The 144179-nt window shown below is 39.3% G+C and overlaps 2 protein-coding genes across 3 annotated transcripts; one reads left to right on the forward strand and one right to left on the reverse strand.

The window, feature by feature from the left end:
- Positions 1–452: 452 nt before the first annotated feature.
- Positions 453–10551, reverse strand: TMEM130 (transmembrane protein 130). Its single transcript, XM_058849516.1, has 8 exons — positions 10351–10551; positions 7581–7871; positions 6043–6211; positions 5466–5635; positions 4713–4797; positions 2855–3057; positions 1769–1881; positions 453–1023 (listed from the first exon to the last, which is right to left on the reverse strand). The coding sequence occupies exons 1-8, from the start codon at positions 10424–10426 to the stop codon at positions 847–849; spliced, it is 1284 nt and encodes a 427-aa protein (XP_058705499.1). The 5' UTR covers positions 10427–10551; the 3' UTR covers positions 453–846.
- An 820-nt stretch (positions 10552–11371) lies between these two features.
- Positions 11372–85663, forward strand: TRRAP (transformation/transcription domain associated protein). Of its 2 annotated transcripts, none has more exons than XM_058849514.1 (72): positions 11372–11503; positions 11699–11773; positions 12334–12484; positions 12855–12904; positions 13863–13973; positions 14525–14629; positions 15229–15312; positions 16063–16119; positions 16707–16832; positions 17165–17242; positions 17467–17555; positions 18399–18495; positions 18859–18997; positions 19495–19573; positions 20567–20801; positions 21543–21870; positions 21985–22082; positions 22737–22931; positions 23461–23652; positions 25071–25236; positions 26466–26722; positions 27321–27521; positions 29292–29470; positions 30484–30683; positions 31435–31652; positions 31773–31970; positions 32401–32661; positions 33590–33751; positions 34059–34155; positions 34605–34726; positions 36179–36349; positions 37047–37115; positions 40759–40878; positions 41200–41319; positions 41674–41838; positions 42238–42419; positions 42691–42889; positions 43302–43430; positions 44041–44307; positions 44853–45059; positions 45937–46095; positions 46182–46316; positions 46490–46600; positions 47444–47590; positions 47946–48159; positions 48846–48971; positions 50598–50744; positions 51938–52140; positions 52823–52944; positions 53804–54017; positions 54772–54951; positions 55282–55428; positions 56082–56201; positions 56540–56827; positions 57377–57514; positions 57913–58025; positions 58548–58683; positions 61016–61207; positions 62980–63175; positions 63381–63646; positions 64455–64555; positions 66715–66916; positions 68019–68183; positions 70006–70096; positions 71595–71794; positions 72536–72797; positions 79319–79544; positions 79877–80094; positions 80782–80966; positions 82189–82392; positions 83317–83511; positions 84367–85663. In XM_058849514.1, the coding sequence occupies exons 3-72, from the start codon at positions 12385–12387 to the stop codon at positions 84649–84651; spliced, it is 11541 nt and encodes a 3846-aa protein (XP_058705497.1). In that variant the 5' UTR covers positions 11372–11503; positions 11699–11773; positions 12334–12384; the 3' UTR covers positions 84652–85663. The 2 variants fall into 2 exon arrangements, with proteins under 2 accessions (XP_058705497.1, XP_058705498.1); XM_058849515.1 differs by having other exon boundaries at positions 29292–29443.
- The last annotated feature ends 58516 nt before the right edge of the window (positions 85664–144179 follow it).

Raw genomic sequence — 144179 nt, forward strand, 5'->3', positions numbered from 1 at the left:
GTGATAGTCTGCAACAGGCATGGAGTTTATACAACCTTGAACACTGACTAGGAATTTCAATTAAATATGTATTGCTGAACAGCTTTGAGCTACTGGTTGTTGTATTTCTTGGAAGAGGACCTTTGATGGCTAACTGGGGAGTAATATGAGATAAAAAAGAAGCATAAATAGCCTAAAAAAAAAAAAAAAAAGGCTACTTTTACAGATTAGAGTGATGTTCTATTTTAGAAAGTGGTGGACATGTGGAGGTTTCTGCAGGACCAAAATACTGCTAACAGGTGAGTATGTCACCACCACTGCAGTCTGACAGAAGTCCATTAGCTTAAAAAGGGGTCTTTTAAGACAGGAAAAAAGACAACATAATTAGGTAGTCTGGTTCATTGGAAACACCTCCTCTGTTTTCAACCTGGACACGTCAGGTCCTTGATAGAAGAAATACACATTCAACAGTATTTTGGGTGACTTCAATTTCCAGTAATATTGTTGTACATAGGAAAGGAGGTATGTTTGTCTTAGGCAATTTTGTCTTTAAAACAGACATCAGAAGAAACAGAAATTACAAGAGGTAGTGAATATAGCAAACCTGCACATAAAACAATCATAAGAATAAAATGCTGCATTTACAGCTGTAAATGTACACACCTGTATAAGTTAAAAATATAAAGCTACTTTTACTGTGTTTCTTGTTCTTTTTAAGTTCAGAGGATGAAGTATTCAAGTGCTGGACTTAAAGTGGTGAACCTCATTGCATTGGCAAAACCAAACCATTCATGCAGCACCAGGATTTTGACTTAACCTAAGTGAGAAAGTTAGACAGTTAGTGCAACCAAAGTGCAATTGTGTTCTTCACAGTGTGTACATTTTGACTGGCTTGTAAAGTGGATGTAGAAGTTCATGGCTCTCCCAGGCAGCTTCTTTTGATGGTTGAAGTAAACATGATCTGCAACATACTGGGCCACAGCCTGACTTGGAATGATTAGACCGGTGTTCATCAGATAATGGAGAAAAGTCGAAGTCAGCTACCTGGCAAAGGAACATCACAAAGGTAAGTTTTAGTTCAGTTCCCACTGGCTCAAGTCCAACAAGAGCACATTGGGTTGCAAATGGCACTTGGTCCTCAACCATTTTCACTCAGTCACTAACTTCAAATAGACTTCTGATTTATACCTGCTGTGCACATGGCTTATAGGCAGTGTCTCCAGAGATATATAACTTATATTGTGGCACAGTGTAAAGGGTATTAGGTACTTTCCAAAGTACCATGAAAGCTATTTTTGATTTAAGAACTCATACTTATTGCAAACACTTTTTATAGCAAGTGAAAATATATTAGAGATGGAAGGGAGCTGGAGAGATGAAGGCCACATACAAGGGGTAGGTAACAATTTAGGACTGCTTTAGGTAACATACCCCTCCTTTTTATTATCCTGTAACCTCTTGCACTGTCTCCTTTCTTTCATGTAACTACTCTGAGGTATATCCTCTGGAATGGATATTTCAATGCAAGCATCTGTTTGGGAATATTAACAAGCTCCCCATTATTATTCTGGTAATTTAGAGTTCTCTGCAACAAGCCAGAAGCATGGCTGTTTCTTCTATTTGCCTACATTGCTTGGATGTTTTCATGGAACAGATCACACATACCAGGGAAATTCTCTCTCCTGCTCTGTTTTTCTGGGGATTAAAGAACCCATTTCATATTGGATACCTTTCATGGCTGAAAGCTAGTTAATTACTATCCCAGCTCAAAGTAAGAGTAACTGAATACCTCCACAAGATCTTTTTGTTGTGTGTTACTTCGAAAAGTTGTGTACAGCACCAGGACCAGCATCACTGAAACCAGAGCAGTGCAGAGCAGGACAAAGAAAGCTGGGTGGATTTCTAGGAAAAAGCACAAGGACACATTCCTGGAATGACACAATACTCCAGAAAGAGGCAACAATGAGAAGGAAACAACGAAGAAATTTTAGGAGTAGTTTTAGAAAAAAGAAGGAATGTGCATAAGAAAGAATAAACTTTTCAGCCCTGATCACTCTAGGTTTTTCTGGAATCTCAGGAGTGGGAGAGGGGCTTGTAAGGGTCTTTCCCTTTATGCCCTTTTTTCTCTTGAAGAGCCTAAAAACCTCCACCTAGTTATGTATGTTAGTATCTCTGTGGTACCTCATGAGGATGGGAAGCACTCTCACCTCCACAGCAGCCCAGAGTCTCCAGCACAGAGGATTCAGCCCTGAATGCACACCAGTGCCTTCTGGAGTGAACTGTCCTGTCTGTACACAGCTGGCTCACAGTGACATGGTGTAACCAGTCAGTGTCACAGCCTGGCTGTCCCCTGTCCTCTTCACTTGGCCACCTAACCACTCTCCCAGATGGTTTAGGGACCCAGGAGGGGCACTGACCATGCATGGGGGAGCCAGCTGGGGTCACCAACAGGGGAGACAGAGACTTGTAATTAAATGGAGGCCTAGAAAAATCTACCCTCAAAATCCATAACTAAACTAAGCAAAAAGAATTGAGACTGCTTAATTAAGGTGGTGTAACACATATGTTTTCCTAGTTATCCTCTCTAACTACAAAAGCTGGACTATTTAAAATGAAAAATACTTCATTTAAGTAATACAGCCTTCCCAGTGTACTTAGTGTCTTCAAGACACTCTTGGGACTAAGAGTTCAGCAGAACACAAGAAGCTCAGAGCAATTATAGCAGGCACATTATAAATTCTCATTCCCCTTTTTATTCCTCTCCTTTTAGTGATCTACACCACATTCCTGAAACCTCATCTGCAGGCTGGATAGTCCCCGTTCGCCCCTAACCTGTTTGGGACTCTCCGTGCTGCTCAGACTCCCTGGCTCTCACCTGCCGGCCGCACTCGGATCCCGTGGTACGTCTGCAGCGCTGTCACGCCGTTCTCCACCCTGACACTGAGGCAATACTGTCCCGCGTCCCTGAAGGTGTGGCTGAGGTTGTAGCAGGAGCCACTGATCTCCACCAGATGGCATTTGTCACCTTCAAGTGGAATGCACTCGGATTTTATAAGCCAGCATAATGCCAGTGGTGGGCTGAAACGACAAGAGCAAAAAGGTAAAATAAAAAAATACGCGAAAACTTTATAAAAGTTTCAGCAAAGAGCTTGGTTACAATAGCAGAATAATTTTGAAATGAATGAAGTTAATTTAAATATAAATAAAGAAATAAGCAACTACACTGTTTGGTTTATAGCATATACCAAATAAAAAAGTTCTTTGTGATGCTTCTATAAAGGCAGGTCTTTCAGCTGAGAACTGAATACCTGCAAGGGTCATCAGGCCACTGTGTGTAGAAAATTCCTTAGTCCTTCTTCAATAAAGATTAAAGGAATATTTTTTCCTCCACTTCCAAGGAAAGGTAGTTTTTTCTTTGTCCTCACACAGAAATCACTGTCTGTACCACTGAAGCACACCCAAGACTGTTCTAATTAAAAACCCCTGAAAATGAAACTGGAAAGAATATAAGATGAGCTCTGCACAAAGGACTAATAACTGGAAAATGTAAGTAAATTTCAAGTATTACAGCATTCCCTTACATTAACAAAAGGGGTTTTATTTGTTAGCAAGCAATTTAGTGCAATCCACTTCATTGCCATGTGGCTTCTCACCACATCTAATTGAAAGCTTTTATTTACCTTTCCAGACCCCTGCTTCAACTGATTCTTCTTGAACTCACCTTATGCACTATGGACTTTGATTCTGACAACAGACAGAGCTTTTCTTTACCCTATTTTATCCGTATTTTGTTTCTTATCTCTTTACAACATTCTTTGCTAAAGAAAACGTCTTGTTTATGTGTTTAGCTCATTTTCTAGCTTTGTTTTTGATAATCCATCTCTTTGTCACAGCATCTTTATCTTAAACTCCTCTTGCATTAGCCCCTTGCATTAGTCCTGTGACTAGGAGGTCACCATGCCTGCTCTTAGTGATCTCAGGTTTGCCCGTCATAGTTTTTGGCTGTTCACATTTACTGGGATGCCATCTTCAGTTCCCATTCCTGCCAATGTGCCTTTCACTTTCTGAATGCAAACGGTGCTGCTTTGTATGTTGGGACTGTTTATGCCTTTGGTAAATATTTGGGTGCTGCTCCCTCCAAAACTCCAATGTGTTCCAATATTGTGACTTGAGAGAGCTTGTGCTAGGATTGAGGTGCTCACAATTCTCCTATTTTTCATTGATACTTGCTGCATGAGGCTTCTATGTCACATTCATCTTGTGCAATCTGAACTTTGCCAGAATTGCTCCCCAAACCTATTAATCCCCTATGCCAGTCAAGCTTTGCTGCTGCGCAACAAGGTTTGGAATATATTTCAATGTAATAGCAGGGAAACTGGTGAAGGAGAAAAGTTCAGAAAGAAGATTTCATATGTATTTCTCCCCACTGTTTCTCTGTCTACTTGTCTTTTAACATTTCCTTTACAAAGACTGAAAAAAATATAACATTTGATTTACATAGGAGGATTCTACTTTTCTGTAAAGATGCAGGGTCTTTCAGTCTCTTAGAGTTCATTGCCTTTCAAGTCAGGAAAATGCAATGTTCAACAGTAGTTTTTGGGAGGAAGGAGGTGGGTTTTGTTTTTTAAAATAGTTGTTCTGTAGGGTTCAACAGCCTATTTTTAGGAAACACTGGGGAAAAACACTTAAAGAGACAATTTTGGGGGGAGAAAGAAGTTGTGTTTGCTACTCACGTGCCATTGATATGAAGGGATAAATTCAAGTTTTCCATTACATGAGTCTCTCTGGAGCCCACTATGTGAATACTTTTAACAGCATCTGAGGAGAAAGGAAAAACCAGCACGTCACACTCCACATGTAAACTTGAGTCTCAGTGGTTTCCCAGTGAAGGTTTGTTTCCACAGACTTGCAGATTTGAGCTTTGTCAATCACACAAATAATATTGTTTGTCTGACACCCCAAAAGGAAACCTATCACTAGAGACGTAGTAAGTTTTCTGATTTTTTTGTCTGATTGCTTTTTAGTATGTATAATCAGCTTTATTAATTCTTTAAATTTTTAATTCTTCAGGAGTTTATTTACTCCTGAAGCTGATCAAATCAATGAGACTTTCCTAATGCTTTAACTACTTTAACTAATGATTTAACTAATTTATTGTTTAGGGATAGCTGGTGTAAATTGAACAAACAAATCCACCATAAGTTACCATAAATACTTTATTATTTGAATTGAATGTGAGGCTTTTACAAAAGACAGTAAAATTGTCTGTAGATTAAAAAGAAACTGGAGATTTTATCTGCTTCCACCCATTTTTCTGCCCTAGAGGAGCACGAGTCAATTCTGCAAGGGAAACACTTCACTGAATGATGTTGTCTAGTCATTGCATGTGAAACAATGTTGAAGTTGTGTTACCATGTCAAAGCTAGATTGTATCAGTACATTCGGGGCTAGTTCTGCATCGAAAGTGGAAAATGTTTCATGATTACCCGAGAGCTCCAGAGCTGTGGTAAAATCACCAATTTTCTGCATAATTTTTCTTTCGTGTAGGATGCTTCCAATTTGCTCCCATTCAGCCACGACCTTCAGATGCACTGTGCGATTCCCCAGGGAGGAGCAGTTGCAGTAGACAAAGGGTTCCTTGGTAATCTGGTAAACTCTGTGTGCAACAGGAAAAGATTTAGAATCAAAAATGCCTTTTACTGAGTGCTTGCATACTTCTGGTTTAAAAAGGGACAAGCTCTAATATATTTTCTTTACAGACAATGCTCCAGTGACTGTGATTCTAATTCTACTTTATGTCCATATAAATGAGGATTTATGTCAGTGGTATTACTTATAGAACTACAATTAGTACAAGATTCAGAGTAAATCTCTCCATTTTTAATTAAAGAAACTAAAGTTAATGCTAAAAGAATTCACAAAATTGAATAGGAATAGTCAGTAAATTATGAAAACAACTTTTATAGCAGGCAGACTAATTTAATTGGGATTTTTCTCTAGATGAACATCTAAATCAGAGCCATCTTGAATACTCATTAAAGCAAACAAAGTAAGCACACCTACCCATCTCCAAAATCCCAGTTGTAGACGAATGATGCTGACTTGAAGTAATGACTTGGGTCATGAAGAGAGAAAGAAATCCGGGTCACTGTGTCCATGGAAGAACTAGGACCATGTGTGGTAACTCTGCTGTCTTCTATCTGGGCAATGGTGAGGTTCCCTGTGATAAATTCTGAAGAATAAAAAGGGGGAAGAATGACAACATATGTGACAGAAGAATGACAGCATGTATGACAGCATATATGACAGAGGAGTGATAGCATGCTTCCACAGCATGCTCTGTGTGTGTATGAAAGCATTCTTTCAGATGTATTCTGACAGTCTTTCTGTGTCCTAGTCCAAGTGGTTTAGTGTATTTTATATTTACTACTCAGTGTTGTTATGTGTGTGAATGAGGCAGTGAAATTAAAATATTTATTTAGGGTTATACAATGGGTCATGATAAAATATCCAGTAGAAGTAAGAGTAATAATCCTGGACTGATTGAGCTCAATATAAACTTTTACTATTGATTTAAAAATAACCAGTATGAATACCAAGCATCTAGATTCAGAATCAGGTCAGTACACATACTCATCATGTTTGGGATAGTGGTTTTAATTTGTTTTGTGGGGTTTTTTAACCCCTTAGTTTTAGCTGTTTCTACAGAAATTAAGATTTGACTACTGTGAGTTACAGATGAGCTGTATATTGTGAATACAGAAAGGGGGGAATGTTTTTGTCTATGAGAGGTTCTATGTTGGGCAATGACTGGCAAGGACTGATCTAAAAAAATCTTCTCTAACCTACAAATAAAGAGGTACTATGGTGAGACACTTATCAGCTCATTATAAAATTAATGGGCTATTGATTGCCTGTAACAGACTCTTATCCTGTTAACAATTCATTAAATCTGGCTAACAGTTTTCTTGGTGATGCACAAATAATAATTGCAATTACTGTTGGAATGGGGCTGTCAATCCCTGTATCAGAGATTAGGTTAACCATACCGGTATTCCCAGAAAACTGAAATTGCAGTTAGCAACATTTAGAAACGCAGCCAAGACTTCACATCCAATTTCAGTACACTCAGACAGAGCTTTAGAAGAAAATGTAACCCTCTGTTGTGCTGATGGCCTAAGATTTGCTGTGTCATGCAACAGGGAAAAGCAGCAGATTGTCACTGCTGATGGTCATCCCGCTTTAGATCTAGAAATGCTGGGAGGCAGTAGAAGAACCATAGTTTTTGGAGTCTGGGCATCACTGGCCCATGCTGATGTGTCAACTGCAGCTGCTGAAACATCTGGTTTCTAGTTCAGTGTCTCTAAGTGACAGAAGCAGGAAAACACAGACAGCATCACACTTTCTTCCTGGATGTAGAGAGACTAGAGTGTGGCTGTAATGGTACTAATTGCACCATGCAACCCAAACCCACCTTCAGCCACAGGGCTAATCAAATTCTGTTGCCAGAAACCGTATTTACACTGTCTTTTTCCCTGATGCTAGCAAGGGCATATATATACTGAGTTCCTGGAGAGGTACAGGTTGTAAAGACATTTTACCTGTAATCTGAAGCACAGTGTTGTTTCTTGCAACCGGCTGACACGACCAGCAGTTTTTGTGAGTCACCCAGACAGACACAGGGAAAGTGCCAGGAAATTCACCAGTCACATTAATTACAGAATTAAACTGCTGCTCAGATTTCTCTATCAGAATCAGAGGAGCATAAATCCAGTTAAAGTGATACAAGTTTGATGTGGCATTTTCGTTCTTCATTCTTAGGCTGGCCTGAACAGTAGCTTGAGCTCCTGTTGTGATGGGACCATTGTTGGTTATTTCCAGACTATACAACTCTGTGGAAATCAGAAGAAAATGAATAAACCAAACCTTGTTGTATAGAATTTTAAATTTCATTTATTTATTTATACATTTTAACTAGTCAGCTCTAGTTATGTGACTCACAGTGAAACTCATCCCAGCAAAGACTTTACCACTGTAATTTTTTACCATTTAAATATCTGGAACAGAAACTGTTGTATGTGTATATGAGTTCAAATAAATAGCAGTAAGCAACATGTCAGACAGGGTCCTAGAAATGTTCATAGTGTAAAACAGCTTCAGTCCAGAACATCACAAAAGCTTTGATGAGGTTTTACACCCAGAGCTGGATGCTGGCTAGAGGTTTATTGTCACTAATGATCTAACATGATCACTAGACTTCCAGCTACAGGAAGATGCTCAGCTCTAATCTCTGTCTTAAAAAATGTAAACTTTCAAACTCAGGTGAAATTTCATTCACCAGACTCCTTTACCAGCTCTGTTGAAAAGTTTCTCTAACTTTCCGCATAAGTAAACACAAAAAAACTCAGTAAAAGCATTTTCTGTGCTATGGCCCACCTTAAATTTCCTTTTCCAGGAAAGGACCAAAAATCCCAAGGCAAATTAAAGTTGTACTGTGCTCTAGTGGATGATCAGTTGCAGTCCAGAGAGGTCTGGAGAAGTTCAAAAAGTGGGCCCATGGTAACCTCATGGGGTTGAACAAGCTTGAGTGCAAGGTGCTGCATCTGGATTGGGGCAACCCCTGCTATTCAGTACAGGCTGGGGGATGAAGGGATAGAGAAGGACTTGGGGGTACTGAGGATGAAAATCTGAACTTGAGCCAACAATGTGCACCCAAGAAAGATATGAGTCTTCACAAAAATCAGTCAGCAGGTTGAGGGAGGTGATGTTTCACAATGAGGGTGGTGAAACACTGGTTTACACCGGTTGCCCAGTATAAACATTCAAGATCAGGTTGGATTGGGCTCTGAGCTGCCTGATCTAGTTGAAGATGTCTCTGCTCATAGCTGGGGATTGAACTAGGTGACCTTTAAAGGTCCCTTCCAACCCAAACCGTGCTATGATTCTTCAAGACATCAAGACATGAGAGGTGCAGGACCTGTGATACTGAACCAGCTCTGCTGCTCTGGATAACTCACCATAATCTTCTCTGCCATGTTTACTCAAATTACTGATTTCAGATCTTGAAACTACTGAAATAGACAGTGTTGAGTTTTGTGGAAAAGATGCATTAATTTTTTTTTTAAAATAGTAGTGCAGCAGCATTAAAAGATGTGTATGTGTTAAACAACAAAATCAACCCCCAAGCCCCAAAACAAATGGAAATGCAAAACAGCTATGAATTTGGACAGAGCTGGGAACAGGATCTGGTTGCTTGCCTCCAACATGGAGCATGTTCCCTGTATCAGAGCTCTGCCTGCTCTCCTCTCATCAGCAGTGCTGGGCAGAGCAGCAGAACTGTGGGATTCTAATGCAGGTGCCTTTCCTTCTCCTTCCTTTCAGCAGCCACAAGACTGCTACCAGGGACTTGAATCTTTGACCTTTAGAAACTGCATTTCTCACTCATCCGTGACCTCTAATGTGAAGGGAGCACTGGGGCCAGCTAACTCCTGTCATGGCTTTTCTGCACCCCTCAGCTTGGGGTGGGATGAAAGAGATGGCATTTGTGCCTGCATTTTATTTTACAGATCACAGGTGCTGAACAATTCTAGAGGCAAAAGAACAGTGAGAAATGAACTGTAACACTACTAGCTGAGAAAGAACTCCACTGTTCCCATTTCACAGCACAACAAATGGTCCTGAGTTCAGTTTTTGAGTTAAAAGAGAAATGCTTGTGATTTGATGAAATCTGGCAGGGGGAGGTTTCATGTCTCTAGAAGATTCAGGCTATGCTCCACTCGGAATTCGGGCAAAAAATAGCTGACTACCTCATGCTTATCTAGCACTTCTCCTTGGAGGATATCACAGTGCTTTACAAATCAGGGCCATACCGGCCCGACAGCTGCAGCAGCTGGAGGCTCAGTGGCTAACCCAAGGTCATCCCAGGGACTGACCGGCACAAGAAGACACTTCATCCAGGGATGAATCCCGAATCCAATTCAGGGATTTCTCCTGCCTTTACGATCCCTCTCTGCAGAATGGAGCTCTGTGAGTCCCACAGCGAGGGACAGCAGCTGCCCAAGTACCTCGTGACCCGCGGTGCGGGGTCAGAGGAAGCAGAAGTGCAGCTTTTGGATTGGAAGTGCAAAGCAGAGCCCCCGCTGCCCGGGATACCCCACCTTCACTGCAGGCACCAGGATCGCAGCGCCTGAGAATAAAGTCTGGGGTGGTGGGAGGGTGCTTCCATCCCTTGTCACATCTATCAGGCTCGGGCAGGGAGCCACCCCCACTCGTGATGCAGCTCACTGCTGAGGTCTGAGCCCTCGCCCCCGCACCTTGCGCCCCTCGCCCGCTCCCCGGCGGCGATGCCGGCGCAGACCGGCGGCCCCTTACCTGCGGCTGGGGAGCGACCGTGGCCGAGCTGCATCAGCAGCAGCAGCAGGAGCAGCGCGCAGAACAGCCACCGCATGCTGTTCTCGGTGCCGCCGGGGCCGGGACTGGAAGCGGGGCCGGGTCTGGCCGCACCGGGGCCGCGCTGCCCCCGCGGCACTGCGGCTCCTGCGCCGCGCCCCCGGGACGCTCCCCCGCGGCAGCGCCCAGCCCGCCTCTCCCGGGGGCAGTTCCTGCGGGACCGCGCTGCCAGCGCCGCCGGGCTGCAAAGCCGCCGCCGGTGTAAACAAATAGTCAATGAAAACCACAAATGCCTCGCATCTGCCGAGGGAGTGAGGACACCCCGGAGCGTTCGGGAAGGGGCTTGTGCTGCTCTTTGGTTGCGGCAAGCACATATAAAGTATTTCTGCGGTGGTGCTGGGATGCCTCTGCCGGGGGCAGTTCGGCTGCTGTTACCGGTTCCGAAGCGCTCGGAACGGCCTGTAACGGGTGCGCTGCTGGAGAGAAGCGAGAGCAAAACCGCCGGAATGTGGTTTTCTGGTGTTCTTTTTTTGTCGTTTTATTTTGTTTTTTCCTGTTTTGTTTTGTATATTTTGGTTTTAATTCGTTTACTTTTATTTTTTTAATTTTCTTAAACTCGGCATTCGAAGCTCTTTCTCACTCCCGGTCGCCCTTCTGTTTCTTGTGGCGGATCGGTGTCGCTGCGCGCTTCGCTTCCGGTGCTGCCGCCGCTCGCCCGGGGCACCGGCGGGGCGGGGTGGGCCCTGCGCCGGCCGGAGGCACCGGCCGCGGCCGCCTCTGCCCCGGTAACTCCTCGCTCGCTGTTACCGGCGGCCGCGAAGCCTCCGGGGACGCTGGGACGGGCGGGGCTCACCTCAGGCAGCGGCCGCTGGCAGCGCCGGGGAGAGGCGGCCCTGGCGGGGCGGGCCCGGGCGGGGCCGTGCGGGGGTCGCGGGGCCGGCGAAGGGAGCGGGCGGTGCCGCGGAGCTGCGCGCCCGCCTCCGCTCGGGGAGAGGCGCGGGAGGCGGCACCGGGAGGAGGCGGCCGGAACTGAGCTCGGGCGCTTCCGTCGCGCCCATGCGCTGCCGGCGGCCTCCGGGAGCAACAAAGGAGGGAGCCGGGGGGCCGCGGCCGGGCGGTCCCGGGGAGCCTCGGGGTGAGGAGCGCGGCCGCAGCGCCCCGGTGGGGCCCGGGCCTGGGCGCGGCGAAGCGGGGCGGGGGGAGGCGGGACCGGCGCGCCGCCGGCAGGAGGGAGCGGCCGGAGCCCCGCCGGAGGCCTGGGGCCGAGCACGACGCCGGGAGGGCTGAGGGACGCGGGGGAAGCGGCCGCTGACGGTGCCCGTGTTCGCAGGGCGGAGATGGGCTCGGCGTGACGGCGCCCTGGCAGCGGGGAGCGACCCGGGCGAGCAGCGCTGCGGCGGGGAAGGTGAGGGGCGCGGGGTCCCGGGCTGGCTCGGCCGGACCTGGCCAGGAGCAAAACTAACGAGAAACCCCCAGGGGAGGAGGGAGGTCTCCGGTCTCTCAAGCCAGATGTGGCTTTAGGCTTCTTTACGAGCGAGACGAGCAGCTTGTGGCGGCAGGACAACTGCGGGCGCCCCTGGGAGTGAGTCCCGCAGGGATGTGCCCCAGGGTAGCTGCAAGTTTGGGGTCTGGCTGCGGCGGAAGGCAGAATGACAGGTGTGCGGTGTCGGGAGCATCCCTGAGCCTGGAGCCTGCTGCTTGCTGGGAGACAGGAAACCGGGAAAAACACGTGAATGCTTGTGCTGTGAAGAGCTCACTAACTCCTTTTATCTATTAGTGCAGTCCTGTCACAGTGAGTGCTGTACATGCTTGGTGTTGTATTTGTAAACCTAATTCAATGTTAGAGTTGTGGTTTTTGGGAAAGGTGGTCCTCTTCAATATGTCAGAAGAATGGATGTAGGCGATGTGGATAGCTGCTGTTAACAAGCCATGCAAACTAACAAATACTTCTGTATTCCTTTGTAGGTGTATTGATCTTGATTTTATGTACTGAAAACTGATCCTTCCTGCTCCAAGATGGCATTTGTTTCAGCACAAGGACCTACGGTGGTGGACCAAACCACTTTGATGAAAAAATACCTTCAGTTTGTGGCTGCTCTGACAGATGTCAATACACGTAAGAAACTTTCTTCTTATTGAAAATTGCAGCTCTTCAGTAATTTGTTTCACAAGTGTTGCAGACTTGTTCAGGCAGTTGATAAATGAGACAGTGAAATCTGTCAAATTCATTTGGAAATTTGTTTGAGTTTTGATTTTTGAAGAAGCAAGATGATGAGAAATACTTCCTTGAGCCTAAGTGAGTGAGCTGTGTGTGTGTGTGTGTGCGTAGTTGTGTGGTGGTTGTTTGAGAGACCTGTGTGTCTTATAATTGGGCAGTGATAGCTAAACTGATAAGATCTGATTGCTTCTTTGATCAATGGGCCTGATGTTTTCCTTCATGATCTAGTTTTACACTCACATTTTTTTTCTTGAATTTCCATTTTCAGCTGATGAAACCAAACTGAAAATGATGCAAGAAGTCAGTGAGAATTTTGAGGTAAATAAAAAGATAACAACCCCAAGCAACAAAAACCCAGCAAAAACCCACTAATATTCTGAAGTGGCAGCCTTTTTTGCTTAATGTGTATTAATTGAATTTCTGATGTTATGCAGTTAAAATATTAATAGTAGTATGCTGTGACATAAGATTTATATGGTTACGAGTCATTGATTTTTGGTTGGTATTTAGGAATTAGCCAGGTTGTTGAAGAATTACATTTGGACTTAGCTTTTCATTGACAAATCTTTATTCATTAAGCATTTAAATAAAAGTGAAGTAAGATATTTTCTTCTATTATTTGAATGCTATGAAATGTCTGCATTTAAAGCTTTCTTTTATTTAGATCAAATGTGTATTGTGCCATTGTGAAACAGAGGCCCTTCTGATTCCTCTGAGTATCCCATGGTGTGGAAGTGAGAGAGTTGTCAGATGCAGAATCTGACATCAGGAGTGGAGATGTCTCCAGTGACATCTTTTGCATGGTGATGGACCATCATTTTAGATGAGCAGCAGAGAAAATGTGAAACACAAGTTAACCCAGCCTTGTGTTAGCAGAAATTATACTTTAGTTGAATACTTAGTTTTTATGTGCCTGTTCTGAAGCTATAGAAACCTAAAAATCATTATTGTGGATTTTTTTATCTGCTTAATCTATTTCTGAAACAATTTATCTGACTAAAAGAATAGTTTTAGCTGCTTAGTCTGGTGATCTATTTAGAATTGGAAGACTTAGTTGATTCTCTTTGCTCTCCACTTCAGTAAGGGAGAACTTGTTCAGTATTTGTTTTGCTAATGTTCTCTTGGAACTCACTTGGTTCTGTAGTGTGTCAGCAGATACTTAGTCACTGAATCTATTCAAAATTCATTGAAAATGTTTAATAGTGGCTTTGAATGTAACTGAGTATAATCTGTGTGATGTCTATTTTATAACTCCCCATATTTTGTTCTTAATTAGAATGTCACATCATCCCCTCAATATTCTACATTCCTGGAACACATCATCCCTCGGTTTCTCACCTTTCTACAGGATGGGGAAGTTCAGTTTCTGCAGGAAAAGCCAGCCCAGGTAAACTGTGTGGCACATCTCCTGTCTTTTTGCTATGAAGTCCTTGATTAACCTAATGAACTGATTTAAGACTTGTTAAAAATAGGTCTGTCATTTGGAGTGGAACTGAAATAGTCCTGTTTCTAAATAAGTTACTTATAAACTATGGTAGTCTGGGCTTCTGTGAAAAAGGAGTAAAAGTAGGTGTAACAGAATTGGCTTTCTTACTGAAGTACTACACATTGTTACAAATTACTGACTTTACTGAAGGTTAGGAATGAAAGGCAAAAGTTCAGTCTTTGTCATTAAATACTTAAAATTGCATTCCTTAAAATAAGTCTGATTTTTCAGACAAATTTATTGAATTTGCCTCATTCACATAGGTGGGTAGTAGGAAGGGCTATGTCTTTGTGTATGAGCCTATGTCTACATAAAATAAAATGGCTTTTTTTCTATTTCAACATGCAGAATTATTAAGCTGAAAAAGATGCTGCAGCCAATTGTTGGGTTTTGTAGGCCTTTCAAAAAGTTCTGTTGTATCATTATTTTTTCCTTTTTTTTTTTTTTTATAGCAACTCCGGAAGCTTGTGCTTGAAATAATTCACAGAATACCAACAAATGAACATCTTCGTCTTCATACCAAAAATATCCTGTCTGTGATGTTCAGATTTCTAGAGGTATCTTTTAATTCCTCTTAAAACCGTTTGAAATTTTCAGAAATGTTTTCATCTGCTTTCTTCATCTCCAAAATTTGCTGGGGGTGGGATTTTCAGTGGCTGTGCTGCTGGAGGAGGAATGGAAGGACATTGTATTGGCTTCACCCATGCCCTCTCTTAGCACTTACAGGTTTTCTGCATGTTCTCTCCTGCCCTTTAGAAACTTGGATTGTACAAATGCGGGGAACTGTTCTCACGCTGGGCAAGATTTTCTCACAGATAGATATTCTTGGGAGTTTGTTTTGTGTCTTGGAATTCACAACACCATCATTTGAAGGGGTCTCACATGGGGGGTCTCTGAGGGGCAATGGGAACAGGTCTGATGGTAGAGAGTGGTTGAGATGTCTGGGTTTTATTCCTCCAGGGTGGATTTGATTTCAGCCATACCTTAGGACTGCAGGGTATCCAAGGAAAGGTGTCTTGCTCACACAAATCCATATGAATGGAGCACTTTAGATTGTTGAGAAGAGTATAATTTTACAGGGTTTTGAAGTACCCACTGAGTAGTTGAGGAATTCAGCAGTGGGCTCACTAAAAAGTTTTTCTTTTTTCTTTTCCAGACGGAGAATGAAGAAAATGTACTGATTTGTCTAAGAATAATTATTGAATTGCACAAACAGTTTCGACCAGCAATCACTCAAGAAGTAAGTCATAATTCTTCTTACATGGTATGAAACTTGCTGCCATGCTCTTCAGAATTGCTATTTTGTTCAACTGGATTGGTTGATTTGTTTTGCTGTTGTCCTTTTATGCTGCCTGACCTGTTGTAGTAACCATATGATTAATCTCTTTTTCCTTTTTTTAATCTTAAAGTAATTTTCAAAAGAGGATTGCATAATGCTAGCACTCCTGGGGGAAAAAACCAAACTGTTAAAGCTCAGTTGTACTTGGTTTAAATGTTTATGGATAGTATGATCAGTCTAAGGAATAAAATTCCCATGCAAAGGAAGAGAATTAATTCCCTTTTAGTTAGTAAAGGAAAATCCTGAAAAAGGAATTTACTCTGATTGACTTCCTCCTGCCTCCCCTCTTCTCTTCTGTGACTCATCAAGGGAAATTTGGAAGTTAGCATTGTGATTCTCTTGCTTTTTGCCTTGATTTTCTTTTGGGAAGACTTAGTTGTCTCATAGTAATTATACCTTACAATACTGCATTGGAACTATGTAGAGATGATAGGTAGATCAGATTCTTTCCAAGTGAAATTTGAATTAATACTGACAGAGCAGAAGGAGGTAGGAGAACACTTTCAGATTATTTTCATTATCACAAAAAATATACTGTACTGGTGAGTAGAGATTTAATGTATTTGTATTGTTAATACAAAGATTCTAAAATTGTGTTTTTTAATAATTTTTTAAAAAAATATTTATGGTAACTGACTTCTTCCTTCCTAGATTCATCATTTTTTGGACTTTGTGAAACAGATTTACAAGGAGCTTCCAAAAGTAGTGGTAAGCTTCTTATTTCTTAAATTGCCCTTGCTATAGTCAGAAAACTAGTTTTTGTTTCTTAATTTTAACTCTAAAGGATACTGACGTAATTGTTTTGCATCTAGTGATGGAAAGTAAATATAGTTTTAGTGAATCAGTTTATCAAAACTATGTCTAGAAATGGAGACATTTAGATTTTGATTTGGAAAACCTTCTGTTTCTGGCACATTGTTACTGGTAGGAGAAAATCAAAGTGAGCTGAAGTTCTGGAGCAGGGTGAGGTTGGCTGCAGGTGTCTCCATATAACCAAAAGTGTTTTTGAGGGAAGGGTGGGGTCTGATCCTCCTTGCCTGATACAGAGTAACTCTTGGGATGTTTTCCTTTAGCTGGAGAACCGCCTTGGCTGGGGGAGCTCTCCTGCTTCTCCATCCAGTGGGAAGGGTAGCAGGGTGTCTGTCTGGCCCAGGCAGATGCTGCAGTGCAAACATCACGTGCAGAGAGGAGAAAACAGCTCCAGGGGAAAATTATCTGGAGGAGATCTGAGGAGATGGATGGCCTTTCGACTATTATTGGCATTATGATATTTTTCTTCTGCTCTTTGCTTGTAGAATCGGTATTTTGAGAACCCTCAGGTGATTCCAGAGAACACTGTTCCCACTCCTGAAATGGTTGGCATGATTACAACCATTGTGGTGAAAGTGAATCCTGAGCGAGAGGACAGTGAAACGAGGACAGTGAGTGTTCTGACTGCTCTTAACTGGGGGGGCTGTCTGTAGCACAGGACCACAGATCATTAGGCCAGGCAAAAATAAAAGACTTGCTTTTTGCTTGTTTTTCTTATCAAAACTTTTCTGTAGAAGCTGATTGAAACTTTCCAGATATTTTCTATGCAGCTGTAATTACAGGATTTTTATTTAATGTAATACCCAATGCTTTTGTGTTTTTTAAATGTTATTATTATTAAATATAGTGCTACTAAAATGAGCAGTTTCTGTAAAACTGTGTTTTACATACTCTTTTGAATTAATAATTTTACTGTTTATAAAGCATGTATTCTTTCTTTCAGCATTCAATAATTCCCAGAGGATCTTTATCACTAAAGGTCTTGGCTGAGCTACCTATTATTGTTGTTCTCATGTATCAGGTTAGTACACTTCAGTATTTTGCATGTAAATACTTCATTACTGAATGGCTTGTGTAACTTTTGTTGGCTAACATACTAGTAAAAATGAATGTTATATACTTTTGAAATTAAAATATCGTCTAAAAATAAGCTGGTGAGATGTCTTATTTTTTTTTAATAGCTCTCCAGTAATTTAACTGCAAGTGTGACTTGCAAATTTCTCTAATAATACTTTTTTTTTTAAGCTCTACAAACTGAACATTCATAATGTAGTAGCTGAATTTGTGCCCTTGATTATGAACACTATTATAATACAAGTTTCTGCTCAAGCAAGGTAAGAGCATTTAACAGTATTTTGATGATATTTGAGATAAACTACTTAAACCTGTCATTCAGTATTGCTCAAAATATTTTTTCTTTCTATCTTGTGATTTTTGATTCTAATCTTACTGCTTTTAATCTCAAAATTAGCAATGATTATTTGACTGAAAATTACCAAGGTTCTGTAGGTGAAGTTACTGGCATCATATGTCATTGGTAAAGTCCATAGCTGTGCAGTAGGTCCCAGTTTATTATTTGATAATGAGTTTTTTTAAAAACAGAGTTTCTGACAAATATCCACATCATCACAGACAGCGATGAAGACCCTGGGATTGTGGACACTTGTGGTTGTTTAATCTTTGCCATGCCATCTGTGATAGATTTGTGCTCTTCCTAGATGTAGCCTCCATGAAGCCTTGTGATGTTGCAGGGGTAGGCACTGCTTCTCCTGCCTCAGAGATGCTGAGGAGCAGCAAGTGACTCTAGTCAGGGCAGTGGGAGCAAGGTCTCTGCTTTTCCCTGTCTGCCTGGATGACCTGATTAAGTGGTTGAAGCTTGAGAGAGATAGACAAGTCTTTGGGAGGGAATATTGCTTGGAGAAAAATTTGCCCCAGTTAGGGGAACTGAGCCAAATGTGTGCTGCCTTGTATTGGTTTAACTTTCTGTAGAAAGGTGCTGCTGGGAATTTGAATGGCAGAGGGCTTGTTGAAGATGGGGTCTTCTAGAGAGATTGTGTTCTTTTAAGAAGCAAGAACTTCTCTACAAGATGATGTAATTTGAAACTTCACTGAATTTTCTGAGTGAAGGTACTAAAGGGGAGGAACAAAATTGTAATCATTGTTTGATTTAATTTCAGACAACATAAACTTTATAACAAGGAGTTGTATGCTGATTTTATTGCTGCTCAGATTAAAACTTTGTCTTTCTTGGCTTACATCATCAGAATTTACCAGGTAGGATGAATTTTTATTACTTTGGTCTTTATTGCATCAGGTTTCTAGTTGCTTTATGTCAGGCAAGTGACCTACATGACTGCAGTGCATCGGGGGTAGGGACGGGAGCATTTGTGTAGAATATCTGAAGGTGGAGCTGTACTTGGTTATCCTTTCAAAAGTATCCTCATGTGAATACAATGTAAAAATATACCATTCCCCCCTCCCTGGGCATTTATGAAATGGCTGTTGTAATTTAGTTTTAGGATAAGGTTTTGGAAGAGAAACTAGTGAACTTTAATGGAGTGCTATCTCGCAAATGTAACACAAACCTTAAAATTAGAATGTTGTAGTTGTACTCATGTTACTCTTTTTCTGTTGCAGGAATTAGTGGCTAAATATTCTCAGCAAATGGTAAAAGGAATGTTGCAGCTGCTCTCCAATTGTCCAGCTGAAACAGCACACCTCAGGAAAGAACTCCTGATTGCTGCTAAGCACATCCTGACAACAGACCTGAGGAGCCGTATGTAGCACTTCCTTAAAGTGTACCTGTAAACTGGAAAGATTTCTTCTATTTCTGTCAGTTTAAGAGGCATATTACTTATTTTTATTGGACTATCACAAAATGCCAGGCCAAATAGAATTGTTGTGTGCAAGGTTGCCCAACTTGACATTTCCAGTAACTCATTAGTTATATGCAAAAAGATTTTCAAAGTTATAAATAAGCCGAGCATTTCTTTGTCTTTGCAAATATAATTGGCTTTGACTGGGTACTGCAGTGTTACTCAAAGGGCAAGTGTCAGTGGAGCAGACAATCACAAGAGATTGCTTGAAAATTTCCTTGTAAATGGCACTGTCCTTTATAAGCTTCAGGAATTAATTTTAGGATAAAATCCCTTTCTAACTTTAGGTTTAAATACCTAAGTTAAGTGTTTTAATGCTTAACTATCTTATTTTGATTATTTCCTTTGCTGATTGTTGTGTATGGCTTATTAATTTTTTCTGGTTTTTAAATTGTAGAATTTATCCCATGCATGGACAAGCTGTTTGATGAATCTATACTGATTGGCTCCGGATACACTGCTCGGGAGACGCTGAGGTATGAGAAAGTTTAGAGTAATGATCTGAGTGCCTGCCAGGGCTGCTTACTTTGAAAGTTATTAATATTTACTGCAGCCTCTGTATAGGGTCCTAAATCTTTGCTTCAGATAACTAATTTTATTAGATTGTTTTATTGGCAGAGCTTCTGCTGCTGTAACGGTGGCTTTTGCTTAACACTTTGATGGCACAGCATAGTAATGTGTGTGTAGGACAAAATAAGAGAAAATAGGTGAATGAAGATGATTTTGGTTTTTTGAATTGTGGAGGACAACCAAAACAGAGCAACCAATTCAGTATCTGCCCAATATTTCATGAAACACCCTAAATCTTATGTCTGGTGTAAAATCTGAGTGAAATTTAAACTGTTCTGTCAATGAATACTTTAAAACTTACTTGTTTGCAATTGAAAAAGTAAATGGAGAGAATACCTAACTTTCTGTGTCTTCAGTAATCTGAATTTTACATGAGCTTGCTGTCCAAGTTAGTATATGAACTAGGAGAATTACTTCATTTTGTTTAAGTACCAACATGACAACATGTGTTAGATTTAGAAGTATTTGATCTGCTAGATTCTTTACCTGTCATTTGAAATGAAATAGTTTTAAAATGTATCAGTTTTCATAACTGCATTTGAAATCATGAATCATTTATGATTGTGTGATATTACAGATTACCAGCACTGCTCAAGATGTGGGTAGCATGCATGTTGATGAAAATACATGGTGGGGTGTTCTGCTGTGAAGGAAGAAAGATGAGAAAGGCAATACCAGAGTTATGGGACTGATTGATCCATTATTGGTTAGATTGCACAGGTTAAAATTCCCTTGTGCAACCAGGAAGTCCTTATGAGCTCTGGGTTTGCATATGAAAACAGAAAGCTTACATTGAGAAATTTGGAGGCATCTCTAGGCAGTAATTATTTGCTTAGTCAAATTAAAAACATTTGTAATTGTGCTCAATGTGTTTTCCTCATTCCTTGTTTTGGCTGTAGACCCCTTGCATACAGCACCCTGGCAGACCTGGTACATCATGTCCGGCAGCACTTGCCTCTCAATGACCTCTCCCTGGCTGTCCAGCTGTTTGCCAAGAACATTGATGATGAATCCTTGCCAAGCAGTATCCAGACCATGTCTTGCAAACTTCTGCTAAATTTGGTAGACTGTATCCGCTCTAAAAGTGAACAGGAAAATGGAAATGGTAGAGACATCCTTATGAGAATGCTGGAGGTATTGATTCGTTTAAAGCATTTGATAATTGCTTGGATATCCTGTCAATCACATTTTACTTTCTCCTTTCTTCAGAAATGAGAATATGTAGGAACAGCCTGTGTACTGTATTTCACTTCAATGCTTCAGAGAAGGGCTCTTTAAAATGCTCTGCAAGTGTAGTAGAGATGCTTTGTCAACTCAGCTTCATTCAGTTGCTAGTTTCAAAGCAGGAAATTGAATGTCTGTTTTGAGTAGCTTGGTTTCTTTTAAATAATTTTATTCTAAATTTTAGTTACAATCTTTTTTTCCTTGCATAAGAGTATGCAAGAATTGTATTTTTTAATACCTTCTGGTTATAGGTATGCTTTTTGGTGTGGGGTTTTTTTTTAAGCCTTGAAAGAAGATCTTTGCACAAGTCCTTGGCATGGCACTATACAATCTGTACAATTAGAAATAGCTGCTCTTTGAAGACCTACTGATCCTTTTCAAAGATCTTTATATGGAATTTTTTTTTGTATTTTTGAAAATCAAGGATGCAGTAGTTGTTTGAAGAAGGCAAACTAGTTTATTGATACACTTGAAAACATTTTCTGTCATTTGAATGACTTAAAAATAGCTGTAAGTTTTATTGGTCTAGGTATGCTGATTTGAAATATTAGTTCTATTAAATTTAGGATGATTTTTGAAGAAGAAACTTATTTTATTTTTCTTTCCCCCCACCTCCCTGTTCTTTGATCTGCCTCTCCTCCTTTGCCTTAGGTGTTTGTTCTGAAATTCCACACCATAGCACGCTACCAGCTGTCTGTCATTTTTAAGAAGTGCAAGCCCCAGTCCGAGCTCGGGGCAGCTGAAGCCGCGTTACCTGGAGTGCCCACAGCAGCAAATGCAGCCCCTGTTCCTGTCCCATCTCCTGCCCCAGCCACTCCCGTGGCCCCTGCACCAGTACCTGTGTTTGAAAAACAGGGGGAGAAAGAAAAGGAAGATAAGCAGACATTTCAGGTCACAGATTGCCGGAGCTTAGTGAAAACTTTGGTCTGTGGGGTCAAGACGATCACGTGGGGCATCACCTCATGCAAAGCTCCTGGTGGTAAAACTGCATATTTAATTGTATTTATCTCTCGTAATTCTAGAGAAAAAAAAGCCTCTCCAGAATGAAAACAGATAGTATTTTTAATGCTGAACTATCTTATTCTTCTTTCAGAAGCACAGTTCATTCCTAATAAGCAGTTGCAACCCAAGGAAACTCAAATCTATATAAAACTGGTAAAATATGCAATGCAAGCATTAGATATTTATCAGGTATGTAACCTCCCCACATAGCATTTCTATTTATACTGTCACTGTATGTTAGATCTTTTATTAAGGATTTATTTGTCAGCTAAAACACAGATTATGCATATAGTAGATTTTCACTAAATCTTTACTTGGGACCACAACTATTGCAAAATGCTCAACATAAAGAATTCATTTCAAAAGTGTATTTCAACATACTATTTGCAAGCATCAGGTTATTTTCTCAACAGCTGTTTTTGTCTGTTCATGCAGGCAGGTCAGACTGGAAATAATTGTCTTTCATGTAGTGAATTAAATCTTTCCTTGAAAGAGATAGTTTAGCTAACAGTTGGAGCATTCACATGTCTGTGTTTATCTTCTGTAGTTACAGAAAGTAATAATGAAATGTAACTGTGTTTGGGTATCAACTAATTTACAAATACACTGATAACTCCTACTGCTGTCTTTCTCCATTTCTAACTTCCTGGTTTTAAAATTTGTTCTGGAAACACAAAATTTTAGTATTTTTGTCATGGTTGGCTCTTGTGCCCAACTTCAGGTTGTGTGGGGCTTGCATGTAAAACCCATAAAATCTCAGTTACCTTCAAAAACTATTTTAAAAGTAATGGGGAATAAGCTACTCAAATTCTGTAACCAGTGTATGTGTCTCAATTGCTGTAGGTACAAATAGCAGGAAATGGACAGACATATGTTCGAGTAGCAAACTGTCAGACAGTCAGGATGAAAGAGGAAAAGGAAGTTCTGGAGCATTTTGCTGGTGTGTTCACAATGATGAACCCTTTAACTTTTAAAGAAATCTTTCAAACTACTGTTCCTTATATGGTGGAGAGGATCTCTAAAAACTATGCTCTTCAGGTATGTTGTTTGCTTTTTGAATTGATAATGAACAGCATGTAGGAAAGAGCTTATGCCTTGAGGTACATATGGCTGACACAGAATTATAAATAGGAATATTGAAATTAGCATGTGAGATTTGAAGCAGTCTGTATAAAGAGTAGTCTATGAAAATAATTTAAAGATGGATTTTCAAAAAAACATTACCTAAGTGATGCAATACAAACATGAACACTTCAGTTTAGAAGATATGAATGAACTTAATTTTTGAAAAGTACTGAACATTATGGACTTGTTTTGTTCAGGTTTTTGTGCTAATATTCTACTGTTTTACAGAATGCAAATCCTATAATATCCATTTAAAATTTAACCTAAGACTCCAACATTAAGCTACATACGTGATTGTTTTCCACTGAGGACAAACATAATCTCTTGGGTAGCAGTGGAGATGGGGAAAGAAATTTAGATTTTTTTTTTAATGGATAGTACATTTATCCTTTTGTTCTTTTTATTACAGTAGTAATAAGTTCTCTGTGGTTTCCTATTGTAGATTGTTGCCAATTCTTTCTTGGCAAACCCTACTACCTCTGCTCTCTTTGCAACCATATTGGTGGAGTATCTTCTGGATCGTCTGCCAGAAATGGGCTCTAATGTGGAACTCTCCAATCTGTATCTCAAGCTGTTCAAGTTAGTCTTTGGCTCAGTTTCACTATTTGCAGCTGAAAATGAACAAATGCTGAAGGTAAAGGTCATTTGTGTTAAAAATAAGGGTGCTTTAAAAACAGCACTCTTAAGAGTTTTGCACAGTCCTAACATTTGAGAGTCATTTAATGTTTGAAGCACTTTTTGTGACACATCTCCATTTTTTCCCAAATTCCAAGTACGTGGTCTTGTTTATAAGAGATGGTTTCTGTGAATATTTTCTTCATATTTGAAACTATGAAGTGATGTTCTCATTCTGAATATAAATGGCTGATACACGACTGTGGTTGCCATAAGCCCATGTAACTTCATGATCAAGACAAGCATAAATTCTTGCATGTTTTCTCCCTTTATTTCTTTATTAACTTAAGAGTTTTGCTTGGATTGAAATCACTTTTTTTTTGTGTTGGTGAATCTTGTTCCCTTGTGTCATATTCAGAGACATGTACCTCTTGAGTTAGATTTTTCTATGCTCTTGGAAAGTCTGGGCTTATGTAATGCTATTTTTTCTACTGACAGCATATTGTGTATTCCAAGGATCTATTTATGTTGATGAGATCATCTCATTATTCAGTGAATTTAGAAATGCTGAGCTTGTAGCAAGAGTGCACTTTCCTCATAAAAGCAGCAGCTGCCTGTATCTAGAAAAGACATTAAGAATTTAATGGAACACTAATTGTTCTTTCATAGTTTTTCTTTGTTTTTCTTCCTTGTACTTTGCACCGAACAAAATTTCTGATACAGGTAACTTTGTAGAGCAGAAGGGGGATTACCAATTTCTCAGAATCTTTGAAAACTAACAGTAATATGAAGCAATATTCATATAATCTTTCTTTCATTCTTGCAGTTTGTCATCGGAATTAAGGTCACTTGGATTTTATAAGATGGAGATGGAGTTTAAAGAGTGTAATTTACTACCTTCACAGTTTCACGCTTCTGTTACTTTTTTTTGTTTCTGTAGGATGGATGATAGGGGCCTTGGGCAGACAATTTAATTGAATGATGAAGGCTGTTTGCAGCGTTTGCATAGCAATGTAGAAAGCTTTTTAGATGTTAATAATAGCCAGACCCGTTCCTGTTTGTCTCTGGTCCTTGAGAATACTGGTATTTATCAACTATTTTTGATGAATCTTGCAAGGTGCTCATGTCCTCTGCTCTAGAAAGGCCACCAGTTCCATAGCCTTTTTCACCTGAGAGAGTTTGCTTTCAAAATGTAATTTTAGCATTGACAAAAATTAGGAACTAGTGATGAAATTAGAGCGGGGTAAATTATTATTGTTAAATGTCCTCTCTTGCCATTCTGACACCTCTGATTTCTGCTCCACATTCCCAGGTACTTGAGAGGAAATATTTTTTCGTTGTCAGATTTGCAGAATCTCATGCTAAACTCTTGTACAGTACAATGATGATGATAAAATTTGATACTTTATTAATCTTCAAGCTTTATTTTCTTTATAGCCACATTTGCACAAGATTGTGAACAGCTCTATGGAACTTGCACAGACTGCCAAAGAGCCCTATAACTATTTCCTGCTGCTCAGAGCACTGTTCAGATCTATTGGAGGAGGCAGTCATGATCTGTTATACCAAGAATTCTTGCCGCTGTTACCAAACTTACTGCAAGGTAGAACAATACCTTCTTTCCCTGCCCCAGCTTCTGATTTTTTTTATGTGAATAGTAGTATTAAAGTTATGTTATGTAGTTAAAAACCCCTCAAAACTAAAGCCCTACCCCTGCTAAGTAGCTTTGGATTTTGATTTTAGCAATTGATTTAAATACCTTGAATGTGCTTATTTTCATTTACTATCAGCTGCTTCAGGCTCCATAGTTTTGGCTGCTTCACAATTTCTGCTGCTTCTTCTTCTTTTCATTGTGGGGCTGTTGGAGTTTTCTTGTTTCTTTTACTGGTTTGGGTTTTTTTTTTTTGTAATGCATAACTTTGTTGGCATAAAGCATTTGGGGGATGAGTGAGTAGGTGAAGGAACATTGCCAGGCCATCACTGGTTTTGTGGGGAGAACACGGCAGTGAAGCTCTGGCTGTTCTGCAGTTGAGGGCCTGTGTGCCCCTGCAAGGGCATGATAAATAGAAATCAAGTAGTGCCAGACTGCACAAAGAAATGGAAATAACAATCAGTTTGATTAATTGAGCATTTATGTTTGCAAGAACTGTGTTCCAAAAATACTGAGGGTGAGCAAGGAAATGTGGAGAGCTACTTAAACCTAAGGACAAGCTAATTAGAATTATTCCAGGACTGTAGACTGCTTCAGATCTACAGCTGTAGGGACAGTTTTTATTGTAGTTAGCAAATATATATGTTATCAATAAATCGTTATGTAAAAGTCATGTCAGTAGATTCATGGAGTATGTGAAATCTTTATGGGGAGAAAAATGACTTGGGGAATGTGCTTAGTCTGTATGGGACAATTAATGTACTTGAACTCAATGAATGTTTCTTTTCAGGATTCAAAATATCTTAAAAAACAGTTGTTCTGTCTGGATTTATTTTTTATTGTTACAAGGCTGAGGTTTGAGTCAAATTATCTTTTTCTCTTTTTTATCTGGTGTATTCAAATGCTGCCTTACTGAACCCAATATTAAACTTTAAAATATACATAGATGCTTTTTCTTCTATATGTGTGTATATAAAGAAGCATTCACTGCATGACATCCTTAGATGTAAGTTAGAATAATGAATGGTATTAATATTTTGTTAATCCTTTATTTGCAGAGCTGTAAGCTCTACAGTGTTCAAAAACATCAGGTTCTTCTGAAATTAGGAAATAGCAATTTTTAGCAGTAAACTGTGGACTGTCTTTTTCCTGTGGGTGTATAACTTATCCATAATTTTCAGGACTTAATATGTTACAAAGTGGCCTTCACAAACAGCACATGAAAGACTTGTTTGTAGAGCTCTGCCTCACTGTGCCCGTTCGTCTGAGCTCGCTGCTGCCTTACCTGCCAATGCTGATGGACCCCTTGGTGTCAGCTCTCAATGGATCCCAGACCCTCGTTAGCCAGGGCTTAAGGACTCTGGAATTGTGTGTGGATAACCTGCAGCCAGACTTTCTGTATGACCACATTCAGCCAGTTCGAGCTGAGCTCATGCAGGTAAAAGTGTTGTTTCCTGTTAGACCACAAGAGGTCATTGATTTGCTGAATATTATTAGAAATTTGTGTGAAGCTTTGGTTACAAAAACTTGAAAAATCTGTCATGAAACCCACACCAGTCTGATATGAGTGAAGAAGGACAGTTGATGTTGTGCTGTTAAGCTGAAAACTCTGAAAATTTAGAAGTGATTTGTTTCTCCTATATACTTCGTTAAATGGTTACATTCTATTTATTTTATTTGCTTTTATATTTCAAAACTAGCTCTGAGCTTAATTCAGTCCAGACTTAACTGGCCTGCTTTTTCAGTTAACAGTTTTGTTTAATATTCATCATAAACATGGAACTGCCTTCCAGGATAGCAAAGATTTTGTAGCTGATGACAGTAGTCTAATCTAAAACTGCTTTTAGGGCAGCCTTGTTACAAAGCACTTGGGCTGTTGTGGACTTACACTGCTTATATTCAACCTTGATTAGAGACTTATGCAGGGTCAGTTACCCAAATACAATAATAAAGTGTTTTCCTTGACTTTTTTTTAAATTACAACTCAAACAATGTTAAGGTAAGCCTGGTCTGCCTGTGTGCCTTTCAACCCCCAGGCTTTGTGGCGAACCCTGCGCAATCCTGCTGACAGCATCTCCCACGTGGCTTACCGTGTGCTTGGGAAATTTGGTGGAAGTAACAGGAAGATGTTGAAGGAATCACAGAAACTACAATATGTGGTCACAGAAATCCAAGGACCCAGTATTACAATTGAATTTTCAGACTGTAAAGCATCCATTCAGCTCCCAATGGAAAAGGTAAGGGCTTAAGTTACTTTAAATGCTGAGAAACATAAAATATCTGTCTGGATGTTCTTTCTTGATTTCTTCTATAAACTGTGTGAGATTTTACCTCCAAAATAATAGATTGAGGCATGCTGTACTCCTCTTAGGAAGTAATAGGATACGGAGCTAAACTGGTCCAACTAAATGTTTTCACAGAATGGGTAAGGTGGGAACTTCTGGTATATTGCTTAGGTTAGGAGCAGGAATGTCATCTAAAAGTCCCTATTTGCTTTTTGAAATGTACCAAAAATTTACAGTAGAAATTCTTCAGTGGTGATTATTCTCATGACTCCAGTGATTTGGTTTTGTTTGCTGTCTCTAGAAGCACTTTGAACTGTACCAGCTTTCATCTGGCAGTCACGGTGTATCACAAGTGCTTAGTTCTCACTAATTACAGCAATCTAATCTCTGAGAGTGAAACTGGATTCTGAGATAATTTGGTCTGTAGAGTTTTAATACTTACCTTTTCAATTAGACTTTCATAAGTAGATATGATCTAAATGTAGTAAGCAATTTTCTTCACAGGCAGCTGGCTCTCTGGCTCCATCCAGCCATCAGGCTTAAAAATAGCTTGGAAAAGTGATTCTTAAAATGCAGATTTACTGATTTCTCCGCTGTACTGAAGCTGATGAATTGAATACTTATAAATACTGTAGCTGCTGACATTTACCTCTTCTGCTAAGTTTAATTCAAACTAAGTTTTCCAAAGGATTTTAACATCTAACGTTGATATAGAGCAATCATCAGCTGCTTGGTGTTGAACAAGAAAGTGTTATCTGCTGAACACTGTGTATCTGAAAAGGAAATGTCAAAATACAAAGGAAAAAAAAAAGTGGAATAAATTGAAAACAAGAAATCCTGGTTTTCGTTCAGTGCCCTGGTAGACTTTTGTGGTCTGTCCAAAACTATTTTTTCTTTTCATTGAGATGCTGTGATAAAAACTTGGGGTGACAATTAGTTAAGTAAATGGAAATACCAAGGAAGGAAAATGCCCACTTTGTAGCAGGGGCTTTTTGTGCATAAACTTATTAAGCATGGATGGTTAGATTTTACTTGCAACTGATAATTCCTTTTTTCATGCATTCCAGAACAATTTTTAATGCCCATCTCATTTATAGTCCTTTCTTTTGTGGGAGAAGGATATATATATATATATATACACTCACATACAAAATAGAAATTTTTCAAAGAGACTCCTCTTTTCAATTATCTTCATATCTTAAAAGATTGATTCGAATTATTCTCAAATGTATTAAATTTTATTGTGAAGGAAGAGTACTATTTCCATTAAATTACTGGTGTTTAGAAGTTGCTTTCAGGGACATTTCATCATGCATGGAAAGGTACCATTTATAGATGAGTATAAATGCATTGTATACATACGGTATAAAGGGATTAGACACAGCAATTATTGCTGAAGGGAAGGCAAGGAAAATTTCTTTTTGGGGAAGGAGAGAGACAGAGTGAAGGTTTACCTCACTCATATCATGAAATGCTTTCTGACCATGGAGGTAGATGTATCTGCCATGAAACTCAGCACAGAAGCACTCAGTACAAAAGCACAGAAAGTACCATGGCATTTTCAGCCACGCTCTCAGGCCCTCTGCATTTCTTAAATTGGGCACTCCAAACTGTACATACTTTAAAAAGTTACTTTTGATGTATATTAATGACCATTCCCTTGATTAATGACCTTATGGTAAATGCCAAAAGCAAGAATTGTTTCTAATTGTTCCATCCTAGGCAATTGAGACAGCCCTGGACTGTCTGAAGAGCGCCAACACGGAGCCCTATTACCGCAGGCAGGCGTGGGAGGTCATCAAGTGCTTCCTGGTGGCCATGATGAGCCTGGATGATAACAAACATGCATTATACCAGCTTCTTGCACATCCCAAGTATGACAGTTCTTTAAACGTAAATGTGTATGTAAAATTTATGGTGTCTTTGGAGCAACCTAGTTTAGAGACAGTGATTAGTCTGTGCAATTCATGGGTTTTTTTTGCCTGCTGGTGAAAAGGAATTTTGTTAGCATGTTTTTTAATGCCAATGGCATATTAATGTTTCATAGTTTAATTTTCTTGCTCTAATTACAGTCCAGTGTATAATCTATTACATATGATGAATATGATTAATTTTAATTTCATTTATTTAAATAATTGGAATATTCTGCTGCTTAATTGTATTTTAAAGATTAACTTAGATTATGACATTCTGTATGTACATCTAAGCTTTTACTAAAGTGAAAGAAAATTTAGTTTCATTTAGTGACTAAGCTATAGCATAGTCACACACAACCTCTGTTTGTCTTCATGTGGGAGCCTTTTATTGAAGCTTTTCTTACATGTTTTGCAATTTTAGTCATTGATATTTCACGAGTTCATTGCTTTTGGACAACTTTAACATCTTTGCCCAAAAAGTGTGGGCTGACTTTGACTCTTACTATGTATTAAGTGTAGCTAAAGAGTATAGTAGCTTTCACAGTTTGGGCTTGTTAGACTTGACATAAATATAGCTTTGCAATGAATAAGTTTTGTTGGGCAGTGATTTGATAAATAATGTTTCAGTCGTTCAAGATTAAAATCAAATGTCATTTTAAAAAAGGAAAAAATGTCAAAATATTGAAAATGACATTCTGTAATTGAGTTGCAGTGTGATGCCTGTATACCTATTATTGCATATACGTGAATATTCTGAGCCACTGGCTTTAAATATTCCTGATGAAATTGAGCTATCCATCATGCTGGAGACCAGTAGCTGACAAAATTAATATGGGCTGAGTGAACTGGTCTAGCTCTATCAAAACGAGGGGAAAACAGGAGGTGGAGAAGGAGTTAGACATGGAGAGGAAACTCTCAGTGAAGCACCTGGCAGTGGCTGTGATGGAGCTGGGGGTGCTGCACTTGGCAGTTCTGCTGAGCACAGCGTTGTGTTCCAGCTTCACAGAGAAGTCCATCCCCAGCGTGATCATCTCTCACCGCTACAAGGCCCAGGACACCCCGGCTCGGAAGACGTTTGAGCAGGCCCTGACCGGGGCCTTCATGTCGGCCGTCATCAAGGACCTGCGGCCCAGCGCCCTGCCCTTCGTGGCCAGCCTGATCCGCCACTACACCATGGTGGCCGTGGCTCAGCAGTGTGGTGAGTGCAGGGACACAGCTCCTGGGGCCTCCAGCAGAGCTGTGGAGAGCTCTGTGCTTCTACCCATAGCAGTTTGTTCTGAAAAGTCACAATATTGCAGTTGCTTCTGGGTAACTATGCTGGATTTTTGTTTGCCAGGTGAATTATGCTTTAATTCTTTAGGGCAGTAGAAATTATTAAGCAGATTTTAAAAAACACAATCAGTCATCTAATAATGCTCTGTAAATGCTACAGCCAATGAAATAACTGCAGCATGGAACAGCTTATATAGTTCCAGAGCATTTGTGTAACCTAATACCCACAGCACTATTTGCAGATGGTCTTTAATTGGGTTGTTTCCAGTTGTGGTTTTGAAGGACCTTTAGAGGAACTAAGTAAATGTTGGAGCACTGCAGTGTCTTATATCCATGAAGAAAACTTTTAGTTTGGGCTGTATGACAAGTAATTTGGTAAAAGGCATACTAGAAGCATATCAGTCTTCACTGTCACATTAATGTAACTGGGATTTTTATGACTCTTCATTTTAATTAAATCTTCTTGCATTGCATAGCCTAGTGCATAGAAGAAAATATTCAAGTAGATATAATCTTTTTTTCTTCTAGGAGTCCATTTATATGCAAATAGGCACAGGGCTTACTGGTTTTGCCATCAGCTAGTCCAAGGAGTAGTAAAATCTAATTAAAAGACTATTCATATTGCAATATCCATTGTTTTATCTTTATTTCCCCTCCCCCCCTGTTACAAATTCCAGGTCCTTTCTTGCTGCAGTGCTATCAGGTTGGGAGTCAGCCTAGCACAGCCATGTTTCACAGTGAAGAAAATGGGTCAAAAGGCATGGACCCTTTGGTGCTTATTGATGCCATAGCAATCTGCATGGCATATGAGGAGAAAGAGCTCTGCAAAATAGGAGAGGTGGCCCTAGCAGTGATATTTGATGTTGCGAGCATCATCTTGGGTTCAAAGGAAAGGGTAAGATTTTTTAAAAAGTATTAAAATTATTGAGTTTCAGCCAATGCAGTTTTGCTTCTAAAATTTTGGAGGCTACCAGTAAGCTGAGAAAAGGAAACTGATCCATTTCTTTGTTTCCAGGCTTGTCAGCTTCCCTTGTTTTCATACATTGTGGAACGTTTATGTGCTTGCTGTTATGAGCAAGCTTGGTATGCTAAACTAGGAGGTGTTGTGTCCATTAAATTTCTTATGGAACGGCTGCCACTGATTTGGGTCCTCCAGAACCAGCAGACTTTCCTGAAGGCACTTCTCTTTGTTATGATGGACCTAACTGGAGAGGTATGGAATGAATGAATTTTATCAAATAGTGTGGGGAAAATTTCTGGTCTTAAATTCACACAGATTGAACTCTTAGTAATCTTGATTTTGCTGGACTTCAGAATGCATTTTACCTGCAAGAGCTAGTAGTGAATTCTAGTAATTTTAACTCAAATCAAGATCTGAATTTAGGAATGAGATCATATTTTTCCACATAACTTTGCTGAAGTTTTTGAGATTACACTTGCTGCTTTCAGAGTAGAAATGTACAGACCACATGTAGATCACAAAAGAACACAGATTCACTATCACTTACCACAGAATTACTAAGCTTAGCTGGAAATCAAAATCACAGGATTCATCAAAATCAAATTCTAAATTGATGAGTAATGTGTAGATTTGTGATCTTTGTTCTGTAATTAGCTGATAAGAATGATCTCTGATGCCTCAGGTTTCCAATGGAGCAGTTGCTATGGCAAAGACCACATTAGAACAGCTCTTGATTAGATGTGCAACTCCTTTAAAAGATGAAGAAAAAACAGAAGAAATCCTTGCAGCACAGGAAAAGTCTTTCCATCATGTCACACATGACCTTGTTCGAGAAGTGACCTCTCCAAACTCCACTGTGAGAAAACAAGCCATGCATTCCTTGCAAGTGCTTGCACAGGTCACTGGCAAGAGTGTCACAGTCATCATGGAGCCACATAAAGAGGTAAGCAGAAATATTTACTGAACTGGAGCTTGAAGTTGTTTTCCAGTTTGGATTTGCAGAAATGCTTTTCTTAGTATGTTTTTCCACACTGATGAATTAAGTTTGTAGCACTTTGATAGCATATGTCAATTACTAAGTTTTGTTGTTCAAACATACACAATGGCTGGAGATATTCATACAGTCTCTGCCTGACTCTTAGCCAGTATTATTATGCCCCAAATCATGGGCTGCTTATCCTGCCACCTATCAGATATGGACTAGGTCGTACAGACACTACACTTTGACACTCAGATGTGTTATTCTCTAAATACATGTCATTATTGCTATGCCTTTCCCTATCCAGAAAGAGACTATAAAGTTCAAAGCTGGTTGAAATAACTTTTGGCTAGATACTCCTTAAAGCTGATATTGTTTAGTCTTTTGGAAGATAATTGAATGCACACAAGTCTTAAGGGCCTTGACAACATTCCAAATTATACTGAGATGCTTCCTAATTGATATCTTACTTTGCAAAAGTTGTTTAATGAGGAAAGTCAGAAGTTGGTGTAATGGAAAAAAGTTACACAAACTTTTTTGGTTTTCTGATGTTTTAGGAACTTAAAATATTCTTGTTTCTTGACTCTTTGAAATGCTTCAGTCTATGAATTTCTTTGTTCATGATGTGTGAAGTTACTAAATATCATAGATCTGTTCACAGAGAATATGTATTAATTACATATTGAAACACTGTTTTGCAAACTGACTGTGAATCAAAGTAATTCAGAGAATTACTTTTTCTCTTGCTTACTTATTTCTCAAGACCCATTTGGAGGCACAATAGAAAATGGATACAAACCCACACCTATGACTAATGGTGTCTTCTCAGTGGCTGGATCTGTGGGGTCATTTCAGTAGCTACTAATTCAGTAATCTGAATTACATCATGTAGGTTCTCCAGGACATGGTTCCTCCTAAAAAACATTTGCTTCGGCACCAACCTGCAAATGCCCAGATTGGCCTGATGGAGGGAAATACATTTTGCACAACCTTGCAGCCCCGATTGTTTACAATGGATCTGAATGTTGTGGAACACAAGGTTTTCTACACAGAGGTACTTTCTTTTTATGTTCTCATCTTTGAATGTAGATAATTCTGTATGATGGTGTTAGTACTTTCATTGTTAAGAATACATATTTTTCTTTGGCATTTTAAACTTTTACTGAAACGTAAGAATTTCCCTTTTGAAGCATCAAGTGAAATCTGCTTTGCCAGCAGCAGTTGATGCAGAAGATCCTCTGGTTTTGAGTTAAGACAAAACCAAGGTGCTGTGTATAAAAAGCTGTTTGTAAAGGTGGGATGAAATAATGCTGTTTCAAATGTGAGTAGCAATATTAAAATTATTGTTGATTTTTTTCCAGTTACTGAATTTGTGTGAGGCTGAAGATGCTGCCCTAATGAAACTACCTTGCTATAAAAGTCTTCCATCACTTGTACCTCTTCGAATTGCAGCCTTAAGTAAGTAAAACCTCCTAAACAAGACTTGATGCAGTTAAGTGCCCTTGTGAGCAATGGGCAGTCTGCTTCCTGAGATCAGCAGAAAACCTGAGCACTGGAAGACTGATGACTGCTCTCCTGAGGTTACAGTCTAATGGAGAGAATAATGGGAAAGTATCGCTTCCTTCTTAATGACTAGAATTCAGTTTTCTGAAAGGAACCCAAAATATTTTAAGATTAATTATGTTACAAAGCATTAGGAAAACTATAGAATGTTAACAGAATTATCATTCTTTTACTATTTTATGATGCCTGTTGATTTTGGCAATGCATACAGTGCTTTAGCTGTCTGCAATTTGAGATGACATAAAAAGGAACTATAAGAGAAGCGGTGTAAAATTAGGGTTTATTTTCTCCTCTCCTTTGAAATTGAGTTAACAAAGAGAACAAATTTACTTTGATATTTGCAGATGCTCTAGCTGCCTGCAATTACTTGCCTCAGTCAAGAGAGAAAATCATTGCTGCACTTTTCAAGGCACTGAATTCAACAAATAACGAGCTGCAGGAGGCAGGAGAAGCATGCATGAGAAAGGTGACTGTATTAGAACAACATTCCTTTTGAGGCCATTGTTCTGTCTGCTTTACTTCCTTGGTATAAGAGTTCTTGGGATTTCTCTGTAGGAAATAGTATTGCTCTGTTCAGTTTTTGTTAGTGATGCTGATAAAAGTTTGTGTCAGGTGTCTTTGTTTGGGATTTGAACTTGGCCATAAGGAATTATCCAGGTTGTAATTAAGAATTATAAGCTCTTGGATAAGGACCATGATAAATCTTTCAGTCTTTCCTTCTTTCTGTTGGTCTGGTCTTTGTAAATGAGTCTTCTTTTCTAAATAGCATCAATCCTTCTCTGTTTTGCAAATGTGCAGGCTTGGCTTTATTGTAAAAGCTCTTTCCATGCTTTGTCCATGTTCCTAAAAGAAGTGGTGGAGATCCCATAGTAGGTTTTGGAAAAATAAAGCAGGACAGTAGTGTTAGACTCTCCATCACGGTGGTTACCTTAAGGAGCGGGACCCTGGCTGTCCTGTTGGAGGTCAGAATTGGTGTCCTTGCCTGACACACTGGCCTGTCTGTCCTGTGGATGCTACATTATCATGTATAGAGGCTGGAAGGACAAGGAAAGGATATTCTTTCATCATGATTTGTTGTTCAATAACTATGCCTAATTCTGATTCAGCAAGATTTTAATTCCATTCTTCTAAATGAAAAAAAACCCAAAAAAACGAAAAACAAAAACAACAAAAAAACCCCATACCAAAACGAATGCAATTACTTACAGCCTTGTTGTAATGTTGTGTAGATGGGCTGACATGGAACAGAGAATATAACACCAGTAATGCTGTGGTTTGCATTTGTTTGTGCCACTGACTGGTCAGCAGTTGTGTGTCTTTTCATGTCACTGTGGTCATGAGAAGGAATGTGCTTATTATTTATGGCTTGTTAACAACACAGTTGGGTTGAGAGGTAGCAAATAAGGGGTGTTCTGACCTATACCTCAGATTTGTCTGATTGTTTTTTTCCTGTGATAGGCTCATGCCTGCAGGATATTTGGTTATGATAGGAAATATTCTCTGTGGCTGCTTGCAGCCAGGCTCTTTTGACCTTTTCTGTTTCTCAGGATGCATGCAGATTGCAACACAGAAATTTGCTCTGTTGCCTTCAGCCAGATTCACAGGCAGTTCTTAATAAATGGTCTAAGCAGTTTGTTCATAGCTGTGCATTTAATTTATGGCTGTAGCAGTTCTTTCAGTCTGTAATTATGATCTCCTACTTGATTATTTTACGGAATGTCCTATGGTGTGTCAGAAATACCTCAGAGCTTCCCAAATCCATCTTGTCACTGTGTATATTTCCAGCACTAGATGTTGTTTGAATTGTTGCATTCTGAAGGAACAAAATAAAAGAAATCAAGTCAGCTTAGTCTATTTTGTGCTTGCACAAAAGTCACATCCCTCTCCACCTGTATCTTAATTGTGCATTTTCTTGCAGTTCTTGGAAGGAGCTACCATAGAAGTTGATCAAATTCATACCCACATGAGACCATTGCTGATGATGCTGGGAGACTATCGGAGTCTGACCCTCAATGTTGTGAATCGTCTGACATCAGTCACTAGACTTTTCCCAAACTCTTTCAATGATAAATTCTGTGATCAGATGATGGTAAGCCCATCCAAGTTTTTATTTTAGCCCTTCCAGAAGAAATTTTCTTTTAGCTACTATTTTTGTTGGTGAAAAATCAAAGAAGTTCAGTGCTGACTCAATGTATATGCTGGAAGTAAAAGATTTTTGTTTAACAATTAGTGAAAAAACCCAATTTCTTTACATTTTGAGTAAATTTCTAAAGGGCTTCTAAACCAAAAAGTTAAGAGATTTTTTTGCTTGGACAAATTTATCTTTAAGCAAGTTGCCATCAGCACCTTCAACAATTTTACTTCCCAATGCACTAAATCTGTTTTGGTGCTTTCTTGGTTTATAAAATTTTGGGAGGTATTACTCTGTTTATTTGCAGTGTTTAAACTGAATATGTGAATTCCTTATCCCCTGGCATGAATATTTAAATATTTAAGTACATACACATCAAGCAAGTCATCAAAGAAACGTAAGACTCTCAGACTTAAGTTTTTTGTGTGTATATGTATATATATATATATATGTACTTGTAATCCCTGCTTTATTGAATATGGAGAGGACTTCTAGCAACAGTAAACTTTTCAACCTGAGGGAATGAAAATAACTGATAATTCTTCCCTTTGTTTCCTTCAAAGAATTATTTCTGCCTCTACATTGTCTCTTGTAGCATATGCTAAAATGGAACTGTCTAATTAGAAGAATAATACTAATTATCCTTCCTTTATAGCAACACCTGCGCAAATGGATGGAAGTTGTAGTTATTACACACAAAGGTGGACAACGAAGTGATGGAAATGTAAGTTAATGAATGCTTTTATGTGAGAAGAGAAGGAATAAGTAGTATTAATGTTTTGGAATTAAAGAATTTATTCAGTTGTAAATGCTGCCATAACTGATTACACACTGGTTCTTTGTTACAAGCTAACAGACTTGTTGAATTGAATATAGAATATTGAATATCTGTTGGAAGTCTCAGTAAGAAGAGCTTCTTATCTCCTGGCAATGGTTACTTTAAAGACTGTTCTAGGTTAGTGTGGGAACAGCTCAAGCATTTCTTTTCCCCCCTAGGATTTTCTGCTTAGAAATCTGTTTTTCACTGGAATGGCTGATGAGAGCAGCAGCATAATCCCCCTTTTTTCATTAATATGTTTGATATTCATACCATAGCCTTTAGAAAATTATACATAATGATAACATAATCCCTGTTAATTTAAAATTAAATTTATTAAAACCAAGTTCAATATTTACTTTGCGGGATCACATTAAAATCACTCTCCCAGTGAAACTAATGGCCTCAGTGTTGAAGCAGGGGAAGCTGATCAGTTCTCTTATAAATGGAAAACTTGTGCAGTGTGATGTCAATACTTTGTGCTCTTAGCAATACTGATGGGAATTCCTGCTTTGGTGCAGTTTCCTGTTCATTACCAGAAATCCCATAATTCTATTAAAGTTTTAATAAATGCTTTTATTAAGTGTTGAGATTTATGATTGCACCTAAGAAAAAATGGGGGGAATTCTATTAATATCTTTGTTTTTCAAATTAGAATGAAAATATGTTGGCTTTCTATTTCCCTTAAAACACGGAAATGGCTTAATGGCTTTTTATTTCTCTTTCCTGTCATTACGAAGAAAGCTTTTAATCTGAATTCGGCCATTTTTTTTATATTAGATCTAGATGATCTCTAAAGAAAGAGAATTAGATTGGTTTCTTATGTTTTAACTAAAACACTATGCATTCTTCAGTTAACCTTATTTTATTCATGTCAGAGTAGTTCTAAGGCTTTCATATACTTTTGGGATTCACTTTTTCTCGAATATCATGATTACAGATATCTTGCAGTTCTTTTTATAGCAAATGTCTTTTAAACCACAATATGGTACCTCCAGAACAGTTTTTATTTGTCACTCCCCTGCTTTTAATGTCTTTTGTTGATGTTTTCTGTGTAATTATGTGTTTAGGGGGATATGTGATATTGAGTGGGGGTACACACCAGACACTTGAGAAGGAATCTAGTGTCGCATCTTGAGGGAGAAGTCTGAAAATGTTTCAAGTGGAATTGTGTCAATGCAAAGCTGATTGAATATTACAATTGCTTTGGCAGGCTGTGTTCATGTGTCTGGATGTACATTGTGCTGTTGAAAAACTGTCTTCTAAATGTAGAAAAACAGGCATGATGAAACTGGTGGTCAGTTATTGTAGCTGGCATTTCACTTTCTCTCCTTTCTTCACGAGCCTAGTGAGATTCCACCATCTGAGACACTCATTAAAAGCAGTGTTGGGGGAAGTGGGTTGGATCATTCAGACTGTGTGGTTAAGCAGAGGAGGTGGTGAGCACTCAGTGGAGAGCTGAACTGAACAGGAAAGCCCAATGTTCCCTACCTGTACTCGAGCTGTTCCAAACCTTTCATCCTTTCCAGCAGCATGGGATGAAGGTGACATTTGTTGATGGTGTCAGACAGTTCTCAGCATAGTGTAGATAGTGCTGGTCAGCAAGGCCTGTTAAGGAATAGTTCAAAGGTCTGTGGAGTGAGTTTTCATATGTAAATGGTAACTAGAGACAGACTAAAAACTTAGTTAGAAATGCTGCATAATGATGGCTATTGTAACGATCCACACTGATGCCAGAATAACTAAGCCTTGTTCACCTAAATAATTTATGACAGGCCTGCTGTGATCCTGAGCTCTGATCTGGCTGTTTGGAGAAATGAACAAATTAAAACATAATACGTTAAGTAGTGATTAAAATCTAATTTGTTGGTCCAGGGAATAAAATATATGATTTAAATCTTTCTTCCTCTCTTCCCTGCCTCTCTAAGGCATGGGATTTCGGGTCATGTCTGGTAATTGAAAGAATAAGTTTTGAGTAAATGGTTGCCTCCAGCTGTTCCTCTTGTGAGAGGGTGGAAATTTCCATGGTGGAAATTCTGCATTACAACCTAGGAGGACTTTATAGCTCTAGAGGACTTCATAGCTTGGTAGTTCAAGTACTGAAAGTGGTTTTGTAATAGATGCTGGCCAAATTTGTCTTCAAAGATGCTAAAACATTGTTTCTCCTGACTTAATAATCTCTATTATCTTTTTAGTCAGTATAAATATTTGAGAAGCTATGTCTGATTAATGTAAAAGTAGAAAAAAGGATGCTTTTCATCCTAGTTCTTTGGAGGACAATTTGGAGCATGTGAGACACTCATTGTCTCCATTCCTTCCGTTTGAGATGAGGAAGTTACTGAGCTGAAGTTAGACTGCAGCCTGAAGAATAGCATGTGCTGATTTGTACATTTATTTGATATTTTTGTGAGCTTTTTCCTTTCATGCTGTGACTTCTGTTTTGGTTCAGCCCTCTACGGAAGGGGTAGAGGTGAGAAACTCAGTGGAGGCACCAGGAACTTTTTTTGTTGTCATGGTTTCTTTTGTTGTTGTTTTGTTTGGTTTTATTTTTTCTTTTAACTTGTGGTTTGTTAGTTTTATTGTTGTGTTTTGGGCACAGTGCATTGTGCCTTTGAGTGCAGTGCTGTGAATTGTCTTCTGTTTGTCTGTGGCAGAGCTGTTTTGATCACATTGCTGTTAAGGATGTTGAGCATGTTTGTACCAGGAAGAGCAAGATTTTTAGTTTCTGTGAAGGCTTAAGTGGTTTCAAAAGGTTTTTATGTATTTTCAGCCCTACACTTCAGTCCATGAGAGGAGTCTTGTAGGGTCTGTCTGGGCAGATCAGGTTAAAGGAGTGGAGCCTAATACTTCGTGTTTAAATTCAGTTGAGAAAATGGATACTGCACACTGGAACTTGGTTTTAGAGAGATGTGAGGGTGGATTTGTTGTTTTTTTCCTTTCCTTTTCCTTACTGAAGGAAATCTGCACTCTAGCTAACTGAAATACGGTCTGTATTTAAATGACACAATGAAAAAAAGAGTGAAATTATTTTTGACTCCTGGAGAATTTAATAATATCTAGTGAGAGAACAGAGCTGACTTTATAGTAACCAGCTGTTTGTGAGACTGGCTGAACAGTGCTGGGAGAAAGCTGAATCTCTCTTTCTCCATGCGTAATCTGGGGGTGTGGGAGAAGTGGTTTAGGGAAAGTGGAAGGTTTATGGAAGGTCTGGCTGTTTGATGCATGACCCACTTGGTGTAGAGCAGTGAGCACTCTGTAACTCCTCCATCAGCAGTATCATTCCAGTGTTTAGCTCTTGCCTGTAAAACACCACTCTACTGGCAAGGAAAATAAAATTTAAACCATGATATTACCAGAGGGGGAAGGGCAGACTTCCACAAATGCAATTTTTTCATGCATTTTATGGTAAGTGGATGCTGTGTGTATGTTAACCCTTTGTATCTGGCTGCTGGCTATGCTAATACAGAAGGAAAAAAAGAAGTAAAATGTGTGATACTGTTTTTATACATTCTAGCCAGTAATATTTAACTATGTTTCTTTTTACCTGTAGGAAATGAAGATTTGTTCAGCAATTATAAATTTATTCCATCTGATCCCAGCTGCCCCACAGACTCTGGTTAAACCTCTCCTGGAAGTTGTTATGAAAACAGAACGAGCAATGTTAATCGAGGTAAAAGTGGAAGTTAACATGGCCAAAATTTTTGCTTTATAGTCTTAAACATTAGTATTTTATAATTATAATATTTTAAATATGGTGTGAGAACATTTGATATAATAAATATGCTCTTCAAACCTTTAGGAGGTATTAACATTTGTCTTGAAACCTTTAGAAGTGAAGTTTTGAAAGTGTCAATAAATTCTCATCGTTCAAGTTGTGAACATTTTATATCTGCATAAATGCCAAGTCAAATGTATTTTATTGAGTGGTAGGAAATCAGTGGTAAATACTCTATACTCTGCATTTTTAATTTAAGTTTTATGAATTTTTCAGGCTGGCAGTCCATTCAGGGAACCACTGATAAAGTTTTTGACGCGTCATCCCTCCCAGACTGTGGAGCTGTTCATGATGGAAGCCACTTTAAATGATCCACAGTGGAGCAGAATGTTTATGGTAAGCTGTGTGGGGAGAGGAGCAGAAAAAACCCCTCAACTTGACAAATCTGATGAACAAAAAGGTTTCATCTTTTGCATTTTTTTTCCCTGTATGACCTTGTAGTCCTTAATCATGGTCTTACTCTTGACTTCAGGATTCCTGTTCCTGGTTTTGTATTTGTTTGTCCTGAGGTGTTGATTTTATACCTTTCCAGATCATGTAAGGCTCTTACTGAAGTGTAGATGTTATTTTTATATACGTGAAATATAACCTCTGCAACTTTAGTGTGGAATATAAAAGCTACAGGATGATATAGTTGCCTGGTATTTTGGCTTTTAAAGGTTATTAAAATTATTTCTTCCCCTTTTGCAGAGTTTCTTGAAACATAAAGATGCCAAACCTCTGCGGGATGTACTGGCAGCTAATCCCAACCGATTTATCACCCTGCTGCTGCCTGTGGGTGCCCAGGCAGCCGTGAGGCCCGGCTCCCCCAGCACCACCACAATGCGCCTCGACCTGCAGTTCCAGGCTATCAAGGTATTCATTCATCCGTGTTTGTCTCTGCACTGGACAGTTGCAACCACTTGAGCTACATGCCTTTTATTTCCAGGCTTTGTGTGTGTGTGTGTATTACAGCTCATAGAAAACCACTTGTGAAAATGTGGAGTGTTTGTAGTCAGAGCTGCTCTGAGAAGGGAAAAGAGACTTAAATTAACTATGCTTTTTTTGTCAAGGAGGATACAAGAGGAAGGCATGACAACAGAAACAGAAATTTACTTTTCTTAATCTAAACTATTTTGTGTTTCATTCTTTTGTTTTGCTGTTGAATATTTTAGAGACCTTAATTGACTTTAAGCAAGTGCTTGTATATCATTATTTCTCCTGACAGATCTCTTGTGTGTTGACTGTGCATTTGTCTTGTTTTGCTTTGGACAGATCATAAGTATTATTGTTAAGAATGATGAATGTTGGTTAGCAAATCAACACTCCTTGGTGAATCAACTGAAACGTGTTTGGGTGAGTGAAGCTTTTCAGGAGAGACATAGGAAGGAGAACATGGCTGCAACGAACTGGAAAGAGCCCAAGCTGCTGGCCTATTGCTTACTGAATTATTGCAAGTATGTAAAAATCTTTTTTTCCTAGACCCTGCATGTATTTATTAAATTTTAATTTTGAAAATACTGTAAGGATATATAAGGCTACTAAAAATGGTTTGCAGTTATTGAAGAGAAAGTGTAATATATTTCATAATACTGCCATTAGCTCTAAAACCATGCCTGTGGTACTGGCTGCTCTTATTTCTCTGCTCCTTTAAAACCAAGATTAGTTTCATCAGCATAGTTTGTGTATTTTTTTCACAGAAGCTTTGTCCTTTATGTGTTTTCACAGAAGGAATTATGGTGATATAGAGTTACTCTTCCAGTTGCTCCGAGCTTTTACGGGTCGATTTCTCTGCAATATGACTTTCTTAAAGGAATATATGGAAGAAGAGATCCCTAAAAACTACAGTATTCCCCAAAAACGGGCTTTGTTCTTCCGCTTTGTAGACTTGAATGACCCAAACTTTGGAGATGAGCTCAAAGCCAAGGTAACTAAAGCAATTAAATCAAAGAAGCCTGGTATTTAGGTTTAATTTTCTTCTTGGGAACTAGGGCAACAAAACTCTCTTACTTAAATGTCAATGAGTTTGGTAATTGGCAGAGTCATTTAGGTGAAAATATCATACCTGAGGAAGAGCGATAATAAACAGAGGCAGCAATTCATCTTGTGTTCAATGCTGACTGCTTCAGTTTACACTTTCCAAGAATCTATGTCCTTGGAAGAGAGAAGGAGGGGAAAAAGTCAGGGTGTGTCTTTTTCTTGGGGTTTTATTTATAGTTTCCTTTTGTAAGTCAGTGAGTGTGTCCAAAGGCAGGTTTGCATGTGGGAGTATTTGAATGTTGGCTGCTGTTAGAAGAATGTAATAGTACAGTAAAAGTTGCTTTGTTTATATTCTGTAGGTGCTGCAACATATCCTGAATCCTGCTTTCTTGTACAGTTTTGAAAAAGGAGAAGGTGAACAGCTGTTAGGCCCCCCAAACCCAGAAGGAGATAATCCAGAAAGCATCACTAGTGTTTTTATAACAAAGGTAACAATTTTTGTTTACACTGAAGTATTTGAAAATTAAAACAAAAATTTGTCCTTCTCATTTGACTTTTCATTCTGATTTGAATTAGTTGTTTTGTTCTGAATATTATGGTCTGTTATGTCAAATTGCTTCATAATGTTGAATGTGAGATCCATCAGTCATCAGTAGAATGGGACTACAATTTTCAGTTTATGCTGTTTTCAGAATGTGTCTTTAGAAATGGGCCTTGCTTGGCTGTAATCCCAGTCTTTTTTATAAGGAAAGCTTTTCATGACCCAACATCAGTGTCTTTCTAATTCACTGCTATTTCATGGAACCAGTCAGCAGTTATAAAATAAATGTTGTTGAAGATGAGGGTTTTTTATTTCTTTCTTTTCATACGTTAGCAGTTTGGGAGTTCCCAGATGTGCTCATTATTTAAAGGTTCACACTTCAGAAGGTTGTTTTGTGTGTACTAAACTGAGTCAAGAAAGTAATTACAGGTTTTTAGTCTTCTTAAAAATCACTCAGAAACCAAAATTTTGGGACTTTGCCTTTATAATAATAGAAGTTGTTTTTCTTTTGCTTTTGTCAACTTCATTCTCTCGTCTTTGATCATGCCTTGAACCAGGTACTTGATCCAGAAAAACAGGCTGATATGCTGGATTCTCTGAGGATCTATCTGCTGCAGTTTGCCACGCTGCTGGTGGAGCATGCCCCCCATCACATCCATGACAACAACAAGAACAGGAACAGCAAACTGCGGCGCCTGATGACCTTTGCCTGGCCTTGCCTCCTGTCCAAGGCCTGCGTGGACCCAGCCTGCAAGTACAGTGGCCACTTGCTCTTGGCACACATCATTGCCAAATTTGCCATTCACAAGAAGATTGTTCTGCAGGTATTGACCATGGGCTTGTGTTAGGTTCCATAGAGTGCTTTCTTTCATTTTAAGATTCAGAGTAGAAGTCGCATGGTGGTTTTGAATGCTGAGTATAATTCAAACACCACCAACAATTGCAGAAGCAGCAGGCCAAATGTTTAATACAGATTTACCTGGGGATAGGAGAGTATAGAAAGAAGTTTGAAGACAAATGAAAGTGGGAAGGGTGTAAGTAAGACAAGTAGACCTTTTGGTCGAATTACCAAAATTGAGAATGTTTATTCATTCAAGAGACAGATCTTCAGTTGAGACACGATGTAGGGACTAAGGGAAAACTTCAAACGGGAAGTGGAGAGAGAGGAAGAAAAGGGAATGTAAAAGAAACAGAAGTATATGCTCTATGCTTCTGCTGCTGATGTATTATGATATTTTTAACAAATCATGGGCCTTAAGAGAAAAATTGTGTTTTTTAGAAAATGTGTTGTAGTTTCCCTTTCTTTAGAAATGCTTTGTTTTTGTAAATGCATACCATATTAATGTTGATGAGAAATTCTGCTGTTCAGGTTTTCCACAGCCTTCTCAAAGCTCATGCAATGGAGGCCCGAGCTATTGTCAGGCAGGCCATGGCTATCCTCACTCCAGCTGTGCCTGCTCGAATGGAGGATGGACACCAGATGCTCACTCACTGGACACGAAAAATCATTGTAGAAGAGGGCCATACAGTGCCCCAACTAGTACATATTTTGCATTTGATAGTACAGCATTTCAAGGTACTTGTACTGTTACTCTGGTACTCAGTGTATCTCCTGTATCAAGGATGCAAACAGTTTGATTAGAAAAGCAGCATAATCTGATTTATATGGTTTAACTTCAAAATGCATAATTTGTCTGTAAAGATACATATCTATAACTGACTACAGCTGTTTAATAGCAAGTAATTTATTAAGCTGTATCATGATTGAAGTTAGAACTCCAAATGTCAGGTTAGGGTCTGCAAGATGAATTCATTGCACGTGCATTAGCAGTGTTCTTTAAAAGGTCTGTGAAGATTCTGTAGGAGCTCTTTAAAAAGAGTGTAGAACCATATTCTTTGCCATCCTCCAGTAATCCTTGTTTGTTTGACTTTATATATTCTGTGGGATTAACTAGATCCCTTTTATCTCCAGCCAATGTATGTTGGGAAACATTAAACAAATGGGGGAATGGTGCAGAATGTCAACATAGGAACATTTTAAAAAACACGTATTAAAATGCAATCCAAAGGGACAGCTAATACACATTTTTCAGGAACTGATGCCTCAACAATTTTTGAAAGAATATTTGAGTGTGTTCAAATTGAGTGAGTTGAAGCTCTTTAAAAGGCTTGGAAAAAAATTGGTATGATTGGTTCTTGAGAAAAACCATGAATCTTAAAAAGAACATGTTCATTTGAGTGCATGAAATCAGTAGTCACTACTGAAAGTTGTAGCCAAAACACTGTTTTCAATGCACCAGTTACTTTTCTGTATTGCAAAGTCTGAAGTGGTACAGGTTTAGCAAACTCTGGGATTGGTGACTGTTTTACAATTTTGTTTTATTTCGACTTGAAGGTTTTGTGTAGAATGTTATTGGTTAATGACTAACATTTCCATGAAACCATTTTTTCAGGTTTATTATCCTGTGAGACATCACTTAGTTCAGCATATGGTTAGTGCCATGCAGAGACTGGGCTTCACTCCCAGTGTTACAATAGAGCAAAGAAAATTAGCAGTGGATCTTGCTGAAGTTGTTATTAAATGGGAATTGCAAAGAATCAAAGACCAGCAGGTAGGAAATCAAAATAAATGGGTAAAGATTGAAATGTTCCACAGTTTAATGTACTTTTTTAAATGTGCACATTGCTGATATTTCAGCCAGATTCAGATATGGACTCAAGTGCAAGTGGAGAAGGAGCAAGTTCTGCCTCATCTGCTGTTAAAAGAGGATTGTCTGTGGATTCTGGCCAAGAAGTAAAACGATTCAGAACAGCTACAGGAGCAATAAGTGCTGTAAGAAAAAAATCAGGATTTGTTCAGAGACTCCTAGTAGTGAAATTGTTTTTTCCACATGACTTAAAACTCCCTAAATTGAAGGTTTTAGCTTTAGCAAGTATTTTAAACCTGTTCTTGTTGTTTTCCTCCTTCAGTCTTGCTGATGGCTTTTGTGTTTTGTGTGCACGCAGGTGTTCGGACGGAGCCAGTCCTTGCCAGGAGCTGATGCCCTCCTTGCCAAGCCCATCGACAAGCAGCACACAGACACCGTTGTGAATTTCCTGATTAGAATCGCTTGCCAGGTACTGTGGTTATTCTGATATGCAAATACCAGTGTGGAGTAGCAGCCACACCCATAAACCCTGCTTTTCACACAGGTTTTTTTAAGGCTTGGAGTATTCTAATGTTTCTATACTTTGTTTTCATGATTAATTTACATATTAGGTTGACGCTGCAATGTATGCTTGTTCTATTGTCTAGGTTAAATGACAAGAATACTTTATCCCAAAATATTTAGACAGTTTTATAGGGAATGACTGTATCTAGGGTAATGATTGTAGTTTTATTTTCAAAATCCTATTCATGGAATTACTTTCCTGCAGCATGTAGAACTAAAGTTTTTCACCAAATTTGGAGGGAGTTACCTTTTCTAGAATGGGGAAAATTATCTGGGTGTACCTCCAGGCTGACAAATTTTATGGCTTCTGCTCCTGCAGCAGACTCAGTTGGTAAGTAGCATGGGATTTTATATCCCACAGTCCATTGCACAAAGTAGATGGGCTCTTAAGAATAAAGATGAATTGAGCAAAGAGCTGCACATGTTTATGGATACCTTGCAAACAGTAAAGATTAACCATCTTGAGTATGTTCAAAGTTGTAGTAATAAAGGATGGAATGAAACTTTTCTTTTTAAGTACACCTTTGATGGGTGATTTGGGTTAATTAGCAAGCAATTTAGACACCAGTTCTGGTGTTTACTATTAGTTGTCAGCTTTTTATGCATTAAATGCTGTGTAACTGTACTGATAAAACTACTTAAACTCATCCATTTCAGAAATAAGAAATTATATGCTTGCATGGAATGTATAATAAATTAATGATGGTTCCAAAAGGGTGTCATTTTGCAAACTCTGATTAATTGCTAGGTAAATGACAACTCCAACACTGCTGGATCCCCTGGGGAGTTGCTGTCTCGCCGCTGTGTCAACCTTCTGAAAACAGCTTTGAGGCCAGACATGTGGCCCAAATCAGAACTGAAGTTGCAGTGGTTTGATAAGCTGCTCATGACTGTGGTAGGTAACATTCTAGTCCTGTAGGTCTTTAGGTTTCCCTGGCATGTGAGATGATTGAATACTAATCATACCTGGATATAGATGTTTACGGTACTAATCTTTTCTTTGTAAGAAAAGATTGTTCTTTGTAAGAAAAGAAAATGTTCTTATTTCTTTGTGAAGTAAGTAAGTTGTTAGGTGTGTGAATTGCATCAGTGGTTGTAATTTGTGGAGCTGCAGTACTTAATGGTTGGTGTGGTTTTTTTATTTTTGGGAATTTTTTTCCTTAGGTTTTAACAAATTTGATCTGAGTTTAGTAATCTGTGTAATTCTTGTTTACTCCTACTCACTGCCTTTTTGTGTGCTTGCTCTTTAGGAGCAGCCTAATCAGGCCAACTTTGCCAACATTTGCACTGGCTTAGAGGTCTTAAGTTTCCTGTTGACTGTGCTGCAGCCCCCTGCTATCCTGAGCAGCTTCAAGCCCCTGCAGCGAGGGGTAGCAGCCTGTATGACGTGTGGGAACACCAAGGTTTTGAGAGCTGTCCACAGCTTGCTGTCTCGCTTGATGGGAATTTTCCCCACAGAACCAAGTGAGTGGTGTTTTCTTCCTCCTTTTATCCTGTGTTGATGCATAATTTAAGTTATTGAGGGTGGGGTGAAGGGACTCTTTGGAACGTGTTAAATATTCTGTTCTATGATTCCTGCATTTAATGGTCCATTTTAGCTTGCACTTTCAACCTCTGATTAAGAAAGGAAAAGCTGAAATAATTAATCATGTGGAATACATCATTATCCATTGACATAAAAACTTAATAACCTGGGGCTGTCATAACTTTAGTTCAAGAAATGCATGCTATAAATTTAATGTATTTTTGCAATTAGAATTTTTGAGTTTCAGAAGTGCAATTTTTTAGTTATTAAGCTTTTCTGTTTTGCTGAAACAAGGAAGATAAAGTGTAAAAAGAAAAGCAATATGTAATATGTTGTGTCTTAATAGAAACTAATTTAGATAATCTTTTCTTGGAAAAAAGAAAATCAGTAATGTAAGACTGCTCATCAAGTTGAGTTACTCAGAGGAAGTGGTACACTATTATAAAGGACATACTGGTATAATAAAGAGGTTTATATAAATGAGGGATCTGCCTGTGTCACCTTAGATTGTTGACAGTAAAAGACTCCAGTGATGTTTTAGTGCCTGTACATTCCCAGTGTTACTGTTCTTTGCCTGTTCTGTAGGTAATGTTACCAAAACTAATCACACCTCTAAACTCTGCAGGTACCTCAAGTGTAGCTTCCAAGTACGAAGAGCTGGAATGCCTTTATGCTGCAGTTGGGAAGGTTATTTATGAAGGACTGACTAATTATGAAAAAGCCACCAATGCCAACCCTTCCCAGCTCTTTGGTAGGTGTCCCACATCCCTGGCAGCTCTGTGGCAATGCCCTGAATGAGCAATGCCTTTGTCATGAGTTTGCTTTTCCATGAGGAAATTGCAAGCTGATCTGGTGCAGAGGAAGCTGTGGCAAGCATTTCAAGCTGACCTGAGGGATGAGCTTGGGATGTCATATCTGCGAAGAAAGGAAATGGAGGGGGGCTCATTGTGTTTTCTCTTCTCCCTGAGGTGACTTGAGAGCAATTTTTGGAGGTGGGAAGCTGTAGATCTGCTAGGTAGAAGCCTTTTGTATTCAAAGTAGGAAAAAGTTGCAGTATTGATATTAGCCAAAAAATAAAGTAAAAGTTCCTGGCAGCTTCTTACATGGAAAAAAACCAAATCCTGCAGGTGCTCTGAGATACAACAGAGTAGTTCAAGGAATCTGTGTGGACTCTTGCATGTTCCTGTCTTTCATTTTAATTTTTTTAAGCCTCATTTATTAGCTGATTTAGACAGTGTATTAAAATTTATGTATTTATAGATCTTAAACTCTCAGTAATCAAGAAATTACAAAAATACTATTTTTTCTTAAGTGACAAAATCGGAATTTCTAGCACAGACCATTCTGAAGAGCTGAAATGTTTTTCTATTCTTGTTTTTTGTACTTACTGAACTGCTAGACAACTTAGCTACATAATAGAATGACAATGATATATTGGAATAATAGAGTTTTGCCCAGAACTGGTTGTGTTGGAATACAGACCAGAAATTGTACAATGTTGGAAAACCTGCTGATTTAAATGGCAAATGTCCTTCACTGTTCTATTCTGTGAGCTGTGTACGTGGTTGTAATTTTGCCTTGGGAATTGCCTATTTGTCAGATGTCAGGATGTGCTTTACATCAAACTAACCATGAAAGATGTTTCTTACATTTGGTCCAGAGCTCCCTTAAAAGCAGCACCACAATCAAGCTGTCAGGAGGTGCATTTTATAGTAATTCTGGGGCTCAGAGTCTGAGCTTTGTGGGCCAAGTTTTGTGCCCATCTGATCAGAAAAAGAAATCAAAACTTGGGCAGGAGCCATTCAATGCCCAGAACTTGTTTCTGTAGATATTTTGTGTAGATAAGTTGAATTAGAAAGTTGCAGTAGGTTTTGTTTTAGTAGGTGTAATTGCACAGTGTTTTTTTTTTTTTTAAAGAGTGAAGTAGTCAACTTGAGTGAACTTCTTCAATATAAAGTTTCTAGATTAGAAAACCAAATTTACGATTCCTTAATTACTAAATCTGGGCCTGCTAATTTAAAAGGTTTTCTACTTCTTGGTACTAAAATAAATGTGCAACATCAAGAGTAGTTACATTTTTTTAAGGTCTTGGAGGGGAGTATTTATTTTCAATCCCTTTCTTCCTGTCCTCACTTTTCCCCCTTGCTATTCATCATACACTTATATACAAAACTTCAAAATATTTTGATTAGTGCAAAAGTAACCTTTTAGACTTTGTCTGTGGACTAAAGCTGAGACTGAAATTTTTCTCCAAATCTCTCCAGATTTCTAATGTTGGTAACCTGGGTAGTCCCATCCTTCTTTCATGGCATCTCTACCTTACTCAGGTCATGCCCAAGAGAAGTTTTAATTCCTGAAGCCTTGTTTTTATCTTCAGGGACTCTGATGATTCTGAAATCTGCATGCAGCAACAACCCCAGCTACATTGACAGGCTGATCTCAGTTTTCATGAGATCCCTGCAGAAGATGGTGAGGGAACACCTGAACCCACAGGCGGCAGCAGGAACAGCAGAAGCAAATACAGGTATTCCTTATACAGTCTGTTAATGATTAGAAGTGTTATAAATTATTAAAATACCTTCATCCCAAAGGGACTCAAATGACTTTGCAGGGTTTGTGTGCATTATTACTTGTTGAAAACCACTTCAGCCTTTGTGAGTAGTATTACTGAAGTATTGAGAGCTAAAAAGGCACTTAGGAGTTCCAGTTACCTGCTTCATATATGAATTTCAGTATTAGCCCAACCTTTTCAGTGAAGGATTAGTGAAACATCTGTTGAGCTGCAACATAAATAGAAGTATTGAAATTCTTCAAGGCTTTAGAGTGTTGAGGGGAGAGCGGCTGAGTTTTTTTGATTGCTCTATGCTTTCACTTTTTTTTACTCCTTCCTATTTTATAATATTGGAACAACTGTGTTTGACTTGTTGGAGTTGATGCTTTAGCTTTTAATCTTAAAATAGCATCTTTTTCAGTCAATATAATTCTGTCTGTTGTCAAATGAATTAGGTCATGAGTCATTGAAACAATCAGATGTTCTTGTAGAAGAAAATCCAGTGCTGGTAAAGGCCCCTGTAATTTACTAATGAATAAATTACTGAAGTAAACACTTTGAAAGAATTGCTGCTGTTAATTTCCAGCCCATACTTTAATTAGGTAAATGAGAACCTTGTAAATTTTATTAACACTGAGAAACAATTGGAAAATTATTAAACTTCATAGATAAGCAAGTCAGGAAATTAGCTGAACAGAATTAGAGAATTAGCTGCATCACAGACAGTTTCTTTCACAAAGTTAATTGTAGTGTTTCAGTGTTAGGGGTCTGAAATACCTTTTACTAAAGATTTGCAGAAAGGAAAAAACAAGCTTGCCTTTAGGATTTTGAATGGATTTGGTTTTGAAAGGAGTCACAGAATCATAGAATGGTTTGGGTTAGAAGGAACCTTAAAGATCATCTGATTCCAGCCCCTTGCCATGGGCAGCTTGGACACCTTCCATTAGAGAGTTGCTAAAGCCCCATCCAACCTGGCCTTGGGTTCTGCCTTGGTTGTGTAGGAATGTGAAGTAGTAATTCTGAACACATTATTTTTGGGGATGTATTTCCAGGCAATGGATGGTGTTGCTGATATTTTTAAAATCACAGCATCTTATCTGGAAATTTTTTTCCCGTGGTGTTTCATAGGTGTATACACAACTCCAATCCTTTTTTTGCATCCATAGCAGGTACAAGTGAACTGGTAATGCTGAGTCTGGATCTCGTGAAAACTCGCCTGGCTGTGATGAGCATGGAAATGAGGAAAAATTTTATACAAGCTATTCTAACGTCTCTCATTGAAAAATCCACTGATGCCAAAATTCTTCGTGCAGTGGTTAAAATAGTGGAGGAGTGGGTGAAAAACAATTCCCCGATGGCAGCTAATCAGGTAGATTGAGTAGATGATGTCATTGCTCTCAAATACTAAATAACTGTGATTAGCCACTATAATTCATCAGTTTTGACAATGAGGTTTGTAATGATCTGTTACATATGTTTAGATGCCCTTGATGATGTTTAGACTATTTTCATTCCCTGTGAAAATAGCTGCAGCTATAGATACTTGGCATTTTATAGGCTTATGTTTGGCATTTGATCTCAAATGCTGTTTTGTGGAGAACATCCTTTAAAGTAAAAGTTTTAAAATATACTTCACATTAACCTGGATAGAAAGGCTCTGCAGGAGGAAGATGACTAACACTGGTATAAATTGCGTTACTCTGTAACTTTTTGTGGCCTCCTCAATCTGCCATATTTTTAAGAGTTGAGCTCTTTACAGTCTAGTGCTGTACAAAAGGACCTACACTTTTATAATAGACATCAGAATTTTTTAATCCCTGAACAACTTAAACTTATTTTTAGTCACAATTTTAAAATTCTCCAGCATATGTTAGGAGGATAAATGCTTGAGTTATTTTTCTTTTTAAGAACTATGACCTACCAAGCTCTTTTTCAGTACTTTAGAAGTGAAAGAGTCATGTAAAGAATGGCTGAGTTGTAGTTTGAATGTGCTGGCTCTCTGCATGTTTTAAGACGAATTGACAAAATTAATCATGTCTTCCCTTACACAGACACCTACTCTCCGGGAGAAGTCCATTTTACTGGTGAAAATGATGACTTACATTGAAAAGCGTTTTCCAGAAGACCTTGAATTAAATGCTCAGTTCTTAGACCTTGTTAACTATGTCTATAGGTAATTATAGCAATTAATCATTTATTGCAGCTTATTGATTCATAATTTGTACCATATATGAACTTTATAACATGTCATTAATCTTTTTAGGTCTGAATTACAATGTATTTTTATTTATTTTTTTTCTTAAGTGCAAAATCAAATCACTTTACTGAGACCACAGTGCATATTTATGGAGGGCAATTTGAAAACAGAAGTTCCTTAGTGAGAATTTATACTTTTGGCCCTGATAGAATACCTCCACTCCAAATTCTTTCTCGAGATACCAAGGCATCCTTGTAACTGACTGTATTCTCAATACTGTGGTTACAGCTGAGATCTGTCTTTTCACATTCATAAGATATAGAAATTCTTTTTCCTTAAAACTTTATTATAAATTAGACTTTCAGGAGTGTTACTTTGCTAGGCAGGCTTGCAGATTTTGAATCACAGTGAAATAATTAAGATAGTCACCTTATCAACAAATGCCAGGAATTTAATGGTGTGCTACTGCTTCACATAATTTTGCAGTCACTTTGCTTCTGAACTCTGCTGGTTCACTGTGAAAACTTCTGTGTGCCCATGGTGCTCAGAAAGTTTTGTCAATCAATTCCATTTGTCATTTCAAACACTGTACAGATGTGGCTCAGTGTTTCACAATTATAAGAGTCTATCCTGAAGAGTACTTCTGATAGTTCTGGGGTGGTTTTACAACAAGCAGCAATATTTTGTTTGCTGTTTCTCTCAAAAACTGCACCTGGATATTCTCCACATGTGGGCTTTTACAGAATGTCACCTCTTTGTGTTTTTAGTGTGTTATACAAAACCTAAGAGTCTTCTCTTTCTAATGGCTCTGTTATTTCATCTTTATTTATTTAAGGGATGAGAATCTTTCTGGGAGTGAACTTACAGCTAAACTGGAGCCAGCATTTCTCTCTGGTTTGCGCTGTGCCCAGCCACTCATCCGAGCCAAATTCTTCGAGGTCTTTGACAATTCCATGAAACGTCGCGTTTATGAGCGCTTGCTTTATGTGACCTGTTCCCAAAACTGGGAAGCAATGGGAAATCACTTCTGGATAAAGCAGTGCATTGAGGTAGGGAAACTCCCTGTATCAGAAATGCAATTAGAAATATGTTTTATTCCTTATTTTTCCTCACTGGGTGTAAAAGCATTATGTGGTGTGTGTTTTGTGATGTGTATTGTCTGTATCAAAGCTGAAAATACCGAGTCTGCTGCCTCAGCTCCTGTGGTGCATAAAAATATACAATAGCTAAACAGTGAAATGCTGATGCTTGAGAAGTGGCTTTAATATAAATGTTTAAAATCTATTTTCTCTGCCAAAAGCTTAATGACCAGGTTAATACTTAAGGAAAACAGTCTCTTATAATTGATAATGACTATGAAAAAAACCCAAGAATTGTTATAGGTGAAGATTTCAAGATAACTGTTATAGCTGGAATGTCTCCTCTAACAGTATGACAGCTGTTAGGTGGGATTGTATTGAAATGAAATTGCATCTTTGCTTGGTTTATTTAAAATAAAATGGGACAAACCCTTTTATTTTAACAATTTGCATCTTAGAGCATGAATTTGACTGTGAACATTCGTTCTAGGGTAACAGAGTCTGTATTTATTAGCAAATTGAGGGCACTTAATACATGTATTAAAAAGTATAAAGTACAGCCTTTAAGCCTCGGATATTCTATTAATAAATGTGATAAATATCCCTTAAAATTACTATTGCAGCTTTAATCTTGTTTTTAAATATTAAGCCACAGTGATGTTTTCTTTGAAGTACTGCAGTAAAATGTATGTTCTAAAACTCTCGTTACTTTTCCATGCGGTAGCTGCTGTTGGCAGTGTGTGAGAGGAACACCACGATTGGCACAAGCTGCCAGGGGGCCATGCTGCCCTCCATCACCAATGTCATCAACCTCGCTGACAGCCACGACAGGGCAGCCTTTGCCATGGTCACACATGTCAAGCAGGAGCCTCGGGAGAGGGAGAACAGCGAATCCAAAGAGGAGGTAAGTGACTTGTGGAAAATGCAAGCTCCTTGATTCAGCTCTTCCTAGTTTCTCACCAGATAACTTTGGAGAATGCGTGATGAAGATGATGTGTGCAGATTGTTTGTGTGTCTTGTGGTTTAAGCCTGTGTGGGTCTCTCAGAACTCCCATTCATTCATTTAGCCTCTACTTGAGCACCCTGGGCAATTACAGGCCTGAACCTGAAGAAGCAGCAGAAACAGGGAGGCCTGAAATAAATTGATCGGGAGGGTGTTTTCTATTGCGGCAAATAAGCAAAAGTACATAGAAGGTGCCTATTTTTCCTTACTGAGTTGTTTACTTCTGTGTAGGATGTTGAAATAGACATTGAATTGGCTCCAGGAGATCAGACCAGCACTCCCAAAACGAAGGAACTTTCGGAGAAGGACATTGGCAACCAGCTGCACATGCTGACCAACCGGCACGACAAATTCCTCGACTCCCTTCGGGAAGTGAAGGTGGGTGCAGGCTGTTGGTGACAAACCACTTTAATCCCAAAGCCTTCAAACTGATCTGAGGAGTTTTTTTTTTTCCCCTTTTTTCTATCTCACACTTCTCACTTTTTAGCTGAGTTTTCTTATGTAGACATCTCATATAATCTATAATTTCTTATTTGTCTATGGTAAAAAATTCTTAAGCCTTCACTTCGTAGCTAGTTATTAGTTAGTTATCACTTTCCTACAAAATTAAATATCATCCTCCTTCACCATAAGTATATTTTAATAATTCAATTTGAAACTAGTAATGACAAACACAAAAAATGTGTATCTGCATATTATGATTAAATAATTTCTAAGAAAATAATTTAGCTGAAAGCTATGTTTAAATAGCACCACACTAACAACAGCTCTATCCAATTAACCTGATTATTCCTATTACCAAGATGATGATCATCATCTTTTTCCTTCTGTTCTTTTGATGTTTACAGTCATGAATCAGTCTTGATCAATGTAAAAATAATATTAATTTCTTGTTGCAAGTCTATATTGCTAAAGGAAACATATTTTTATTGAAAGACATTAGTATTACTACTGAAACAACTGTATAACTGAGCTGTTTTGCCACAGGATTAATTGTATTTTCATATTTCTATACATCTGTCTGTTTCCAGACAGGAGCGTTGCTGAGTGCCTTTGTTCAGTTATGTCATATTTCTACACCTTTGGCAGAGAAGACTTGGATACAGCTATTTTCACGACTTTGGAAAATCTTGTCTGACAGACAGCAACATGTGAGAACCTCTCTCTCTCTCCCACTTGCAGATTACTCTTTGTAAATGACTGCTGTTCCAGGAAAATGTATTTGTGTGGTGACTTTGTTCACTTGCTTTGAGATATTTGCCATTCTCAGACTGTTGAATGTTGTATACATGTATCAATACATCTTTTGAAAGAAATAGGGCCTTTCATTTTACAAAGAGAAATGTACTTATTGAAAGGTTGTTCCCTGTACTAAGGAGATTTTAAATCTGATTCCCTTTAAAGAGATCTCCCTTTAAAGAGTTTTAAAATCTGATTTCTCTAATTGAAGAATCTGAATAGACAGATAATATTATGTTTTTTCTTCTAGGCTCTAGCAGGTGAGATAAGCCCTTTCTTGTGCAGTGGAAGCCATCAGGTGCAGAGAGATTGCCAGCCAAGTGCCCTGAACTGCTTTGTGGAGGCAATGTCACAGTGTGTTCCTCCCATTCCCATCAGACCTTGTGTCCTGAAATACTTGGGTAAAACTCACAACCTCTGGTTTCGTTCTACACTGATGCTGGAACATCAAGCCTTTGAAAAAGGACTGAGTCTGCAGATTAAGCCTAAACAGACAACTGAATTTTATGAGCAGGAAAGCATAACTCCTCCTCAACAGGTAGTGTTATATTTATTGAAATACCTTATGAAATATGAAGAGTAAAACCTAACACTGACAGGTCCTCCACTAAAACATGTCCCCAGGTGTCACATTTTAAATGTACTTTAAATACCTCCAAGGGCAGTGACTCTAACATTGCCCTGGGCAACCTGTTCCAGAGCTTTACAATATGTTCACTACAGACATTTTTCATCATATCAAATCTAAGAAACCTCCCCTGGTGCAACTTGAAGCTGTTTCCTCTTGTCCTGTTGTATTATTGACTTGTTGAAAAATTCTGCTTTCTATGATTCGATCTGTTGTGTTAGGGAAGACAGGCAAGAGTCAGTGTACAAGCCTTAGGATTTTTTTTGTCATGCAATGTTGTTTTCAGTACTTGGTTGTTACTAATTTCTTGCCTTGTAGAGAAAGTTTTAATAAGTTCTATAAGTAGTTCTCTATTCCACATCTCTCTCAGCTTGCCTCAGTGTAGAACATGGGGTTTGCTACCCACTATGCTTTATAAAGACAGCTTGACTGTGGAGAAATGTGTTCTTAACATTGTAGGAGATCCTGGATTCCCTTGCTGAGCTCTACTCTTTGTTGCAAGAAGAGGATATGTGGGCTGGGCTGTGGCAGAAACGCTGCAAATTCCCAGAGACAGCAACAGCCATTGCCTATGAACAGCATGGCTTTTTTGAACAGGTACAGTCTTGATTTTAGAAATTATCTCAGTAGTTCTACTGTCTACAGTTCTACTGTCTACAGGATGAATATTCTGGTCAGCAGGAAAAAACTTGGAATATTGGTTATTAATTTCAGTCTTCTAAAATGGAAAGTGCCATGGCTTCCCTACTGTCTACAGTACTAGTTGGAGGCCATGTAATACTGAGGTAAGGTGAAATTTTTGTGCACACCCATCAGATTTCCATGACATTTAAATAATCTGCCAAATAATAGCTATATTCAAGAATAAATTTAACACACTTGACTTTTTTTCAAGTCTGTGAAGGTTTTCTTATCACTTGTTTTTAAAAATAAAAGAGTATTGAGTTACTGTGTATATAGCAGATGGAAACATGGAATGGTTGAATTTTCTTTAGGCACAAGAAACTTACGAAAAAGCAATGGAGAAGGCTAAAAAAGAGCACGAACGGAACAATGCTTCCCCTTCCATCTTCCCTGAGTACCAGCTCTGGGAGGACCACTGGATTCGGTAAGACTTGAAAGCTGATGTAGAAACAAGTATTTTACCCTGCAATAGAGGCAAAATACCCTGCTCTTGGTTTAAAGCATTAGTTATGAGGATAAACTTATCTCAGGCCTTAGCTCAGATACAGGGAAGACTTAAGGGAATGAAAAAAGCTATTTTGTATTCCCTTAACAGAGCCTCAGAAGTGATATGCCTGAATTGCTGTAAAAATCTAATTTGCTATTGGTGGAAACACACTGGAGCTAAAATTTGTTTTTCGTTTTTAAAATGGTTGTTCTGGGAGACACAAAATGCAGCTCTTCCCTGTTCACAGATTTCTGTATTATAACTGATAATAAATAAATAAATAAATAAATAAATAAAAAGTCTTCCCATCTGGATGAAACTTCTGCAGTGCTTGCAAAGCTGTTTGTAGACAAATATGCAGATAATATTCTGATACACAACATTTATTGCCACTTTTATTGAAGTTTTTTGGTTTGTTTTTTTTTATAACAAAATTGACACTGAATTTGATTTTCTTAGTTGCTCTAAAGAGTTGAACCAGTGGGAGCCTTTGACAGAATATGGCCAGTCCAAAGGTCACATAAATCCTTACCTGGTGCTGAAGTGTGCATGGAGGGTCTCAAACTGGATTGCTATGAAGGAGGCTCTGGTGCAGGTGAGTGAAGGCTTTTTGTGCTCATGTTTAGTTTAGCCTCATCCTGCCTGGTATCTTCATCCCAACTGTTTTAAGAACCATCCCATGTGATGGTGTTTATTGCTTTTGAGGCTGCTATAAAGTGCCAGGCTGCATGGACATCTTGAGCTTCCTGGGGCCAATGGCAGACTTCTGTTGGAGTTGGTAGTAGATTTGGAATCTTTTTTTAAGTGTTGTATATGGTGTCACTAATCTAAAGAAGATGGAAAACATGGGGGTGTGGGGGGATGTTTTGATTTGGTTTTTCTTGGGTTTGCTTTTTCTGTTTTGTTTTAATTTTAAGGAAAAAAACTTTTCATGGTAGGTAGAGTTGCTCATCTGTGATGAGTTAATATAGAAACATTAACCAGATGTAAAAATGAAATCTAAAAGGTGAGAATACATCATCAAATCACAGGTGGAATTGAGCTTGCAGATCTTTCTTGTAGTGTTGTATACAGTGGGACAGTACTGGGATTACGCTGCTAAAGATGCCAGAATTTGCAATAAAGGGGTGAAGTACATATTTAAAATGCAATGTGAAGCCAAATCTCTAGGTAGAAAACTGCACATGCAACAAAAACTGTCTTAAGAGTGCTATTTACATTTTCATTAATTTCTTCTGTTCCTTTAACAGTTAGTATTTTGTGTTCTATTTAAGAATGCAACTTAGAAATAGTATAGAAATATTTGAGAAACCTTTAAAGCCTACAAGAACTATATTGTACAGTATATTATAAGCCTTGGGCTTCAAGATAGTGAAATAGATCATGTCTGACAGCTTCTGGTTTTGGACAATTGCAAGTTGAGTAGAAGTGACAACCCTGAGTTAGTGCTGATATGCTTTAGCTGCAGTTGTATTAAATGAGGTATTTTCAGTAATGAGACATTTACTAAATGACTGAGGAGAAGATGCTGCTGAAGCCATAAATGGAACCTTTGTTACTCTATTCAGGTTCTTCTAAAAGTGTCAGCACACGTTTGCATAAAAACTGGGATCTGAAAGAATAATCGATTCTATGCTGCTGTACTCACTACTCCAGTTTTATTGATATTCTTTAATGTGGCTGTTTTTTGTCAAGTTCCATGGTTGAGTCACAAGAGAGGCCAGAGAAGATGGCAAATATCTATCAGTTTTCGTAAATCTTTATGAAAGATTTTTAATAATCTACCCATTAAAGCTGAGCTATTAAAACAGCAAGTAGCCATTGATAGGACCCAAGACTCATTTCCATTTGCTCACACTGCCATTGTATTTAATGATCCAGTAGATAACATAATAAAAAGGAGATTATTTTCACTGTGTAAGTGTAAGGATGCTACCTGGCACTTTCTCTTTGCTGGCTCAGGTGTAAAAGTCAGTTGAGGATAACAGGAATAACAATTGTAATGGTCACCATACAGTTTATCAACAGGAGGATAATGCAGGGGGATTTCTGTGCTGCACATCAAACCATAAAGGGCCTTTGATGTAAAATGGAGGAAAAAGAGGTGAAAAAGTTGTAGATTAAAGGCCTGCAGGATCAGCTGGTGAGCACTGGCTCTGTGCAAGTTTGCTGTAAAGTGCTTACAGAATTTAGGTGCTGCACAATTCAAGTGCTTTGCTGGGTTTAGTTGCCATATTTCTACTGTTCCAGAATTCTGAGAAAATGGTTTAAAATTATTTTATAAATTATTTTAGCGCTACGACCTGACTTTGCACCCGTGCTCAGAAATTACTTTAACATAAAAGACAAGGTTGGTTGTTGGTTACTTGAAAAAATTCTATCTTTTTATTTTCATAAACTTAGCAATGCCCTAGAGCAGACAGGGAATATAATGCTGCATGATGTGGGACAGGTAGGGATGGGATTTCTTTTAGGTGAGAAGTTGCCATTACATGTTCTGGAGCCCCTGAAGCATTTCAGACATAGTGTGCATTATCTGCTGAGAAGCATCTTCTGGCTTTGTGCAGGGTGAATTGTTTGCTGTGAGCTTCCTGCTCCTGTGGCAGGGCTGCTTTGGGCTGGCTCAGCTCTTTGAGCTGCATTACAGTTGTCAGTGTGAAAATACCCCAGCAGCAGCTTGGGCATGGGCACTTCCACTCTTGTGCTGAATTGGCAATTTATGTGCTAGCCTGCCCTTGCCAATAACTTTAGGAGAGCTGAAACTCCTCTAGTGACATAAATGTTAATACTTCAAAACCTGATGTTTTTAAAAAAATGAGATTATTTTTTTAAAACATCAAAACTGTTTGTTTAAGAAGGCTTTAAAAAACTTAACTGCTTGAGTAGGAACAATCTTTACTAGATGTTTTTCCCTATTCCACGACCAGGTGGAACTGAGCTGTCCAAAAGAGATGGCCTGGAAGGTGAACATGTACAGGGGGTACCTGGCCATCTGCCACCCCGAGGAGCAGCAGCTGAACTTCATCGAGCGGCTGGTGGAGATGGCGAGCAGCCTGGCCATCCGCGAGTGGCGGCGCCTGCCCCACGTCGTGTCCCACGTCCACACCCCCCTGCTCCAGGTAACAACAAAGAGTTCTTATTTCCAGCTGTCCTCCAGTAGCAGGTCTCAGAACTTTTAGCAGTGCAAGTGTAAAATACTTTAGTGTATATAGTATATATAAATAGTACTGATAGGTTTGGCATCATGGTATTTTTTTTTGTTCAAAGTTGCAGAATGTGTGTTTCTATTTCTTTGAAGTACTTGTTGCTTATCTGGAAGAGCTTGTAAGAGATTGAACCGACCTTTTATCAGACCTCCAAAAATAGTTTTGGGGAGCACTTGGCACAATCCTGATTATATGGAATATGTAGTTTAACTATTGCATGAAATGAAATAACACCTTGTTGTTTTCTCTGGGATTTAATCATGTAAATAATTAATTTTTCTTGCAAGAGAAGAATTTTTGAGAGTATGTATTTTATTGGCAAGTACAATCAAATGGAAGTAGGTGCCTAAATCCATCTTTAAAAAATTTGATTTTGCCTTGAGTTACTTTCAGAAGATACTTGAAAATGTACTTTGTCTCCTCTGATCTGTATGGTGCAGCTGGAGCCAGTGTGGAAGTGGGGCTAATGCAGGATCGTGCTGGGCTTAGCAGTGTGGGATTAAGGCAAAACATGCCATTCATTTGGCATTTAAGCTTTGTCCCTGTTTAGATACCCTATAAATATATACCTGACAAAGCTCTTGTTCCTGTGGAGGGAACCTTTCATCTCCAGGGGACAAATTGTGGAATATCTCAGTAGTTTTCATAACAGGGATCATTTCTTGATGGGCCATTGCTCAGAGATCTGTGACTGAGCCCTGCCTGTGAAAGTGCAGGGGCCTTTGCTTTGGGCTTTCTTTGATACAGAGGCCTCTGTGATTCTGTTTAAGATCAGTAGTTTCACTTTGTGTGTGTGATTCATAACCAATCTACACCATATAAGAAGGGACCTCTATAAAATGATTGCTCCTATGGGTAGAGCTCGCACAGCAGCTCATACCTTTGAAGTTTTATAATATAAATTGATGCATCATATAAAGTGAATGAACATGGAAGTTTTCTCCATATTCAGAAGTTATCAAGTAAATAAGTACAATTTGTGAGGTCACACAATATCATTAGATGACTTCTCAATTAATTTAATTCCTTCCTGCTAAGTTTTCACCCATATTTCGAATTGCCCCCCCTCTCCCCTGCTCAAGCATGTGCAGCAGGAAAAGATTAATATTGCTAAATAAAGTATTTAAGTGCTTTCAGATATCAATTAAAACAAGCTTTTAAAACAATCTAATATGTATATATCCCTAGTGAAGAAATGATAAATTAGTCAGTGACTGACAGAGGTACAAATGCAGCCTTGAATTTGCACTGCAGTAATTACTTTTTTTTAATATCAGATAGTATGTGATTAAATACCCATGAGAAAATTAAATTTATGTGATGAATGGGTGTAGGATGAAGGTTAAGCTATTGTGAGAGCCGATACTGAGATGATTGTAGGAAAATACTACTTTAATTTATTTTGTTTCAAGAGATTTCACTCTATAAATTTGGACTGCCTTTTTTTTCTCAAATAGTTATCTCATTTGGTTGATTAACAATGAATACACCTGTTATCTGCCAAGTGGTAGCTTAGAGAATACTACACTGGCTTTACTGTATGACAGGTAATTAAATTCCATTAAAGTTTGTGGGCCTTTTCTTCAGGTGGTTGAAGTTTTGACAAAGTGTTTGCTGCCTTTAGTGGCTTCAAGACTGCTGCCGTCTTCTGTTCATTCCTTATTTATATTGTTTATGTTTTCTAGGCAGCACAGCAAATAATTGAACTTCAGGAAGCAGCCCAAATAAATGCAGGATTGCAACCAACTAATCTGGGGAGGAACAACAGTTTACATGATATGAAGACTGTTGTGAAGACTTGGAGGAACAGGTTACCTATCGTGTCAGATGATTTATCCCACTGGAGCAGCATTTTCATGTGGAGACAGCATCATTACCAGGGTAAGTCTGCCTGGTCCTGCATTCATCGCAGAATTTTCCAGATAACACATAAGTTCTTGGTGGCTTGATTTTGACAAGTTGTAGATTTTATTCAATTTTCATTTAAGTCTTATAGTAAGTCAGGTCTTTCATGTGTGCTGCTGTGCAAGGTGCTGCTCTCTGTACAACACCATTTGCACTGACACATTTCCCATTGCTTTTCCAGCCATTGTCACTGCATATGAGAACAGTTCCCAGCATGACCCCAGCTCCAACAACGCCATGCTGGGAGTTCACGCCTCTGCTTCGGCCATTATCCAGTACGGGAAGATCGCTCGGAAACAAGGGCTGGTCAACGTGGCCCTGGACATCCTGAGCCGCATCCACACCATCCCCACCGTGCCCATCGTGGACTGCTTCCAGAAGATTCGGCAGCAAGTCAAGTGTTACCTGCAGCTGGCAGGAGTCATGGGCAAAAATGAGTGTATGCAGGTAGGGCAGCTTTATTCCTGAAGCTCTTGTTGGAACTTGTGGGGGATTACAGGGGCCATCAGATGCACTGATCTAAACAAGCTGCCTGTATCCAGAACAGGGAGTGAATTGCCTTGGCTGTGTTATACCCTGCAGGGAGAGTTGTTTTGTGTAATGCTGTTAGTCCAAAGCAGTTAATGTACTCTGTGAACTGGATACTGTGAATATATTAAAAATTAGCTGACCCAGAAGTAAAGTGGGAGTAGGTTTTTCGAAATCTTACAAGATCGATAAATGGAAGGGACTTGGACTTGAAAATTTGTAACGGGACAAAACAGCACTGCTGCAAGACTAACTGAAGCTCTGAGTGTCTGACTCATGAGTGCTGGATGCTGTCAAACTGAAGTAAAATTGTTTTTCTTGAAAAGGAAAAAATGTGATTTTAAAACCCATTGGTATGTGGTTGACCAGCAAATGAACCTTGTAATATAATATAAATAATATAATAATAATATATTATGATAACACATTACATATAATTATTATACTATATTATATATAATTATTATAATAATTATAATAGTATAATGATATCATAACATAAACAAGGTGGAAAAATAACCTGCAAAATGTTGTCTGTTGTATTTGATTTGCATAGGCCAGTGGAAAGTAAAAATTGTCGGTCTATATTTTCTAAAATGAAAATGAACTACTAGAAAATTGTGCTATATGAATTTCAAGAGAATATTTTGGCTGTTGTTTTATGACACTTTTATTTAAAAAAGCTTTCCCTTTTAAAAGACTTTTCTCACTAAGGCTTATTTAACAGGGTCTTGAAGTTATTGAATCAACCAATCTGAAGTACTTCACCAAGGAGATGACTGCAGAGTTTTATGCATTAAAGGGAATGTTCTTGGCACAGATTAACAAGTGAGTATGCAGGCTGCAAGAGGCACTAGCACACATCTGAAAAAAATGGAGCTGAAGTTTTCAATGCAGTATTTGAGCAGAAAGCTATTCCATATCTTTATACCAGCCTAAAATTTCTTACTGCTGTGTAAGAAAGTTAAAGTATTTGTGAGAGTTCCTTTGCAGTTTGGAGATGTAATGATTGGCCCTATACTGAAGCCTTGTAGCACAGAAGTAGTGATGGTTTTGCTTTGCACTGACAGGCATTTTACTGTTTTGAGGAAGATCTCTCTGATTCAATAAATGAATATCTCATCAGTCAAATTTTGTCTGGAGATGCAAAAAAGACTCCTTCAGATTTCAAGAGCTCTTAATGGACATGAGATTTAATGGCAATTTTGCTATGTGTTACATATGGGTGGAATAATTCCTTTACCACTGCATTGTGGCCACTTGTGGAGTGAAATCCATCAGGTCTTAAGCTGTACACTGCAACCTCACACAGCAATTCAAGTCAGGAAATGATTAATATCTTCTTCTGTCGATACAAGAGAGAATTTTAAATACGCAGAATGCAACTACTTTGATGGAAAGTACAGTGGACTTTTATATGGTCACAGGCTTAATTGTAGTTGAGGTGTAAAGAGAAGAAAGTGTGCCTCCCCCATATTTTAAATTTTTTAAAAAATTCTTGCAGAGAGCTATCTCTCTTTGTTCCTTCAGGATAAAATGGATAAAGGTTTCTGTTTAAAAACATGGTTCTGATGTACTTACAGTTTCTTAATCTTACCAAAAACACACAAGCATATTAGCACTGCAGTTGAGGTCAGGAATTTAGGAAGGTTTAAGTTAAGACCAGTGGCAGTGTTGAACTTGAAAATGGGACTGCTGATTGATTACCTGTGTGTCAATGAGACTGAAGTTAAAGGTCACCTCTGCTCCTGCATCCTCCTGTGCTGCCCACTGGCTGGGCAAGGTGATAGAAACCATTGAAAAAAAATCACCTCAGATGTCAAGAGTGATGGATTGTAGAGTGGGAGAGAGGAAAACGGACAGAGAAGTCCCTTTTTTATAAAGGGGCAGTAGTGATACAAAGTCATCCATCAGGCTGCTGCTGGGCTGGTTCACTTCAAACCTTCATCCAGGGTGCTGGAAGCTTCTGAAAGCAAGGACATTAATGTAGCACAGAAACTTACACATGACAGACAAAGCTGTTTTCCTTTTTAGAGTTATGCCTCAGTAGCTGGTCATTTTAATTTAGTATTATAATCCTCCAAGCTAATATAACAACTAATATTGTTAGGTTAAAAATACATTACAGGCAATTTTAAAAAAAATAAGTCAAGCATCATGTTACTTTTCATATGGTTTATTTCAATGCTTATTCTGCAAGAGAGAAGTGAAGCTCTTTTTGTTAATAAGGAGTCTTGAAATACTTTAAGTTTCTTCATTTTGGTAATGCTTATGTGAGTTTTCCCATCCTTTATTTTTATGCCTAAGAAGTAACATAGATTCAAGGGCTGTATAGATATTGGGATGAATCATGCCAAATTTTGGACTTGTGACACTTGAGGAAACATGGAGAAAACCCCAGAAGTAACAAAGAAATAATCTTTTGGTTACCCAGAACTGTGTGATTAACCTTCAAATTCTTTCACTTTTCCAGTTGAAAAAAATTTTACAGCTGTGGGGATGATGTAAAATTTTTTATGACTTCTCTGGAAAAGGAGTTAAGTAATATGCACTCCTCTGAAAGATAACTTCAATAACATCTCCCCAATGGTGCTTTACTCCTTTTTTTGCTCAGTGGAGCAGCATGTTTAAATGATTTTGCTTCCACTCCCTGTGTGTTATCATTTGCCCTTCTTTCTTCTTTCTTCCAGTTTCACTGCTTGGGTTGCCACTGCAGTGCACTGGAAGATTTTTTTCTTTTTTTAAGTGAGTATGTGGAGATTTTTAACACAAAACTGTTTTCATTATGAGGCATTTTCTTTCGTAGGTGCTGAACTTTATGGAAATCAATGACAAAATAGTTCTCAGGGACCTTACTAGAGAACTTAATGCAAAAAATATCACTGTGTATTAAGAAACTAATTGCTTGCCTTATTAGAAATCTGACTTACACTAGCAAAGAGTTACTAAATTATATATAACTCATATTCTTCCTTGTCACCACGCAGGTCTGAAGAAGCAAACAAAGCTTTTTCTGCAGCTGTGCAAATGCACGACGTGCTGGTGAAGGCGTGGGCCATGTGGGGGGATTACCTGGAGAATATCTTCGTGAAGGAGCGGCAGCTTCACCTGGGGGTGTCTGCCATCACCTGCTACCTGCACGCCTGTCGCCATCAGAACGAGAGCAAATCCAGGAAATACTTGGCAAAGGTAAGGTCTAGGTGGTTAAAAAAGAATCAGAGCTCCACCCCCTTGGGAAGGGCTGGGATGATGCCCAGTGCTCAAATGTTTGCAATTTGAGAAAGGGTTACTGAGGGAAAGCTGTAATTTAGATGGAAGGGCTGTGTGTGGTTGCTCATAATTCATTTAGGGGTTTTTTACTAAAGTGGGATGGCTGGGGTTTCCTTTAAATGTGGAACCTTTCTGTAGGAGGAAGAGGACAAATCACATGCAGAATTTCTACTACATTGTGTGGTGAAATACTTGCCAAAAGGCAACCTTTGGTCCTTTAAAAAGTAACATAGTTTGAGGTCTGTTTATCATTACTATGGATAAATAATATTGAAGTTTACCTAATAATAGGATTTTATTCCAGATAAACATTTTCTGTACAGTTTTACTCTGAAATTCAGCAAAATACTGGCCAAAAAAAGCTATTGGTATTTTACATTTCTCAGTTTGGGGATACTTAATCTCTCTCATGAAGTAAATTTAAAAATTGTACCAGACCAGGGAAGACAATCTGTTCTGACCATGAAACAAACACAGAAAATACTGTTTGAGATTCAAGGTGGCTTCAACAGCGCTCTGAAGTTTATTATTCTCTGTCTAGTTGCATAATAGTTAATGATTTTTAGTCAATGCTTAATATATTTATATTTAAATTAAACTAGGGGTGGACAGTTAAAATAATTAAGAACACTCAAAGAAATAATCAAGTTCTTGAATCAAGGTTCATTTATCTGAGTTGCATATTTTAGGTTCTATAAAATTGCCCAAATTTATATCCACACCCCCAGCCAAAAACCCAAAGAATTTCTGGAATGTAGTCATGTTCATTTGCTCATTTTTGTCTTATTTCATAGCAAGGAGCACACTTACATTTATTTTTTACATTCTTTAAATATTATTTCAGAGGGAAAAAATAGCTATGGCCAGGCATAATGAATTTAAGTTCTTGTCTCTGAGGCAGCTTTAACACCTACAAGGACTCCACAGTCATATTAATAAAATATCTCTGCTTTTGTGCATCGTAATGATTGATGTGTCTTCAATTTAAGCACTGAGAGATCCTCTTGAAATTCTCTTCTAGGTTCTTTGGCTGCTGAGTTTTGATGATGATAAGAACACCTTGGCTGATGCAGTGGACAAGTATTGTATTGGTGTCCCACCCATCCAGTGGCTGGCCTGGATCCCACAGCTGCTGACGTGCCTGGTTGGCTCGGAGGGCAAACTCCTCCTCAACCTCATCAGTCAGGTACAGGAGATAATCTCTAATTCTTTATTGTCTGTAATCTTTGTTGGCAAGATGAGACACGAATATTTTTTGAAGCAAATTACAAAAATGCCAAGCTTTAACAATGGTATTGTTTGAAACTGTTGATGTGTTAAAAAATGGTAATTTCTGCCTTTAAGCAGGATTATTTTAAATTTCAAAGTGAGTTTTACTTACTGAGTTTAAATCCAGTGAAATTGAATCCTATCTGCATGAGGCAAATGCGTGCTGTCTCTCTGGAATTCTATTTAATATATTTTTTGTGAATGATATAGAACACATAAAATACATAGTTAAAAATGCTTGTAACATAGGAGTAAAGAATGGTTAGTGTTAGTAGCTAAAGGGCAAACTCTGTCTGGAAGTGTTTTGGTGTTTGTTCATTCAGGTTGATGTAAAATGGATGTGAAGTCCCATTAATGCACAGGTGGCCCTGGGAAGCTCTCACAATACCTGAATTCCAGGCCTGCACTGCTCCACTGTTTCCTGGAAACTGGCACAGGACAACTGTTGTGCTGAATTCCTCACAGAACCCTTTTCTTTCCCTCCCCTCTTGGTTTTTGAGATATGGACTTCCTGACCATGTAGGTCCCTTCCAGTTCAGGGCATTTTTTGATCCTGTGAGATCAAGCTCCTTTTATACTATCCCCTGTCTTTACTCTGTCAGACTTCTGAGAACGTCCATTTTTGTAGCATTTGTGCTGGCATGAGTGTGCACAACTCTTGATAAGTATGTCTGTGCAGAGATACTCATGTTTCCTTCCCTCTCTCTTCATAAAATTAAAATGTAACTTTGAAGAGACCATGCTCCTGAGCAGCTTAAGATGCCAAAGTAGGTATGGCAAACTTTGATGGATCTGACTTGTTATTGTCTGGCAACACTGGTGTGCTCTACTGTCTTCTGACAGAAAAAACTCATTTCAACACATTGTAGACGCTTTTTTATTTGTTGAGGTCTGTATAAAACTATTAGAAGTGAGTGTTTTCTCAGGAGTCATACTTAGTTGGAGCTTAGGCTTTTGTGCTACTGCGTGAAGCATGTGTGTGTCAGCTTAGTGATCTGTCATAAATATCAAATTACTGAATCCTTCAGTGCCATTGCAACATTTTCCCCACTTACCATATCCATTTGGATGGAGAAAGGATCTATGATTTATTAAAATTGTGGCTGAAGAAGCCTCAAATGATGTCTTAAGATGTGTTCAATTTCAGGTAGTAGACACATGGTTTCTTTCCTTTAATAGATACTTAGATTTACAGATTTAAATGGGCTGCTGAATGTCAACATCTCTTTAGGGTTTTATTTTTTTTTTTTTTTAATGGAAGCCATAAAATCCTGTTTTTATTTTTGGGTGCAGTTGGTATCCCCTTACATTAAGTGCCACAATTAGGTGGAGTAAAGTTACTCTCTAATGGGCTTTCTTATCAACTAGTGTGGGGCTTGCTGGGAGTTGTGGCCTAATTTAAAGACTAACCGCTGTCATTATGTCTGTTTTTCTTCCATTATGCACATGAGTAAGATCTTTGAGCTGGCTCAGCTGGGGCTCTGACATTATGCTGCTTTCAGGTTTATTAGGCAATATGATCTGGAAACCCTAATTAGGTAATGTTTTAACAGTGTGTGCAGGGAGCTACCAATTCATCCTCTTCAGGTTTCTGTTACTGAAAGAATCTTTAATTTCCATAAGCTGTTATTTAATACAAAGAGCTGATTATTCCTGAATTGGGCTCATTTACAAGAGAATATGTCTGTGTTGATGTGTAGTCAGTATTCCTTAACTGGGAAATGTGTATCTCCAAATAGGTGGGAAGAGTCTATCCCCAGGCTGTTTATTTCCCTATCAGGACCCTCTATTTGACCTTGAAGATAGAACAGCGAGAGCGCTACAAGAGTGGTGAGTTTGGTCCTCATAATATTGTTTGAGCTCTTTCTAACTTAATTGTTATGCTGAGTTTCACTGGATTTTATAGAGAAAACAGATCCTCTAGAAAACATACCCACTTAGCAAGGCTAAGGAAGAAAAATCTTGATAAGCTTTGCTTGCATTGATTTGTTTCTGTGAAGTTAAACCTGCAGATGGCTTGAGCTGTCTTGAATTTTCTTGTATAAGATACTCACCAAGAAGAGTTTCATCTCTTTCATTCTCATGTCACCTTAATTGTTGAGAGTCACATGTTCTTTATTGGATGTTTATCTTGATAAATTTGTGGAGAAGTAGAAAATTCTTGGTTTATCAATACAGGAGAATGTCACAGTTTTCTAAGATTCTCTAGTCTGTTTTTCATTGGAAGCATGAACCATGCAACATGGTTTGCATACAAACATTTAGTTTGTTTTCAAAGGAGCCACACTTGTAAAAATAGTATCTCCATAATCACTTCTTATGGTGGATTTTCAAGTAAAATGAACATCTCAGTTTACACCAGATAAAAGCGATGTTGGCTTTGAGAAATGTTTGGGAGATGGGGAAAGCATTCAGAAACTTGCGCAACAAATCTTTTCCCAAGAACAAATCACATCTGGAATAGTTATGTCAAATGATTCCACAGAATTTAATTGTTCTTTTGTCCCATATAATTTCCTGGGAATCCTGTGAGAGCTACTTGAAGAACTCCCATTTCAGTTCTGTGTTCTTTATTACAAAGTACATTGTTTATTTAATTGTCCTTTCCATTTGGGAATTAGTTCACTAAATTTCTGTATAAAATTTGAAAGGGCACTAATTAAATGATGTTTTATTTTTGTTTGGGTGCTCTCTTGCAGAATGAGATGCCCACATACCCTAGTAATTTATTATTTTCCATCAACAGTAGAATTTTTTTCTGTAGGTTCTGCCAAAAAACACTGCTGGGTGGGTGGGTTGTGTCAATTAGTGGGGGTCTTCTGATAAAGCAAAACTCTGCTTAATCACTGTCTGATGGAGTTGTTATGCTAGAGATGTTTTGTGCTAAAAGATACAGACTATGACAATTTGTCTGTTGTTGGCATCAATATATTTATTCTTTAGTTGTGTGTGAAAGGTCTCCCCAAAAGGGAAGGGGGAAAAAACTGCCCATAATTCAAATAATTTCATCCTATATGGAACAACGTCTGTTTCTTGAAGAGCATAGGCTGGTAATGTAAAAGCTACACCTCCTCTGTAGTTTTGAGCAGTGTTTATTTTGCTTTAATGCTGGGAAGTCTGTACCACTAAATAGCATTTGGTGCAGAGTGTTCTTTCTAAAAAAACCCTATTTTCTTCCTAAAAAAATCTTTCTGAAGCTCAATAAGGAATACATATTCAATACTTAATGTAAATCTCAAGCCAATTATTGGAACAACTTGCTTTATTTCAAACAGACACATATCAAGTTCATGAAAGATAATTCTTATTTCCTTTTTAATTTTTCCAGACTCAGGGCAACAGCAACCAAGTTCAGTTGGAAATCAGTCCCACTCTGCCTCAGACCCCGGGCCCATCAGAGCCACTGCCCCAATGTGGAGGTGCAGCAGGATCATGCACATGCAGCGGGAATTGCATCCAACACTTCTGTCCTCTCTGGAAGGCATTGTGGATCAGATGGTCTGGTTCAGAGAGAATTGGCATGAAGAGGTATTTGCCTTCAATGTATGGATCATCTAAGGGAAAGTTAAATGCAAAATATTTATCCAGAATTAATTTTAAACATCAAAGCATAACAGTTTGTTTTGAGTAGTAAACTGATGTTTGTAGAACTGACTTTTCTGATTGAAGTTTAAGGATCTTGCTTATTTCTGGAAGCAGTACAGGGATTTTGCAGAACTGTTGATGTGATGAATGCCTCTAGGATTTAAGCTGTTGCTCTTACTAACTGAAAATGTATATTCTTACACAAAGTTTCAGAGATACCAGTTTCCTTCTTGATCTGGTGGTCTGTGACAGGTGGTGATTATTACCTGAAATTTGCATTGCAGCAGAGAGCAGATGGACCTGCCACTCTGCTGTTACCTGCCTCTCACAGCGTTGGACTATTCTGTTCTGTCTGCCTAGCAGTGTTTATTTGAAGGTTTCCTCATATCACCTTTTCTTCATAAATCTCAAAATATGAAATCTTAAAGTTACCTGCTGTTGAAAGAGCAAGCTGTCCTTTGTGAAGCAGCATTTCCCTGCTCAGTTTGAATATTTGCAATGCTAATGAAATTCAGCGCTGTCATTCTGAATGACCCTCTGATGCAATTTAAGAGTAGAGTTTTAAGCAGATATTTCTGAGACCGTAATTTTACTATAAAATGCCGTGTGGGAATGAATATTTGGTGTCAAATCAGAAGGCCTGTTCTTTTTGACTATTTTGGTTTTTCTGTTTTTCATTCTTAGGTTCTCAGACAGCTGCAGCAGGGCTTGGCAAAGTGCTACTCGGTTGCCTTTGAGAAAAGTGGAGCCGTTTCAGATGCCAAAATCACTCCTCATACACTGAATTTTGTCAAGAAGTTAGTCAGCACCTTTGGAGTAGGTCTTGAGAACGTCTCTAATGTGTCCACCATGTTTTCTAGTGCAGCCTCAGAGTCACTAGCTAGGAGAGCACAGGCAACAGCTCAAGACCCCGTGTTCCAGAAGTTAAAAGGCCAATTTACAACAGGTAAATGTTTAAATTTTGTTGCTGTTAATCTCAAGAAAATTTCCCCCCACAGTTCAGCTGTGAGGGCATTCTGCTTTTTTATTCCAATATCTTTCCTGAGAAAAAATTTAGAAAATGGCACCTTTCTGTCATTTAGCAAACCTGAAATAGTTTTGTGTCTGTCTTTTGTGCAGTAATAAATGTAATTCAATGGAAAACAGACATCAACCCAGAGAATAAATATATTGTTGTATTTTTATTATTGAAAACTGTGGTTTGATCACATATTTGTTTAAAGATAAGTTAGATTACTTCAATATAATATTTTTGCAATTTGCACAGAACTGCTGGCTGTATCTGAGGGACCATAATGATCTCTGTCTCACTGTGATGGCAGAATTTAATGAAATTTTCCCCCCAGAACTCCAAACTGATGATTTTATGTGAAGTCTTTCAAAACAGCCTACTTCTGATGATAAGGAAGATTACTTTAATGTTTTGGATAACTAGATTATAAAAATTCTATTACCCAAATTTACATCACTGGTAAATTGAATCAATAACTTTAATCAGATCTAATAAAAAAAGATACTTAAGGGAAGTAGTTTTTTTGTTTCATTCATTTTCTCTTAACCAGGGGTTACATATTTGAGTATCTGATCTTGATTTAAAATTCAAAGAAAAGCTTGTTTACAAGCTTGATTTGTTTGGTGAAATGTGTTAAGGCCACGCAGCTCACATAATGGCAGAAAGTGACACTGATTGGCATCAGTGTTTTGGGTTGCCAGAATTTTGAGTTTTGCATAAATTCCTTGACTTTTCTTTAAACATAACTGGGAGTGTTTGACAAGTAGACTTGGGGTGTCTTTTCAAGCATTTTGCTGATAATATTGTGAAAATAAGGGAGCTGCTGGGAATCCTGTGAAAGTAACGGAGTTGTAGAAGTGACCTACATATCTCGTCACGCCATACATTGCATGATGTCCTTTCTGAGGCACAGCAGTTGCCTGACAGCAGATAATGAAAGTCCTGAACCATATGATTAAATTTTTACTGGATGAAGTGTACTAGGGAGGGAAATGGAAGTAGAAACACTTTGTGTGTCTTTAATGGGAGCGTACAGGGGAAAAAAAAATCAGTGGATAATGATTAATGGGATGAAATTTCACCAGTCCAGGTGCTGGATTCTGTGCCTAGAACAGAGTGATAATGGCAGGTACAGGTGTAAATGGGAGAGGAAAGGCTGGGGAGCAGCCCTGGATCAGGGATCTGGGGATGGTGGTAGATCCCTTCCAGCTGAAATGCTCTACATTAAATACAAGTTTGGACTTAATTTTAATTTTTAATAATGGTTTATAGTCTTTACCTTGCAACAGTAGTATGCCACTTATTTATTGCTGTAAGTGTTGTTGGTTCACTCAGTTCTGGTTAGATTTGAGTTATTTTTGGTCTCTCACACTATCTTCCTCTCCTGTGAGCATCAGAGAGCTCTGGGGTTTCTAAGGTGTAAAGGAAAAGAAAACACAATGCCAGACTAAAATCTGCAATATCTGAAGTAATATTTCAAAACATTTCTAGAGAAACATTTAAGAAAGTTTAATTACAATTCAGTTACAATTTTTAGTTAAAACAAAAAATTGAGAGGATTTCTAGTTTTTTATGCTATTTTAATTTTTTGTGTATCTTTGTGATATATAAAGCTTTTCAGATTTTTTATCTTAATTAAAGAATTATATGGAACAACATATAAACCAAAGTATTACATTGGTCTGGCCATAAAAATCATGTAGAGTCATCAAATGCAAAGTGTTTCTTAGTGAATTTCAGTTAAATAACAGTAATTACTTTTTTTTGGTGAAGATTTCATGTTTTATTTTTCAAGTATGATGAAATATGAGTGTCTGCAGGATACAAGTAATTATTTTGCTTAGTGCTGGATTAGATTTTATTTTAATCTATTACATTCAGTGTTTAAATTTACAGACTAAATGTGGAAAAGCAGACGGAATTAAACCAATCAGCATACTTAATAATTTCTGTAATCTAATTTGTAATGCAGAAAATGAAAATAAGTTTTTTTATTGATTTTGCAATAATAGTAAAATGTATGTAAATAACTGAATAGGACTGTAATTACTGTACTGAAGATTGCAAGGGCTGTTTAAACTTTATGAGAAATCCCTTGCAGAATGTGCCTGATGTGTCCTTCTGTCACACTACGATGTTCATGTTTGTTTTTCCTGTTCTCAGTACCAGCTGCATTTGTATGATGGACAGATAATTACAGTGGTTGCCATTCATTTCAAAAGTATCCAAGCTAAGGAGCTGTCTTGGAGTAAACTTTTGGTCAATTATTCCCAGATTAATGTTGACAGCTATGGTTTGTAGACACTTTCAACAGGCTTTGGTTGCATGATCATTTCCATCAACATCAGAGTTGTATTTTGACTCCTATTTGGAGCCACTGGAGACTCTCACACCGTTTCTTATATTCTAAATTATTTGCAGCAGTTTGGACTGTTGGAGCTGTGATAGGTCATCCTTATCCATCCTAATTTTATATTATAAAAACAAATTTTACTTTGAATTTTTTTCTAGAACTTCAAATGTGTAGTTCTTTGACCATCTGTTCTTTGTTCTGTCTCCTTTTCTGCTGAACCTTTTGACATCAAAGAATAGAAAATGCTGAAAAATGCTCCCTTTGAGAGCTCTCTAAGCAGTGAAAGCAGCAGAAAATCTGCCTCAATTGTCCTTTTGTGGGCAGATGATAGTTTTAGAGTTTGGATCAGCTTCTTTCTGCAACCATCTCTCTACTCAAGCTGAATATGAATGGAAAGTTCCAAAATACACCCTTGAAGGGCACAGTAATTTCCTTGAGACTTTGTCACCCAGCGCAATGAATCCTTCAGTGTGCGAGGTAGCTCTGTAGGGAGGAGGAAGCTCTTGAAACCCAAGTGTGGCTCTGAACTGTTAGGAGAGGGCAGGGAAAAGAGTTCTGTTCATTTTCAGCTTTTTAAAGGATTTTCTTTTTTCCCCCCTTTTGCTCAAGAGTGAACACAGCATACTTTGGTAGCTCTTTCTTTGCTTCCCTTGTAATTTTTAGGTAACAGGATGTTATCCAGGAAATCCAGATAAAGAGATGGATAATATTTGGCCTTGGTGTCTGGTCTATGCAGTCTTGGTTTTCTGGAGCTGGGTAATAAACCAGAAGTCCTGCTCTATATTTCTGCTTTCCTCTCACTGAGGTTTTTCATCTTTATTGTTTTTTTTCCAAAAGTTCTTGTGAGGTTGGAAAGAAGTTCTGGGAGGCAGGGTATATAAGTGTTTGAATAATAACTTCAAAGGCAAGACAGCACTTCAATTTTGGGAAATGCTTGGATCTTCTTCGGTGTCATGGGCATAAAGAATTGTCCTGCTCTGTGCAGCCACACTTACAACTCAGTCCTCAGGGACACCTCACTTGATGGGTGTCTTGGCTTTTTAGCTGGAGATCCTTGACATGTGAACATTTAACAAAATCAGGCTTTTCCTATGGTCAGAGTAATCTTAAAAATGGTTAAATGAACTGTTGCTTGCTCTAAAAGCATTAATAGCCTGTTGCCTTTGATTGATCAGAACTATCTTCTTCCAGTGTAGCAGAAAGTTTTTTTAATACAGTTCTGGAGTCTTAGTTTGGAGGTCTTCTTTGTTGTCTTCATGCCATGTTAATGTTGTGTAGGTCAAGGGGTCTGGGGAGGGAAAGAGGGTTGGATACTCTAATTTTGCTACCTTGAGTATGTGTTTTGGTGTTTCTTCCTGAGGAGTGACGGTACAGCCTTCAATCAAAGTGTGTTAAGAGCCATCAGGGTTTTTTTAGGTCTGTCTCACTGGGAAGAAAATTATGCCCCATTTCTCCTTCCATTGAAGAAGGAACAAGAAACTTCAGCAGCATTGAGAAGAGAGAGCAAACTGCTTCCACTGCTGTCTGTGCCATGGCCTGCAGTGAAAATCTCCATTAAGGATGGAGAGGGAAAACTTCCCATCATTTTTAGGACTAGGTGGTGCAAGTAGTGAGGTACTTCACACCCCAGTGTGTGTTAGCTTGAGAAAGGTGTTTTCCAAAGAAATGGATTTTTTTTGAAACAAAACCACTGTTTATATAGATTAAGGTGTCTGCAGAACACAGAGACTTTGTACACAAATAATGTTTGGCCCTTTCTTCCAGCTGAAGTGATTTTTCTTCTCAGATGGGCTCTCTGTGACACGGAGCAGAAAGACTAATTGAACACTCTGTTTTTCCCATCTGCCACTGGGAAACAAAAGAACAACAAAACTCCTAAAATAGGCATTCAACAAACTAGAGCTGCTCTTGTGGTGAACTGAGTGACTTTTTTTTTTTGTAAGGAAAATATATTGATGCGTGTTTTTACCTCTTGGCTGATTCACATTAGCACAAAAACTAGTTGCAGTTTGAGGGTACTTTCCTGCACTTCAGAGAATCAGGAGATAAATGATGCAATAATTTTGTCACTTTGATGAAATTATTTACTCCCACTGCTCACTAGAGGGTAGGCTTGGGATTTTAATAAGAATGTTTTACAGTGATATTGCAATAGATGCACTGCCCACAGCAGGCAGAAAAAGAAAAAGGAATATTACATCCATAAATATGAAGCCGTATTTTTCATTATAGACTTTTTTCTTACAGAAGTGGAAAAGATTTTGGATGAGCTGGTTTTTTGCTCTGTTTTAGGCTGGTAGACTCAGGTCTTTCACTGAAAGCTTTTAGCATATCAGTTTATTGTGAATACACAGTGAAATATGTTGGGTAATATGTTCTCTCATATTTATTGAAGTAACAGAGCAGCATAATGAAAGCATTCCTAAGGTGCATTGTTTTCTTTGGCATTAGAATCCTGGATTAAAGAAAAGAACTTAGAAGACTGTATGTATAGAATGACAGGAACTCTGCTGGCTAAATGAATGTTTTAAGTTGTTTGTAGGAGTAAGTATTTTGGACAATCAGAATTTTGAGTGGTTTAATTGTTGTTGAAAAAAACTTTTATATGCAGTAATTACTGTGTGCACATACTTAATTCACTCTTGGCACACTTGCAGGCAGATGCTTGTAGCATATTTATGTGGTCAAATTTTCTGAGCAGCACTCATGTTTGTTTGGTTTTTGGTATTTTTGTCAACTTAGGAAAATATTGAGTGTATGTAGCATATTGAAATGAAGGTTCTGCAAGAAAATTTAAATTCATTTTTAAGACTTAATTTTCTGTTGTTTTAAATAATGCTGAAGATTCTGTTCTGCTCTAGCTGTAAATGTCAGAAATACTGAATTGTCATTCTCTGTTTTTTTTCAGTTGCTTTTTATCTTGAGACATGTTGAACTTAAAATGGCTTCTTCTAGGGAGTGGAGATGAGTTCAAAAATTGAAGTCTCTTGGTTAACTTGCTCAGTTTGGGATGCCATAACTAATGAGGTTTACAGAGAGTAGTTTGTCTTCTTATCCAAGTGTGTTTAATCTTTCATTGTTGTGGCACTGAACTGCTGAGCCATCATTTCATGTATGTGGTTTATTCATTTTCCCTCTTTTGGGAAATTCAAAGACATTTATTTATTTTTTATTTCTCTAGTCTGAAACTGTAGTGAGAGCAATGTTGGGAAGATGGTGTTGGTGTGGCCCAGAAAATGCTCAGTATTGCAGTGACTTCTGTTACAGAATTACTTGTACAATGTACTGAAGTCCATGTATTGACCTTGAGAAAGTTCCTTCTTCACCTGCATGTGGATTAAAGGAGATATTCTCACTGTGTAATACTGTTAACATTGCAGTGGAAAGAGCAGGCTGTTTGCATAATATTGTCATTTTTTCTTGGGCTGCTGTGGCAGTTCTTCCTGTAGTGTCTTTCAATTGTTGTCTAAGACAGGAAAGAATAAGAATTTTCTTGTAGCTGAGAGGAGGAGAATGGTAATAATAGCAATTTTATTATTTGTCCTGCAGTTTCTCACAGGTTCTATGCTGTATCCTCAACTGGGGCTTTTTCATTCCTTTTAGAAGTAAAAAGTCTCCACTGGTTTTAAATAAATAAATAAATGACTTGTAATGAAACAGGTAGAAAATTATAGTGCTATAAAGTAAGCCTACTTTTCCTCTTTCACTAAGTGGTCTGATCTAATAATTTGGGGTTTTACTACTTTCTTTCTATGCTGTATGTCTGGTTGCAATAGAGAATTCAATACAGTAATGGTTTTTAAATTTTTCACTATACGCTTTTCAATGTTTGTGTGACTGTAAAACAGGAAAATCTTAGGAAGTTCAATATGTACTTAATAAAAGAATATTTTAGAGTTGTATACAGAAAAGAGGTAGCAGATTCTGACAGATTTAAATTATTGTTATATATAATGCTAGGATTGTGCTAAAAGATTTTCTATGGAGAATAGAAAGATTCAGTAGAGCCTGTCTTTTAAAGGCAGTTAAGCTTAGTGGGGATGTGTGTTTGGTTTGCACTATTGAATTGGGTGATTTGATTTTGTGTGGCTTTTTTTTTTAGATTTTGACTTCAGTGTGCCAGGATCAATGAAACTCCACAACCTTATCTCCAAACTAAAGAAATGGATCAAAATTCTGGAGGCCAAAACGAAGCAGCTTCCAAAGTTCTTCCTTATAGAGGAAAAGTGCCGCTTTCTAAGTAACTTTTCGGCTCAAACTGCAGAAGTGGAGATACCTGGAGAATTCCTTATGCCAAAGCCAACACATTACTACATCAAGATAGCAAGGTAACCTAAATTAAAGCTCCATCCATCCATCCATCCATCCATCCATCCATCCATCCATCCATCCATCCATCCATCCACTCTGCAAAAGTGGATGGGTATTTTATAGTAGATATTTATATATATGTATTACAAATATAGTCAAACTTTGTAAGACCTTTTTAATTTATCCTCCTTCAATAATTTTACATTTGATCTCTGAACACCTGCACTGTTCAGAGCATATTTGCTTTTCTTGTACGTTGCTGTAAGTTGGGATCTGTGCTTTTGTTGTAACCACTAGAGATCCTGTTGTTCAAAACAGTTGTAGAGGTCTCACCAAATGATCCTGGCAGGTTCATGCCGAGGGTGGAGATCGTGCAGAAGCACAACACGGCCGCCCGCAGGCTGTACATCCGCGGGCACAACGGGAAGATCTACCCCTACCTGGTGATGAACGACGCCTGCCTGACCGAGTCGCGCCGCGAGGAGCGGGTCCTGCAGCTCCTCCGACTCCTCAACCCCTGCCTGGAGAAGAGGAAGGAGACCACCAAAAGACATTTGTTTTTCACAGGTACCGAAAAGAGAGAGATCTGTGGTGTTTTTGAATGTATGTTGCGTTCAAGGGTTATAATCGCTGGGGGTTTTTGAATATTCAGAAGGTACATTCACATCTGTCTGGGTGATTAGTCTTGTCTGGAGCTGTAGCACCCCTCTGGAGAAGTGCAGCTGATTGCAGGGGATCTGGGGTGTTTTTAGAATGCTTATGTGTATTGCTTATGGTATCAAGTGCACTTGTGGATATTTAAAATAGAAATGCCCACTGGGCCTGTTGGTGTGGAAATGGGTGCACATACTTCAGAATAAACACATAGAGACAACTGAGCAGGGACAGAACAAAACCTTTTCTCCCCGAGCTGTGATATATGAATACTGAATTTCTTTTACGTCTTCCACATAACACAGAAGAAATATTTTATTTTTTCTTTTTTCTGCTGAATTTCATCTGAACAAAGGTAAAGGAAAATAGGAAGAATGATGAGTGCTCAATTTTTTTTTTGGAAAATACAGTTGATATTTCTGTTAAGATAAAAACCCTGCTGTAATCCTTTTTCACATGAGCTTGTAAATTAATTATGAGCATAGCATTAAAATGTTCTGTTGCTGGGCTTCAGCTGATTATCGGGGTTGCGTTTCAAGGGTTGGGTGTCAGCGTTTGGGACGTGGACGAGCTCGGTTGTGCTCTGCTCTCTCCGCGCAGTGCCGCGGGTGGTGGCGGTGTCCCCGCAGATGCGGCTGGTGGAGGACAACCCCTCGTCCCTGTCACTGGTGGAGATCTACAAACAGCGCTGTGCCAAGAAGGGCATCGAGCACGACAACCCCATCTCCCGCTACTACGACCGGCTGGCCACCGTGCAGGCTCGGGGCACGCAGGCCAGTCACCAGGTACCACGGGGCTTCACCCTGGCCTCTCCCCAGCTCCCAGCTGGGCCATGGGCAAGTTCACCCTGGCTTTTCACCAGCAGCGCTTCTTCAGAACTCAGGAAGTTCACTATGTACTAAATAAAAGAATATTTTGGAGTTTAGAAAAAGAGAGAGCGGATTCTGACAGGTTTAAATTATTGTTATATACAACGCTAGGACCTTGCTAAAAGGTTTTCTATAGGAAATAGAAATATTCAGTAGAGCCTAAGGCAGTTCAGCTTAGCAGGGATGTGTGTGTTTGGTAGATGTCATTAGATGACAGATACATGGCACACTAATGGCGTTTGGATTTTTTTTGCAGTTTATTTTGATTTTGCATAATGAGAACTCTATCTCTCTTTTGAGTTTTAGGTTATCTTGGAAAGATTTTATTAAAAAAAAAGCTGTATTTTTATTGCTAGAAGTTGTTTGGATAAATACAACTGAAAACAGGCAGGGTGCTTATTGATTTTTTTGCTCTCGTGTAGTGCTTTAAAAATAATTGACAGCATGGGAAGCAGCATTCCTAATTTACATAAGCAGCTACAGCGTGGTATGTGAGGCAGGCTTCCCATGTTCTTCTAATGTTTCTCTTAAAATTGGCAGTGCATCCATTTGTCTAAGCCAAACAGGAGCAGGTGGGCAATCTCACCTAATAAATGAAGTATTCAGAAAGAACAAAGCTTCCTCTCTCTGTAACCTCCACCAAACAACCTGTTGTGATATATAAGGTAGTTTTGTTTTTTTAACTTAGGATTAGTGGAAATTCATACATGAAATGCCAGTCCCATTCCAAATACAGCTATTAGAAAATACACAGTAAATATGTATTACAGACCTAATTTAAACAATTGTCTCAGACTTTCTTTGTTACAAAATAAAACCGGAAGTGCTATGTAACATTTGTTTTGATTTTCAGCATTCTTATTTTTGAAGCTTTAACAGCCATTTAATTGAAGTCAACATGACTATCATGCTTTCTGGTGTAACAGAACAGATCCTAATTTTACTTATTTTTCTAACTAATTAGGCTAGTATATGCTATAGTAATTAAATATTTTGGTAGAGATTTTTTTTTTCTTAGCTTTTCCTAAAACGAGATACAGCAATTAAGAGCAGATTGGTAGTTGCTTTAGGTCGATTTGTCTGCTGCTAAGAAGTGCATGAAAAATGCCTTTTTCCTCCTAACCCTTTTTCTGTGCAGGTTCTCAGAGACATCCTGAAGGAGGTGCAGAGTAACATGGTGCCTCGCAGCATGCTCAAGGAGTGGGCTCTGCACACCTTCCCCAACGCCACGGATTACTGGACCTTCCGGAAGATGTTCACCATCCAGTTAGCCCTCATTGGCTTTGCAGAGTTCATCTTCCATCTCAACAGGCTCAACCCTGAGATGCTGCAGATTGCCCAGGTGTGCTTCTGTTCCTTCTCTCGTCTTGGATCAGATGGATGTTGGCACTGTGCTTTTGAGATGAGTCAAAGTTCAGCTCAGATAATGAACAGTGCATTTCAGTAGGCTTTTTATTTCTGTGTGATTGCACATCCTGTAGGGAGTACTTTAACCTGCAGCCCCTGTGGACATCAACTCTGCCTTCTGTGGTGAGAGTTTAGAACTTTGTGAAATTGTTCTTAGATATTGGAACTCTTCATGTAAATGTCTGATAAGTCTCTCTTTTTAGTCTTCTTTCAAATATATTGCTTTCAAAATACCTTTGTATTAAATCAATTAAGTGTAAGAAATATAAAATTTAGAGCTTCATTTTCTTAAAGGGCTATACCCATTTTCAAATACCATTCTCTTTTGAGTGTATCTATCAAGCTACAACTCCTGTTCATGATTTTTCTGTTTTAACCCAACATTTAAAATGAGGTTTTTCCTTAAAAAAAGAGCAAAGGTGGCATTTATTGAAGTCTCAATGTCATTTTAATGCATGGAGAGCTACAGTCTGTATAGCAATTAGGATTTTTTGATCCCTCTGTTAGGTGTTCAGCTGTTTACCCAGAGTCAACCTTGTTGGACACTGAGTGTTGTCCCAGAGGTCTGTTGGCATTGACTCCATACAGATCAGGATCCAGAGGAATCTATTCCTTAAGTTTGGTATTACATGTATTTAGTAAGGGGTTTGGACACAACATTTTGAGAGAAATACTTACCTTTGTGCGTGCCATTATTTATTACTTCATTGCTTAAAAGTTATTTGGCTAAATGAGTGAAAAGCTATTGAAGTACTATTGGGACTCAGTATTAGCAGACACAAAAATCCAACTGCTTTTGGTTCCATGAACAAAAATCAGTTTGTTTAATTGCTATTGTGCATTTTTCTGTTAAACCCAGGACACTGGCAAGCTCAATGTGGCTTACTTTCGCTTTGACATTAACGATGCCACTGGAGATTTGGATGCCAATCGTCCCGTTCCGTTCCGGCTCACCCCAAACATCTCGGAATTTCTCACCACCATCGGGGTGTCAGGGCCCCTCACTGCATCCATGATTGCAGTAGCTCGCTGCTTTGCACAGCCAAACTTCAAGGTTTGTATACCTTCTGCAAGGTTATTTGCAGGTTTGTATTTAACAATTTATAGATGAAGCAGCACTTTTTTGGTGAAGGTAGGAACTGAATGATGGTGTGTATTTGTTTTAAAATTTTACCCTGAGTTCATCACAAAGGCCAGCTGAAATGTTGGAAATTTTTGGAAATACTTTATTTATTATGTGTAAATGTTTATTTTGACTCAGACTGGACACATAAAAGTTTGGTTTAGAAGCTTGAGACTGTTGGAGTTGGCAGTCCAGACAGAGATGAATACCAGTAACTCAAAACAGTGATGAGAAAAAATTGGAAAGTATTTGTTGCAGTTATGTCTTTTTCATCCAAGGATGAAACTGGCCTGTATAACATATATGCGTATATATATTAGATACATATGTGTATGGGTGTTGTAGTCAGTGTCCTTTCCCTGTGTAGCTGAAAAAAATATTCCCTGAGAGTGCAATGACTGAAAAAAAACCCTCCAGCTTTTCAAAGGACTCCAAATCTTTGCCCAAGATTTCTGTGTGAGTGTGGTAAAAGCCATGAATTTAGTTGAATAATTTAAAAATAGGATATACCCAACAGTATCTGTGTATCAATATCTTAATATATGTTGTTAATTCCTGTAGGAGTCATTGTGTTGTGTTTTTGTAATGGAAACTTTTTATGAAGAGAAACACCTGGAGAGGAAATAATAAAGATGTTTGGAAGCCACACTTGCCTTGAAAAGTCTGAAATTGCAGTGTGGCACCAAAAGTGGCAAAATGCTGTTGACTAAAATCTGGTTTTACAATTCTGTAACCTGATTGTTATTTGGATTAAGTGCAATAATCTGATTTTTCTTCTCCGTATAGGTTGACGGCATCCTAAAAACCGTGCTAAGGGATGAAATCATTGCGTGGCACAAAAAAACCCAAGAGGACACCTCCTCTCCCCTGTCAGCAGCTGGGCAGCCCGAGAACATGGACAGCCAGCAGCTGGTTTCCCTGGTTCAGAAAGCTGTGACTGCCATCATGACTCGCCTCCACAACCTCGCTCAGTTTGAGGGAGGGGAAAGCAAAGTCAACACTCTGGTGGCAGCTGCAAACAGCTTGGACAACCTCTGCAGGATGGACCCCGCCTGGCACCCCTGGCTGTGACTTGAAACTTTCAGTAGTTTTAGTGGGAGGGGTGGGGAGGTTGTTGTTTTTGTTGTTTTGGGGTTTTTTTTTGTTTGTTTGTTTTTATTTCCTCCTGTTGTTTGTGGTGTGAGCCATATTTTGTGTTAAGAAAATGTGAAAAAAGCTTTCCAGACCATGGCTTACCTGTCACACTGCATTTTGTCAGTTTTCATTCTAGCTGTGTTTACAGTAGTATGGCGTTTTTACTGTTTCTAATTTCATGAGAAGACATTTCCTCTCATTTAAGCAGTTGATATGCAACAGCAGCTTTTGCAAATAGACTAAAATGAAGAGAGAAAAATAATATACAGAAAAATCTAATTTTATGATGAAGACTATGAAACTAGCATTGTTAGATTTAGGGCCTGCCATTCCTAATAACCTGCAGTATATAATTTTTTTTATCAATAGTAGTTACTAAAAAAAGAAAAATACAGTAATCCAAGTTACTGTCTTACTCTGTGAAATTTTCCTTAATCACTCTCTCTTCATAATGCCAAATTGAAGGCACAGAGAAATGCTCTTAACTTTTAAGTTTGCTTCAAATTTACATGGGCAATGTGGCTTTGTACAGACAATTTTGTATGAAATGTTATAGAGGTGAGATTTTGTTAGGCACTGAAAAAATGATGATCAAGTTGTGCTGACTTTCCTGGAGCACAGGCTATGTACAGTAAAAGTGTAAACCATTTAGAGTATTTGGTTTAGTTGTGGACAGTGTTTGGGGGGAAGTTTATAAAAGGATGGAAAAAGTCATCCTTTGATACATGTATTTGTCTGTAATAGAGAAAAGATGAAATCTTATCAAGTTCTCTTTACTGTTTAGAATTACAGTAGCTCCTTGAGAATAAATCTGTTCCTTTGTAATTTAAGAGCAGTTTAATGTTTCACTCGTCTTTCTGTTGTGTTAGCATTTTTATAAAACTTTGGTGTTGAGAATGTTAAATTTGTACAGAGTGATTTTTTTCAAAATAAATATTTTATAAAACTCTCTGGTATTAATTTTATTGATATCTTTGATATTATCCTAAGAGTATGGTTTTGCTTCATTGTATAATGGATGAATCAGGCATGGCCCTCCATTCCCATGCTCGGTGCTCCTTTTCTATCAAAGAGTTTTGCTCTATGGCACTATGTGCAAGTGGAAGCTCAAATAAATGAGTGCTAAGGACTATATAAGGATTTGGAAAACAAACATCATTTTTTTTGGCAAAGAATTTCTTCCTTATCAAAATCATGTTGGCAAGAATAATCTTCTTATAAAACATAGTGCTTCCAGGATGTGTCACAACACGCTCTGTCTGCAGTCATTCACAACTGAGCTCAGTGCTCTCATGACATGAAGGGAATTGTTGCCTTCCCTTTATTGAAGATTGTAATGTTTGCAGCTGTGAAATACAGCACACACTGCACAGAGGAGTTGCAGGATTATTTCTTAATCATTTGAATGTCTTGGATATGTCTGAGAGATGACAGGAAGTCATCAGATAATTCAGCTGTTTTTCTGTCCGTGACAGAAATCTTAATGGGAAAATGTGAATGCGAGTTAAGAGACAAACTTTGTTGTCTTTAGAGTTGTGATTTCTCTCTTGCTCGTGGCATCATCTCAAATATACTCCTAAAAGAAGACTTGGGGTGTGAGGGAGGAGAGAGTTGTTTTAATGAGCTCCCTAATGGTGTTAATGTGCAAATGTTAATACCTGGTCTCTTCTTTCATGAGCATGTGCTATGGGTGCCCCTCAATTTGAGAGAAGGCTTACACAATGTTAACCCAGAGTTTTACCACCAGCTCCAGGAGATAAATCTGAAAGCTTTTAGTTATACATGAGCATTCTTCAGAGCCTGGGGATATCTGACATCTCTTGTATCAGCAGCAGCTGTCCATTTGCAGGAAAGTGGTTTGACAAAGTACAGGGTATTTCCTTCCAAAGCACAGGGAAGTTCCTGATTATCTTTGTGAACATGTGACATCTATCCTCACTGCATTTAATTTTTTATGATTGTAGATAAAGGTTCCCTTGGTCTTGTAAGAGATTCATGCTCAGAATGCATCTTGCTGAGCAGATACTTGAACTATATTAGTTGTCAATTCACTCTAAGTATTCCCTTCAAGGTCTCTTCCCTCAGACTAGATATTACACAAAAAAAGCCCATGTCATTACTCTGTAAAATCAAACACTCAAGAATTAAGAGACGTCAAATTTAAAATTCTCTCTGACATTGTGTGTATGAGCATTATGCCATGCTGAAGGTTCCTCCTGTTGTGTTTGTTTTTTAACCCCTGTAGAGTTACGAACAGATTTCACCAGATCTTTGTGAGGGTAACAAGTCCTTGACACCAAAGATGTGCCAGCCATAATTCTGTGTAAAATACAGAGATGTACATGTTTGTAGACTTTGGCACGTGTAGCTGTCATGGTGTGAATTGGGCTCTCTGGGAGGTCACTCAAGGCACAGAAATACTAGTAAATAAGAAGCACACTTGGCATGAAAAACTGGATAAAAATGTAAGTGGTGGATATTATACGGAGAATAAATAGTTGTCAGGTTTCTCAAATTACACTGTTTTTTTCTCCTGACTTTTGTAATCATGTTTGACTCTGTCTTTATTAGACGATGCTGCTGCAATTTAACTTTTTATTATTACAGTCTGCTCTCAAAGTAGATTATCAGAATTTGTTTGCTTAAGTGAATTGTACTCTGAAACAAAAGCCTTTAGCAGTAGTTGAGTGTTTGAGTCTACCCTCTGAAAGTGGTGTGCCACTTTCCTCTCCTGTAATTGGGCTGTCCATGAATTGTCAGATAGAGAGAGGGTGAGCAAGGGATTAGTTATTACTGGAAGATGATGACTCAAAGCTTTTCAGTGGCAGACAATGAAAGCTCTGTTTCATAATGGCAGTCGAATAAAGTTGCTTTTAAGGCTCAGATCTGTTTCAAATATGATGTATGAAATGTTCCTTTGTGGTGAAGAAGCCTATTCAGAGAGAAGATTTCACACTCACAGGAGCTTTTAATCAGCTCAGTGTGGGTGCATTTCACATTTAAGAGGTTCAAGAGAGCACATGGGAAACAACTGGTGTCTTCTATGTGGTTCATCATCATTGTCCCTTGAGTGTCGGGTCTCACTGTCCCTGTGTGCATGAGCTGTGAGCCAAAGGCAGTGTTACCTCACCTGGGACCTCCTAAACCAGGGCTCAAGTCACTGAAATGAAGAAAAAACAGGGAGTCTGTGAAATTGTTATCTCAGACTTTCATCTCTTGACTGTGACCTTTTCATCTTTCAATGAGCATTGCCTTTCCCTGAGAGCTCCAAGCAAGAGTTGTGCTCCCTCTCTGCCTTCAAACATCTCCCTCCCTGTTATAATCCAATGCTTTACTCTGAGAAATCTTTTTATTTCTTCCAATTCCCCCTGGAAAACACCACATAGGATTGTTCATCCTGGTTCCAGCTGGGGCCCCTCAGCTGCTTGGGAGCTCCTGGCGCTGCATCCCTGCTGGGTGATCCCTGCCAGCCTGGGGGAGAAATCCTGGGGAGGAGAAGGGAAAGAAGGCAGGGATGGCTGATGGGGACCAGTCTGTGCTGCCCCTTCCCTTCTCCAAGGGGAGTGACCGGGTGGAATCCACTGCAAAACCAGGGAATTTTAGGCAAGGAAGCAGGAGAAGGGGCAGAGGCAAAGCTGAGCCCAGTGAAGCAGGTAGAGAGAGGCTGCCCTAAGATCTGTTTGCTTGTTTGTTTCTTTGTTTCCCCTCAAGAGAGGAGTTTCATGTTAATTGCCAAAACCAGTGCAATCCCCCAGCCCAGACTGTTCTGCTGAGCACAGCGAGCAGCCTGGCAAGTGTCTTCACCTGTGGCTGGCAAGTGTTTTCAGCTGTGGCTACCAAGTGTTTTCAGCTGTGGCTACCAAGTGTTTTCAGCTGTGGCTGGCAAATATTTTCACCTGTGGCTACCAAGTGTTTTCAGCTGGGGTAACTTGCTCTGACGGCTGATTCTGGTACAGCCGGGGTCGGGACATCGGCAGGGAAACTCGGTAAGAGATGTGTTGGTGTTACAAAATGCATTTATATTTATTTGTTTGTTTGTTTTGTTGGGGGTGATTTTGTCCTTTGCTGATGCTTTTCCCCCTGGCTGCACTGGAGCACTACATGTGGTTAATATACTCTTGGAAAATCCTTCTTGAGTGAGCCATAAAACCCATCCTGCCCTTGTCCAGCCCTGGAGGATCAGATCATGCTGCTTTTAAGAAATGAGGTGGCAAAGTTGGCAATGTCTGCGCTTCCAAGGGAGAAGCACTAACTAGTGTGGGCACTTCTCTGCCCCCTGTTTGGCAGTGTGGTCTGGGCAGAAGCAGTTCATTTCTTATTGTGTTCAGCAAAACAAACCTCGTTAGAGTTTTGTATGGACACTTATCTTGCCATTTAATCCAACAATGGTTGGATTTCTTGGAAGAAATAACACTCAACTCTCACAGAAATCAGCTGGTAAAAGCCCATTTTCAATCTGCCTGGTTCTTGTGCTGGACATGCTGTAGATGTTTGGTGTATTTGGAGGTGCTTTTAGCTTGTTAAATTCATGTGCTCTACACCCTAATATCACGCTTCACTTGCTACCTGCAACCTGATTTTATTTTCTTTAGGAAAAGATATTTATCCAGGCTCTAAGATAGTGTCAGGATTGTACCTTAATCAATCAGGCATTGCTTACCCTCAGTCCAGCCCCTGTGAACTGTTACAGTACCAGCTATATTAAAGAAGCTTGCTCAGTCTGATAGCTGGGAAAGGACAGACCTTTGCTGGCTCTTTGTTTCTCTTGATACTAACACATTAATTACTGTCTCTCTCCACTCCTTGCTGCTGTTTGTAAGAAAATGGCATTAAAGAACCTATTCTGCTTATTCAGCAAGAGTTCTCATCAGTAGCAATTCATAAACCATTTTAGAGTGGGTCAGTATGGCTTTACCATCCCTTGAAGCAATAGTGTGGCACAGAACTTTTAATTGAGGTCTGGTGGTGTCACTGAAATGTTGTTTCTTTGTGTAATAGCTGCCCCTATTCCTTTCTGTAATATAAAAAAATAGCGATTGTCAAGTAGAGAAAGATGCCATATTAAAATTCTGCAAATTAACAGCATGCATTATTAAAAAGTCTGTTTTTTAACTTCTCATGCAATACACTATGCTGTCATTTATTTTTCAGCTTGAGCATGTGAAGAAACTACTCCCCATCTTTGTGAGGTTCTGTGGAGGAGTGGGGATTGGGACCTCAGGGTTCCTTGTCTAACTCTGTGTGTGGTAGAACCTCTCTGCTATGAAATAAATCCGTGGGGGAAAAGGATTTGATATTTTTGATACTTAGGAAATGTGTGTTGTAAAATGTGGCTTTGTAGTCTGTGAGTGAAAAGAAGTGTCTCCCAGTTAAAACAATTTTCTTCCTTTCTTGTTTAGGTACTGCAGTCTGGGTGGTCCAAACTCAGTTTTGTTGGGATTAAGTGAATTTAGAGAAAATTTTCTGGGACAGTATCCAAAGTTCTGTGATCTCCCATAGCCCCTTTGCCCTCTCTCCCTTCCACTCTATGCCTGGCAGAGACAATCTAGCAGAGACAGAATGTTTGGGCTTGCACAGACACACAGGAGATGGCACAATGACAGCACAGCTGAGGTGGGTCAGATGAATTTGCCCTGCAGGCTGTATCTGGTTTCCAGATGTGGGGCTGGATGCACCCTCTGTGAGATGTGTGGCTCTTGCTTTAGCCTTTGGAAATTTCTGGAGAGAAAAGGGTAAATTTTACTGTGGCCTGTAAACTCCTGGTGAAAGTGTTGGAATTCTTCTGTATTCTGAGAATGGATCAAAACCTGAAGATTTATGGAACAGAGACACTGAGGAACTGGAATAGTGGGGACCCTTCCTCTGACCACTTACTACCTGTGTTGACCTGGTGATTTGGGGAAAAGAAAGACTCAAACTTCCTGAGCCTTTCACAGTCTTGCAAAAAAATCAACATTAGTTTGGGGTGAAATTATGACTTGCTTGTCTCTGCTTTGGCTGTTTCACTGAGCTGCTGTGTTGTGAATGAGGCAACTATTGAAAGTGCCAAAATGTTTGTTTTATCCTTCTGTGACAGATGTGATGCTGTAGAGCTGTGGGATGGTTCAGTACAGATATGAATTCTGTGTTCAGCTCTCAAACAGGCTGTCAGTCATGCAGGGAAAGATACCTAGCTCAGTTTAGCTTTCATTCACATGTATTTTTTAGGCATTATGTGTACTATGGGATTCATCTGCTCTTTTCTGTGACCTGAGTGAAGGTATTTTGGTGGAGTAATAGTTACACCAGGCATGCTCATCTTCCTTTGTAGCACTTTTCTGTAAATCCATCTAGAAGGAGAACTCAGCTCTGGTAACTGTGTTTATAACCCCACACTGTTTTGTGGTTTTTTTTATGAAATAAGTTAATAGATTGACACAAAAGTTATTCTTTAGGGGTGCTGATGTCGGTGTAACTCAGTTTGGTGTCTAAACCTCCCTTCTTAATAGGAGTTTTCATTTTAGAAAACGTTTTGTAACTTTTTAGGCTGTTTCTGAATTAAACTGGAAACTTGGTTAGGCTGTGCTTGTGTAGCTCTTGGTATTTATTGCAGTGTGATAAGTGATGCTTGAGAAGATGATTTTCACTGATTTTTAATGCTGTCTTTTTAAAATATCAGAACCATAGATTTCAGGGGTTTTGTTAAGAGCAACATACACAGCATTAATGGCATAATCCCTCATTCCAGATTCCAACATGACAAAACACTTCGTATTTCCTTTGCAATGAAAAATACTGCTTTTAGCTCCTCAGTGTTTCTCTGACTTTCAAATGTTGTTCAGTCAAAGAATAGTCTTGAGTTTTCTAAAGAACAGAGTATCCTTGTCAGATCACAATCTTAAAAACCTGGCTATTATTTACACAGACCTAAATGTAGATGCAGAATTGGAATTGTCCACTGACTGCAGTTCATTCTTGGAGGAATGCAGCTGAATGGTTTGAAACTTAGTTTACAGTTCCTACATCTGAGCATGTGAGAGGAGCTCTGGCATCTGCCAGCCATGGCCCAGGCTGGAAAATGCCCAGATCTGTTTTGTGTTTCTCATTGACTCACTTTGTCAGTTGGTTGAGTTACTTCACTCCTATCTCCTTCTGATTTTCCTGCTACTCTTTTGCATTTTTCCTAAAGGAAAACTTGAAGAGAGCTTGGCACAATGAGAGGCCCAAGGCAGGACCATGTCTTTCAGTGTCCCTGTTGTGTAAATAATGTGCTGCTCCTCAGCCATAATTAGTTTCATTACTCAGGAGCTGGATGCACACAGAAAAGAAACTTTACCCCTTTTACCTTTAGCAGAATTGCTCCCATTTAATTGTGTTTAACACAATTTATTTGTTACAATAAACAATTTTGTTACATTAACATTGTTACAAACAATTAAATTTAATTGTTTAATGTTATCTGTGTTTGGCACTTTTGAGGTATTCTACTTTTCCTAGAGTGGAAGAAAACACAAATGCACAGGTTAATTGATTAGCTGGAAAACTTTTCCTCTCTGTATATGCAAATTTGGTTAACAATTATATTCTTATTTTGCCTGAATCAATGGTAAGAACTGCACATTTAGAGTTGTGTGATTCACCTCTCTATGTGCTTTTAATGTTATTCAGAAGTAGCAGGGATAAATGCTCTCTCTTGAAGCAGTAGATTACAGAACATGAATCAGTGATAAAAATGTGCAAATGGACCTGACATCAGTGGTGTAGCTGAAATATTTTTTCATGATTGCTCTCAGGGATTTGCAGTATCTGTCCCCGCCATCTTTAACAGGTAGCTGTTCATGAATCAAAGAATACAATTTCAGTCAAGAAGCAACCTGCCAGTGGGAGGAAGTGCATGAACATAAATTACATAATTATTATTCCACTTGCTTCTATGCATTTAATCACAAAACAGCAGAAGCCTGAAGTTACAAAATAAACCTTAAAGGCATCATAATCTTAAACAACAGTAGCAACACACTAACATGTACCCTGTAAAATAGAAAAAAGATTAGTAAAAGAGTGACACTTCTTATTTTCCTCTTTTGTGATCATTAGGCAATAACACTAAATTAGCTTACCTTATTTGCTTACCAAGTCAGCAATTCTTGAAGCAAAGCTTCAAGAACTGGAAACTTACTGGGATACATGGATGGTACCTCCCCTTATTAGAGAAGTAAAAAGGATTTTATCTGTATATTCTTAGGATAGCTCTCCCTGTGTAACAGATATAACCCAATGCAGCGATGTCTGCCTGAATTTGTAGAGAGCCTGCAACAATAGACCTGAGGGGAAAAGTGCTTCATCTTTTGGAACTGGCTGCTGATGACCCAGGTCAGTCATGGATGTTTTGAGTTGTGAGCTCTGTTCCTGTTTATGAAAGAAGAGCAAGAGTCATGCAGTGGATTCTCGTCATCAAGCAACACAATTTCTTTTTCGGTCAGTCAACAATCAAAATAAAATTAATTCTTCTTGCCTATGAATGGATAGCTCTAATATTTTCCCTTTTCTGGGTATATTTCAAATATTTGATTTGGCTTGCCTTGGAGGCACAGGAAGCAAAACAAACATTTAGTGCTTTAGTGTGGCCAGAGATGTGTCTTTTGCAGTAGATTACAAGCAGAGTGTCTTGTCTAGAGACACTGGCTTAGGGAAGAGGATATTTTAGATTTAGATGTTTTAGACATTTAGTTATGGCCTGCTGTGTTTGCCATTGGCTTTTTGCTCTTGCAGCAGTGATTTTGGCTGATTACTGATTTTTCCCTGGGCTGAACCATCCTGGTGCCTGTGACCTGGAGCTGTCAGTTCTGTCCCCAGAGCGAGGTGTGTGAGTTTGCACCTGGAGGCTCAGGAGCAATGTCAGCTGTCCCTGCATGATGTGCCACCCTCCTTCAGCCTGCTGAGGGGTGCAGCTCCCCAGGGATGCTGGAAGAGCAGGGAATTGGTGCACGGTGCCTTCAGGACGGGGCTCTGTGGTGTGGGTGCAGAACGGGCAGGGGATGCCAGCAAAGCTGGCTCAGGAGCTCACAGCCCAGAAAATGGCCCAAGAATCTTATTTTTGTTACTTTAATTCTGTATACATCACAAACAAACAAGCCATAATGTGAAAACCATTTTATCAATATCATGTGTCAATGATATGGAGATTAAGGGCAGCTGGATTCCAGCACTAGCACAGAATGTTGGGCAGAGCATTCCTATGCAATTTAATCCTTTAATCCATGCAGTAAATAAATGTTTTTGATCTGAAACACAATCACTTTGATTACAGCAGCAGAGGGGCATATTTTTTATTCTGCTGTGTTATGTGGGCTGAATAGGAAAAAGACTGATGGATGTCTGGCAGATTAAGTCCTATAAATGTACTGTCTTCCTGTTATTTAGGCAAATTAATCTCTGGATAAGGGCATTGTTATTAGCAGAACAGACCGAGGCTCAGTTTCTTGTCACCCATCTCTCAAGTATGATAAATATTCTCCCAAAAGAGTTTTGTTGTCAGAAATTTTGCTTCTAGAAAACAATATAATTGTTCTTTTTTTAAACTATCTTCAAATGAAAATAATTTTGATTTTTTAAAAAATCCAATGCATTTTAGATGGAAAATTTTACCTTCAAAGTTTAAAAATAGTAAATATCAATTTTTAATTTTTTTTTTTCAGTTCAACCAGACACATAGTCAATTGCAACTTTTTTGATGGGATGCTGTTGGGATGTTCTCAATTTTACAAGCATTCCATTTCATGTCAAATTAATACCAAATCCTATGCCTATTTTTTAAATGGTAAAAAAATAGAACAATTGGGCTTTCTTACTGTGCTATTGTTGACTTATATTTTCAACTGACCTGCAGCTGGTTTTTAAAGGAACCTCATGATTTGGGGCTACCCAATTAATTACTATTTCTGCAGTGATGGGGGAGCAGATCACTGTAATTAAAGGTAGCGAGTTCTTTTGAGAGTATGAATTTACATGAGGTTAAAATAAAAACAAAAAAAAAAAGGAAAGAGAGATTTTTGGACAGAGATGCATCTAACAAAGAATTTGAAAAAGTTCATCCAGAAAATGATGAATCTTTGCACATCCTGAGTGCAGCACTAAGTAAACAAAGCAGCATTCACTTAGTCATGTTCCCACACTGTATGGAGGAATTTGTGGGGTATAAAAAGGAAAGAAATGAAGGGATTTGTGATGTTTCTTTCCATCCTTCTTAGTCCTGACTGTTAATGACAATGGAAACACTGTCCAGGGTTCTCTGCCAGAGCTGCCTCCTGCTGCAGGGATGGAGCTGGGAAAACTCCAGGGACAGAGCTGATGGTTTAAAAGTGAAGGAGAATTTAAGTAGGATGGATTATAATAATCTCATTAAATTAATTGAGATCTAAATGGGGCAGGCCTTTGAACTTCTAAGTAAATATTGGCTGGATTTAGGGAATGTTGAGTTTAGTTTGCCCTTCAGATACCTCTTGGCATCTCTGTTTTGTGCTTGCAGTGTGGCTCCTTGAGAACTTTTGAGTTTTAGCTAACTCTTACTAATGACAGTGGTATGGTTCAGGAATCTCAAGTTTATTCTTGATTTGCTCTAGTCCATTTTATTAGAAAACTGTCCAATGTCAATGCCTGATTTCTCTCTTTCTCAGTTTTGCATCCCAAACCTGTTGCCCTATTGCAAAACTTGGAAAATATCATCCCAAATCACATAAGGATCCAGCCTTGGTGGCTATTGGGAATTTATTTAAATTTTAATTTGTTTGTGGTATCTTTTTACTTGAAATGTTATGGAACATATTATTCCCATTTATTTTTTTTAAAAAGAAAAAAGAAAATGTTGGAGATCCAATTTTATTTTTAAGAAAGTAATTAATGATATTTCGATTTTTGAATTATCAATCCCTTGTGATGTCTCAAATAGATATTTTTAAGTGTAGAGCTTAAACTCTTTATGAAAGAACTGTCATTTTCTTTATTTACATGCTGCCCACTACAATGAGGTTTTTATTCCTCTGAGCTCTCCCAAAGTAAGTAGTTAAGAGATGAGGCATTTTCCTCAGAAATCCAGAGGGGCTTTTCAGTACAATTTTTTTTTAATGTAATATTTTAAGTCTGATTTTCCATCCTACAAGCTATAAATCATACCTGTTTTCAGATATGTACGGAATTCTGTGGACTAATGATTTGAAAGTGCTATCACAGGAAAACAATGGTGTAGCACAATAGTTGACTCCACCAGGAAATTGCAGAGCTATCTCAGTGCTCAGGAGGTTTAAAACTGTCAGTGCTTGGTAAAGATGAGTAATAGCAATCCTAGGTGTTCTCAGCCTTGAGTTTTAAAATTGTTTTCAACTCTCAATGCAAATGTCCCTTTCAAGGTGAAAAATGTCACACCAGAAAGGCTGAAAAGTTTCCAGGCAATTACACTGGCGAATAAGTGTGTATGGATTCTTGATAACTTCAAAATAAGCTCTTTTAAAATGAATAATAATAGTGAAAAAGGCAGGAGGCCCTTGTAATTTATATATGAGTTGACTGGAGAAAATAAAGCACTGAGTAAATCTGTAAGGCTATTTACTGATTGCTGAAGTCTAGAAATGATTTTTTCAGTTCTGCATTAAGGCTGTCCCTACAGAGCAGCTCCACAAAGGCTGTCAGGTGTTATGCAATGACATGACCCAGTCTCAGCCAGTGACATTCAAAGCCCCAGATTTCATTTTAAATTGCAAACCAATATTAGCAGGCAGTAGCCCATCCACAGTTTACCTCTTGTTAATTTGACAGAATATATAAGCAGCAAACATGGTTTTATTTATTCTCATAGCTCTCTCTGCTGAAGAGAACATGAAGTCTTTCACAGTAATTTTTTTTCATGTTCATATTATGCCAAGAATCTGGCTAGCTGTTCAACAGATGCAAAAAGCCTCCTTTTGTCTTTTCCTGGCAATTTTAGGAGGTTTGAAGACAGAGACACAGAAAGAGTGTAGTGACTGCTGTAATTGCAAGTGAGCAAATGAAGGTTAATATTTCAGAGGACAGGGAGGAATTTGTTCAATGTATGTTGTGATTCTCATAATCTTCTGCTGACATATGATGGTTGGTTGATGGGCACCCAAAAGGCAACATATTCAGGTTCACACAACTGAGATTTCATAGCTGTGTTGCCCCTCTGTAGAAAACAAGAATCCTTGAATGTCAGGAAACAAATATGCTTCCCTGAAACTATTATTTGTAGGCACTTTGAAAAACGATTTTTTAATCCCTGTTTAGCAAGTTCCCTTATGCAAAAGAGAATTTTTATTGCTTAAAAAATTATTATTATTTAATGTGAATTTGAATTTTAATTAACCCATTTCCAAAGAGATATCTGCACTTGATTGCAATTCTTTCTCCCATCATTATCCTTTAGGGGAATAGTACATAGTGTGCCTGGAGAAATCTGGAGGCCCTCTTAGTAAACTGCATCATGTCTGCAAGGAAAGGGGTACATTTAGATGCTTTACAAATGGCAGAAATAAATCTGGTGTCATTTGGTGTCAGGCATAGATTTGTAGTCTAAATGGAAAGAGCAAATCTTTCTTTTAACATTGTGACTGTGAAGCATAAAAGGTAAAAGAGCTGAAAATACAATTTTAAAGCAACTTTTCTTTAGGCCAAAAGGAGCAAAGAAGAATGAAGCAGGTACAGGAAGTACATAAATGGATAACTGGAGGAAAGAATTATGTGAATCATGTACTACAGACAACTTTCAAAGATACGAGGCTCTACATCTCTTTTTATCTTGTGCTTTATGGCTGTAATCTGGAAAATTGCTCGCACACGTATAACATGGAAACAATTCCATTGCTTTCAGTGAGTTAGGAACAAATGGGGCAGCCATATGTGAATATGTTTTCCAGCTTAGAGCTATCAGACTCTTTGTGCCTATTCAAAGCATCCAGTGAAGTCAGTGGGAATTTGGGCCAGTTGGAGATTTCATCTGGAGTTCATTTGGAGCAGTCTCACAGCAGAGCTTGTGTTTCCTCTCAGGATGTAACTCACAAAAAAAAAAAAAGAAAAATCAGGCATCATTTCACCCTTTCAAGTGGTCTTTTCAGGACAGAACACACTCTGATTGCTGCTCAGGAGGGAAATCTCAGGCACACCATTGCTTACCCTGGAGGGATTTACCCTCCCAGCTCCACAGACTGCAGGGCTAAGCCAGAGCTGTGAGAGTATGGCCAGGCAAGCCTTGTGCTAATGACACTGCTGTCTGCTGAGGGCTCAATCTCTCCTTGAAAGATGAAATTTGGGCTTCTTGACAACATGGAGAGTGCCATGAATGGGATGATGCCAGTTTAGGCACTTCTTGTCCTGCATCCTCCCTGCCTGGGGTGAGCACAGCAGTGCTAAACTAAACTAACCACAATCCACTCTTCCAAATCTGGCTTGGGATGGACAAGCCCTGGCTAGGCTTGGTGTGGTGAGGAAGCTCGAAACAATGGGCCAAATATGGCCACTTGCCGAATTCTTTGTAGTACAGTTGAAAAGAGTAAAGATATCAATGTCTGAGTATCACTGCTCTTGTCCTGAAAATGGTAACTGTGATTTCAGTTACAACTCTTACCTTTAAGGATCAGTGGTGTGTATAAAAGTGCAAGCTGTTTCCTATATAACTTATCAACAGAAAAATATTGGTCTCTTTCTCATAAGTATCTCCTTTCTGCCTGTGAGAGAAAAAAAAAAGAGTTTAAAAGTATTTTTCCCAAAGGAATAATTTGTGTGATATATTTGTACACACTTGAAAAACAGAACCTATCATGAAAATATCATTCCTTACCTTAGGTGGAGTCTGTGTTGAAAGCCCACTGTACACCCTTACTATGAGCAGATCAACACCATGCATCTCTGAAGCAGTGCATTGATATGGACCTATTTAGATTTTTATCAGTTTCAGCTATGTGTAACCATTTTATTATAATTGACCTGGGTTTGTTTCTACATGTCTCCCTCATTAAAATGTATAGCACCTGGGCTTAATGGATTTTGTTTCTATCAAGATATAATGAGGACTGGCATATCTGCATATTCTCTGAGTGCACCAAGAGCAGAGACAAATACTCCATTTTATTACCATCTGACAGAGACATAATGATTGCTGAGAAACTCATTACCATCATATTATGCAATGATTTAACTCGAAAACCTTGCTGTGCTGCAGCCTGGCAGTGGTAGAGCTCTTGGAAATGCCTGTTTTTGTGTTTGAATAGTGTGAGCTGAGCTGGTTCCCCTCACCCCGTGTGCTGCACACAGGCTTTTTGCTCTGCAGCTTTCTGATTGACTTTGAGAGTATTTCATTACTGTGTAATTAAGGAATATCACTGAGAGATGGTTAGAAAAGCACACGTGATGAAAATACAGGTAGTGAAGGAAGCTGGTACAAGAGGGAGAACTAAATATTTTCCTTCTCTCTTGGTTCTCCCTCATTTGCACAGCCTGTAACGCTGTGGTTTATCGGTAAGGCACCCTGGCTGCTCCTCTTTTGAGCTGCTGAGAGACTTCCAGCAGCTCCTGGTCAACTTTTCTGCAGCTTTGCAGATCCAGACAGCTACTTAGAGATGAAAGGTTTTCAGCTGCAATTTGTGTCTTCGTTCTCTGCACAACTTTCCTCTTCCAAATGGTACTGCTGAGCTGACTTCTTCAGAGCTCAGTTTAGTGCAGAAGACCGTGACAGAAAATGTCACTGAGCACAGTTTATCATTTGAACACAAAACCCCTCAGTAATGCAAAATAACATGGTTCAGCTGGCAAATGCTGGCTGCAGTCACTCTGCTTCCATGCCAGACAGGGGAGGGGGGTGGACTGATAATTTGTGTCTGTCACGTGTGATAGGAGGTCCTTAAGTGTTCTAAATATCTATATAATAGTCAAGAAGTCAAGCTCTAACCCCTTCCAGCCTGTTTGACAAATCCACCTCAAGATTTAACATTTTACTGTATGTGGAGGGGTGGGAACAATGTTCAATTCTCCTTTCAATGTGGAGAATTCACAAGGCTGAAATATGTTAAAGGGTTCATTCTTTCATATATGTATCTATAGACAAAAGCACAATTTTAACAGGGGGATGGTTAGAGAGTTTTGGTATTTTGTAAACTTTTTCAAGTTCAGAAGTTGTGTTAACATTTCAAATTTCAAACACTGAGCTGCACTAACCAAATGTCAGGCTGGACACATGTTTGGGATGATAGTGTCGTTTTATATCACTGGACAGCTGCTTCAGCAATTTGAAGATTGCTTTGAAATTAATTCTTTTAAGTAAGTTCAGTTACTAAAGTGTGTTCACACCACACAGATGTGATTTATTTTGTAGGTGAGTGATTTAGAAATCTAGAAATCTAACTTTAGCCATTTGATTTCAGTACTGTAAAGCTAATGGATAGAGATTAGTCCCTGTATGCAGAAAGAAAAATACCAGGGATGATTAATAAACCTGTTTCCATCTAATCAGCAATGAGAACTTTGTGATACAAAGTTTATAAACACTAATTTCAATCCTGAGCTTGTTTACCTGTGTTTCCTAGAAAGGAGGAGAATGGGTAAGCTGCTTCTTCTGTTTATGGACATTGGTGAGCAAATTGACAGGTTCAAAAGCCTGCTGTCCTGAAAAAGGTAATGTGAAATTGATAAAATAGGTCATGCATACCTGAAAATAAATGGGAAGTTTTCTCCATATTCAGTGTTTGATCAAGTAAGTAATTTAGTTGTATTATATCACAGAATTGTGAACCCAGGATTTCACCTGGGACAAGTGCTGTGGGTTTATAGAGCAGGTTTCCCATCTGGAAAATGAACCATATGGTGCATATGTCAAACCCAGGGAAGGAGGCAAACCTTACACAGGCCTAACAGATTCACTCTTAATTAAGATCAGATGGTGCCCACCATTAATCAGATACCCAGGCAGTCTATTTATAGCTACCTTGATCTTGGGTGTGAAGTTGTTGTATGAGCAAATTTCTCCAATCAGCTGAAACCAGTGGAGTTTCAGTGATGTGGATGAATGTTCAACATGACCCTTTGGTTTGGGGGAATTCTTGTGAGGGGAGATGGGAGCACAAGCCATGTGTGTGGTCTAAGGCTGCCAGCTTGGAGGAAAACAGCACACAGAGCAGCAGGGAACTAGAGCTGTGTGTGATAGAACTTATTTCCAGCGTTCAAAAGGGTGAGATCCCTTGATTTCTCCACCTCCTTGCTGTTTCCATCTAGCTCTTTGCTCTTCACTGTGTATTCAGATTCCAGAATGCACAAAGGCTTTTCAGTCTGTTGTAAAAGGCTCATTTGCTCTTGAAAACTTTACAGATTATTTTACAAAAAAGTTGATGTGTATAAACCAAAGAGATCTAAAATTCTTGGTGGTCTACAGATGCCATCAGTCCTCAACTGCTAAGTTTTGTTTCATTTTCTACCCTCCACAAAAGTTGGGAATCTTCTCATCCACTGAGCACCATCAGTCTGGGATTTCCTTATCACTGACATAAGAAAATAAATATTTTGTAATGCAACTTATGAGGGAAAGTTAAAAATACACTCCTCTGGAAGAGTCTGTAGATAATAGGTACTAGCCAGCTTTGGAAAGACTTTCTTTTTTCACTTTTTCTTCCCTGTAGCTTTATCTGCACTTTGGAGAAGGCAGTGACTCTACCCATGTCTTATATCCAGGAGTATGGAGTGTGTAAGAAAGTGCCATAGCAATTTTTGAGTACTGAGAAGGAAAACACAGTTGTACACAGAATTATTTCCAATGAATTGGAGGACTGCTGTCCCAACATAGAAATTTGGAGCTCAAATGCTTCCCCAGCTTGTGTTACTGCTGCACACAGAATGCCATGTTGATTCTATTGTCTGGAAGGAAATAAGGTCACTGCACAGTGAGGCATTGAGCTTATTACTGATGTTATAAAGGATTGTTTTCCTTAGGTAAGTACAAGGATGTTGATGGCTAAAATATACCATGTGTTTGTTTTGGGTAAACATTTTGCTGTAATTCAATTTATGAGAGGGATCTTTCTCTTAAAAGCATTGGACATGTCTGCATGCTAATAAGAGATTATGTTCTTTAGCTCTACATACTGGAGAGCCTGAAAACAGGTAATTTAAGTCCAGGAGAACTATTTTTACTGTGTAAATATGACAAAAAAAAGACAGCACCCAAAATGACAACTGGGATGCTGATTTTGGAAACAAGAGCTGTGTTCATCCTTGTGTTTCTTGGGTTGGAAGACTAGTGTGTTTTAATGTAAAACATAAATAAATCATATGATAGAGAAAACCAGTGAAAATACCTATAGCTGTGCACACTTCAGAAGGATGAGAATTGTTGTTTCCCCAGGAGAGATTTGTCTACAATGCACCAAAAGGAGTCTGTTGATTTTGTTGGCTTTTTCGTCTTTTTGGTTGTTTTTTTTTTTTTCCTCCCTGAATTGTAAACAAAGCAGGAAGTTTCTCTGTAGTGAACAATATTTGGTGTGGCAATGGCATATGGAAGAAGCCAATTTGTGGTTGTCCTGTAAGAATAAATTCTGAGGGAAGTCCTTTTACATCTATAAGCATTCAATCCTCATTCCAGAGTTTGATAAATGATTCTTTCCACTGTTACACAGAGTTTAACTGTTTGACATGAATTCTTACCTCAGACACCAGGCCTTTTACTCCAGATCAGTATTAGGAAAACTTTCTTCACTGAAAGGGTGTCAGGCATTGAAATAGGATGCCCAGGGAAGCAGTGGAATCACCATCCCTGGACGTGTTCAAAAGGCACGTGGATGTGGCACCTGGGGACATGGCTTGCTTCCCCCAGGAGCTTTGTTGGCTGGTCAACACTCTGACTCTGTTCCAGCACTGAAAGTTTAGGTAGATTTTGAGTTGTTTTATGATAGCCATGGCTGTTCTGTCTCTGGCTTTGGATTTGGGAGAAAGAGAGAAGATGGTGTCAGGCTACCTCAGCTCCCTGTCTTAGCTGAACGTGCTTTTGCTGCCCTGTGGATGCTGAAACACCATCCAGGGCTGGGGTCCTGCCAGCTGGAGGAGTGTGGGGTACTGGGACAGCCTGGGGGCACTGCCCCACAGCTGGGACTGCAAGGGACACCTTGCTTTGTCTTGTTCTGCCTCCTGCATGGCTCAGTCTCTGAGGGCACTTGCTCATTCTCATGCAGGGCCACCTTTACTCAGCCTCACCAGTAAAGTCACTGCAACTCAGTTTTAATTGGCCAATTTTTTAAAAGCTGCCACAGTCTTTAGGCTCCTAATGACTCCTAAAACATGAAATGAATTCCTAGTCACCGAGGCCGAAACAAATATAAAAAAGAGCTCAGTGATTTCTCTGCTGTGTTTTTCTTGCCTTTTCATGGGTGAATTATTATAAAGGAAGCTATGTATCCCTGGAGACATTCATTATTGTAATGATAACTGGAAAGGGCTTCCTGTTGAGGAAATAATAAGTGTATCCTGGTTTGAAAGAACTCCAAGAGAGAAAACTGTCCTTCTGCCTGTCCCAGCATGGTGCCCCTCCACAGGGGCCCTGATGATTTCTGCGTGGAGCACAAGGGAGAAGCTGCTTCTCACAGCACCCATCTCTAGCTGTGTTTGGGACTCCAAATGGGAACCCAAATGGGAGGTAATAGAGCTGGGAAATACATTTACCTCCCTCTAGGTGCCATCTGCTGTCGCCTCCCGTGGAGGAAGGCTGCCAGTGACAGCGTGGGGACAGCAGCACAGCGATGGGGAAGGTGCCATGAGATGGAACCAGTTTGCTCTGGGAAGGCTCCTGGCTGCTGTGGGAGGAGAATGGCTCTCAAAGGAGAACTCTGCGAGTGGGAGAGGCAGAAATTATAGAACAGCAGCCACTCCAACACTTTTCTACATTCAGGAGCGTTTTAGAGGGAAACCTTAGAGGGTTCCTCTTTCTTTCCTAAGCTCCACCGCCTCAAGCAGCCTGGCCCTCGTTCCTCTGAACCAGCTGTAAACCCTGAAAATGGGGAGTGCTGGTAGACAAGGCAGGAAGGAAAACCATGGGAAAACTGTTTGGATGAAATCATCTTCCTTTCTATGCACATCTGCTTCTGTGGACCTTTTGGACAGTTTGGGTCATTTACTGAGGAGTATTTGCCCAGGGCTGTATTGGGGTATTTAGATTTTGTTTTAAGTGAGATGGGGAAATGTATCAGTTCCAGCAGGGAGAGAAGGGAACCATGCAGAGTGTTTGGCTGATTGGAAAAAAAAAATTAAAATAATTAAAGGAAATCACTGACCTTGGATTAAATGTTGCTGTCAGCTGCTCAGAGCATGGAGCTTTGCATAACTGTGTGGTGATTATGCAGATCAAATGCACAACCAACCAGAAAATAGGAATTCTGTTTTGTAAAAAGCTAGAATTGTGCAACAGTACCACAACAGCATCTCTGCACCCAGGGTGGCTGGGGCAGGGCTCCCTCAGTCTGTATCAATAAGCTACACACAAAGAGGCCAATCAAAATTCTCCTTCATTCAAAATCCTTTTATTCTAGATAAAAAATTTCATGGTTAATCATTATCATCTTGTTCCCTTGCTAGGTAATTAGTATTGCATTGTTGCTTTGTGCCTTTCCCTGTGTTCCCTTCATGTTAGAGAAGTTTAATTGACATTAAAAGAAGAGGAAATTAAAGGGATTTTAATCAGTTGGTCTGTCCTATCTGTTTTAAAAAGAAAAGCTGGAGTAATAGAAAAATAGGCTGGTGTCTATGCTCTCTTATCATGCATTTTGCCGTTCATTACTGAATTGATGAGAATGTCTGCTTTGCATATTTAATCATAGAACTGCTTAAAATATGACTGGTTTCTTCCTGTTAGTGCTTCTCTAGGCAGCACCATAGGTGTCAACAGGCTTTTGCCCAACTATTATCTCAACTTGTTTCAGTTTTCTCTCAGAACCCAGCCCTGTGAGGTAAAAAATGGGCACTTACTGTAGTCTTCTCAGAAGATTCTTTGATATCTAGAGTAAGATTTCATCTCATAAAGAGCTAAGTAGGAAAATAATGTTATCTATAAGAACTCTTCAAATCTATAGTTTAACATGAGTTCGCTTGAAGCTGTTTAGAGATTTTCTGAATCATGATTTTGATGCATTAAGCTTGCAGAACCTATAAATGCCCAATGTCTGAGTTATAAAATGGTTAGTAAACTTACACTGAAGGCAGCAAGTGAATAAGGTCACAAAAAAGAGTATTTGGACTATATTAAATACTCAAATCTTGAGAAATTTTAAAAACACTCTAAATAATATGCCTTTTCTAGAATTTGACTTGACCAATAAAATAAGTTTAATGTATTTTAGTGACCTGGATGAAAACAGAAAAAAATGGTCTCATTTTTCTTAAGCAAAGGTGTTGAAGAACTGTTATTTGTTATTTTTTCCTATATTGAAAGCAAATATGAATTTTAAATATAGTGTTTATTAGGCTTTATTCTGAAAATTGCAACAATAAAGAAAATCAGAGAACATTCTTTTAATAGCCTTGGAGAAATTTGCTAGAAGAATGGGAGTTCTGCAATTGATGGTGTGCTGTTCAGAGGTGAACTCAAACATGCCACTACCAGGCACTTAATACAAAGCAAATTGTTAGGGACTTTGGGTTGTGCAAGCTGGAAAAAGCAGGAGGGCTCCCACTGATTTCACTGTGCTTGGAGTCAGGCAGTGAAAATGAGATGCTGGCAGTTCTCCAGTGCAGGCTGATGCCACAACTCCCATTGCCTCATTTGGGGCAGGATTTTGTGCTCGGTTTTGCTAGGACTTCATTCCCACCAAACTTCTGTCTGTGAATCTTCTGTCTGTGGTGAATAGAGAGAAGACTTTGGTCTCTTCTGTAGAAGCACCTAAAGTGGAAACTTTATGTAATATCCATTCTGATTTGTTGTCCATAGACTAATTTTGGAAATCATGTGAGAAGTGACAAAAAATAAGCAGCATGGTTTTTTTCTTTTGTGATTTTGAGACTTGCTGCCCAAATACGACACCTGAACTATTCTGATTCCTCTGAAATGAACACAGACTTCTTTGGTTTTAATAAACAATGGATTGGTTCCTCTGCCTACATGTTAATAATTATGAGAGTAATTGTGTGTGACTGTAATTACTCCTGTGCTTGATTTTCATCCTGGTTAAAGGCAGAAGGAAGTTATCAAATAAAAAATGGAAGTGGTTTGTTCCCAGATATGGAATCATGTTCTTACATTTAAAAAGTTGGCTGACAAACTAAATGAGATGCATATCTCTTCTGGGAGGCCTTAAGCTATTGTATACCTAAAAGAAAATGTATTTACAATAAAATATATGTTCCTCTCAGATTTAATTTGGGTGTCTTTTGGAGAAAGTTCTCTTTGTGTCTTTGAGAGAAGTCACCTACATGAAAATCACAAACCCTTGGGAACATGTGTGCCTTCATGTTACAAGAAATGCTGTAAATGAAAGAATGCCAGGACAGGTGTAATGTGATTCTCCTGGGTGTGGGATGATGCCTTCTCTGTAACAGTGGGCATTTCCTCACTGAAAGCGAGAATGTATTTCTGAAACTTTCTTTTCTGAAGCCCTTAACTGGTACATCCTTAGACTTATTTAATTTCTGGCTCTCCTCACAAATAACTGCCTAGGTGTCAGAAAGCATGGAGGTAATTTAAAAATGCTTTCTTTGTCTTATGATAGCACTGCTACAGTGGTGAAGGTGTTGTCTAAGCTGCCATGAAACCAGCTTTGTGGATCTGGAGAAGCAGAGTGCCAGCAGTACAGGGTAGTTACAGGTTAAAAAGCCCTCTTCATTTAAAATTGCACAAGGCCAGCACTAGAATACAGATGCATTCCTGAAGCTCTTTCCTGTTCCTTCTCTTTTGAGTGACTGCAGTCTCGAAGAGGAGCACAGACAGAACCATTAGCAAGGGACAAAGAGGCAGCTGTGTTGCTTTTCAGCAAGTGGGCAAATAGAATAACTTGGAGAGGAGATGTGAGGAAAAAGGAGACTCAAACCCAAGGGTTTTGGTTAATCAGCCATCTCCATCCAGCAGTAGCCCCTCTAACAATTCCTGTACAGGGTTATTTCCTAGCAATGCCATTGGAGGACATTACACATCTCCACTCTCCTCTTTCCCTGTCCTGTTTCTGCGCTCGACAAGCAGAAAGCTTTGCTACAAATTGCCCAAAGTCCCAATGGTTTCACACAATCAGCAGTTTCCTGCAGGCTTTGCCTGGAATGATGAGCAATTCCCTCTGCATGGCTGGGTCCATGGTCACTGCCCAAGTGCTCTGAGAAAATCAGGAAGGTCTCTTGGACCTCTGGTGGGATTTCCCCGTGCAGATGCTTGCTCCCTGAAGCTCTACTCTTCTAATCTGAAGTTCTCTTTCATTTATCCTGGGATAGGAGCCTTCTAATAAAGGCTGTGCATGTCCAATTATTTTAATGAATTAGACCTATAGGAAGCCATTAACAGGGGCTGTGCTGTGCTAAAACTTCGTCATCGTGTGGCAGCTGCTCCCGGGCGCAGCTGGCGAGGCACAGGGCACTGGGCTCTCGCAGGCACGGGTTTTTGCCCAGGTTGGAGCAGTGCAGGTGTGATGAGGTGCCTTTGGCAGGGTGTGAGGCTCCGGAGGGCCGGGCAGGGATGCTCCGGTGCCAGCAGAGGGAGGCAGATGCTGCCGCATCTTCCCGGAGGATGCGCGCAGGAGGCGCAGCCCGAGGGACAGGTGAGGGAAGGGAGGCTGCTGGACAGAGCCCTGGGCACCCAGCCCTGCCATGAGCTGCTGAGACCTCGCTCTGCTCTGCAGGTCAGACTCAGTTCTCAAACACGGTCACTGTGTCACCCCTTCCCCAGGGGGACAGAACTCCAGCGTGACTCTGAGAGGAGCTGGGGGACAAGGCACTGGGTGCCTGTCTCTGACCCAGCGTGGTCTGCAAAGGGCAAAGTTCCTTCCTCATCTTGTCCCCACCCTCCCTTGCTGGAAAATACCTGTATTGTTACAGGGTTGTTGCACCCTGTGCTACCCTGCTGTTCCTCAGTGCCCAAGAGAAGCCTTCTGCAGCCCTTCTGTTTCAGGTGCTGCAGGTAATTTTTCAGCTCCCCCCACATGGGAACATGCCCTGGGAACTTTCTCAAGCAGAAGTTTTGCTGTGTTTGCTTAGAGAGCTGTGACCTTTCCTTGGGAATGCAAGTATTGCCCTTGGTTTTCAGCAAAGAAAAGATGAGCATATATTTACAACTGCACATAATTATATTTTATGATAACCTGATGCTAATGTGAACACCAAATTAAACATAAGAATCTAATTGTGTACTTCCTGTTGAATAATGCAAGACAGTAGCAGTCATTAGCCTTGTACTGTCTGAGAATGCAAGACTCTTCCCTTTCTGGAAAGCACATAAACAAAAGACAAAGAAACAAAATCTTCTCACAAGGTTGTCATTGTTCCTTTCTCTCAGATCAACAGCAGTGTCTCAGTGAATTGGATTCCCAGCACTGAGCACTCCCTGGTGTCTGCATGGTAAAGAAAGGGTGTAAAACATGTTGTACCAGCTAGCAAGCCAAACTGGCTTCTTTGAAACCAGTGGCTGCACTAAATGTCCATCTGGTTTTGAAATGCTGACCTTGGTCTGACACTCTGCACACACTGGTGGCCTCAGCCAGTCCCCCAGGGCTCTGCTAATGTGGCAAAATGGAAAGACAGGAAAGAAATGAAAAATTTATGTTGAGTCTGAGGGATAGAAAGAATGAAAAGAAGCAAATGGACCAGCACTCTTGGCAACACCACCTGTTTCCAGGTAACCATTTTTATAGCAATCTGCAAAGTGTCAGGGGTCAGATATCTCCAGGTTCACTTGAAGATTCTAGTTCAGGACTTGGTGTGATGTCTTGATTTTCAAACCTCTTTTCAGTAAGGAACCTTCCTCGTGGAGAGGGTAGGAAGAAAAACGTGGATTTTGTTTGAAGCAGAGTGCAAGGCAAAAGAACCTGCAGACCTAGCTCATTAATGAAATCTGGAAGTAGGCAGCAGTATTTTGACAAGGCTGCCAAAACTATTGTTTTCAAATAACTGACCCAAGCTGTGGTCACTCAGTGTTTCTGCAAATCCAGGCTTTAGTATGGGGCTATTCATCACAGAACTGAAATGGAACTGTAAAACAAGAGAAACATATGAAATGGAGTGAAATAACAGATCAAAAGTTCCTTGATTTGTGCCTCAGCCTTCCTTTCTGTCCTGCTGGTGTTCAGGGGGCAAGGGAAGAGAGCAGAGGGGATCTTCCCCCAAATATAATCTCCCAGCAAGAGAGAATTTTCCTCTTTAGCAGGCAGAAGCCTGGGAGAGGGATTAAGAGGCCTGAAGGTTATCCTTATCCCCAGTGGATTATGTATTTAGTGCTGGCACTGGGAAGAGTGGCAGGATTTAACTCGTGGTGTGCTTCCTTTGTCCTGTGGCAGTGACATCCCATGTACAAACAGTTCTTACACTATTGTATTCACCCTGGTGGGATCCAGACTTGCACTGTGGCGGATCCAGGTGGAATCCTGTACCTGGTGGTCCATGGATGTGACAAGCCAGCAATGCACAGCCCTGGGTGGGTAAAGGCCATGAAGGAGGAAGGAGTGACTGTCACACACAGCTAAAAGTTCAGAGAGTGTCTTTATGTGTTTTGATTTGCACTGGGAGCACCAGCTGCCAATGCACAGCACAGGCAGCTCTGACTCACTATTGTTCCTGTTTCTGGCAATCTCAGTATTTGCAATCACCATTGGGCTAATTGTGACGAGAAGTGCCACTCTGCTTCACGCATCTGATGTGTGTTGATTGTAGCTGTACAACAGAACAGTTTGTAACATTCTGCTTCTTGTCTGCATGAAAGGGATGTTTCTTTTCACTTTGGTGATGATTGAGAAATTAAAAGCTGTCTCAGCTGGGGCTGTGCATGATCTAAGTTTTGTGCCTGCCTCCTTCTGTTGCACAGCTCCCTTTATTCCTTTGGGGAAGCCGTGCAAGTGAGGGTTTGCTGGTGTGAACAAGCATGGGCTGTTGTGCCTTCAGATTGCAAGGGGGAATTTCTAAGAATTCAGAATGCATGTATAATTTTCCAGGCTCTGAAAGTGCAAACCATTGCTCCTGAAGTCAATTTAACATGATTTGAGGTGAGTATGAGCATAGCAGGAGTGTCAGCCCCTGGACTGGTCAGACTGGCCTCTGTTGGAAGCGCTGTGATCACCAGGGGTGTGCTGAGGTCAGGCTGTGCTGCTGTGGCTCAGTCTGGAGAGGACAAGAAGGATGCTCATGGCTGATTTACAAAGTTGGTTTTGTAAATGTGTCTGTGTGATGTGAACACATGAAAGATGAAATAGCAGAAGTTTGGTTGCTTTTTCCTTGAGCTGGAGGTTGATGATTTGCCATTCAGTCTTATACAGAGTATGAGTAGTTTGGGAGAGTTCCTTACACTTCCCTTTTCCCTCACATTCCTTCTAGACCTGCATAAATCCTAAATTCAAGCATTGCCAAGTGCATTTCTTAGATGTAATTCAGGTGAGCTATGCTTGGCACTCCTGACATAAAAATGCTGTCTTTCTTTTTTGTGAATTACTGCCTGGCTCTGCTGGGTTTTTCTTTCTGATTTTGGTCAAATGCTTATATCTAATAAAGTTTGTGAGTATTGTGAAGATAACCAGCACTAGGAGCTCTCCTTATGTCTGTAGACTGTCTAAAAAGTGGTCAATAAGATTTTTCTTAATGGCAAGAACAAGTAACTCAATGTTTCCAGGGCTGTATTTCTATCTGTACTATGTGCAGGTTGCAAGGTGAGGGAGGGTTTTCCTCTGGTGCTGTTTCACTCTGGGCTTACCTTTCCCACCCTCTGGTATAAATAGTTTTTTTGGATAGATCTGTATCTCCTCTGAGAAGCTAACTCCCTCTTTTGGCAATTTACCTCTCTCTGCTTTTTTGTCTTTCTTTTATTTATTTTTCTTTTCTCTTAACTTGTGCAAGAAAAATTTTGCCTTGCTCAGTGTCAGATCCTTGAAGGGGAAGATTTTAACTGGTTATTTGAGGATTTTAAAGCCACAATTCTGAGGCATGTTTAAAAAAAAGAAATATTATTAAAATAATTTAAAAAAATTAAAAATAATATTTTCTTCCTACCAAGAGAAGGAAGCAGTGTCTGTATTTTTTGGTCAGATTGATGAACTCTCTGCCTTTCCAGTCTGTGTCTCATTTTTGTGTCCTTGTCTCATTTCTGTTATTGAAAATACTTCTCTTACAGACTTATTTAGTACTGGCCAACCAATAATTTAATGTTTAGCTGAAAGTAAATGTCTTTGGAAACAAGAGGGTGAGAATATGAGCCTGCAGTCTGGAGGGATCGGTGTTTTCGGCCTGATTTTGGTTTGATTTCTGAATATAATGAAAATGGTTTTGATATGCCAATAACTAATAACTTCTGTGAGCTTCTTAAATATAAAGGATGAGTGTGTGTTCTGCAGAGTGACATCCTGTGCATGCACAGCTTTTCTTTGGAAGGTTTTGCCCTTTGTCATTCACATCTCACATGGTTACTGGAGCACTGTCATTGTTTTGGGAGATGAAGAATTTTTTCTTTCCAAATTATTCCTGCTAATGCTACTTAATTTTTTCCAACAGATCAGTGTATTGACTTACTAGGTGTAGTCACGAGAAAGCAGGACCAGCCCTGTGAACACCAGAGGATAAATCTGTCAGGCAGAGAAGCAGGGATTTGTGTTACAGAGAAGTCAATACGAGACTGTTGTCCTGAAGTCCATAATCCATTTAAGCTCTTGTCTCAACACACATTAGTATGTACATTTTCCTGCAGAGTAATCAGCATTTACCCTGAGATATGTCCCTGCCTTGAAAGGTAGGGACAGCTGGGCAGTGCATATTTCCAATATGACAAACATATTAATTATTCCACAAAATTTGTACATTGACCCGTTTGTTTTCGTAATCTCAAGGTATTGAAGAAATTCTCTCCACATTCCAAATCCATATGAGCAAAGAGACTACTCCTTTATGGAAATATGGCATGCAGTGGGCAAATTCTCTTGAAAGGATTTTATTTTGTAAATCCTATAAGGGAACTTCAAACCTATCACACTCTATCATCTAGGGGGAGGGATTGTTTCTTTCTCTTGGTTCTGTTTGTTTGTTTCTTTCTTTTCCTGCATCATGGCTTTACACCAGTAGCTTTTGGTATGTTGTCCTCTTGAACTAGTGTAATATTCCCATTTCTCCCTTTCTGTTCACCAAAAATGAAAAAAAAAAATTCCCCCACAATGTTTCCAGCTGAGAGACAAATCAGGCCTGTATAGTTTTTATTTGGTAGCTGTCAAAGTCATTTTCCTCTGAGGTACTTTTTGTTACTGTGGCCATGATTGTTTTGTAGCTATTTCTTTCAGACATGCCATGCACTTCATCTGTCAGAGCCAGGAAATATATCTTAGCCTAATTATGGTGTTTGTGAGGAACAAACTGATCAACTGAGTTCTAGCTTGTTTCCAAAGATAGGTCTGGAATGATGTATGTACATAATGTGGTGGCTTTTTGTGTGGTCAGGGTAGATGGCAGTGAAGCCTGGGGGGAAGGAAGTGGCGTGAGGATGTTATAGCTCTCACTACTGGTTTGTATCCAGCACTGACCAAAGGAAATGGGTGAAGGATATTGGCTGTTTTGCCCCACTTTACTTAACCAGGCGTGTTTTGACCTGTGGTTTATATCAGATGATTAAACTGCAGCACTTGTAGGCAGTTCTCTGCACAGGCACAGATCTTATAGTTGATGTAGTGTAGGCACAAATGCTGACCAAGGTTTGTTTTCAATCTTACAAGCATGTTTCCTTCTGGTGCTTGATTTTCTGGTTTCTCTTTAGGAACTGGCTCCTCATAGGTCAGATTTCTCTGTGCTCTATGTCCTGTGATTTATTTTACATGTGAAATAGATAGCACTACTCAAAAAGTTATTTGTTTTGTGTGACATTTGAAGGGTAAGAATAGTGATTAGTTACGTGTTTTATAAGGAAACTCCTACTCTGGGACTTGGCATTGCATTCCCTGGTATAACAGAGCCTCCTTTTCTCCTCTGTATGTCTTGAGGACAAAGTGGAAGGTCTTACTTGACCTTTTCCCCTGCAGGAAAGAATAAAATCCATGAGAGTTTTATCAGAGTCCATCTGCTAAGGAGAACTTTACAACACTGAGAAGTCAGTTGGATTAAAGGATCAAGATAGCTTTTTGAAATTTCAGGGCTGAGAGTTCTTTTCTGACTGTAAATTGACCTATTGCAGGCTTATCACAAAGGAATATACAACATAATGGATGTTAGTGAAAATCCAGCCATCAAATTATTAACTAAAAAATAATCTCTAGAAAAAACCCAACCTGATACATGTTTTCAATGGGTTATAACTAATGGGAAATGCTTCATCATTTAAATTGGTCTTTCAGCATGTTCTTTAATGAAATTACCTTTTTGTGGAACTGACAGAATGTATGTCTTCATACACAGTGGTAATTTATTGAGGTAAAGTCAGGGTCTTTTCTGGTTGACACCAGAGTGAGTCAACTTCCCAGAAAAAACACCAATGACCTACATAGCTTCGAGTTCTGTATTTACAGGGGGCATCTTAAAGGCAAGACTGGCATATTTATATACAAGTGAAACCTTATTCTCAGTGTCTGTTCTTACATTATTGGTATTTCTAGTCTGTTCCATGCCCAAGGATGGGTGAGAACTCTTTGCAAAATTCTGCTGCTCATATTTGTCTTGTGAAATTTAATGAGTACTTTTTCACAAGGCTGTGCTAATGAAGTGAGCTCAGGGTTCTCACTGTGTCAGGGTGAAGTCCTGAGGGTGGCTGTGAAATGCTGTACCCCTGGTGTCAGAAATGGTCTTTGGAAAAGGAGAACAAACACAGTAATTGTGCCATTTCCCTTACCCAAGGAAAAATGAAGCCAGCCTATTCAGGAGTAAGAGCTTCTCTTTTACTGGAGATTCTGTTTCAGAACAAAATTCCTATCTGAAATAAAAAGCAGAAATACCAATGCTTCCTGCAGTTTGAAAAAAAAAAAAAATCAGATCAATTCTACCTCTTCTTATTAGGAAAATATAGGAATGATTATTCAAATGAAATAATTTTAATTTAAATACTGATTTAAACTCACTTTTTAAACCAGGTTGTGATATCTAACTTTTATGCTTAAATATTAATTTCTGAATTGATATACTTACTGAAGATAATGTGTATGTATATACATACATATACTGAAATGAATCACATTTTCAGCATTGAAATGGAGATGCTCTGATAGCCTTGCACAACAAAAGGAAAGTAAAAAAATGAATAGTTTTGATTTTGTATTCAACTCTTAACCTATATCTCAGACAAAGCTAACTTCACAAGTTCCTTTCTTTATAAATAGAATATGAGGACAGTACAAAGCTTCATTCTAAACCAGTGTCCTTGAATCCAGATGAGATGGATTGCTTGACCCTGAGGTTATTTAGGTGTCAAGTGTGTAGAAGTGGTTCTTTCTTTTCAGCTTTTGGGAAGTGTCTCTTACCTGACTGGGCTCTGACCCATTTGGATCCAGTGTGTGCAGTGCCTGGAAGTGGAAAAAGGCAGCACCTGACACCTGAGCTCTGGGTGACTGGACTGGTGTCACTGACCATGCAAGGAACCACTGCTGTATTTAATGTGCCACTCAAGCTGTGCACAACTCTTCAGGAATCAGTGATTTTACATTGGTAAATTCTGGTGGTATTTAAGTGGAGAAGTGGATGCTGAAGTGAAAATGACTCTCACTTTTCCCTACCTAGATATTTTTATTTCTCTTTCTTTCTGATTATTTCACCAAATACCTTCCACTGGCTCATCCTGACCTTTCAAGGACTTGGTATTACAGCTTCCTTTCCTCCTTAAAAAATCTTCCTGGGGTTTTGAACAATGGGATAGAAGTGTTAGCCAAGACAGCTTGGACCATTAGACTGATCACCTGTTATCTTTTATCACTGGTAATTTTTCTCCAGCCAAGCTGCCTATTGTTATTTGTCCCTTTCTTGTTCCCAGAGCTACAAATATAATCAGTGAATTGGAAAGTTTTCAGGGGTGGTGGCTGTAATGAGTAGGAACATCCTGCTTGCTTCAGGTCCAAATGTAGGTTATGTGGAGCATCTTCCTGGTTTTGGCAGACTTAAGACTCATTTTGTGAATGCAAGGGGATTAAGAGTAAATTGAGTCATTATATTTAAAGCTTTTCTGCAGTTTCTCTTCAGAAAACATACCTGCAAGCCACAGCTTCACTGTGTCATGTCTGGGATCCTGATTAAACCACATTTAATTTTCTTTTTTGACTTCAGACATGTTAGGACACAGAGAGGTGGTACCTGTGTACAGGTTGTTACTGTACTCTGATGTAATGCTTTAGGGATTGTACTTAATGGCATTACTAAAATCCCCCTTACCCTCAGTCATCATCCTAAGATAAACCTGTGTGAATTCAGACTTTTCATAAAACACTTTATGTCCCATCTGTAACTGACAGGTTTTTTTATTGTGGATTGTAGTTTGTGTTTAGAGACCCAGTTCTGCTGTGTATTTTCTGCAGGGATCTCCATATTCCACCTGCCAAACTGCAATTCAAGTTGAAGCGTAACACTTTAAGCATCCAATTTCTACCACAGATTATCCTAATGACCTTGAGGGACTGTTCATATGCTGCAAAGTCCTAGAAAACAGCATGAGGCAAAACAGATAGAGAATGATATGCACGGTGGCTGATTGTAATCCAATCATGTCCTCCTTTTATTTTTATTTCTTAAAGATAATAATACTCTAAGCAGGAAACATACAGTGATTCTTCTTTGCCTACTGAACCTGCTCCTCCAAGTCTATGAGCATAAATCAGCAATTAGCAGTGGCAATTTTTGAGAAGTGCAGGGCTTGGGGTGTGTGTACAAAATTACAAGCCTAATGCAAAAAAAACCTCAGGGTTGTTCCCAGAGAGCCAGGGAGGCTTCTCTCACACTGAGATTACTGCCAGGCAATAGTCTGTCCACATCACTGTGTTGAATCTTGTTATTCTCATTGTTTACTCTGTGGTGTTTAAAAAAATCCAAGCCCAAAAACTTAAGTGACTTTTTTTGTCTGTAAGAATATTTTTGACAAATGCAATAATCCCAAGGATGTGGGGTCTGGCGTGGTTATGACCTCAAGGAGGAAAACACATGAGTTTGGACTTGTGCCTCCACACATGTGCATTTCAGGAGAATTAAATATGTGTTCCAGGCAGAAGGAGAAGCAGTAAGTTCCCAGCCAGCTAAATGCTTGTTTGGCCCATTCCCCATCTTCATTATAGCTGCACTTGCAGCCTGACTCTAATCCATGGCAGCTGCCTGCCAGCACTTGGCATGAAATCCTTGCAAACAACCTGTTTCATAAATAAGTTGGTGTTTGGTACAGCTGAACCAGAAAGTTTCCCTTTCTGGTTTTCCTCCATCTCCCTGCTCTCTTTCTCTTTAGTCTGAGGAGCCTTGAGTCATGTTCTTATTTGGCAGTTCTGCTTCCAGCTCAAATGGAACAGGGTTACTGCCTGGCAGTGGGTATTTACTGAATAAGTTTCGAGTAGTTCCACCCTAGGAACCAGGGGAATGTCTGCAGAGAAAGTGATGGTGTAATTAAAAGATATACACAGCACAGGTTGCACAGCAGCAGTGCAAAACTCTGCAATATTAAGAGTGAGCTGAGAGTGAGTTCTGGGATTAAGGGTTTCTGAGTGGGTTTCTGAGTTAAGCACCTAAATTAGTGACCTGCCTTTCAAAACAAATGAGCTGCTGACAGATTTCATTGCCTATAATTCTCTCTCTCAGTTTGCCTGTCATGTGAATGGGATGATTTAGCTCACTGCTGGGATAGGGCAGGGCTTGATTTGTTTGTGTTTTTTAAGAGTAAAATGATAGTCTAAGGTAAAAGCATTGACATGAAACTGAGGAGACTTGGATTTCATTTTCGACTATATCACAGAGTACATGTGACCCTGGGCAGCTCATTTAATCTATCTGTGCCATGGTTTTCAGTTGTAAAATAGGGCAAATCCTATCTTTCACACAGCTTTTTCCCTTCTAGCTCTAGTTTGGATCATTAGACCTCTCCAAACCAGAGAACCATTTCTCACTCTGAGTGCGTTCAGTTCCAAGAGTGTGGGACCTAAATATAATTTTGCTGCTAGCAGGATAAAGAGCAAACCATTCCACAGAATCTCAAGGACTTGGGGCTCATTTTGCTGCTGTTTCAGTTTGCAGAAGTTTTTTTCCATGTTTCCTGAAGTATTCACTACAATTCACTCAGGCTTTTTCAGTGCCTTGTTAGAATGAGTTTGAGAAGCAGAAAAGATGAGCTGGGTACTGTATTAAAATCCTCTGCATCTCCATTTCCCCCCATTAGACAGAGAAATTTCCACAGCTATTCTGCAACAAGCTCTTGGCACTGCTCTAAAATGCCTGTACTTTTTTTGCTATTATTTCCTTCTTCAGGACTTTCTTAAGTTTGGAGCATTTCATTTAATCAAATAACACTTGTGCTCACAGATGACCTTGTTAAGTGTTTTTAATTAAAAAAACCAACTTTTCTTTTTCACCCCCCTAGGGAATGACTTTGTAGCTTATTTGCAACTGAGTGTCCTTTCTTTCCCAGACAATATTTTATTTACAGACACCACATAAGTGATTTGTTTTGCTCTGACATTTTCCAGCTAGCTAAAAGAAAGCCACCTTCTGCTATTTTTTCAGTGGGGGCTTTGCTATCAGAGGACTCCTTTCTCTGTCTGGTTTTGGTTTATGGTGATTCTTTGTTTAGCCAGAATATTTTTTCCAAGTCAGGAAAAAGAATCACTTATTGACCTGACTTTTATTGCTGCTCTGAGCCAAACATCACCCATAAATTGAGCATCCTCTTTTATCTGAATGAAATGCTATAAATTCTATTAAACATTTTACCATTTCTCTCTCTTGCAAGAATGTTGGAGTGTCATCCAACTCAGAGGAATAGTTTCGTTTTTGTTATTAAATAATCTTGTCCTGGTCTTTATCAATCTCTATTTTAAATGAGTTTGGCTAAATTAAATGACTCTTTATTGTGGCTGGCAAGACAGAATGGTTTAGTGCTCTGGCCTTTTATCTCTGGAGACCTGAAGGCCATGCTTTTGGTCCAGATAAGGCTGCTTTGCACCTCTGAAGCAGTATAAAGTGACATTCAGCAGCCTCAGAGGACTGTTAGCAGAATCCTTTATAGCTTGAGAGCCCTTCACAGAGACTTTTAAGAAAGGTCCTTTCCAATCATTGCATTGTGCTGCTGTAGTGCACTCTTATGCACAAGAGCAAAATCTTGTGCTGTTTTCTTGCTGCAGATGTCCCAGCCAATCCATTTGTTTGGATTTTTCTGAGTCTGGTGGGTCTGGCCATGTCCCAGGGCCATGCTGCAGTTTGCTCTAAGTCTCATGTGCTGCTTGCCAGCTCCAGGGGTGGCCAGACCTGCAGTCTTGGGCAGTGGCTGCAAGTCCATCCTGGCAGAGCTGTCCTTGGTTCTTATTACTTTGCCCTACTCTAAATGCCCAGGAACTCATTTTACCTGGAGGATAATACATTTATTTACACATCTTGGGCCCAGTTCAGCATTCCCTGGTAGTGCTGAGGGTTCTGCACAGCAGCACATGCCAAGCCAGAGATGGGTTTTGTAGAGTCTGTGGGAAGAGCACATGGTTCTGTTGGAGCATTACAGCAGGAGTGCTGTAATTTGCTCTAAATTTGTAGTTTTGCCCAAATTCTTGTAAAGCCAGAGTGGTTGTGGTAAGAGCTGCATTGCTCAGCCCCACAGGGTCTATGTGCTGCTGTCTGTCTTGTAGAAAACTTTGGACTTCTGCAATTATTTTAACAGTCTCCTGTGGTTTGATGAAAAGGCAGTGACTTTCAGGATTTTTATTTCTGTAAGATCCAATGAGGAAGATATTTTGGTAAGGAAAAAGTAGAAAAGTTTTAAGAAGTAGTTGCAAATTGAAAGGGAATTGGCCAGCAAGAAAAGGAAACCTTCAAGGATCTAAGGGAGATCTATATGTAGTTGGCAGAGATGCACAAAGTGACATTGGCTGCTGTTGTACTCAGGTAAGTGAATCTGCATTTGGCTGCAGACAGACAGGTATTGATCTGATTCTGAGAACCCTTTCAAACCCATCACTTTGGCTGCTTCCCTGGAAATCTGGATTTACTGTAATGCTCGTGGGAGCCTTGTTGAAGTTCAGGAGCCTGGGAATTGGATTTTACCAGCCTTGGTGTTACTCATGAAAAAATTCTACAATTTTCCTGTCCCTCCAATAACCCCTGCCAGAGTTAGTCACACAGGAGGAGCAGAACTACCTTAGATGACATTGCAGTAGCTGAACATTGGCTGTAAAAGGGCTGTGTGAGGAAGCAATTGGATTTACACCATGCTGATACAGCAGCATATGACAGGGACTGGAGGAACCCTCAGCTTTGCAAACCTGGACTTTTAGAGAAGCTCAGATCTTTTGACTTCTCTCCTTTAACTTGCTGTTGGTGCACTTCTCTCTGCTGGACTCTGCTGAACTCAGCTGAGCTAATCTGAGGGTAGCACAGTGTGCTCCTCTTCCCAGCTAGGGAACCAAAGCTTTAGTGGCCAAGCTCTGATTTGATTAAAAAAAAACAGAAAAGAAGGGAGAAAAAAAGAGCAGAAGAGGAAAACAAAAGAACTTGCTCTTAGAGAATAGTCTCAATGAACTTTCTGGCTGTCATCATAATAACTTCTACTGCATTACGTTTGAAATTTCATTATGCTCCACTCTGGCACTGATTCACCTAGACAGTGAGAGAGTATTAAGACCAGCTTATCAAATAGTTGCAGTAATAAAATATTTCCTGCCTTTCTGTGAAGAGCTTTATAGAATTATGGAAAAGGAAAAAGTACAGCTGATGGGGGCTTCATGATGCTTCATAGCCCAAGTGCTTTTTGCGTGTTCTTCTATTTCACAGTTTGTATTGGATTTCACAGATAAAAGACTAATCTTGTTGCTTTTTTGGGGTAATTTGTTTTGTCTGCTTCATGCAACTAGGTGATTTAAATGGTCCACAAGTGAGAGATACCTTGGGGAAAAAAACTTAGTTTTCTGCTTCATATTATTCAGACGCTAAAGCTCAAAGTAATTGAATCTCTACTCAGAAATGAAGATTGAGTATTTTTGTTTCAAATTTAAGTGTCTATATAAACATGATGCCTTAGGGCTTTGCTGATTTATAATGTATGTGATTTGAAGGGTGCCTTAGTGGCTTCAGCAGAACCCTTTTCATTATATTAGTCTTTGGGAACAAAATATGCAGCACATAATTCTTTTCCTTCCTGCACTATAATTCGGCTAATGCTCTTTTCTGTCATGATCCTGTATAATGCTATTAGCTAAGCAGCTGTTCTGTACCTCAGACACACGAAAAAACACCTCCCAATATTGGTTCCTGCATGCACTAATGATAATCTCCATGCAGTTTTTTCCCTCTTTTCGTGTTTTTCTGCTTTCCCCTGCTGCCTCTCAGCCAGGTGTCCTCAGCCTAATGGCCAAAGTGAGGGAGGAGCTGATGGTTCCAGAGCTCGCTGCTGTCACACCTCGGGAGCCCCTCTGGTGTCCCCATCCCAGAGCCTGTTCCCTTGGGACAGCACAGCCTCAGGGGTGTCTCACTGACTCTTGTGCTCTGCAGGGAGACAGATCACCTTCCCAGTGCCTGCTTTAGCTGCCTCTTGCTGGAGTGCAAGTTCAGGGCTGTGAAGCTGAGTGATTTCCCTCATCCCTTTGTGTGATGGAGCTCCAGGTAACAGTGCCCAGGTGATGTTCCCATGGGAGAAGTGGCTGAGGAAGCAGCATGGTTTGATATTTCCAGCCAGCTGTGTTATGGCTTAATCTGTGTCAGATGTTTCCAGGCACAATCAGTTCAGAATAGATTCCTTTACATTAAAAGCCAGGACAAGTGGGAGACAGTCACAGTTGGAGTGACCACTGAAAAGTCCTGGTGGCACCAAAGTGAATACGGCCTCCTGAATGAACTGTCCAGTTCAATTTTCACTTGAGACCCAAAATAAAGCTTGAAATTGGCAATTTTAATATAAGAGCCATCTCAGTGTGACTCTGATCACTTTTCATGATTTTTCTTTGAGAACCTCTTGCTTCTTTCACTTCATGGACAGCCAGTGGTCAGTCCTTTGCAAGGCAGTCCAGGGCTGAAATTTGGAATGGCCACAATCTCATAAATTCAGCAGTATATGTACTGTAATCTGAAGGTGAAACCATAGTGATGCTTGAAGAAATTTGTTTTCCTCAGGGAGCAGCAGCAAATGTGTTTAGTTTGGCTTTTTGGTGACAGTGTATTCTGTTGATGTGCAGTGAACTGAGGGGTTAGACTGGGGTAAGTGCTCTTAGTATTGGTTTCTATTTGGGAGTTTATTCTTGTCAGTCAGGCAAGGACAGTGGAGAGAATTATCTATAGCTTGGTATAAATCCCTCAGCTTCTGCAGAAATGCAGCCTGTATGAATTGAGTTGGTTCTTTTAAATTTTATTTAATTTTAAATTTTTTGACTTGCTTAATGGTCATTGATAGATGAATTGGCCTCCTTTTGTGTGCGGGAGGCAACAGTCCTTCTGCACAGTAAAATCTTCATATGTTTTAAAAACCTGTGGGCTCTGTAGAAGAATGTTCATTCTGTACAGAACTGACAGGAAAATTGGCTTTAAAATTGTTCAAATTATTTGAGAGCAGTGTTTTCCTTGCTTGTACTTAGATACCAGTGTAATAGGTCCCTTCGAAAAACCTAAGACAGTGAGACTTGCCTTTAGACAAGGTGGTACTAACACTTCCAGTGGCATTTTTTAGCCTGGACTGAAAATGTTTATGCTTAAAGGAGTGATAAGTTTGTGTGTCTGCTGGTGAACTCTTACCCAGCCCTCTCTTCAAGCTCTGTGTAAGAGTGCACAGAGGTACACACAGAAAGGAACAAGTATTTTTATCTTTTTTTTTTCTGGAAGAAAGTAGTTGTGTATGTGTGATGTGAGTGTGTTTTGCACCAAAGGAACATGTTGGCACGTGTAAATTCTGATGGTGCAAGGTCTAATCCTGTTTTTCTCCTGTTCATACACAGATGCTGATACACTCAAGCACAGGCTCTTTGTGTGGGACAGTGCACATACACAGCTTTTCCTGGTCAAAAGGGAATGTTAGCACTGGAAAGATGAAGTCTGTAAATCACTTTTTTAAACTGACCTCTTTTTCCATGTCCCACACATCCCTCAGGCACTGGCTATGAATTATCCCACGCTGTTTGGCCTATTCTTACCCCTGGGCTTTCCTCATCTTCACATTTATATAATTGCATGTTACCTAAATACACTGTGTATGTCAGGAAGAATGTTTATTTTTTGTTTTGACTACTGTTTAATTTCCTGGTGTGCTGCTGGTTTCCTCAAGAGCCATGGAGTAACAGCTGGGGCACAATATGTATTTCTAACAGATCAATAGGGGTATATGTGCCTTTGGTTCCTAAGAAAACAAGCATTTTGTTTATCTTTTCCTGGAGCAGCCACTTTTCCACTGAGAATAAACATAATTTGTCAAACTAGGAATATTCTTTTCATGCCAACTAAACAAAACAAATTAATTTATAGTATTTCTTGCTCTGAATACTTCTGGGAGGCATTTGGACAGTCACTCAGGAGCATTCCCACTTCTTCTAACTTCATAGGTAAAAAGAAAAAGAGAGGAAGGAAATTCTGCCAATCAAAGAAAAAATATCATGATTAAAATATATGAGGTCAATGAACAATTTTTAAAATCCACTTTTACAGTAGTTATTTGAGTTTTTTACTTTGCTTTGAGTTCCAGTCCTGGTTTTGAGTTACAGGGAGATACATCCCCCATCTGACCCTGGCCTGGCTTTGCAGCAGCACAGCTATTGCAGAAAGGGGAAATTGGTTACCAAAATTAGGATACAAATGCTAAACTTTTCCATTTTGATGTAGTGATCTGTGGAGCAGACTCACAGAAAGACAGATGCTATTTCCTACTGGAAATATGGAAATCCTGGATATGAGTAACCTCTCCTCCTTCCCCAAGAATTTTTGTTTCTTTGGTGGAAGACAGATTGTGTGGTAAAAAGAATGAATGATATCCCTAGAATGCCAGACTTGCTGAACTGATGTGATTTGCCCATAGTCATTGAAGGCATCTGTGGCAGAGCAGGGAATTGTTTTGGATCTTGTGAGTTCCAATATTTGGTGACCCCCTTCTGAAGATATCACTTTTTAAACTTCTTTTTCCCTGCCTTCTTTTCTTGTTATTTTTTCTTGACCAATTTTCTTTGGCAGTTTGGCAGCATCCTAGATACATTCTGATAGACATCAGAGAACTGAATAAAAATTAAATTAATACAATGACAAAACCAGTCAACCGTTTCAGTGACAATCAGAAAAGGTGTGGGGGAAAAAAACAACCAAACAAAAAACCTCAAACTGCTTCTAGAATAAAAGCATCACTATTCATGAGCCATTACTGAACTTTTCATTCTCATATCTGATTTATTTATTTTTTAATAGCTTTGAAGAGGGAAGAAAATAGGATCAGAGCTGCAATGCAAAATGACAAGTGTTTGGTTTGTTATTGGTTCCAGCTAATAAATGCAAATATTGCTGTGAGTCTCTTTCAAACTGTGGGCATAACAACTGAAATTTCATTCCAGCTAAATGAGGGAGCAGTTAAAAACATCTTTATTTAGTGAGGGATGAAAGAATAGAGGCTGCCTCCAGAAGCATAGAATGGTAAAACACACAGAAGTAGTTTGGTTGGCTTCAAGCACTTCCTCAGATTAGCAGAGCACACTGAGAGATTGAAGTGCTGGATATGAGGAGCACATTTTTAAGAGAAGAAAGCAGGACCAGAAAAACTGAGATGATCAGAATAAGCATTACTACCATGGAGAACCTCTCTTTGAGGAATGAAATGATAGATATTCTTCTTGCAAGAAAATAGGGTGTTATTGCTTCCTTATTAAAAAAAAAAAAAGGAAAAAAACAAAGTAAGATTGCATGGGAAAAAAATAGATCTTATCTCCATCACCTGTTTCTTTTTTGGGTGTGGATGACAACTTAGATTTGGCTCAGTGCTCAGGTGAAAAGGGAGGTAATGAGGTCCATATTTTGGGCTGAGTCTCAGCTAGTACAAGTGAGCACAACTGTCTGCTCTTGACCCTTTGTAAGGACAAGATGTGCAGAAGCAAGTGGGAAAGGTGATTGAGTTCTCTGCTCAGTTTAGGGCAAATTAGATGTCATTTGACACAGGATGGTTTCCAATTCTGACATATTTTACTGTCAAAAAGTGATGCAAGGATGAAAATAGAACTGCTGGAAAGAACTAACATTCATCCCTCTTCTGACCAAGCTGCAGAAAACAGGATAATTATAGGTGTGTGGTGGATGAGGAACCTTCTGAACTTTGCCATTTCCCCTGTAAACACTGAGCCCACTGAGCCTTATCCAAGTTCTGCCAAGTAAACAGTGGGAGTCCATTGCTATGGCCTGATGAGAGAGGATGGTGTTCATGGGGATTTTTGTTTGTCTGTTTGTGGGTTTTTTGGTAGGTTTTTTTCTTTAAACCTTTTTTCTTCTGGATTCTATGTCAGTGTGTATTAAAATAAATGTATTAAAATTGCACCTATGTATCAAAAATTTCCTCCTGTAATGGTCAGGCTCACAGCTAACCACATCTCACCTCTAGGAAGGGTTTGGGTTTCCTCATCTTTTCTTGTTTAGCCTAAAGAGAGTTACCATTCTGCTTTTGCAAAGCTTTATGTATAATAAATATGACATGCTGATTATAAATGTATAGTGCCACCACAGTAAATTTCATTCAGACTTGGTAAATAAAACAATAGGAAATTACCTGGGCAGTGATTTGCTGACAGTTTTTGTTTGGTGGTTGCTGTTTCATGACTCTAAATTCCAGACCCACAGTAACTTTCTACCATTGTCATCCCACATTCTGCAGTTATTTTGCATGTTTTATGGTGTCAGTGTTGTTTCCTACTCAACTGCATACCAGCTAATTCAACTTAGATAAACAAACTGAAATTGAAACATAGTGTGACTGTGGCCCTAATGGATTTCTTTTTATTAAAAAAAGGGAAAGCACAGGGTTCTAAACCCATGGAGCATATTTACAGGATATGCAATTAGCTCTAGGCTGCAGAGACACCCTGGAAGAAGGTGCTGTGCAAGTTATCCATCGCTTTTGTCACTTCTCACTCAGTATGTGCCATATGGGAACATTCAGCAGAGATTTGTGCGGAGGTAAACATCATCTTTCTGCAGCAGCTCACCCATGGAGCAAGGTTTGACAGGCAGCACTGCTTAGATTTGCCTGTAGAGCTGTACTTTAGTCTGAAACCCTTCCTGCTTACTCAGCCTCCTGCCCTTCAAAATTTGCTTTTGTATTTTGTATTTTTGTTTTGTGGAGTGGGGAGATGAAGAGATCTCTGTGCTGAGCTGCCTTTTTCCCTTGGAGTCTGTTATAATGTCAGATCTCCCAGGTTAAATTTTGTTAACTTTGTCTGCCTACAGCACGAGCTGTGATTTGACTGAGGCACGCCCGTGTCACCAGTTCTTGCAAACATCCCACATTTCTTGAAAGCTTCAACACACCTCAGAGGAATAATAAAATCTGGAGGATGTATCTGGTGAATAGTTCTGTGTTTGAAGGCCTTCCTTGTATTTATGTCTATGAACCTCAGGCAGCAGCTTCCACCCCACCTGGGAACAAATTGCTTGCATGGCATAAAGCTGATGGGATGACAAGGAACTGCTGGGCCACACACAGGGAGCAAAAGTTTGCTAAACCAGCATTGCTGCCAAAAAAATGACACTAAATACTTCACTCTGATTTGTGAAAAGGTAGCAAACATTCAGGGGCATTCGTAAGTTAGAAAAACACCTTGATTTAGATTCATCTGCTTTTTGAGTTCTTAGATAGCCCTGATGAGTCTATAGTGCACAAACTCTTGTGAGAGATGCCCAGCTCCTATTTCATGGTATCCATGCTTTGTGTCTGAAGTGTTCCCCTCAAATCCCATTAAATCACAGCCTATGTGCCAACATTCTTCTCAATTTTCTGACCTTTTCAAGCAAGTTAAAAAGGCACTCATAGGCATCTCTTTAGCCACATTTTTCTGTTGATAAGAATTTTGAGTGCTCATCTAACATTTTTCAACTTCAAAGCTCTTCAGAAGTGAGGGGCCTGATCCAAAGTCCTCTGAAATAAATGAACAGTCTTTCTGCTGGCTTCACAGGGCCTCAGGCAGTAAATTGTGCTCCTAGTCCTGTCATTTCCCCCCACCTATTCTCTGAATCTGTGCTATCTTTTGCACCTACTTAAATTTTAGCCTCTGAGTAGTCTCTCTCCTACTGTGCTCCTGTTTGCCAGTGGCATAATGAGACTATTTCTGTGAGTAGCTTCCTGAGAGATGCTCAAATCTGGGGTATGTATAAGCCTTTTGTAACTAAAATATATCTTTATATGGGAGCTCCCAGCCTGCCATTCACAGTAATTTCTTCAGATGAGATGGCAATGAGGTCTCTATTTTGGTAACCAAACCAGCCCTTTGATTTTCCTGGTGCTTCCATGATTCTTTCTAAGCCCTTCTCACTGTTAGAGAACTCCATTTCTCCTGTCAACAATCTAGATGGGTAATTCCACTTCTTTAAAGATATAGCAGGCTTTATCCTTGTGAAAGTATTTCAAGGGTCCTAAACCCCTTTGCTGCTCACAGCTTGGTCAGTGAGTATCCTACACCCTCTGTGCAAGGATATAGGTGGAGATTCAACAGCTCTGCTTTGGCTCCACATTAATATCCTTTATAACTCCTGGTTTTCTTGCTTTTGCATCTTTCTAGCAGATTTTGCTTTCTCTGTGCTGCAGAATGCTTCTGCAATAGTTCTTTCCCCATTTATGTTTTCCATGTCTGTTGCATGCATTCCCCCCTCTGTGTTTTATCAGCTTTCCCTTCTGTTTATTTATTCATCCCCATTGTTTTTCCTCTTTTCCCTACAGGGTACTCTGCTTCTGCAGAGGCGAGGGAACATTGTCAGCTGACAGTGTGTGGGCAGGTGGTCAGCAGGGATTACAGATATCAAAAATAGTCCTCCTTCAGTCTATTAGCAATTGCTGTTTTCATTGCTGCTTTTTCTGCAAGTCAGCTGGAGCCGCTGGAGACCTTTGTGTGACAGTCAGTGAGTTTGACTCAGATCCAGGAGCTCCTTGGGCACCAGGATTCTGATTTACCTCATTGCATTCGGAGTTTTTGAGCACTCTCAAACCCACATTTAGCAGAGTACATAGGAAGTGCTTTTACGTGCCTGTGTAACCTTCTGTTCTTATCATTGCTAGGCTTTTCATTACCTCCAATTATCTGTCTTTTCATTAGGGGCTTGAATTAAATTAGCACTTGGTTCTTATTCCTGCACTTGAATTCCTGGACCCTACTCAATTCACATTTCTCTCCCTCCTTGAACAGCATGACCACTTAGATCTGCTACAACAGAAGTTAGAAAACTGTCCTCATCTTGCTGTTGCAATTAGATAATTCAGCAGCTGAATTACCTTTAATTCTCTGTTTTTTATAAGGAAAGTAGATTCTGCCAAAGCAGCCAGATTGCCTTTGGCTTGTTTGCTGTCCTCACAAGTATCCTGGCACTGTGTCCCATGTCCCTTTCTTTGAGCTGGTGTTGAGTCCAGATTTATTACAAACAAGATACAGGTTTTATTTAGCAGCCAGTGACTAACCATTAGAGCCTGCTGCTGTAGAAAGTGATGAGAATCTTCACCCTGGAAAGTGAATGTGAATCTGGGAGGTTTAACAGTGCCTTCTCTGGGTGCAATTCAGTGCTGGTTGTTCCATGAAACATCATTGTAAGTCCCTCCTGAATCTTTGGTGCACTGTGTCACCTGCCTGTGTCCAGTGGGAGTGATGCTGTGAGACCTGGGGCTCCTAACTCTGTCTGAGCCAATTATTGATGGGCTCCATGGGCTCTGTGGGTTTCCTCAACACATAATTTAATGATCTCCATCTTCCATGTGGTGTGTAACAAAAGGTTCTATGGGAAAAAAAACCAATAAAGTTCAAGGAAATATTTTAAACTGTGAAAAATCATAAGTGTGACTTTGTAGACCCCAGTGAAAAACAGCACTATCAAGTGCTTGATTGGGTTGGAAAGTATTTCACTCCACATTCTTGTTTCCAGCAATTCTTGCTCATTTGTTAAATGAGGACTGTTCTATGGTCTGCTAATGTGCTTGAGAATAATTTAATATTGTATTTTGGTTGTAATTCATGTTTCTTGCAGCTGCCAGCAGTTAAAGACCCGTGTATAAAGAAGTAGATATTATACATCAGTTATTTTGGGGCCTAGTTTGGCAGGGAAAAGTTTTACATGAAAATAGTGAAGATGGCAGTTACTGGTGCAATTATTAAGAAGTAGTGATAGACTATGGAGGTATTTTATAGCCTTCAGTTTGTCTCTCATTCATTGTAATGGTCAATCTCAAAAGCTATACATCTTTCTTCCACCATCCCTCTCCTTGATCCCCTAGTAAAGAAATAGGATTTTTCTAAAGGCAATTTTCTCCCAAGAAACAGCACAGACCATTTCCTTTTGGACTTCATTGCTCACAGAAAATTTTCACCTAGGTAATTTCTACAGCAAATTGAAGAGTTTATAGCAGAAAAAAATGAAAGCAATTAGTTTTCTGATTAAATTCACCTTGGTATTGAGAGCAGGTAAGTATTTTTTGTTTCTGTGTGCATTCAGATGGAATGGACCTGGTAGAACAATGGGAAAGGCCTCAGCACAGAAAATAATAAAAAAGTAATTGGCTCTTCTATGTTTTCAATAACTGTCCTGGGTTACTGTGTCCTTTGGGGAAACAAACACATCTGTCCAATGCACATGTCATTGTTATCACACAGTTCTGTGAGTATTAGATATGATTAGTTTGTTTTTTGCTTGCTCTGATTTGATAACCAGCACTGCATTTACAAGCACCCCACAGCTGATGCTGTTGCCAGCATTGGTGCTGCAAGGCACTGGGGTGTGGCATGTGCTTTTCTGCAGACCTGAGCAAGAATCATCTGTGCCACTCTGAAGGTAAATAGTGCTGGAGTGAACATGGGAGTTAAATCATACCTTGAGCAAGAGCAAACATCATCTGCTCCTTGAGGAGCAGCTTCTTGGGCTCTAAGGTACTCCTTCTACTGGCAATTATTTGCTCTCCTTTCTCTCCAGGAGAAGGAGCAGGATGATGAATGTCCTGTCACAGCCCCAAATGTGGATGTGCTCCTTCACATCCAGTGAAAAGATATATAAATAATCCAGGGTCTGCATTTCCCCTGCCCCTGCCAACCTCTCTGCCTCAGCTGCTGACCCGTGGAAAGGATGTGAAGGAGGGAATTCAGGCTCTCAGTGCCTGTGCAGGGCTATCATTCATGTTAAAAATCTGCTCTTAAAATGTGGTACCTTAAAGATGGGAAGCAGTACAAAGTTCCAAGTGGTTTGACCCTGTAAGAGGCAATTGCTGGTAGGATGGAGCTTCATCTTGGCAACATCATCATGGTAGAGTGAAGGATGACAGAGTGTATTGCAGTGACTGAGTGAGGAGCACTGATTTAAACTTCACTCCTTGTTTCTTCAGCATTTTCTTAGGTTGAATTTGCTTTTCTCAGGTGTTAGGTTTATGCTTGCATTCCCTTTTATGAAAACACAGTTTTGTCCAACTAAAACAGTTTGTTGTTTCCACTTGCACAGCGATAATTAGTTGCTGGTTCACAGAATCAGAAGTGGATACTGCCCTTGTGTACTGAAATGGAGAGTGATGATAATTTTCAGAACAATAATTTAATTTGCATGGCTTTGGTACTTAAAGCAGCCCAGGTGTTTGTTGTTAGGCTATTGCCTGAAGGAAATCCCACAATTTCTTGTTCAGTGCTTTAGATTTAAGGGTTTTGTGTGCCTCTAGACTTTACTGACTCAGTCTGGTGTACTTTGGAAGGCCCAATGCTCTAGGGCCTAAAAGGGAGTAAAAGTTGGACAGAGGTCTGAATCATTGACAAAGGCTTGTAGCCTGAAACTTGTATGTTTTCTGCAAACTGTATTTGTCTAATGAAAATGGACCTCATTCCTACCAACTTTGTCCCATTCCTATTGCAGAGCTCATCTTTAGTGTAAGGGGAACAGCCATAGGCTGCTCTAGATCTACAACTACCATCTACAGTGATTTAGTAACATTTAGACAAAATGTTCTTTGGTTTGAGGTTGTTGACTCAAACTGAAGAAGAAGGACAGGCATTTTCTGTTTTGATGACTCTTCTGATTGCTTCTGTTATTTTGTATCTTTTTTTTACTGTTTATCAAAATAGTGGCATGCTTGACTGAGGTGTGAAAAAGGAATCTGGTCCTGTCACGTATTCCTTACTTGGTGGAAGACTGCCCTTCACTTTAATCCTGGCTTTACCTGGGGCATACTGCATCCTGAGAAATCGTCTTATCCATCATTTGACATGTGATTTTGTAGGGTCAGATGTGAAATGACCCCACAAAATGCATCATCTGACCTGTTTTGGTGTGGTGTGATATAAGTCATAAAAATTGCTACTCTTTCTGCTGCAGGTACAGTCATTTTAAGGGTGCTTTACCTGCATTAGCCATGAAGCAGCAGTTTAGCCTGTTTGCTGACAATATACATTACTTTTGGGATTTTAAGCATATCTCTAGTTTCCACTCTACTTCAGGAAGTCTGAAGGATTCTTAGGGATATATTTGCAGTATGATTTCTAGGGATCTGTTGCACACCTATTTCTGTCAAGGGAAGTTATTTTGTTGTCAGTGTGTTCATCTTGTGAAAGATGAGCCAGCATTCACCAATGTTGTATTGTTGAAGTTTGGCTTCAGACTCCTTAAAAGTCATAAAGCAGAGAAGCAAAATGGGGGATAAAATCTTCCAACCTTCACCACTTTATTTGCAAAATTAATTCTACATATGTACATTTAAAAAAAAAACAAACTCCTTTTGCATTGGGCAAATCATAAGAATGTCTAACAAAGCTTTTTAAGGAGAAAAGAACAAAGAACACCAAGATACCTGCTTACTCTGGATGTTTTCCATTGCAAATTAAAATCCCCCAAACACCCTCATGAATAAGACCCTCATCTGTGTTGAAGAGGTTTGCAGTAGCAGTTTCTGACCTAATGGAGTTTTTGAAATGCCTGCTTGTTCAACATCACTTATTCTAAAAGATACCCTGCTCTTATCAAGTTTAAATTCAAGATCACATGAGACAGGGACTCCCATTGATGCCTTTGCAGTGCCTAAAAAATTAGAATCTTGATCTGTGATCTCTTATGTGACACTGCAGTAAAGATTAAAAAAAATTACTTGGCATGAAAATATGAAAAATATTCATGGCAAGAATTCACCCTGATGTTACCAGCAATATCCACCTTCCAGGCTATACAACTCTATAGCTGTGACAATGATGTGCACCTCCACGTATCAAGTAATTTCACTCCCATCTTTGAACAGTTCAGCCCATACTAATTTAAATTTCACCAAAATTTAGACACAAACCCATCTGCCAGCTCAGAGTCCTGTGAAAGTGGGTCCAAGCATTTCTAGATACACTGGGCTCTCAATGAGACTTGTCTGAGTTATTATACTTCTCAGTTAACTGCTCAAGCAGCTGACTGACATTCATTTGTCTTTGGAAGGTTTGGGAGAAGACCTTTAATATAAAGTGGGTATTGGAGAGCTCTGAAGCTGCATGCTAAAGCCAAGGCAGCTGTTAATACCACTGGACTGAAGTTGACCCTACAGATAACCAGCAGGACTTCAGTGCACAGCAACAGTCTTGTGTTTTGCCTAAGGTCACTTTAATTACTTCAGCAATATTAATCCTAAATTAGCAAGGCTTATGTATGGCAAGTGACTTATCTCTATTAAAGAGGGCATACATTTTCACCCAGCAAAATGATGATGTTTGAAAGTGATATGCTGTCAATAGAAAGGATGGAGAAAGGCAAGATCTCATAACACATTTCCTGCAAATGGACATTTGAAAGTCATCCTTCCTGCCACAAATATATGACATGTTACAGTATTTTCTTCTAAGCTCTGGTTTGTTTCTTGGCTCTTTGGGCTTTTTTTATGCCATTAGTACCCCCAAATTCTGTATCCTAGACCCAGCTAAACATAATTCTAAATAAATACAGACAATCCCAAGCTGGAAGGAGAAGATCATATCCTGAAAGGGAATTTTGCTCTCTCTACTCCCTTCCTGGGGTGGGTGCTGAGTACTGGCAGGCAAGGACAGCACTGAGCAATGGATTTCAGGAGCAAGGACACAGATCCCTTTATTTTATTTTGGGGAGAAGTGAGCGGAGACCTGGGGTTGGTCATCCTCCCACTCTGCCCAGAGCACGCTGAAAGGTTTTTAACCTGTTTCAATAGGAACTTAAGTCCAGAATTAGGCTATAATGATTTCATGGGAGATGGATTAGAGCTCCAAGCAGAAGTCCTCATGGAGGCTTAACATGTAACTCAGAGGAGAGCTTGGCTTCTTTCACTTAGTAAAATACAGGCCTGGAAGAACTGTGATTTGTTTCTAAATGAAGCACACGAGCTAGAGGAGAAGACCTTGCTGGCCTAAGAGTGAAGGGTGAGAGTTGTCCAAGACTGCATTAGGGTTTGTTAATTAGAAGAGTTTTTCTCAGACCAGTGGAGCAGTAGACTTCTGCAACAGCCTGCCAGGAGAAATAGGGTGAAAAACCTAAGCTTTTGAGCTCCATTAAAGCTGACAAAAGGTAAGAGCAGTTTCCCATTGTAAAGGAGAACTTACACATGTGCTTTAATAAGTAATTGAAACAATTCTTAGCCAGAACATTAGAGATGCAGGGCATCACTTCTAAGTTGTTGCCATGGTTATTAGTTATTGCTATTGTAGCTGAATAAAGTCAACACCTTTTTGGTGAGATATGCTGAAAAGTGAAGAGCACTCCTGTTTCACATGTCTTTAATTGGGAAAGACAGACCAAAGGTAGCCAGGAAAATAGCAGCAAGGAGAAACAGAGAAGTGAAGTGACCTGCCCAAGGTCACTTGGCATTTCTCATTTCTGTCTCCCAGTGCACACGTTTTCTCTTCCTGGAATAAAATAGGTGAATCCTGCAAGACAAATCTCATTTGTTATGAGTAGTCAGGTGAGAATTCTTATCTTGAAGTTTCAGGAGGTGCTGGTGTTGCTGCCACTTCAGTGAAAGGAACATTTTCCTTAACACATAACAAGAGCTGTAAAATAAAAGGTGAAGTGAAAAATGGTTAAGATACTGTAACTTTCACAATTAAAATCCAGTACTCAATGACAGGAAGTGGAGAACTTGCTGAAAATGGGGAAATTCCCCTTTTGTACTTTTGAAACTGAAGTTGGTCCTACTATTGCCAAATAATTAACACAGACCAAAAAGTAAAGAAAGAGTAATTCAGTTAATGTCTCTAATTTTAGCTGAGAAAAATCCCAGTCCATGTTTTACCATGAAGAAACTGGCTTCTCTTTTCTCTTCTTTCCATTGTTAGTGTCCTAAACTGACAAAAGAGCCTTCTTTCTTCTCAGTTCTGGACCCTCCCACATGTGAAGAAAACCCTATAGTCTTTCAAAAATCTTATTTTTAATTAACTGAAATTATATAAGCTTCCCAATATACAATCTTTTTCAAAATTTATTCCCCTACATGAAGAATTTCTGCCACAGTCGCTGAAATGAGAAGTAACACCTACTGGATAGTACAGGTGTTCAAAATCAGTTTTTTCTGTGCCCACAAACAAGGTTCTCTTCTGTACCTGTTCTCTTCCTGCCATATCCTTGAGCTCTGCCAAGCTCCTGAACTTGCCCAGGGTAAAATGAAATGTCAGTGTTATGTTCCCAAATAATGTTACAGCAAGTGATCTTCCACTTTGCATTTGGTGTCAATCTGTGTTCCTGGAGTCAGTAAATGGGGCAGGCAGAATGATGAAACTTGACAGGGTTTCCTGATTGTCAGCTCTGGTCTCATGATAGCTGAGTTTCCTTCCTTTTGCTGCACAAGCAATGAATTGATCACAGGTGCTGACATATAATTTATCATTGTTGGACACCTTGCTGAGTTAAACAGGAGCACAGTTTGTCTCAGAGTGATACTCCAGATGTGTTCTGGACACCTCTGAATTGTTGTACTCTGCTTTTGTTTATCATCTTTGAAATTCCAAAATATAGAAATTCACTTTTAAAATAATCTTCAACTTTGAAGAGCTTGGAGACCAGCTAAAAGTATTGGCCTGTTGGGCTCATTCATTTCAATACCAAAGACAGACTTTGTAGAATTGAGGTCAGAAGTTCCTTTTTTATCTCTATATTGTTTTATGCATCTGGGCTCCTCTTATGTTCTCTTAGTTGGATCTGCAGTTCAGAATTTATTTGAAAATCATTGCTCTGATGTGCAACTTAATGAAATCAAACACTTCATATTTGGCAGTGGATATTTCAGACATTCCTTGGCTTGGATAATGCATTAATATTGGCAAATCTTTTTTGTTAGATTGATACTTACTATAATGTATATGGGAATTAATCAGCAAATAGAGAAAAATGCCCGGCTTCCTTCTTTTATTTCATCATGAGCATTTGCTCCACATTTCACTTGGAGGAAAAGTAATGCATATGAGCCAAATTGTGGTTAAATTTTTGGTGGCTGGGTTTTGAAGGGTACTGAGATTCCTTGGTCTTTGCTTGTTGTTACATTGGACCCATGAGAAAAACCCCACTAAATTAAAAAAGAGACTGTTCTTTTATGAATAAGCCACTCTGTGCAAGTTAACTCTTATCTGTGTGTAGGGGAGAGCCTCTCAGCAATCTGCTTATTGTGCACAAGTTCCTCTTGATTTAACAAGATGAATCAATTAGAAAGGCAGCCAGAAGTTCTACCACGTGTCATATTAATTTAAATTTTTTTTCCTGCAATTGAAAACTTTATATTCAGTAACTTGTTTGATTTATCCCCTTCCCCCATTCTCTCAGTCTCTGATGCACAAAATTATTAAACTTAATTGGGTTTCTCTGGACACTACTCATTTCTCAAAATTTATTGCAATTATACAATGCCCATAGCTCATTTATTTTTTGTTTCCTAGTGATTAAAACCTAAGACACTGAAAAATGTTATGTGTATTTTCCTTTTCACACTAATCCTTTTCTGTCCTCTGCATTCAAGACACATCCTGTAGTCATGAATCATTAAAGTAGTAAAATTCATAAGTAGACTTAGTTTATAGCTAAGTATGGTAAAATCAGAATGTAGGTCAGAAATCTTGAAATATTTTTTATTCAATATTTTGTTTTTGTTTCAGGGGATGTTTTTCTTAATAGTGGAAACATTCCTGTATTTCTTATCTCATATTGAAGTTAAAATTAGTTCTTCTAAGCTGATGGCTATTAGCAAAATTTTTTAGAGCTGAAGTTATTAAACAAAACTATTGTGTGAGCAATGCTGAGTGGTGCTGTTACACCCAAGTAAGGCAGAGGGAGATGGAGGGAGGGGAGGTGAAAGTGGCTGGGAGTCTTTGGGTTTCATGAGCTGGTGCTGGTCCTCATCATTCCCACAATTTGTGTTTTCAGGCTGGTTCTGTGTGTGTTCCCCCAGGAGAGGGGGGCTCTGCTCCTCGCAGGGCTCACCCAGCCCTGCTGTGCTGTGATTGTTCTGTTTTCTGGGACAAGGAGCACTCAGCACCAGCCCAGTAATGGCATTATGTTGGGGTGGGGTCCCAATCCTGCAGCTCGTGAATTTCCCAGCTCAGTCACCTCCAGCTCCAGCCTTGGCTCCAAGAGATGCCTGAACTCAGCTGCTGGCTCTGCTGGGAGTGCTCTCCTGGCAGGTTCCTGAGGGCTCTCTGTCACCTTTCCTCCACTGACTGGGCAGGGAACTGAGCTCAGTGGGCTTGTGCTGTGATCCATGTTAGCTCTTCTGAAGTTTTTATGCCAGGAGGTGTTTGGAGGACCTGCATGGATCTCATTTTGCAGAGACAAAATGTGTTCCATGCTGGGATGCTGCTTTGTCATGCTGGTAGGTGAGTGATGGAAGTGAAGAAGGAATAATTAATGCCATTATAACAACTAGGAGTGTTTTTAGCGTTAGCTAAAGTAGGAGGCACAAATATTCAGGCAGAAACACTCTCTGGATAATGAAGCAGAACAATGTGTGTGCCAGGGCAGTGGTATCTGTTCAGAACAATGCAGAATATATTAGTTTGATATAAACACAAACCATGCAGAATCTCTCCCAGCTGAAACTGCAGCAAAGTTATTCAAAGCAAATATATGCAGTGGCTGAACTTCCTCTAGCACTTTGTGAATGGAGTTCAAGTGATGAGAGTTTGGCCTGTTTCCAGAAAGCTGGGCTTCTGTTTCCAGTGCTGGCAGAATGTTTGGGAAATAAGCTTGCATCTGAAATGTAAACATGTCCTTTAGTTCACCAGACTTTTGAAATCAGCTAAAAGGAGTCGAAACAATTAAATACTGTGGGGTGGAAGTATGGTGGTTGGAGATACTGTAGAGAGAAATGATTTGAAGTGTTCATCTCTTTGCAGCTGAGGAGCTTCTTTGTAGGCAGAGATGGGCCTGCAGTGTTGTCTTTCTGAGGAGCCCAGAAAATTCCATCCATAAAATTACCAATGGTTCTTGCTCTCAGTGTTAACAGGGGACAGTAAGTTAGAATGCAAACATTTATGTCTGGAAAGTTTCATCATCTTCTTCCTCTTCTTATCTTCATGGTGAAAGATGGGTGAAAGCCAAGGCAAATAGCAGCCATCTATTTGTAAGCATTTTTAGAGACCTTGTTTATGAGGAATTGCTATGGGCATTTTTATCTAAATCTTGCTCACATGGCAGCCAGAGAAAACTCTTTTGATCTGAATGGGAATATCAGGCTTCTGATATTTTTATAAGTTATATGAAATATTGCCTTTCCTCTTAGATATTTCTTGGAGCAAGTTAGAGAAATAAAAATATTCCATTTCTGTCATGCTTTCCAGCTGAAGCCCTCTAAGTGCTTTAGAACTAGTGTGGATTTGGCCTCAGAACAGCCCTTTAATTCTGGTAGCACTCATTTCAGCATTATGGATGGAGAGGTGAGAGAAGCTACTTGACATTCTCAGGCCAGAGCTGTACGAGCACCAATCTCCTCTCCTGCCCCTGTTCCCACAATGCCATTTTTCTCCTTGACTATAACATGTCTCTACCAGCAAGCTGGATTTTTTCCTCCAGCATGAGCTCTTGAAACAGCTGGATAAAGTATCTCAAAATCATAACTAGGCCTGAGCTGCACAGACTCAGCACTACATGACCTTTAAGTGCTGTCAAGGAGTCTTGCAGAGAAAGCTGATCAGTTTGCCTGGGTTTGCAGCAGGAAATAAACCAGGTGTATTTTGGTGATTATTGGACATGCCACACTCTCCCCAAGTTCCAAGGAGCACCTTGCACATGCTTATTCAATCTGTCATCTTCCTGGAAACTCCCTATTCAGATAAAAAATCCCTTCAGCTTAAAACATGAAACAATATCCTTTACTAGTGTAAAATGAAAATTAAGCCTCCCATAACTAATGCTTCCTTGATTTCAAACATTTTTTTAACGTATCAGCAATCATTCAAGTGTCCCATGTTTTCATTGTCCTCTTGCCCTCTGGTGGGGATTTTTCTTTATTTAAACATGTAAGAAATAATTTTTCTCTTAAATCAGGTTATTTGGTGTCATTAGATGATAATCTGATGACAAACACTACAATGGTCAAAATGAATCATGGTCTTGATTGAGTCACTGGAAACATGAATAACAGTTGTGATGGGTTAGGTAGTACAGGAATATCTGGCTTAAAACTTGGGTTTTTTGGCTGTGAACCAGTCGTGGATGTGATTACCTACAGTAATGTCTAAAGCTGCTGATTGTCTTGTTTTACCCAAATTTATCCCATGAACCAATGAGATTAATGGGCTTGAACTCCCCACCTTTCATTTGCCTGACAGACTTGTGTTACCTCAGACTTTATTATCACTACTTCCTGATACTGAAAAGAGAAGTCCAGCTACATTTTGTATTAGAGTTAGCTGAAAAGCTTCATGTGAAGTTGTCCACACCTCAGACTCCATCCCCTCTGAGAATGAGTTTCCAACACTGAGTTTTCATCCAATGTCAAAATACCAAACTCTTCACTCCGTGAAGTGACATCCTCTTCTCCCTTTGTACTGCTGAGCAAACTTTCACTGAAGCAACACATGGGATCTGTAGTTTGAGAGTAGAGGAACAGGAAACAATAACCTTACAAAAGGACCAGTTTTATTATAAGGCAAATGACATATGAAATGCATGATCATGGGCACTATAGCATTTAATTTCCTGAAAGGAACTAGAATTTGATAACACATAATTGATTACAGTTTGTAAAAGACTGCTGGGATTTATACTGTTTTTTAATTTTCTTTTTAAAGCTGGTGACTAACTTGTTAATCAGTCATATCATTGTCATTTACCCTGTGTATTCCACAGCTGTGGGATTCAAGATGTTTTGGATGCCTTTCATCAAGACATTCCACTTGTGTTTAGGTCATAGAGAAATCAATGCACATTATGCACCTTCTTGAACATACAGAAGAAGTGGTGTTTCAGAAGGGATGAGAAACACCATTGTCAAGTTCTGGGAAAAATGCTGGTATCCTGGAAAATGTTTTCTGTAAACAGGATAAAACCCTCACAACGTGGAGGCTTTGTTGTTGTTCTTAAACTGAAAATAGTGATGAAGCAATTGCTTCTGGTTAACTGAATGTTTTGTTTCCATTTCAAGATTTTATTGTTAAGTCTTGAGTTGTTTTTGTTTTGGTGGTTTTTTTTTTGCTATAATTAACAATTTTCCAAATACATTTCATATCAAAAGAAAGAAAGGAACACAAGCTTTCAAATATGTCAGAGTTACTGCTGTCATGTACAGAGCCTCTGGCAGCATGAGCCACCTTGAGCTGAAGTTTCTTCAGCTGCAAGTGGGCACATCTGTAAACAGGCAAATGCTGTAGCCACATGAGAAGGGTTAAGTAGGAGGGAAAGAGAAGGAAATTTTGGCTTGGCTCATGCTTATGTAAAAGTTGTGAAAAGTTTAAGTCCTCCAACACAGACCTTTAAAGCCATACAATCCTTTAAATAAATACACTCAAATTGATTTCCATGCAGGGAGAGCTCATGGAGGAGATGAGCACGTGCTTCATAGCACAGGAGGATAACTGGCAGATTTCTACTCTGAACCTGGTCCTGCTGTGACACAGTGGGGTGCCCTGTCCCTTGTTCTCCTGCTGAACAATGAGAACCCACACAGATTATGGGAGCCAAATGTCTAGAGCAGTGGATGGTGAAATTACCTGTGCAAACCTGTCTTGGATTAACCCAACAAACAGCTGAGTGCTCAGAGCCTCTCACCCACTCCCCCTGCCCCCAGTGGGATGGGAGAGAGAACAGGGTAAAAAACCCTTAAAATTCATGGCTTGGGATACAGATTAATAGGATCAATCCAAGCAGGAAAATGATGATAGAAATGATAAAAGAATTAGAACATACAAAACAAGTGGTGCCTAACTCAGGCACTGACCGATCCTGGCCAGTTTTTCCCTGTCTGGATGCTGGGCATGATGCTGTGGGGCATCCATGGGGTCCCTTCCAACCCAAACCACCCCATGGTTCCATGGGTCTGTGCTGCCCCTCCCTGAGGCCACCGTGCCCAGCCATGGAACCAGTCCCTGTGTGACATCACCCCAGCAAGGGCTCCGTGGGTGCTGGTGGCTCACTGCAGGTGACAAAGCCTCGCTGCTGGCACTGATGGGTGCCACTGGCATCACGGCTCTGCTGTGCCTCCCCCCATGGGACACCTGTGGGTGAGTGGGAGCTCTGGCAGCTCCTCACTGCTGGGGTGGGGTGTGGAGAAAAGGCTTTAGGTGCTGCTCAGCAACACCTGAAACATCGGTGTTCTGTTAACATTTTTCAAATCCTAAATACAAAACACAGCACCGTGCCTGATTCTAGGAAGAGAAGTCACTCTATCCCAGCTGAAGCTAGGACAAAATGTCAGGCAAAATTTTAAAAAAGAAAAGGAGGAGATATTGATTCAGTGCTGTGCTCCTGCAGTTTGCAGTGAAGTTTTTCCATGAAACAAAGTCATGGCCTGTGGCTGCTCTGTTTTGCTGCCACTGGTGAGGCAATGGGGTAAGGCAGAGAGATGGGTTTATATTTGTTTTTCTTCTGTTAAAATGAGATTTATCCTTAAGAAAATACTCCAATACTAGATTAAAAAAGCATCTTGAAAATGACGAAAGTGAAGCAACTTGTGAGATAATATTCACCTCGCTCTCTCACTGATGTTGCCACTACAGTTAAATTCAATCTCTCGGGAAGCTGTGTCCTTGTAGCAGTGTGTTTTAACAACAGATTGCCCTGGGTTAGTAATGAAAATGTTTCCAGTACTACTGTGTTTGGGGAAAACTGTTTCAACAGTGCTACAGAAAATCCCCAGCAATTCTCAATGGTCTCCCGTGGCTGAGGTACACAGGTGTTATACACACAATATTAGTCTAAATTTGGTCTTTGGTGTGTCCTTAAGGAAATGAGAAATGAGATTACAGCCACACTCAGTATGTGTGTGATAGCCTAACACCTTGCCCCATAGGTTTTGAATTTAGGGTTTGATTTAAGCCATATTTGGTGGAAAGTGGACATGTCCAAAGCATTTAAGTTCATCCATCATTCTTCAGGTGAGTCGATGCTGATGGGAGGGCAAGACCTTAAAAATACCCTTTGCATGCTCCCCAACCATAGGAAATGGTATATTTGCAGGTTATTAAACACAACCTGCAGGTTGAAATGCCCACAGAAAAAGGTGACCTACATCACCTTCAGCCACATATATCTGTGCTGTGCAAAAAAAAAAAAAAAAGTGTAGTTGTGACTTAAATATCTTATTCCATAAAGCTGGATTAAAAATAGTGAGAATGTTATCCAAAAACATCGAATCAATTTATCTGGTCTTTTTTCTTTGAAATTCTAAATGGCAATAGGATATTGCGAACCAGACAGCTGTCATTATTTAAGTGGTTAATTCAACGTTCTTGGCCAAGTTGAATCAAATCCTTTTTCCTTTATGAATCCATTTTTTGATTCTCCTGATTCATTCCTTGAAGATGATCTCATGCTGTTGTATGAATAAGACAAACATCATTTATCTAGGGCTGATCCCTGCCTCACCCTTTTCTCTATCTATTGATTTCTCCAGGTATTTTATTCCTGTGTCAGGTAATAAGATAGTGATCTTATTAGGGGGTGATGAGAAAGTGAAATACTTTGATATACAATACATTCAAAAAAACCTGATTGAGAAATAAAAGGAAAGTATAGAAGTGAGCTCTTCTCAACACTGACATATAATGAGAAAAATACAGAAAATCTTTTAAATCCCTCCAAATCTTGTTAGCTAACAGAGGTCAGATTAGTCACTTTAGATGTAAGGTTGTACCCATTTGGCTTTTCTTTCCCCATTGCACTTTGAAGTTGTTAAAGGGCCTATTGGTAAGTGAAAACAGTTGATTCACTATTCTTTTTAAGAGTATTGGATATTTCTGAAGGAATTTTCATTAAAAATTACAATACCTTTTATGTCTAGCTCTAAATATCCTTCAGAAAGCTACAGAATGTGCAATTCATTTTTGTGCCTTCATAAAAATGATGCTGGCAAGCAGGGTCACTCCTCCATGTGTAGAGGCTTCCCTAAACCTACTGATGGGAGAAAGGTGCTGGTAAATAGCTCTCTCTTTAAAGCTTTAAATAATTGAATTCCTTGGGCTAGCAAATAACCTTCTTAAAACTTGGCAAGGCTTGAACCATCTAGCAAACCTGATATGAAAAGGACACTTTTTAAATAGCTGAATTTGAATTTAACTCCTCATGGCTTGATGGGCAGATCTGGTTAAAAAAGTATGTCAAGCCCAAGTATTTTCTCTGTTGTCAAGTGCTTCAGTTTTTTGGATGTGTAATGCCATTGACAAAAAATAAAGCATAAGAATAACCCCAGATCTTTGGGAAATGTTTAGACAAACAAATCAGTTGCCCTCCCTGCTCACACTAACAAATGTATTGCTGCCAAAGCCTTGAGAGAGCAAACAGACCCCACACTGAACTGGGAAACCAGTGCTTGTCCATGTGATATGAGGAGGTGTTTGAAGGAATATGAGAAAGTGTTTGAAGGAACACAATAGTGCCATGAAACTGAGGGCAATGCCCCAAGCCACTGAGAACCCACTTAGATTCCTTCAGCAAACAAGTAGGCAATGAATCTTCTAAGTAGTGAGATGCTCCTAACTAGCTTTGCAGGAATAGAACATTTTCCTGTGTTTAATTATTTAAAGGAAGCTGTATAATGGGTCTTTGGAGTTGTGTGACCCACTAATCAATCCGTCCACTTTTGCATAATGCATGTGGCATCAATGTTATTCCATTTCAAGATCACTTAGGAGAGGCTTTGCCAATCTGCTCATTGCTCCTTTGCAGTGCAAACACCAACACAGAGCTCGCAATGCCGTTTGCCTGCTGTGCTTGTTTAGAGCCAGCTGTAAATGTTCCCAACAATCATTTAGAGAAGAAGCAGGAATGTAAATTCCTATGTTTGAGTGACATCACTCAGGGTCCCTGATCTTTGGAGCTGGGGAAGTCCCTTCCCAGTGCCAAGGAACATCCTTGCTGTGAGATCCCAGATGTGAGGGAGTGCCTGTGAGCCTTGCTCTGCAGGGTGCTCCTGCTGTCCAGCTGGGGTCTGCCTCCCAAAACCTCTTCTTCATTATATGGCTGAAAGACCGCCCTTTAGGACACCTGAGCTGGACCTACTGGACTAACTCTTGCCTTTTAAATCCCATCCTGTGATCCTAAGGAAGGTGCTGCCCATAACAGCCCAGCAGAGCTCAAACCCTCTTCTTTCACCCTTAGGAAAGCACTTATTGTACCTCCAGGAGGAGGAAGCTTAGCTTTGCAAGGTGTGCACAGGATTTTGGACACAATGTTGCTTTCCAAAAACTTCAGGAAATTGTGTAGGGACTGAGAGGAGGATATGGAAAACATTATTTACAGTAATATCTTCATTAGATGCCTTTTTGTTCTTCAGCCTATTTCTGTTTTTCTTATCCTGTTTTTATTGTATGTAAGGGAAGGAGGAGGTTGCCTCAGTCCATGACAGAGACAAAGGTCTATAAATGTCCACTTCTAGAAGTATATGATTATTAAATATCACCTGGCCTAGCAAAGAGGGAGTCAGAAAGTTGTTTGTCCTATGGCTTGTCTGGAACTGCCTCTAAGAGCATCAGTATTGTCCCCTGAAAATGAAAGAAAATTATTCCCTCCAGTTAGAGCAATTTATAATTGGCTGGTAAAATGTGCTGTACTTTAGCCAGACCTGCTTTCTGTAGGAGTGTGTCTAGGATTATTCAATCAATCCATATAATAGGATTCTTTTCCTACAATTGTTGATTCTTAAATCTGGACTGGATAAATAGATTGAGACAGCCTGCCCTGTGCTGTGGAGATGAGTACAAGGATTGCAAGGTTTGTCATGCCAAGATGCCTGTGCTGTGTCATGGGTAGTCACACATCTGTTGGTCCTTTTTACAGCTGTAGTCACAATGGTTATTAATGAGCTGCATCTCTTCAGAGTTTGAAGTATTTGGGTGTATACTTTAATTGAAGATTATCTGAGCTGTGTGGTTTTTAGGTAAAATCTTGGTCCTCACTGAAGAAGAAGTGAAGTTTTGTCATTGACTTTGTAAGGACTAAGAGTTTACCCATTATATCCACTGGTAATGATAGGTAAGTGAACATGAGCTTTTTCATAAAAAATGCCCTGCAGTGCTTCTGAAATGCACAACACACAGAGAAATATATTCTAGGTTTAATGATTTATTCAATGAATGTAAAAGCTGGTTGCATAAAGGAGATTTAAGTGATTATTACCATCTGTCACTAGGTTTCACTGTGCTGCAATAAAAGTGTGTTTCAGATTATCAGCAGTTCAGTCATATAAAGACCAAAACGACCAGTTTCTTGTGATGGCATTCCCCAGCTCTGCCCTTAGAATTGCCTCTCCAGATGGTGGGTATGTGAGGACAGAAATGCACAAAACATGGATGAAGCTCAGCTAAAAGTTTCCAGGGTGCAAACTGCAAAACTTTTCAGGG

Source organism: Poecile atricapillus, chromosome 14, assembly GCF_030490865.1.
Source record: "Poecile atricapillus isolate bPoeAtr1 chromosome 14, bPoeAtr1.hap1, whole genome shotgun sequence".
Taxonomy (NCBI): Eukaryota; Metazoa; Chordata; class Aves; order Passeriformes; family Paridae; genus Poecile; species Poecile atricapillus.

Coding starts and splice junctions, on each gene's coding strand:
- TMEM130 (XM_058849516.1), bottom strand. CDS start 10,426: ATGCGGTGGCTGTTCTGCGCGCTGCTCCTGCTGCTGCTGCTGATGCAG. Junction 5,636..6,042: donor AACTGGGATTTTGGAGATGG/GTAGGTGTGCTT, acceptor TGTTGCACACAG/AGTTTACCAGATTACCAAGG. Junction 3,058..4,712: donor TCCCTTCATATCAATGGCAC/GTGAGTAGCAAA, acceptor TTGTCGTTTCAG/CCCACCACTGGCATTATGCT.
- TRRAP (XM_058849514.1), top strand. CDS start 12,385: ATGGCATTTGTTTCAGCACAAGGACCTACGGTGGTGGACCAAACCACT. Junction 16,120..16,706: donor AGGAGCTTCCAAAAGTAGTG/GTAAGCTTCTTA, acceptor CTTTGCTTGTAG/AATCGGTATTTTGAGAACCC. Junction 42,420..42,690: donor TGCTTACTGAATTATTGCAA/GTATGTAAAAAT, acceptor GTGTTTTCACAG/AAGGAATTATGGTGATATAG.